We start from the raw sequence: 144,179 nt of genomic DNA, 5'->3' as shown, positions 1-144,179 counted from the left end.
AGGGCTTCTACTTGTACTCTTTTACTTCACTCATTTCATATCATTATCATTGAGTACTTTCCAGCATCGAGCTTTGTCTCGCTTGCTCTCTGAGCTTCTCTTTGCATGTGTGTCTGTGTGAGTGCGCAAAGCCTATCAGAGCTTGTGTTTATATGGTGGTAACCTTGGTTTCAGATCCACCTATCATATTGGTGATATCAGAGCTTTGTTCATAGTAGCATCTTAGGTTTTAGTGCCTAGGTCTTAGAGCTTGGGTCAGAGCTTGGTTTTAGTGCCAACACTCCTCACCGTTATTCTCTGTGGTGGTTTATTTATTTTTCGTTTCCACCATACATCTCCTTGGTAAGCTCTCAAATTTCTAGGGTTTCTATTTTATTATGTACATTACTGGTGTTGTCAATCGGTCTCGCTATCGTACATCCTAGGTACGCTCACGCATCTGGCACATTACACAGATCTTGGATTTTTGCCTCCATTTGTACATTAGTCAGTTCTTCTTTTCTGCTACGGTACATTCTCACTAACCCCATACACTAGCACTAAACTTAGCTTTCAAAAGCTTTTGAAATTGGATTTCACTATCCGCCACGTTTTGTTGCTTCAGTTGTTTTGCTACAACTATCTGAGTATCGGCTTTCAATTTTTGGCATTAGACTTCTGAGTCCATCAATTCTACCCGGTCAATAGCCGTTTGGCATTAGACTTTTGTATCCACATCAATTCTCCTCAGTTAGCTATGTCCACTTAGCCTGATCAGCACATCAGCGTTTGATTTTCCTTAGTCAGCATTCACATATTCAACATTCAGCTTCAGTTGTACTCGGATCAGCGATTCAGCTACATCTGTCGGTCTTACCCTGTTAGTAATTGAACCTTCGACTTTGAACTTTCGGTAGCATCGGACTTCTACGTCCATCAACTGTATTAGTCAGCTTTGCCCAATCGGCCCTTTATAGCGTTTGGCTTTCCTCATTCAGCTATTCTACTCCAAGTATTTCGCATTAAAGCATTCGACTTCATCTTCAACATTCAGCCATTCAACTGCAAGCGTTTCGCTTATACAGCCTTCAGCTTTAGGCATTCAGCCGTTCGACTACAAGCTTTTCACTTATACAGCCTTTAGCTTTATGCATTCAGCCATTCGGCTTATTTTTGCATTCAACAGCTTTAAGCGCTGTCATTTGGCATTCAGCTTTTAGTCATCAGCATTTAGCATTTGATTGCGGCTTCCATGTCAGAACTCAACTTTTAGTCTTTAGCTATCCACATTTAATAGTGGTGGCCGGATTTAATTTCTTGGCCGAATTTACTTTCTTGGCCAGGTTGTGACTATCTTGGTTGGGTTTACCCATTAGCAACAATCGACTTTCCACTTTGGCATTTGGATTTTGGACTTCTGCCTTCGGCATTTGGCTTTTAGCCTTTATCAATTGATTCAATAAGCCGATTTAGCGTCCGTATGTCAGCCGATTCAACATCCGTCCATAAGATGGTTTTGCATCCACCATCAGTCAATTTATTTTGATCTCACGGCTCTACCTTCAGCTTTCGACCTACTGATTCCAAGTCAGTCTATGACCTACTGATGCCATGTCAGCTTTTGACTTGCTATTTCCACATTAGCTTCCGTCCTGCTGTTCACATCAGCCTCTGACCTGCTGACCTACTGACTCCACATTAGCTTCCACACCTGCCAATTCTACATTAGTTTCGTCGATTCTACTTGCAGGTTTCAACCTGTAGATTGCTGGTTTGGTAACTTTGCACATGCATTGCGTAGACATTTGAGGTACTCTGAGTCACTTGTTGAATCTACTGCTTGTGTCAGATATACTTCAGTTTACCCACTAAAATGTCCAAAAACACATTGATGATAAGTTGGATGGCACCAACTATCCCATGTGAGCATACATGATGAGGCAAGTAGTGGTGGCAAAGAACTTGTGGTGTATGTATCTGGTGCTGACTTAAGGCCTGTTGGCCTTGCATCTGCTATCAACACGTCAGGGGATCCACTATTGGAACCAGTGAGTCTGATTCCAATGGAGTCTAATTCCAGTGGATTTGTACTGCTTGCACCTGTTCCTTCTACAGCAAAATGGCTCATATGGGATGCTAAAGATGTGCAAGAACATGCCCTCATCTCTCCTACAAATGGCAAGTTATACCTCATATCCATTCATGTACCTCTTCTAAAAGTGCATGGAATATTCTTGCCTCTTTGTATATCAAATCCGCAATGAAGCTCGAGTTGCCTATCTCTGAAAAAAGCTTGACTTGGAGCATCTGACTAAGGGCAAATCTATTGGTGCTTTTCTGACCCGTGTCAAGGATCTATGCAAGAAGCTGATCAATATTGATGAGGTTATTGTGATAGTTCACTTGTCTCTACAGTTCTCAATGGACTGCCTGAATCCTATCAGGAATTTTCTACCACTCTCTGCCTCCTTACAAAGAGTAATGCAAATTTGTACACATTTGTGGGGGAACACAAGCTATGTATTATTGTTAGTGATGTATGTGGCCACTTCTGCATTTGAACCTGTGCTATGTCTTGGAGACATACCTGTATATGTAGTGATGTTTTACTTGGCTGAGATGCATTACTTATGCTAAACCATCTCCTTGTTTGAGTTGCCTCACCTTTACAACTCATTGACATGGATGCTAATGGAGTCAGACTGCTACATTGTCTTCAGTTTGGTTGCCTTGTCACTATGCATAATTCAAGGTTTCTTTACATAAATTTGTGTGGGATTACACGTCCCGTTTACATTGCCATGCTAAGAGGTTGTCTTATACTCTCATGGTATGGTTGAATGTGTGCCTTGCTGCCCCCACTTGTCAGATTTGTTTTATTAGCCTATTTCCATTTGTTGATTACACCTTATCAGCTTTACCATTGACACAGGTTATTTTTTCTAATGTATTGGCATTCAGTGGATATTGATAGCTTATACATTACTTCTACCCACCGTGCTCACATCTTTTGCTTATTGCTAACTCAAATGAGCCCCCTTTGGCTCTTAATCAGACTTCTGCCTACTACTCTAACAATCAACAAATTCAGCAGCAGCCCAACTTTCCCATATTTCTCTAATGTAATGGGTGATGCGTTAATTGAAGAGGATGCATTGTGATCTCCCATTGATAATAGTTAGACATGCGCTACCTCTGGTTATGCATCTTATTTTATTGATTTCACCCTTGTCGCTTTTGCATTACATGAGGAACCACCTTCTCTTTTTGATGCATTGGACGATGATCATTGGGTTACAGTCATGCATTCATCCTTCTATTGCTGCTAGCATTCAGCAGATTCAGCAAAAATTGGCCTTGATGATTGGCTCGTGGCGTTACACCATGCATTTGATGTTTAGACATTGGGCTTTTGCACTATTTAAGTATCTAGTTCATAGCAATTGAGAGGGGGCATCTTACTACCTCCAATGAAGCTTTTGATGCTGCCCCTTATCAGTGAACTGTCAAATGCCTTATTACATATGCAGTACCCATCTTCAAATTCAATATGTAGTGTCACAGTTGAGCAGATTTTAGCATTGCCCTAGCTTTGACATCCCTTTGGGATTGGCAACAAGTAGTGAAGTAGAAAGGCATGCTTGTCCGCCTACACTGACAGCTACCTGGTATGAATTTATGACACTATGGTTTCCAAAAATGGTAAATATTTCCAATAGTAGCCACTGCAGGTTGTGAAGCTGAGTATAGCTTCACAACCTGAGTGTAGCTTTAGGTTGTGAAGCTGAGTACAGCACAACATTCACAGCTCTACTAGGGAATGTGTATGGCTACGCTGTCTATCTTCGGCAGATCTTAGTATTGGACAACTGTCTTCTACCACCATTTTTCACTAACAGTCAGAGCATATATGCAGTCACGCAAACTCCAATTTTTATTGCACGGACATAGCACAGTCAGGTGCATTATCATTATGTCAAGAAGGCTCCATGTAAAATAGATTTCCTTGACCTATGTCCCTACACAGGCCAAAGTAGCAGATGGGCTTACCAAGTCCCTTTTTAGGGTAGTTTGCTACACCTTGTACACGTTCACACCATTCACTTTAGGGAGCTTTATTAGCCTGGAAGTCCCAAGTGTGAACAACCCTACAAATGGGCACTTTTTACCCTATGCTGTGAGACAGGGGTTGGTCTACTTAAGGATTGAATCATTGAACTACATCATGGACCATTTTAGCTTCATGCATAAATGGTCTTCCTAGGATCTTCTCATAAGAGTTGGGTTGTATGGAGAAATATATCATGGCAGATGAAGGTATGCTTCACCCGATGTTTCAGCACCTTGATCCTAAAATCTCATAACATCCCAATAGGTTTGGCAATTGTTCCATCTTCCATCTTGACAACAATGGCAAACACTTCACGACAAGGTTTACCCATCTTTTCCCAACACTTCTTGGTGATTAAACTCATTCCCACACCATCATCTAGGACTCCCATTGTGATTCCTTTGGCAGTGAAACTGAGAGGGTTCCATTAGTCTCATCACTCTCAAAGTATTGTTCCAATTTTTTCAATGGTATTTTGACCATAGAATCGGTGTTGTCCTCATCCATTTGAGGCTCTAGTATAGTCTCATAGAGGAAGTCTGTTGTTTATGAATGTCTACAAGGTGGTAGCCCAACATTAAGTTCCCCATTAAGAAGAGCTTTCAATGCAGCAAAGAGTTCAGGGTTTCCACATAGGCGTGCACTGATTGTGGTCTCAGTTTTTGAAGCCATGAAATCTGTCAACTTAGGGATGTTCAACGGAGTACCCGTCACCTCTCTACCATATGAGGGCGCTGGTGAGATTGGATATCCACCTCTTGAATGGGTTCAATGTTATCATACTCAAATATTCTCCTAAAGAATTCAGAATCCATGGTTGGATAGGTGAGTTATCAATGACCTCAAGGATGACACTAGGTATATCCAATGGTTTGTGGGGGTTGCGAACAATAAGCTTTAGGTTGTTTGGATGAACATAATCAGAGATGTTTACTTGTTTTGGTCTTGGTTATAACTTCTCTTGAGTATGTGTGACCATATCCCTGAGCTCGTGAAGTTGTTCCAGTTCTCTTACAAGGTCAGGGTATGAACCAAGTTTCTCATTTTTTGGTTTCTTGGTGGCTTACATCCTTTACTTTTTGGTCTACTTGGTTTTTGTTTGAGTGTCTCTGATTTTATCAGAACTAGCATGTGTGTCCACTGAATCGAAATCCTTATCAAGATCATTCACGTAGACTGGTTCGTCAGGTGTTCCCAAGTTCACCCGTTTTGTTTTCTAAGTTTTTCTCTCTTCTACGAATTTCTTTCTTCCATGGCCCCTCTTCTTTTTGGATCCTACTACTGAAGTAGCCTGGTTTTCTATTTATTTTCACTATAGGTGTGTTTTAAGCCATGAGTCTCGTTACTGTATTCACAAGTGGGTTAGGGTTTCTCAAAATTGATCTTTAAGTTTAACCACCCACTCCAATCATGTTAAGGGGTGTGATGGTAGGACCATTCTGCTGATTTGCAACTACAACTTTCATTGGGCAATCTTTGATCCAATGATCTACGCCACAATGATTACAAGTTGTAACTGACATGCTAGAAGATGAAGATTGGGTAATTGGTTGGTTTGTGATGGGACACTCAAAGACTCAGTGTGGTCCCTGCTGACAATGATAGCACTGAAGAGGTATTCTCTTGACAGTAGAGTTGTTGATGCCTCGACCTCTTCCTACCGCGGCTAGCTAGTATACTGATTTGACTCCACCTCTTGCATCAACTACATAGTAGTCCGGATAAAGCTTTGTGGAGTCCTCGCAACATGTGATGCATTGTCCAAGTCAACCTCATATTTTGGACACTCACAAAAGATTCCTTAAAACCTATTTGGTTCAATGAGATAATCCTTGGAGGTGGAGGTGGAGGTTGAGGTCCCAAAACCGGTGGAGGTAACGACACATTTTTGTGCATTGTAAATCCTTTGCAATAGGTTTCCTTGTGCATTGTAAATCCTTTGTCCCAAAACTGGTGGAGGTGATGACACATTTTTGTGCATTGTAAATCCTTTTTGCAATAGGTTTCTATGTTGTTTGCTCAGCATTGGGTTGAGGTGTTACAATAGGCATTATGGTTGTGGCTATGATGGAGCTGGTAAAGCAAATCGTTGAGGTCTAGAAGCATTATCAAGGGTTTGTAAATGCATGTGGAGACACTGTGAAGCCTCATTCCCATAATATCCACAAAAAGTACAATTCCCATTATAGCATGCCCCTTAGGACTAGACACTCAGGTCGAATTCCCTTGTTGGCAAATTGAGTACCATTGAAGCTCTCTCCTTCGCTACACATTTTCAGGAGCTTTATTTGCCTTCATCCCCTCCTAGAGTGCTTTCATAAAGTCTGTGAAAATCATCTCTGCTAAAGTGTTACCTTTAGCAATGGGTTTGACAATGTAAGCACTATGTCCAGTGACTCCAAAAGAAACAATTTTAGAATCCCACGATTTGGCTCCCTTGACCATCAGATTATCTCCTAATTGGATGGCATTTATTGTGACTTCATCCCATATAGTGATCTCTCTAATGACTAAGCCATTATAGATCGCTTCATGTTTAAGCCTATGGATGAATCTATCAAGCAGTTGATTATTCGAATAGCATTCATCGAAAGGCAATGAGGGTTCAAATGCTTGGGTTGGCTAATGAAGTCTCGCACCAACTCCTATTTTTCTCTTTGTAACCACCAAGGGTGTCCATAGTCATCAACCAGAGGAACCAGCTACCAGAAGCAATAGTGCAAGCATCAATATCAAAGTCACAAACTCAGATGACCAAGGCGGAAACTGCCGCACTGTCACTCTTGTCACTCCAATGGCATCTTTTAAGGATAGGAGATTCTTCCGTATATATTGTTGCACCAAGGGCATCTCCCAGAGATAGATAGGATAGGACATTCTTCCATAGATATTATCGCATGAAGGGAATCTTCGAGAGATAAGGATGCCACCGACTCAACCACAGGGACATATGCCCCCTCAACTCATCCCAAGGGAGTGAACTCATCCATGTGAGCTAGACATCTCTTTTGATATACTCTTGTAGTTTGTGTCTATTGTGATTTGGAAGGTCTTGAGAGCAGTCATTGCCTCCATCTTAAGCTATACATTGTCCTTTCCATTATGACTTCTATTGAGTGTGCACGGTGTAGAGTGGAATTGTATGCGTGTTTCTTGAGTAGTGCAACTGTCTTGTTCCTCTGTCGCAGTCTCGTCTCTCTTGTGTTGTATTCGTTTTGCTGTCTCTCACCTTATGTTTGTGCTCATTCCACTCTGTCTCTGTGTGAGCACTAAGGACTCCAGACATACTATCCAAAGGAGAGTCCACCAATTAGTGTGTCAGGCAACCAGCCATGCTTCTATAGGTACACTAAAAATTTGGCACGCTCGGTGCGATCGGGTCAAGCTTCCATCACTCCCCCTCCCCACACAGTCCTCTACTACTCAGTTTGGCTTATTTGTGTTTCTAAACATTATTGCGAATGGCACCCTCGCTCCATCTAATCGTGAATCCTCTCTTGCTGACTATCTCATGTACGGGGCAATCCTTGTCTTCTTGACTTTAACCTCACCATTTCTTGCTGTGGTAAGAGAAGCAACTACTGGATGCAGTCACACTCGATCGTGAGGTGAAAAGTGGGTGCTAGTCGGTGGTTAGGCAGCACTGTGGGGCAGCAAACAACGTGGATCCGAATGGTGTGAGGTGGTGGTGCTAGCAAAGCTAAGTAGGCTAGGATGCGATGCTTCTGTCAAGTTCAGCATCAATTCACCCTTCAACTCACCGTGATGGTATTCATCCTCTATTCCTTGCCATCTTACTCTGCACTAGAGGCTACTTATTGCAAGATGGCCACATAAGAAGCTCGTGTAAGGAGTATGTCGTGTCTACACCAGTAGCCGCCACCATAGCATCACTCTCATCTCGAGAGCTACTATCTTCCTGATCCTTGATATCATCATCTTCATCACTAGAGTCAGCACACCAGCGTCGTCATCAACATCTCGAGATTCATCATCATCATTGTCATTGTCATCATCACTGTCGCCTTCAGCATTTGCATACATCAACATCTTCATCCTCATCACGATCAGTGCCGTCTGCAATGCCATGGTCGTCAAAGTCTGTTGTACCATCTTTGGAAGCACCATCTGCAGGTCGATCAGTGCCTTCTTCAGCAAAGTCATCACCAGCATGTCCAGCCGAATCAGCATTCATCATCACCATCGTCTGCAGCATTTTGTCCGTCGTCGTCGTTTGCATCTCAAGGACATCTTCTTGCATCGCCTCTTAGGCTGTTGTTTCCATTGCTTCTTGAGCACCTGTTGATTTCTTGACAAAGAACTCTGCACACCATTCAGCAATGGTTGTGCAAAATTTGTGGGGGCGCGGGTTGTCATCTCCATGTTCAAAATACAGGGAGAGCACCTAACAGGCTCCCAGGTCCCCATCTGATACCATGTAGAAAGAGGCAATGGGATGTAGATCCTCTCTCACACATCAGAGTTACACAGAGGGAAGCATTAACATGTACGTTGTGTTTTTTTAAATTCATGGTGAAGGTTACAGTTATAAAACCCACGGATGGGTATGTCTGTTGATTGCACCCTTTCGCATCTGGGCAGCCAATTAGGCATTATGCCCAACACTTTCTCTCCTCTACAAACTCTATTTCATGGACCTCTCTCTCTCTCTAGCTCCATTTTGATCTCTCTCTCTCTCTCTCTCTCTCTCTCCATCCTGTGGTGGATGTTTCTCTTCCTCTCTCTCTCTCTCTCTCTCTCTCTCTCTCTCTCTCAATTCTCTCTTCCTTCCTTTGTATCCTGCAGTGGACATCTCTCTAAATCCTATGTTGGATTTCTTCTTCGTCTTCTCTCTCTCTCTCTCTTCCTCCCTCTCTTTATATCTTGTGGCCGCCTCTCTCTCCCCTCCTCTTTTTATATCTTGTGGTGGATATTCTTTTCTTTCTCTATGTCTGATTTGGCATTATGGTTTATCTTCTATAGTCTGCTTCATAAGTGATCCTACAAATTTGATGGCACAAGAACAACCTCTAGCTACATGGACGTTGCTCCTTTTCCATGGATGTGCTCCTCATCATTGAAATCGGCATTAGCATCACATATGTATCTTTTTTGTAGCAAGGTGGTTTTCCCTCATGACTAAGTGACACATCATGAATCAGAAGGGATCTATGGTTGGAAAGAGGTGTCGCGATTAGGATTTGATCAACACAGTTGGATTCCCAAGTGAACTACGGGTAAACTCGGGGATAAACTAGGGGTGAACTCATGAGGTGAACTAGGGGTGAACTAGGGTGAACTAAGGAGACCTTTTCCGGCAAGAAATTGAACTAGGGAAATATTTTCCAGTAAGAAAGTGAACTAGGGACCAAAATATCAAGATTTAAATTTAAAAACACTCTCCACAACACCTGCTAGAAAGTATAGCATACTGGTTAGATGTTGAAAGCTTCAGCGGATGGTTCCAAGTTCAAATCCTCTTTTTTTGCATTGAGCTCAACCCCTCCAAAATTTTCTAAGTCCCAAAAATCCCCATGGTATACCCCTAGTTCACCCTGAGTTCACCCCTAGTTCACTTGCCCGACGGGAATCCGACGGTCTAGATTAGGCAAGATCGCGATACCTCTTTTCAGCCTTAGATCCCTCCTGATTCATAATATGTCATTTAGTCCCATGGGTGGCTTTCCTGGATATATGAATTGTAATCATAGTTGTAATGAAAAAAAAAGGTTCTTCTAGTTCCGTTTCACCTGACCTAGTCTTCCTCCCATCTCATCATGGCTTCCCCTTGATTTCCTTCTCTTTCCTCTCGTCTATCTAACACAACTTTCCTTTCATCCAACCTTCTGACAAGCGCCTTCCAACCACCCCTCTTCCATCCGACAGCCTCTTCCGTCAACCGACCTTCCCTCTAACTCCTCCATCACTCTCTTTTCGTCATCCACCCTTTTTCACAGTCTCAATCGCTTATGTACCCATATTCAACCTCTCTACACACACCCCCCTCGTCCTCACTCTGTGTTCCTCCTTGCCACCTCTCCCTGTTCTACTCGATGATTCCATTTCTCTTTTCGTCATCAACACTTAGCCTTGTAGTGTTAGCCTCCTGGTTCAGATGCCGAGCTCCCACATATCCATCGGTGGACCGATGCAGAACATCTTGTCTTCCTGCTAAAGTTACGGTTCAACCGTGTCGGAAAGGTATCTATCTTGTCTTGCGAAAATGTGCATCACAATTGTTGGCTGATCAAATCCATCTTCTCCATGGTACAGTGCAGTTAGAATGCACCCAGGAATATTCTAATGAGTACAGGTATAGTATGGGGAAGAAGGCAACAACACCTTTCCAATGTCACTCTTGTCTCTGTGTGGATTTTAGGTAGATTTCAGGGTGCCTCAATACGTGGCACCCCATTTGACCGGGCCCACAGCCGGTAAGCTGGTCCTTGCCCGTGGGTGTAGGCGCCTATGTATAGATATCATGCTATATACATGTGTAAACATGGGTTTGTCACGGTTTTGCCAAAGTGGAGTTGGTAAGGCACGTGCTTGGGATGAGGGAGGTACTGGGTTCAAATCCCACCTCCCACATGTCTGTACACGTGATGTCTAGACATGTGTTTGTACATATATTCGCACCATTTTGCACCGACCAATGTTTGGACATGGCACTGAGACTTACAAAATTTTCTAAGTCCCAAAGCCAGATGACCGGCTACCAAGGTCAACGGGATGCCACGTATTGAGGCACCCCGAAATCTACCTAAAGCCCTCTGTGTGTGTGTGCTGTGGTGGACTCCTCTCTTACTTTTCACTTCTCTCAGTCCTGTTTGCGGACTCCTTTCAGTGGTCAATTTTCAGTGGTCAATCTACTTCTCTCTTTTGGATTCTATGATAAATTCGTGTTCCTCTCTCACTGGTTCAGTCGTGACAATGTACATTCTCTCTATCTCTTTCTTTTTTAGTGACTTTCCTTTGAACCTTCTGAATCCTCTTCTCCACTTCCTTTGATTCCTCTGAACATTCTGCCTCCTCTCATTCCTCTAAACCTTCTGAATCCTTTTCTCTGCCTTCTCTTGCCTCCTCTGATTCCTTGCCTTCCCTGATTCCTCTACCCCCCTCTGAATCCTCTGATTCATCTAACTCCTCTACTCTCCACAACCCCATCCTCTGCCTCATTAGCAAACCCCCTCTCATTCCTCCGGCAACCCCTTTCCTTGGCCGAATGACAACCTCTCCATTGGTTTGTACTATCCACACACGGAATGCATTCCGATTGCATCTTATAACTTGACAAACTTATCAGCCTGAGCGACAGACAAGCACCACGTTGGGGCAGCAGTGCATCAACTGCGCAAGCACGACTGCATTGGAAAGGCAGCAAATGGTTAGGTTTACTTTCTTGGCCATGTTTACTTTCTTGGCCAAATTTACCAAAGTACCTATCTCATAGAATTCTTTTTGACTTATGCCCCTGCTTCCGATAGCATCCGCTAGGCAACTGTATGGTCGAACTCAAATCAAACCATCTCATGTGCCTGACCTTGGGTCCATAGTTTATGCTTGAGCCGGTTGTGAAAGCAAGTGAATGCAAAACCCCTAATAATTACCGATATCGGAGCCCCCGAAGTTCAATGCAAGCAGGCGGAATTCCTAATGCGGAATCAGTACTGTGGAATCCTACCAAAAAACTAAAAAATTAAAAAAAACATTATAAATTTTTCATCAACATACTCAAATTTCTTACAGCCATTTCTTTCCTCACCGAGGATGGTGAGCACTCTAGTAGTGGGAGACCTGTAGCCACCAAGGGTGCCCACAATGGTCAACTAGAGGAACCGGCCAGAAGCAACAGCGTAAAGCATCAGCATTGCATCAGCATTAAAGGTACTGCATTAACACTCTGATGACCAAGGCCGCCGCCCCGCCACTCCTGTCACTCCAACGCAATCTTCTAAGGATATGAGATTCTTCCACCACCATAGATATCGCCGCACCAAGAGCATCTCCCATAGATAGATGATAGGGTAGGAGACTCTTCCACATATATCAATGCGCCAAGGGCATCTTCTAGAGATAGAGGATGCCACCCACTCAACTGCAAGGACATATACCCCCTCCTGAGGGAGTGGACTTATACACACGAGCTGGACATCTCTTCTAATATACTCTTGTAGCGTGTGTCTGTAGTGACTTGGTTGGTCTTGAGTAGTCACTTGCCTCCGTCTTGAGCTGTACATCATCCTTTCCACTGTGACCTCTGATGAGTGTGCATGGTGTAGTGGCGGACTTGTATCAATGTTTCTTGAGTAGTGCAAGTGTCTTGTCCTTCTGTCGCAATCTCATCTCTCTTGTGTTGTATTGATTCTGTTGTCTCTCGCCTTGTGTTTGTGCTTCATTCCACTCTGTCTCTGCATCCCTTGTGAGCAATGAGGACTCCGGACATACTTTCTAGAGGAGAGTCCACCATTTAGTGTGTCGGGCACAAACCGTGCTACACTCTCTCTGCTTTATGTAGCTATGAAGCCCATAAGACTCCTTCACACAAAAATTTCTTCAAGAGAACAATCTCCTAAGAGCGATGAATTTTCAAGTGTTCCTCGACCTTGAGAATTCTGACCAATTCCCAACCTTACCGTTTAATGTTAGACTAAAGGCATTGATCTTGGAAACCTTATTTTATTCTCCTAGGGACCCACACACTTGATCAAATACCTCCAGATGTCTCCTAGGATCACCATCTCCAATGAATCTATGAGTTAGCTTGGCTATTTGGGCGACCTTTTTATAGCTATGTTGACCCCCATCTCTCATAAATAGGCACTATGCTCTTAGCTACCGCTCTTCCCAGGGCTTGTGCAAAAGCAATTGGGTCTATGGTTGGGTGGAGCTAGTGCTGGCACGACAGGTGCAATAGGTCAGGTGTAACACGCGGCACTACATGAGGATACATTGGCCTAAATCCAGGTGGAATTGGATATGCAATATAAAGTGTGTCCTACTGGTGCCCCAATAGGTGTTGCAGTCATATGGGCATCAAGTGTAATCGGTCTCACAACAAGAGTTGGTAGCACAGTCACTCTAGGAAATGGATGTGTCATGGGTGCACTAGAATGAGATGTGATAAGTGGTGGATGTGAAGTTGATGATCCTCTTGGAATGGCCGTAGCAAATGTGCTAAGTGCAAGGAGGACTATGTGGAAACTGGGGGCGGCTTCTACCGTGGTGGTGGGCATGTTGGCTCAGAGGTAATAATGATGTGTTAGTTACCACTCGATTAGGCAGTGTGCTAGCAGTGTCGTAGGTAGGAAAAACTCTAGGATCTAAGAATGCAAAGCTCATGCTAGCATGCTCTTGAATCCCTACATGGCCTTGTGAGACAGAAGATGTGGGTGGCTCCATGGTATAGCCGAGTGATACTACAAAAGTAGGATCCGCTAGGTTCACAGGGGGTGTTACCAGTTCGGTCATTATGGGCGCTCTTCCTTTGGATGTCCCGACTTGCATCATGGGTCTTTAGATCCTTTCATGTTCAAAGATCCTATGTATGCAATCAGATGCTTTGCAAACATTCCTCCTCCATTGTGCCCCCAAAGACTGATTGAACAATCTAACACCATAGATTTGAGTTGTGCCTAAATCCACAAGGGTTTTTGTCACCGCATCATACTCCCAGTCTTCTCTAAGAAGACCTTTGGTCCAAAACTTGCATGCCTAATTCTTTCCTCAAGGTAGATGCAATGTTATTGTGTGTGTCTAGGTTGTCGGGCACTACTTGTGTGGGCCTAGCTTGGGATTGGCTTTGGGTGTAATGAGCGGTTTGGACTGTTAATCGTTGTTGTGCCAATTGCAAAGTCTCTTCTTCGTTGGCTCTAGTAGCCTTGATTAGTGTCTCTAATTCCTACACTTCTTCTATTAATGTTATGTCATCAGGCATATATATACATACACACACACATATATATGTGTGTGTATAGTTTAAAATCTACATAAATATAATAATTTGAAACTTAGAATTTATATACATACATACATACATACATATATACATACATACATACATACATATATACATTTACACATTTATAAATTATATTTATACTTATATATTTTATATTTATATATATCAAATTCACATACTATGCTCACGAGTTGGAATAAATGAATGAATTCCGCATAAAGAACTAAAAGAATGATAAGGCACACAAATGAAATACAAATGACTAAAAGAACAATAACATGGGTAATGCCTATAGAATGGAAAGTTGTATGCATGGACTAGAAAAAAATGTCTACACAAGGTTTACACATTAGCACCCTCTCTCACTCTCAAAGCCTCAAGTATGCTCTCATGCTCCTACACAATGAGTCGCCAGCAAGGGTGATAATTGTGTTTGTAGCTATGCACCCTATTAACCTAAAGCTTGATCTCAATCATGAGGTGAGGGTATGTATGCCTTGCGAGTGATCAACCTAATACTAAAGACCATATTAGAGAGTTTAGAAAAATCCCAATTTCCATTTTGTAAGCTAAAAAAAAGGGGGGACACAGTGAACCCTTTAGGCTTTTGTCAAAACCAGCTCATCTGACATATCGTTAGAAAGCCCTTTGAAGAGTAGGTTCTAAATCCACATTCTTCGACAACTTTGGATTTGTTATGCTAAAGATGCACCAAAAAAAGTATATTGAAAGTCGAATTCCCAAAGTAATGGGATCTTCTCAAAGTAATGGGATTTTCCCAAAGTCCCTAATATGGTCTTACTACTTAAATGCAATGAATTCTCCATGACTTCAAATCTATATATAAAAGTATTGTCCACCCACCCACTATCATATGTTATGAGCATCAAAAGACATCCCATAGCCATCCACAGCAAACTTCTTAAGCTTTCTCTTAGATAAGGAGCATCTCAATAATAGTGAGCCACACCCCCCAAATTTCCTTTGGGGGCAATGAATGCATACACCTCATCAAGAGTCAACAAATTTGTCCAACTGAATAGAGTCTGGAGTGCTTTTTACAACATCATTATACACTCTCTTTTAGTAGAGTCTGAAGTGCTTTTTACAACATCATTTGCCCTCCTTTTCGGCCCTTCAAATAAAATCTAGATCACCTTGTATATATGTCTACAAATGCCACCTTTTTAGCTACTGCCACAACCATCAAACTTAATCCAATGTTGTTGCCAAGTCAATCCATGATCCCTCATGTGCGCAGAGCAGCAATGCTACACAAAATGTGTGTCGTGAGATTGCTAAGATAGAAAGTAGTTATTCATTAAATCTTTAAGCATACCTAGGGGAAATCCAACCAAGCATGCATGGAGCTTATGGACTTAATTATGTACCCTTTTTTATTAGACTACATTTTTAGGTTCCCAAGAAGTAATGTCATGTTTTATTGGCAGACCATAGAATAAAATTCAAAGAGCTACTAGGTGATATTAGCCATTGAATACGCAAAATTGTATGTTTTTTTCCCTCTCAAAATTTAGGCAATGGTTCCAAGCAAGGCACCCTCGACAAGTAAATGTATTGTGTATGCTTTACTCCAAGAGCCAAATTCTTGTGAAAATTGAGTGCATTCAATAGATTTGAGAACAAAATTCAAATAGATTTAAGAGCCAAATTCTTGTGAAAATTGTGAAAATTCCCAATTGGGATTGACTGAGTGGAACATGAAACTCTTATATTGACCTCAAAGTTAGTCACACTAATATGTCAATGAAAATGTGGATGACTCTTGGTCAACCTGCACTTGAAGAGACTAATATATTGATATGTGTTGCCAAAAATCACAATATTAGAATCATAGGCTGTTTTAAATCAAGTGTTATACTACAGCTAATCCTTTGCAATGCAAATTTCACATGTACACTGGATGAAGATGTTATTCTTGGAAGAAGCTGGATAAGTAAGTCTCAAATGCATGGTCCATCCAATCAATCGCACAGTGACCTTATAACTACCTACACATAATGTGACCTTGCTTCTCAAAGATGAAACAGAAGAGTTTTGATTCAAGCCATAGACATTTGGTAAGTATCTGACATGTCATCCTTAAGCGATATCAGAAAGTACCAAGAATATGGTTAGGTTTTTCTACTCAGGAAGGTATAGAACAAAAGCACACCCCCACGTACCCAAGGCATGAACTTAATGTAATGAGGTTTGACACATGGAAATCCCCTGGTCACCCACCACTTGAGCCTACACTTTCTTGTATTGGATATTTGAGCAATTGATATAGTGCAGGATGCTTGTACATTGATGAAATAGTTGCACTTCAAAAAGAACTAATACTTGGATGGGAATCGATTGAAGCAACCTAATGTGCCATCTGTTGGCCTAAGGAGACTCCTACATTGTTGATTCCCTCTAAGGAAGTGATTGTACATCTCTATGCTGCTAAAGAAGATCTAGTTATATACCAAGCCTAAATCCACTCTTCCTTAGAAGTCTCACCATTGGATACTCTTCTTATTCACAACTAATCCTGATCATCAGCTACTCCTTATCTTCAAATCTCTCAATGCCAAATCCCATCAGTGAAATAGAAAGTGCTTGAAGTTGAAAAACCCCCACAAGAAATCTTATTAATAAACAAAAAATGCCTTTTGCCCAACCCTACATCATGCACTCAAACCTTAACACCGAAAATCCCTAAAAACTTTATGCCCAAAAATCAAGTGGCCTCTTCAACCAAGGTAGAATCCTCATCATCAACAACCAACTTTACCATGAAACCTATCAAATCCAAAGTGATTGTCTCGTACAGTTACACACTATCATCAAGACCCCTTCCATAATAATCCCCTAAATTGTCTAATCCAACCTCCCCAAATGTGGGCAACACACAACAACTTAGAGAGACATCTCAATATTGGGAGCCCAAGGAATTGTTAGTAACTCAAAGTCTACTATGATGGCCACACTAATGTTTGGGTTTACAAGGGGGCCATCATCGAAGGTTAACTAGCAATCCAAGAAGAAGAACAATCATTACAACAAACCAACACATCAATTCAACCTCCCCAAATGTGGGCAACACACAACAACTTAGAGAGACATCTCAATATTGGGAGCCCAAGGAATTGTTAGTAACTCAAAGTCTACTATGATGGCCACACTAATGTTTGGGTTTACAAGGGGGCCATCATCGAAGGTTAACTAGCAATCCAAGAAGAAGAACAATCATTACAACAAACCAACACATCAATTCTGATTGGTACCAAAAAGACTGCTCAAAGCTCAAGGATACTATGAGGGTGAGATTTTATTGAGCCAGATTGAAAGCCTTCTTATTGTAATTCGAAGAGGAAATTGACCATTTTGAGAAGGCATGTCTCTATAAATTTTGCAAAATATAACTAAAACTTGAAAATTTTGAAGAAGATTCTTCTCCTCCTACAAATTTCAGCAAGCTCTACACAAATTTGAGCAAGTTCTAGGCTAAGTCGAACCTACGTATTTATAAAGATAGCTCTGCCAGTCAAACCAAGGAAGCTTCCAATTTGTTGCTTTCTTCTCTATTCTGTTCATCACCCACTCCCATCTTTGTGCCATTGTAACATTCCCTCCCATAGGAATCCCAAGGATCCTAATGATAGTACCTTCTTGAAGAGCTGGAATTTCAATAGCATTACTAGCCTCCACTACATCGCAATTAGCTCCCCACATGATGGATTTCTCCTTCTTGACTACCGAACCAGAGGTAGCACATAAGTCTTCCAAGCTAGCCCAAGCATTGCAACATATCTGCATATCACACTGCAAAGTTAAAAGTTGTGTCATTTGCAAACTGTTCAAGGAAATGCTGGTTCCCCAATGGCAATGCAAGCCCTTTTATCATCCCATGGTTACATTTTCATTGTAGATCCCAAGCTAAAGCATCCATCCATTGCAAAATCAAATAGAAGTGGGGAAAGGGAGCACCCCTATCGGACACTTCTGCCAAGAATGATATGAGGCGTCCATTGCCGTTTACATCCACCACTGACACCGACCCTTCGAGCAGAATTTTGACCCAACCAATAAAGCTTTCTCCCAAACCTGCCCGTTCCAGCATGAACATGATGAAGTCCCACTTCATCCTGTCATAGGCTTTGTCTAAATCCACCTTAACAAAGACACCTCTCTCATTCTTATTTATGCATCTTTCTTGGCTCTCCCATAATTGTATTATGGATTCCAAGATATATCTGCCTTTTATAAATCCCTCCTACTCTTTCCTGATGAAAGTTGACATCCAGTCCCTCAGTCTGAGTGCTAGAGCCTTGGCTAAATTTTGTAAGAAATGTTGAGTAAGCTGATCGGCCTCCAATTCGACAATAATTTAGGGTTGCCCCCTTTGGGAAGGAGTTTTATCACCCCAAAATTGAGATCCTTTGGCAATGCCCCCTGCTCAATAGATTCATGTATCATGCTCCAGTAATCCTCCTTGATTGCTTTCCAAGCCCACACATACCATTCCTTGGGTAATCCATCTGGGCCTGGTGATTTTCCCTCCTGCATCTTGTCTAGTGCCTTTTTAAGTTCATCCAAGCTCAAATGTTCATTTAGCGTAGACTTAGCATACATGCCTACACCCTGAGGGACAATCTTCCCATAGTGTTTCCATACCTTTTCTTTTCTATCCTGAACCTGCATCTCTTTAGTGAAAAGTTTGGCATAAAAGACATAAATTTCACAACTAATCTCACTTTGGGAGGACACCTCCCGACCCACCACCCCACTCAGACAGTCTTAAGACAACTAAGGAATCCCTTGCCATCCGTTTCACCATTCTCTATCCACCATTTTCCCATAAACTCTGTCCAATCTGACTGAACTGACTACATTTGACCCTCTTCTCCATGTATGCTGCATGTCTCTTTCTGGTGGATCCTCCATTACCAATGACTGCAGTAACTGCAACCAACTGATCCTCTCTTCGCCCTACACAACTCCTATTTTCCCCACTCTATGCTCCTGGCTGACACACACATTAAAGTCTCCACACATGATGTCACATTCTAATTTCCACAGCCTATTTCGATCTCTGGCATTGTTTGGGGCGTAAACATTCAAAATTCTTAACTCTCTTTCCTGCTTTTTAACATGCACCCACACCCACCTTCCCATGTTGTCTTCTGCTTAATATAGAATCGTCCATCCTTGCTGGACTCCTATTATACATCCCCCCTTGCCTTCACATCCACCTCTCCCAATCTAATTTCTGCTCGCTTCTACTATTCTTAGTAGGCCCTTTCTCCTTCACATTTCAATTCCTGTAGACATATCAATCCATCTGGAAGTCTACGTCTTGGATCCATTGCATAAGGGCATAAAAAGATCTTCTCTATCTTGTTCCAACACCTCTCTAGCAACTTTCTCTGCAGTCACTCTGAGTTCTTAATATCTGAGAATTCAACTGGCATGTCGTGTAGTTCAACCCAACACGGCAACTTCTGGTTTGAAATTTGGTTGCCATGGGAATACCACCACATGTGAACCTTTGCAGAATCTCGCATCCTTTGCCATGAGTATATGTTTTCCCACTCCACATGTACGCATACAACACACGTCTCTTCAAGCATACTCCTCTGGTACACATCATCTGTATACATCGTACAACACCAAAAGTACGAATACAACTGCTTGAGTCGGTAGTCGCATAAAAATTATAAAAGTCTCATACCCCGTCTTTTTTCTGTTTCAAAACCTGTTCAAGCTTTGCCAAATTTTCACTCTTTTTCTGGTGTTTGCATAATCACAAGTTCTCCTTCATCTAAATACCATCACAAATCTTTACCAAGCTCTCTTTTGCATCAATCATTAACAAAAATCTTGATTTTGCATTGATCACATATTAAAGTTGAGCCTACAAACTGGATTTAGCAGAATCCAAGACTAAATTTGTTTGTCACTACAAACTGGATTTAGCAGAATCCAAGACTAAATTTGTTTGTCACTACATGCTTGTTAGTATTCTCGGGCCTCTTCATCACCTAATCTTAGATATTTCCCTTGATTGCATACTAGTTAGTATCTGAATTCACATAAGCATTATCTACTGAAGGTAAAAATCTAGTAAGGCTGTTTGGTGTTGATTTATGATAATCTATCTTTACTAATTGATCGCCCAATTTGCTCTTTGCACTGTAGCGCAAGTGCCTTTAACGATGGCTTTTACATCTTGGGGCTGATTTGAGTAGTGCTCCCACCTTTGAGTGTTTGCTTTCCCCATTTGTAGATGCTTGCTATGTAATTCTTCTTGTTCCTTGGGTTCGGTTACCTCATCTCTTGGCATACCAAGTCATTCCTCGTGTGCATATTAGCATTAACTTATCATGCCAAAGTGTGAACAGTTGGACTCTTTGGCATTAGTGTATTTAGCTATTCTATGATAGTTGTATGTGGCCTTAGATTTCATGGAACCATGTCAAAGGCTTTTTTAATGCATACAATGCAGTAATATAGTTTGTTTTAACTTAGTGTCTATCCTCTTCCACGATTACCCATAGTTACCATATGGTCACTAGTGCTCATGGTTGTAAGCATGGTAAGATGGTCTACCTTTAATGTTTATCGTGGTGCTATGGCAGAGTGCTATTGAAGAATCCTTTGATGTTTTTTAAAAATTTAAATCTGTTGTTAATGATAGTTAAAGTACATAGAGTCTTGAAAGCACTTTGTTTGTTTTCTTTTATGCTCACTTGTTAATCAATCGAAATCACATTATTCCAAAAAATGTTTTTTGGTCCACCTTGAACCAAGGTTATACCCATGTTCGAGTCCAAACCCCACTTGGCCCACTACTCATTTGTTGTCCTCCCCCCCGCCGACTAGCCTTAGGCCCAAGATCCTTTTGGTTTGCTTTTTCGATATGGCGGCTGCTTCTTGTCATCAGAGATAGAAGTAGCAAGAGTTTACAGAGTCTTCATCAACTTTGAACTTTGCAAGTCTCTTCCGACACTCTTCGATCTAGTGCCCTGGCTTGGCTTGTGGTAGTAATGACACTTTTCTTTCTTCTTTTTGGTGTCACCCGGTGAGAGTCCACTTTGCCTTTGTCCTTAGAGAAGAAGGCTTGGTCTTCTCTACTTGCAGCACCCATGGATCTGTTCGTTCTTGTCTACTCCTCATGTCCAACCAGCTCCTCAAAGAATATAGGATTCATGCCTCCTGTCATAGAGAGATTCAAAGAAGTGTGAAAACTCTGCCAAGACTAAGTCAGCAATTAAGAATGGTTGTGAACAATTTCCTATTATCAACTACCTCATCTATATTCAACAGTTATTCTTTTAGGTCTGTTACCTTAGTAAGGTGTTCCGCGATGGAATCACACTCATTCATGGTCAGGTTGTCCAACTCCCACATCACGTACGTGACTCGTGCTTCATTACGGGACTGGAACATGGTCTCAAGGACCACCCAAGCACCCCTTGTAGAGTTGCAGGATTAGATGTGAGAAATAATGGATCTCTTGACTGATAGAGCGATCATGGCCATTGCTTGGGCATCACAAACATCTCACCGTCTTTGATCTTCAATAAGTGGAGGCAGTTGTGCTAGAGTACTTGCCACCACTTGAGTTGTAGTTTGGGTCTCCCTTCCTCTTGTGGTTGGTGTTGCCGAAGAGGTAGTGGTTGCCACTATTGCAAGACAAAGCTCTTGCCCCATCACAATCTCCCACAATCCCTTCGCTATCAAAAGACTATGTCTTATGAAGCTATATGAGTAGTTGGGACCATCAAGACAATCTTCGGTTGTCACGAATCCACTAAACCTAGAAAGGTCAAAAATTGGTGCTCTTTGCGACATCCTCACAATTCAAAATTTCCTAAAGCTGTATGAGGTGCAATAAACAAGAAAGGCCCCCTTCATTGAGAACTCTTGTTCACTCAAAGCTTACTAAAAACGAAAGAGAAAACGTAAGTACGCATATACACAGAACCGAGATATGACAAGATAAAAGAGGTGATCGCCAAAGTATACCAAAAAGCAAGATATATACTTGAGTGAGCAAAGCAAAGCTCCAAGACATGTGCACAAGAACTGGAGTGCCTATGGATGCCTAATCCAAAAAGGTAACTCTGAGAGAGCCCAAAAAAAAAAAAAGACAAAGTACCTCTTTGACATGAATGCCCTGCCCTCTGTTGACAAGATGCTCAACCGTGTGAGATGGCTGAGCTGCCTAGGTGGTGGCGGAAATGGGTGGAAACGCTAGATGGCTCGACGGCAACTGGTGGCAAAAACAGATAGATGCGACCAGCTGGAGGCAATCAATGACTAGGCTCTGATACCAAATATTGAGTATTAGGGTTTAATCACGAGGTCAAACAAGAGTGACTAACAAGGGAGGGAACCAGATACTCTGAAAGATTGGGCACACTTGTATTAGAATATTTGTTTCTTTTTACAATAAAGGCCCCCTTTACAAAAGTGAAGCTTATGATACCACCACATATGCCACATGTCAAACATGATGCCAAGTGTCCCTAATAGGTGTCACTTCGCCACACATCATTGCTTACATAAGATCCTTTTAAGACGCTATTCCCACACAAAGAACTTACACACACTAACGGCTGTTTACACACATTAAAACCGCTTTATTTAAAGCCTAAACTTACACACACTAGAGTGCTAGCTTACACAACCAAGCACTTGTTTATTTCTACATTAATCACTATCAATATTTATGAGAGAAGTCCAACACAAAGACAATAGATGAATATGATGATTTTCCTATGTGCGCTTATATAGGTCCCACCATTGTTGGTCGGCCAATTTTTATCATTGTCAGCTTGTTGCCCTCCTGCCACATGGCACTTGCGCCTGCCTATGGGCTGCACACCTTGGTTGTTGTCCACATGTCTGCAGAGGTTAGGTGTGTCACATTCTGCCCCACTTGCATTGCAACTATCCTCAGCTGCATGGTGTCCAAATAAAGTGCCCTCTCATAGAAGAAAAAGATCTAAGAAAAGCTCATCCATGGTACCCAATATCCCGAACACGGTGAGACCACTTTGCGTTGAGTGTGGGGACTTACATCCCGTCCTCACTGCATCAACACAAAAATCTGCAAATACAGATGACCAACTCTTGTATGATCCAGCACTTTCCGTTTATCCAACCGTCCAAGAAAAAAAATTGCAGGTCGTAGAGTATCCTCCGATAGTCCACAAGGAGAACACTCCAAAGAATGGCCTGACAAAACTCTACTATCCACACTCCCACCACTAATGCATCGACCTAGATGGATCACAATACCTCTTTGAATGCACCTTGAAGGAAGAAAGCAAAACCAAGAACAAGACTCCCTAGAAGACTTGCACCAAATCTCTATCCCATCATTATTGCTCGGCACCTGAATATGTAGACTACTATCTCCCTTTGGAACATACTCCAAGTAAGACATCTGTTGACACACCGAAGCGAAGATGCCGAGTGTTGTCGATGTAGTCAAATGCCAAGTGTTGTTCATATAGTCTCCAAAAATCCATACACTATGAAGACACCCACTGGTATATCCTCCCAAGGTGAAGACGAATCTAGAGACATGTCCTCATGTGGTGCCTCCGTGACATCAGACCGTCAAGATACTCCACCCAATGCAAACGACAGGTGAGAAGAGTCCTGTACTAGCCCCGAAATCAAAGCAATTGCCATTGAGACCAAAGATTCTCCACTTCGTTCAAGCCTCTGGAATGATGCAATTAAGCACCCTCGGTGTGTGCTCAACCCAAGAAATGAAAAAAACTGAGATGCACACACATGCATCTCCTTGACGCTCATCCTCCACTTTTGAAGAAGCCTCCTTGACTGCTCCAACTGTAAAATATTCTTTTGTCCAAGATCTAGCAAAACTGCTCCTATAGAGAACACTCATGATCTTAACTCCAGCCACCTGTGAAACTCCGCAATGGACCACCATCCTTGGCTTCCAAAAACCCCGCATATGCTGCCGATGAAGGAATCAAACAGAAACCCATGGCTTCCCAAAACTGATGCATCAACACTGTAACCACCGATACCTCTGGGCTCTAGTATGCTCATACCAACATTTCATGCCTGTTGGGCACCAATGCTTATACTCCAGATGATACAGCTTGCAATACAACGAAGAAAATACTGTCCTCCAAAGCTATCTGTGATGATGAAAGCTCGTCTTCTGGTACCTCCTGTGGTGAAGACATGTCCTCATGTATGCCATCTTTGCAGAAATCACCTCTTGTTGAGGCCAACTCTTTCGATGGCTGTGAAGAATCCTCTTGGGGAGCCTGCCTACTTAGCCACTATCTGCCATGGAGCCTTGAAATCATTGGACCAATCTTCATACACTTGGTTGTACTTTTGGGCTATGGTTAGCCATTCTTTCCCGGCCCCCTCTTTTCACTTCACTAACTGGAGGATAGTGTTCTCAGGAAAAAAAAAATGGCATCTTCAACAAGCTGTATGAATTTCTAAAGCCTTGAAATTCTTGGACCAACCTTCATACACTTGGTTGTACTTTTGGGCTATGGTTAGCCATTCTTTGCACTCGAATCTTCAGCCCTTCTTGTCCAGCAGTGAGGGCATAATTTTAGCACTACCAGCTCCAATGTGGCTATGCCCCTGCCCCTGCCCCTGCCCCCTCTTTTCACTTCACTAACTGGAGGATAGTGTTCTCAGGGGGGGAAAAAAAAAAAAAAAAAAAACTTGGCATCTTCAACAAGCTGTATGAATTTCTAAAATCTTTAGCAGAGCTACATGTACCTTTATAGAATTCGAATGGATCCATACAAACTGACAATTTATGATCAAAGTAGCAGACATTTGAATACTGTAAGCTCAAAACACTAGCAATATCCAGTATCAAGATGTTAGATACAGTTTTACAGTGGATTTGACTGGATACATTTCAAGCATGAGCTAGTCTGCAACTTGCCATAGAGTTGTTATCTTTTGCAGGTTATCTGCAACAACAGCTAAAAAGCTAAAAGACTCAACACCCTAAAAAGTGTACGGCCAACCTGCAAGTACTTCGGGTTCTTCAACTCCAGGTGGAAGTCTCTGTGGACTGATGCACATTACCATTCAACGTGCACAGAGGACCTTTCAGTTTCACCGACCTTGTCGGCAGTTTAACTTCAAAGTTTGAGGGGCTTTGGGTGCAGCCGGTGGAGGCTTGTGGAATGACTTCATTCAAGAATTCCTGGGCAACATCACCATCTTCATCCATCATAAGTTTCTCTACATACCACTGCAAACCCTGTGATTGCACATTTTGTTATTGATCACTCAGAGGACAAGGAAATGCTGAATCCCGTCACTTTTAGATAGAAAAAAAATGGCAACCAGAATATCATGCAGATCAGTCAAAGGAGAACAAGAAAAGCAGAAATTAAATCCAATCACTTTTAATAAAAAAGATTTTGCAAACAGAATAGCATACATGTATGCACGTGCGTGTGTGTATGTTACAATGGTTTTGTGCATGGGCAAGCATCCTTTTTTTCCGTGAAAAAGATCCTTCAATTAGTTAAAGAAAAAAACAGCCACAAAGGGCTAAGTACAACCACGAAGGGCTAAATACAAACTCGCCTCATATAAGGGCAGGAAACAAGCAATCATAAGGGGAAGAGATGCTTCTCCTCCGGCTGGCCGCTCTTTGAAGAGAAGGCTATCTCATACAAGGGGGGGGGGGGGGGGGGAAGCAACCACACAGGTGGCTTGTAATGCCAAATGGGGTCACCATCTCTATCTGTGAGGGAAGGGCCTGACCTCCAAAGTCTCAAGAAGGCTTCCCGCCGCTTCCGCATGCGGTCAGAACCTCCCTGTAACTTCTCCCACTAACCGCAGAGGGGGTGAATGATATCAAGCCATATGCTCCTAATGGTCTCTGCTAGCGGAGTGTGGGTGCCCTTGATGGCCTCGTTGCATCTAGCACGCCAAATGGGGGGAAGGACAACCACACAGATGGTTTGTAATGCCAAATGGGGTCACCGTCTCTATCTGTGAGGAAAGGGCCTGACCTCCAAAGTCTCAAGGAGGCTTCCCGCCGCTTCTGCATGCGGTCAGAACCTCCCTATAACTTCCCCCACTGACCGCAGACGGTGTGAATGCTATCAAGCCATATGCTCCTGATGGTCTCAACCGGCAGAGTGTGGGTACCCTCGATGGCCTCGCTGCATCTAGCACGCCAAATGTGCCAAGCTGCAATGCTACTACAAATCTCCCATCTCTAGCATGAGCCTGGCCGCCAAGCACCTATAGGAGGGGTTGTGACTAGTACTGCTGCAATACAATGGTGAGAGACCTAAAGGGCTAGTCCTCGGGGGGGGGCCGCACGGGGCGGTCCGCACGGGGCGATTGGGGGGTTAAGGCACCCTTGCCTCAACACTAGACTCTAAAACAAGCAAAGCAATTAACCCCCGACATGTGCCCTGCCTACCTTCGCCTTGTGTCCATTGCGTACGGCCCTAGCCTTCTTTGCAAGGTGGCAGCACGGCTTCGACCCAACATCCAACCCTCTGGTTGGCATATTAGGCTTTCCTATGACAGTCTGCTTCCCGGGCCTTAGGAAGGAATACCTTCCTCTCCTCCCAGTGATAGGTGGTGCTATCGGGAGAGTGATGGAATCCCCCTCCACCGCCGCTTCGGTTCTTGCTCAGGCGGCCGGGATTCCATCCCTTCATATCTGCATAGCCTCTCCGGAGATGGTGCCACATGCCATATCTCTTCCTTGCCTCCGAGGAACCCCGATTCTGCAAAGAGTAGGGTACTATGGCCTCCTAGGCCAATTCTTCATATGCAGGCAGATGATGTTGGTCATGTCCACCCGGCCACTCCCAGCTAGTTCAGGTGTGAACCCAGCTTACTCACCAACACTTTTTCCCTGCGGCTAGACACAGGTTTTTTCCCCGTGTGAACACACTCTTATGTGTTGGGCACTTAGCCCTAGGCTTTTTAATACTCTCATTGTACTTTCATTATATCATTATTGAATACATCTTTTCCACCACACATTTCTCTGTGCTTGAGCTTGTGTGTGTGTGTGTGTGTGTGTGTGTGTGTGTGTGTGTGTGTGTGTGCAGGCTAGCTGCCCTCCTACCCAACATTGGTATCAAAGCTAGGGTTTGCCCTTCTTGCTCAAGCTTGAGCCTACTACACTGAGGACTGAACAGTGAGCACATAATCTCTGCTGCTCACGCACTCTCTCTCTAGATCTGCATGTACTCTCCGTTGCGTACAGATCTACACGCTGCCGTACACGTCACCTGCGCTGCAGGTTTGCATCTGTGCACTTCAACGCTGTTGTACTAGCTTTGCCTTCTAGCTACGCATTTACTGCAGGTGCCGTCGGCAGCTGTTGCCACTGTACTTTGTTGCGCTACCGTACTTTGTGCGGTGCTGTCCACTGCTCATGACCTGCTGCAGCTAGCCTTGCTGCTGCACCCAACTGAGCTACGCGTTACCTGCCGCTATTGTGCGCCGCCAACAACCTGTTGTGTGCCCCCGACTGTACCTGTCGCCCGACTGTACCCAACTATGCACCTGGCGAGCACTGACAGTGTGCAAAATTTGGGGCATTTGAAAATTTTCAAAAATTTCAGCCCCCACAAGTTTACAGATTTGCAGGTCTGTGGGATTTGCAAATTTTGACATGAAATTGCACATTTTGTCTGTTAAAATTTGGGGCTTTTCACCATTGAGCCTGTAATTGCAACATTGGCACACATTGGCATTGATTTCAGCAGATTTGGTGCGTAATTGCACTAGAAATTTGGAGATTTTGCAAAAATTGCTACTATTTGCAGGTCTATTATAGACATTTGGAGGCATTTTGGGTGTTACAGGCACATTCACTTGGCCTTGGGGAATTACAACATTGGTGCAGGTGACAATTGCACATTTGGACACTTTAGAAGATTTACAAGTGCAGATTTACAGGTGCCAGTGCAGGTTTGGTCTAGTTGGCTGCCTAAAAATTGGGGCTTTTCTACATTGAGCCCATTTTTGCAGCATTTGATCCATTTACCTTTGATTTTGCTAGGATTTACGCACTTGCAGCTCTTACGGGTGTCAGTTGATCGTGTTTTCAACGGCACATGTATACATTAGTGGTTTGCTGTAGTATATGTATGCCATTATGGACACTTTGACAGATTTGCATTATCGTGCAGTACACTTGCAGATTTGGGACATGCATATGCATTTCTTGTGGTGAAGGAGTTCCCTTTCAATCCATTAATTATCCTAGTATTTATCACCTGCATTCTTACAGTTTTGATGGGCATTGCCTACTCTTGTAGTGACCTGTGAACAGATTTGCTGTGTTGTGTGACAGATTTGCTATGTCGTCATGGCCAACAGTAACAACAACCTCTTTGGCATGCTATCTCAAGAGGACAAGCTCAATGGGGATAACTACCCTATGTGGGCTTATATGATGCGTCATGTATTGGTTGCCAAGAATGTATGGCTATATGTGGATGGCACTGAGGAGCTTCCTCTCACACCTGCTCCAGCGGAAGGTGAAGTGATTCTCGCTCACCCTCCTGCAGGTCAACCTTCTCGTCCTCCTCCTACCCAGCAACAACGTACTTGGGATGCTAGGGATGCTCAGTCCCATGCATTGATTGCTCTCTCGTGCCGCAGGCACATCATTTTGCATATTTGTTCCTGCACCACCGCTAAGATTGCTTGGGATACCTTGGCGGCAATGTATTCAGGTCGCATGAGGCTCATGTAGCTTACCTTCGGGCCAAGCTTGAGACTAAACGCATGCTTGAAGGTGACTCTATCGATCAGTACCTTACGCATATGAAAGACCTTCGAGAGAAACTCATTAACATTGATGAGGTCTTGAGACAGATGGCTATCTTGTTCAGACAGTCTTGCGTAATTTGCCCGACTCTTATCAGCCATTTGGCACCACGTTGCGGTTGTTGGCTGGGAATGCACCTAATGCGGTCCCTTTTGACAACCTTGTGACTCTCTTGCTCAGTGAAGAGCAATCCCGTTCCAACAGGAACAACATGATGTCTGTTGAGTCAGCAATGATTGCTCCCTTTCGTGGCAATTGATCTGAGCCTAAATCTAGACCATCGGATCCTCCCAAGACAGAGGACAAGCCTGAAAAGAAAAAACGTTGTAATTATTGCAAGAAAACAGGGCACACCATAGAGGAATGCAAAAAGCGTATTGAGAATGAAAAAAAGAAGAAGCTGGCATCTTCTTCAACAAGTGCAGATCAGGCCAATTTGGCTACACATGTATCAGCTTTGACCATTACATCTTCATCACCTGCAGAGATGTCTTCTGATGCCGTTGCTTTTGATGACTATGCTCTATAGCCAGTACTTCTTGGTCTGCATTGTCTGAGAGATGTATTTCAGGGGAGGGTTTTACTTGCCCACATGCAGTTGGTGATGCCTCATGGTCACTTATGCTTGTTGACCCTTATGCTTGTCTATGATAGACGCTTTTTCTCATGTGATGTCTACTGAAGATGAAACCGGCCTCTGATAGAAAACCAGAGTGCGGTAGGAGCAATCACCCGTCCACTTGTAGTCTAGATGAGAAATAAAACACAGATTGGGGCTAGAGTGCCCAAATCTGAAAACACAACGACACCTGTTGGCCCCAAAGCTTGGCGCCCCTTGCGGTATTTCTTTATTCAATTAAAATAATATGTATGGCTGAGTACAACACAAAGACCAGCCAAGAGTTTACACCTGTAAGTCCAATCTGACTGCCCACAAATCCTTCTCAGCACAGAGGATCTATACACACAGATCTGTGTCCTCAAGCAACACACTGTGCTTTCCTCTGATCAGCCAAGTTCACAAAGCAGGCCAGCCATGGGCATACATCTGGCATAACTCAAGAGCATGATACATCTTCTCAGCTCAAACATACATGTGCTGTTCAATCTCTGTCTTAATCCCTTGTCAATCTGCCATACTCCTCCTCTCACAAGGAGCCAGATAACACATACCTGCAGCAGCAGACATCAAGCAATAGAAAGAGAGATGGATGAACAGAGACAAGGCTTACCAAGTTCAGCTCGTGAAACAGCACTGGAGGAAGCAACAGCACTAACTGTGCCTGCAGGCACTTGAATCCACAATCCTGCTTCACACGTGTGCTTGCTCTTGCCTGTATCCTCCTCCTGATGCTCACTCCTATGCTGTCCTTGAAAGTACAGATCTGAAAATCAGCACAGTACCCGTCTGTACCGCCTCGGGATACGTGCCAGGAGTTGTACTAGCATAAACAGCCTGCTGTCCACTTCTGTACCTGCCTGAATCAGCATACACAGTTCTGTCCAGCACCCTGAAAAGCGCCGCCTGCACCTACAGAATTCAGAAAAGCATGCGTCAGCCCCGTCCGTACACTGTACGGCTGTCGTACAGGGCTGTACGGCCTGTGTACTTGCTGGTACAGCCTGTACTGGCCTGTGCGCAGAGTTCCCAGCAGCAGTCTGTGCGCAGCCAGCCACAGAGAAGAAAGAGAGAGAGAGAGAGTTTGCCCAGTTCTGGCCGTACAGTGCTGTACGGCTGGTTCCACTCAGAAAAACAGCAACCAGACTGGTCTTCAGCAGCCGCCTCCTTCTTCCTGTGCTTTTCCACGCTAGTACACAAGCGCATGAGGGCTTCTCCACTTTTGCTATACGATTCCCCAAAAAGGGAAGAGAGAGAGAGAAGAGAGAGAAAACTCCTCCTCTCACAATTTAATCCCTAGGGCCCCAACTTAAATAAGTTCCTAGGGCCACTAAGGCCTAGGGGCAAACTTCAATAAACATTAAAACCTAATGTTTTTAGTTTCCCCCTTCACACCTAGGGATGTCCACACATCTTAAACACTGTCCGGGCACCCCCCATGTGAATCATAAAATATTCTGACCCTGCAACCACCATGCCCCACACTTGTCCTGCTCCATTTTCACAGGGCCATGACATACCCCCCTCTTGAAAGATGGCAAGCGTCCTCGATTGCATTCGGGTGATGCATCAAAATATCCAAAGTGAAATATACAATATGGCAAGATCAGTGTCCCAATCTCTCTAAGCCATACACATGTATCAACATTCACTGCAAACCAATGGCATAGTAATAGTCCAAGTTGTATACCACTGTGAACCATACATATCCACAAAAATCTCATGTGACTAGTACACATATATCATAGAAGTCCCATAAACAGATGTACTGTCAGCCTCAGTACCTTCGGATGAGATAAAATCTGCACCAAGCGACCTCTAGATGTCATCTGAGCCTGTCTGTATCAAGGGAGTGGAGGTGTTACCCCCCTCTTGAGCATCAGGTAATGCTCCAGACCCATGCTCTGCTGAACCTGAATGAGCCACAATAAGAGTCGGCTCTAACTCAAAGGCATCGAGATAAAGCTGCAAAACCTGAGGTGAATCTGTTAAGTCACCTTCCTCCATCCACTTCGCATCCATCGGTGAATAGTTCTTGAACTTCACAAGATAGCGACGGGAAACTTTACCTCGTACCTTCCTTTCTTTATGTGCCAGTATCTGCTCTAGAATCAGAACCTCATCAAGTTCCTCAACTTCCGGCTGAGCCTCATCTGATACATCCTCAGGCACATCCCCACGGAAAGGTCTAAGAAGACTCACGTGAAAAGCATTGTGAATCCTCCAGTGATGTGGTAACTTCAAACGATAGGTTACCTCACCAATCTTTTCCAAAACCTGAAAAGGCCCATAATATCGCATACTCAATTTAGGGAATAAGCGCTCTTTACCCTTCATCTTCTTGAGTCTAGCCTTTTCAAAACGCAAAAGAACCCAATCACCCAATGCAAATTGTAAATCACGTCTGTGACGGTCTGCGGCTTTCTTTTGCTTCTGCTGAGTTTTCTGGAGGGCCAACTTAACTCTCCGATAAGCTTCATCCAAGCTCTCCACATACTGATCAGCCTCAAAGATCTTATCCTTTGTATGCAAAATGGGTGGAACCTTCTTCCCTCCTTCTACAATCTCAAAAGGCGCCTTGCCTGTCGAGCTATGTACAGTGTTGTTATATGCAAACTCCACTAAAGGAAGATACTTTTCCCATTGTTGCTTGTGCTCTGACACATAACACTTGAGAAGATCCAACACTGTAGAGTTAGCCTCTTCTGACTGACCATCTGTCTGTGGATGAAATGACGATGAAAACTTGAGAGTTGTACCCATGTTGTCAAACAACCCTCTCCAAAACAAACTCGTCATCCGTGGATCACGGTCACTAATGATAGACGTAGGCAAGCCATGATACTTGAAGATGTTCGCCATGAACAACTTCACCATATGATCCACTTTAATTGTCTTCCCACGGGAATGAAATGAGCCTGCTTACTGAACCTGCATATGATAGTCCAGATACCATCATTTCCCGTTTGTGTCCGTGGAAGATCAAATACAAAATCCATGGCAATGCTCTCCCAAGGTCTATCCGGAATAGGTAAAGGCTGTAATAACCCTGGTGTCTTCTGACGGTCAAACTTTACCTTCTGACATACGATGCATTGCCTCACAAAGGCATCAACATCTCTTCTCAAGGTTGGCCAATAAAAGAAAGTCTCCACTGCTTTTACCGTAGCGTCAATACCTCTATGACCTGCATACGGTGGAGCATGACTTTCATTCATAACCTTGAGTCGCAATGGCCTGGTAACACACAGTCTGCCATGCATCAATAAAAACCCATCTCTGAGAGTGTAATGCTCATGCCGCTGACCCTCAGACATCTGATCATACAACCTTTCAAAATCCCCATCATGGGCATACTGCTCTTTCATTTCATCAAGCTCATGATGATAAGCAAGTGAAACTGCAGAGACCTGTGGCTTGCGTGACAAAGCATCTGCCACTACATTCTTTTTGCCTTCCACATGCACAATCTGGAAGTGAAACATTGACAAAAAGTTTGCCCAACGCATATGCTTCTCTGAAAGCTTAGTCTGCGTGAGGAAATATCGCAAGGTCTGATGATCTGTCTGCACAGTGAAATCAGCCCCAAGCAAGTAGTGTTTCCATGTAGAAAGAGCGTGAATTACAGCCAACATCTCTCTCATACACCTGTAAATGCTTCTCAGCATCTTGCAAAACTCTACTCTCATAGGCTATCACATGTCCCTCTTGCATGAGAACTGCACCAATGCTACTTCCACATGCATCACACTGGACAACAAAAGCCTTTCGGAGATCCGGTAACACCAATACTGGGTCCGAAGTAAGCTTTTCTTTGAGCTTTTTGAATGCTGTAATTTCCCGATCAGCCCATCTAAACGGAGTTGCTTTCTTCGTCAAAGCATGAAGAGGCGAAGCAATTTCAGCAAAGTGCCGTATGTAACGCCTGTAATAGGAACACAATCCTAAAAAGCTGCGTACATCATGCACGGTCCTCAAAGCTGGCCAATTAAGTATTGCTTCCACCTTTGCTGGATCCATACGGACTCCATGACCAGACACAATATGCCCCAAGAAATGTATCTCCTGCAAGAAAAACTCACTCTTCTTGCCATTAACCACCAATCTATGGTTTCTGAGTTCTGCAAACACAATGGCCAAATGCCTTCTATGCTCTTCCTCAGTTCGTGAATGCACAATCATATCATCAAAGAATGTGCCCACAAACTCTCTATGAGGCCTGAAAATCCTGTCCATCATTCTGTTAAATGTGGCAGGCGCATTTGTCAAACCAAAGGGCATAACCAAGAACTCATACAACCCAAATGTGGTTCGGAATGCTGTCTTATGCACATCCTCGGGTCTAATGCGTATCTGATGATACCCGCTTTTCAAGTCAATACGACTAAAAACTGTGGAGCCCTGTAAGCGGTCCAAGATGTCATCGATCCTCGGTATGGGGAATCGATTCTTGATGGTATTCTTATTCAGCGCCCTGTAATCTATACACATGCGCCAAGAACCATCCTTCTTCTGCACTAAGAGCACAGGTGAGTAAAAGGGTGATGAGCTAGGCTGAATCAACCCCTTATTCAATAGCTCCTGCACCTGACTCATAATCTCTTCCTGTTGGGCTGCACTAACACGATACGGCGGTCTATTCGGTGGAGTACTACCAGGAATCAGATCTATGGCATGATCTTCTGGCCTCTCAGGAGGTAATTCTCCTGGCAATGACTCGGAAAAACAGTCTTGAAACCCCTTAAGAAATCAGCCCTGTCCTTATCTAACATTGACAAATTAGACTTAGACTCATCATCCTGTGCATCCTTTACATAAATCAAGTACGCGGAAAGATGCTTTTTCATTACTGATGAAATCGCCGAAGCGGATACAATAGGAACAGATTCCCCTTTGAGTTTTACATCCAATACATGCTCTTTCCCTCTATGAGTCAGAGTAATTTTCCTATTGTAAGTATCCACCACCGCATGTATCCTGTGGCACCATGGCATCCCCAACAAAACATCACAGCCATCCAAAGGCATGATGAAGAACTCCTCGCTGTCCACATAACCCTGCAAATGAAGCCGAAGCTTCCCAATAATAGGAGTAACGGGTTCTGCATACCCTGGACAAGCCATATTAGCCTCATGTAACGGCCCCATCTCCTCTGCGCGAATCCCCAATCGGCCAGCCAAATCTGGTGAAATGAAGTTGGCTCTAGCACCTGTGTCAAAGAAGATCAAAGCATTCTGATCTCTCACTTTGCCCCATGCCCTGCACAACTCTGTAGCTTCACCACTTAGCTGCTCCCCCACAAGATCAGGAACTAAGCCTGCAGAAGGCTTTGGTTTCTTTGGCTTGGGCTCTCCTTTATTGTCAGGGTCCTTCTTGGACGTTCTTTTGGGACAATTGAATGACATATGTCCCTCTTCAGTACAGTAAAAACACTTTTGAGCATCTCTCAAAGCCTGTCTTTCCTCAGAAGTCCTTTTGGGCATTGGCAACTTCTTATACTTTGTCTCTGTAGACCCTTTAGCATCACGAGAAGCATGCCCAAATTTTTCAGCTTTCTTGCCCAATTTCTTACTGCCTTTAAACCCAGATGAACCACCTGTGAGTAACGCATTAGCTGTCATAGCATTTTCAATCATCTGTGACATGTTCGTTACTCTTGTCTTTATACAATAATCTTGTACCTCCTTGGGCAGCCCACAACAATATTTCTCAACCTGCTCAGATAATGGCACGGCACGATAAGAAGTCACTGGGAGTAGAGCTTCCCAAAACTTCTTGTTATAATCCTCCAAACTATCACACTTTGAAGCATCCAGCTTGTGCCATGCGGTCATAACATCCACCTCAAATGTAGATGTAAGCCATACGGAAGAGAGAACCTGTTTGAATTGGACCCATGTGGTGGGTGCTATGCCCTGCAAAAGAAGAGTAGACCACCACTGCAAAGCATTGCCCTTGAGAAAAGTGGCAGCTTTCCTCACCTTGGAGGACTCTGTGTAATTCCCACCAGAAAAAGCAGCATCAAACTGCTGTAAAAAGGTAAGTGCCTTCAATTTATCCTTGGCCCCACTGAAAGTGTCAAACTTCACTGCAGCTCCCCCTTCCTTGTAATCCTTCGCCTTTCCCATAGGCGTTAGATTATCATATGGAAGTGGTTTTGTAAGATTGCTTCCCCCAACATTCATACCCATCATTGGGTCAACATTTCCCATTCCAGCACCAGGCATACCATACATCCCAGCCATGTTTCCATACATTCCACTATGCATACCTGGCTGCATGCCACCAAACATATTGCCTTGCATCCCAGGTTGCATGCTTCCAAACACATTTCCTTGCATACCGGACTGCATACCACCATACATATTCCCCTGCATGCCAGGCTGAAAATTGGCTCCAAAAGGCCCATACATACCCATGCCTCCCTGAGGATAACCCCCAGTCATGGATTGGAACACCGAGCCACCACCAAAGTACCCTGGATGCATGTTCTGCTGAGGAATAGGTGGCTGTCCATAGAAGGAACTCTGTGGGTTAGCACCAAAAGCATGCTGCATATTCGGAAACTGGGCAGCAGATGGATCCTGTGGAGTGGTACCACTATGACCCTGAGAAAGATTCTTTGAACGAACCTTCTTCTTCTTCTTCTGGGACTCTGTGCGGGGCTCTGAGCGAGATCTCAAAAATTCAGCAAATCTCTCACTCTGTGTGAGCTGCATAAAAGTATCCATAACACTAGCCAAGCGATCTTTGAACCGAGCATCATCATCCTCTTTACCATGCACATCTTCTGGCTGTGTTACATCCTCATAAGGCTCAACATCTGCAGCCTGTTCTCCTGCAAAGATATCCTCAGATACATCTCTCTCAGGAGAAGTCTCTTGCTCTTCTTCTTCATGATAGAAGTACTCTTCCTCTGTATCAGACATGATTGCTGAATTTTCAGCGATGGCTTTCTCCAAAGCAACCACGAGCTCACCCCCTTCAGAAAGTTGATGATTGGTCCCGGCAACGGAACCTTGAAACCGGCCTCTGATAGAAAACCAGAGTGCGGTAGGAGCAATCACCCGTCCACTTGTAGTCTAGATGAGAAATAAAACACAGATTGGGGCTAGAGTGCCCAAATCTGAAAACACAACGACACCTGTTGGCCCCAAAGCTTGGCGCCCCTTGCGGTATTTCTTTATTCAATTAAAATAATATGTATGGCTGAGTACAACACAAAGACCAGCCAAGAGTTTACACCTGTAAGTCCAATCTGACTGCCCACAAATCCTTCTCAGCACAGAGGATCTATACACACAGATCTGTGTCCTCAAGCAACACATTGTGCTTTCCTCTAATCAGCCAAGTTCACAAAGCAGGCCAGCCATGGGCATACATCTGGCATAACTCAAGAGCATGATACATCTTCTCAGCTCAAACATGCATGTGCTGTTCAATCTCTGTCTTAATCCCTTGTCAATCTGCCATACTCCTCCTCTCACAAGGAGCCAGATAACACATACCTGCAGCAGCAGACATCAAGCAATAGAAAGAGAGATGGATGAACAGAGACAAGGCTTACCAAGTTCAGCTCGTGAAACAGCACTGGAGGAAGCAACAGCACTAATCTGTGCCTGCAGGCACTTGAATCCACAATCCTGCTTCACACGTGTGCTTGCTCTTGCCTGTATCCTCCTCCTGATGCTCACTCCTATGCTGTCCTTGAAAGTACAGATCTGAAAATCAGCACAGTACCTGTCTGTACCGCCCCGGGATACGTGCCAGGAGTTGTACTAGCATAAACAGCCTGCTGTCCACTTCTGTACCTGCCTGAATCAGCATACACAGTTCTGTCCAGCACCCTGAAAAGCGCCGCCTGCACCTACAGAATTCAGAAAAGCATGCGTCAGCCCCGTCCGTACACTGTACGGCTGTCGTACAGGGCTGTACGGCCTGTGTACTTGCTGGTACAGCCTGTACTGGCCTGTGCGCAGAGTTCCCAGCAGCAGTCTGTGCGCAGCCAGCCACAGAGAAGAAAGAGAGAGAGAGAGAGTTTGCCCAGTTCTGGCCGTACAGTGCTGTACGGCTGGTTCCACTCAGAAAAACAGCAACCAGACTGGTCTTCAGCAGCCGCCTCCTTCTTCCTGTGCTTTTCCACGCTAGTACACAAGCGCATGAGGGCTTCTCCACTTTTGCTACACGATTCCCCAAAAAGGGAAGAGAGAGAGAGAAGAGAGAGAAAACTCCTCCTCTCACAATTTAATCCCTAGGGCCCCAACTTAAATAAGTTCCTAGGGCCACTAAGGCCTAGGGGCAAACTTCAATAAACATTAAAACCTAATGTTTTTAGTTTCCCCCTTCACACCTAGGGATGTCCACACATCTTAAACACTGTCCGGGCACCCCCCATGTGAATCATAAAATATTCTGACCCTGCAACCACCATGCCCCACACTTGTCCTGCTCCATTTTCACAGGGCCATGACAGAAGATGCCTTTTATGTTGCTTTCCCTTGCAACGGGATTGTTTCTACAGTATTGACATTGTCACTTTCTCACATGTGATGTTTACTGGGAGTGCCTTCTACACACGTTGGCTTGCCTTCATGGTTGACATGTCACATGTATATTATTCATTGTGGGATTATGCATCTTTACACTTGCCATACATGCCACTGATCATGGCATTGCTGAGAGTTTCCTCATCCTCTCATAGCATTGGCTGATGCCCGCCCCGAGCCCCCACTTTTTCTCCGGATTTTCAGATTTCCCCCATTGCTGAATTTTTATTTTTATCAGCCCTACCATTGCTGATTTTTTCCTCATCGGACCCTCCATTGATGAGTTTACCTCTTGTAGCTTACATTGCATGTCTCACAGGCACGACTTTTGGATCTTGTTGCCTTTACACATGCGTATATCTGCTCCATCTTCTTATGCTCACTGGTGCCGTTACAAAGCTATGCTTTGCTATCTTGTTGTCATTGATGTGGATTACACACAGTTCAGTTTGGCATTTGGATGCTTACCTTGAGGGGGGTATTATATTTACTTTCCTTATTGGAGAATATTATAACACACCTTCTCCTAATGCAGCTTATGCGATGCCTCTTGATTTGATGCAGTTGATGTACACATGATCTTTGACATGCATTTCACGTGATGCGTTTATGTACTACTGTGCTCTAGCTTTAGCACTATGACATTGGGGTTTCTCATCTTCCCCGTCATATAGTGCTTGCTTTTCCCATTGGCATTGCAATTCATCTTTGCCATCGTGATCTCTCTTGATCACTCTTATTGTGGAGCATAGTGCAGGGCAACATTCACAGGTTTATCACCTTGCTACCCGTTCACACCATTCACTTGAGGGGGTTTGTTGGTCATGTCCACCCGGCCACTCCCGGCTAGTTCAGGTGTGAACCAACTTACTCACGAGCACTTTTTCCCTGTGCAGTGTGGCTGGAGACAGGTTTTTTTCCAGTGTGAACACACTCTTGTGTGTTGGGCACTTAGCCCTAGGCTTTTTAGTACTCTCATTGTACTTTCGTTATATCATTATTGAGTACATCTTTTCCAGCACTCACGTTTCTCTGTGCTTGAGCTTGTGTGTGTGTGTGTGTGTGTGTGTGCGCAAGTTAGCTGCCCTCCTACCCAACAGATGAGGCATCTCGCTAGAGCTTGTCCTCGTCGTAAGTCCCAGAGACCGCCTCTAGTGGTCCCCCCCACCCGGGATCTGATGCAAAGAGTAAAGTACTCTGCAATCCTAGGCCAATGCTTCATATGCAGGCAGATGAGGCATCTCGCTAGAGCTTGTCCTCATCGTCAGTCCAAGACATTCCCCCCCCCCACCCCCCCCCCCGGAGTCCGAGCTCAGATCCTCTTCAAGGGGGTGGGAGGGAAGATGGCCCCTGGCAATAGAGCACCAGGATTCGGCCACACCCGATACTGATGCCAGAGAGTGGCAAACTGTTGGCCCGAGACAGAGCCACCAGCCGACTTCCAGAGCTAAGCGTCGCCACCAAGCACGCCAAACTAGTTGAGCACAAGACCATTTCGAGCATTTATCTCAACAGCCACCCAATGGTGATGCCCCACCCCCTCCAAGTTACCTCAAGGAAACCACCTCTGGCCCCTCCTGTTTGGAGGCCATTACCTCGCCAAGATTCCTTTCTAGGTTCCCAGATTCTAGTGAGGTCCTTTGGCCCTACTGAGCCTTCAAGGGACTGGCAGTTGGCAAGGACCTTGCAGTTCTTGCATACGTGGTAAGCAACACAGGGAATCCTTTCCGAAGCAGGATTCCAGGCGAGCTTCGAAACCGTTGGAGTTGATTCACACTAACTTGTGTGGACTTCAGCAGACACCATCATTGGAAGGATCTCTCTATTTTATGCTGCTTGTTGATGACTGTACCAGATTCACGTGGGTCTACTTTCTTTCACAGAAGGACCAAGCTTTTGCACGGTTCAAGGATTGGCACGTGATGGTGGAAAAAGAGTCTGGATTGCAGGTAAAGACTCTCAGGGCTGACAAAGGGGGTGAATTCTCCTCGACTGTATTTCTCAGATTTTGTGCAGATCATGGCATCAAGAGGGAACTGGCCAATACAAGATCGCCTTCAGAGAATGGAGTTGTAGAACGCAAAAACAGGACTGTGGTGGAGATGGCGAGGACCATGCTGGAGCATTGTGATCTTCCTCGTCCACTTTGGGGAGAGGCTGTGGCAACGGCTGTCCATACCCTCAACCGGTCTCCAACGAGACTTCTGTACCTAATATGACTCCATTTGAGGCATACTTTGGCAGGAAACCTGATGTCTCGCATTTCCATGTTTTTGGGAGTGATGCATATGTACATATTCCGAAGAAGCAGAGGAGGAAGCTTGACTCCAAGTCCCGCAAGCTTATATTTGTGGGGTATAATTCTCTTTCCAAGGGATACAGATTGTATGATCCATACAGGAACGAGATTGTTGTCAGCCGGGATGTGGTCGTCGATGAGCATGTTCCAATATCCACTGTCGAGGAGCCGCCACTTCTTGGAGATCCAGAAGAGTTTGATGATGATTCCCAGACCATTGCTCCAGTTGATCAACCTCAGTCAGAACAGGAGGTTGAGCCCGCAGCTGGAGTAGAGCCCCCGCAACGGCTGGAGGCTCCTCGAACTGTTCGAGTACCCAGGTGGTTGTTGGACACCCTTCGGGAGTCAGGTGTCACGGAGTTACCCTCCGAGTGGACCACAGAGGACGGCCCTCGAAGATCACACAGAGTCTGAGACAAAAGCAATACAGCGGAGCTTCTTCAGGTAAACTATGCTCTGATGTCTCGTATTATGCGAGACAAGGAGCCCACTTCCGTAAAGGAAGCCCTCTCACAGGATACTTGGAGGAAAGCCATGCAAGTGGAACTTGATGCCATCGAGAAGAACAACACATGGGAGTTGGTACCAAGGCCGTCGAAACGGTCAGTCATTGGTGTCAAATGGGTCTTTAAGACCAAATATGCGTCAAATGGGTCGGTGGAGGACAAACACAAAGCCAGACTTGTGGCTAAAGGTTATGCTCAGCGGCCAGGCATCGACTACAAGGATACCTTTGCACCGACAGCACGGATGACCACAATTCGGACCGTTCTTGCCCTTGCTTCTTCTCAGAGGTGGCCCGTGTATCAAATGGATGTAAAATCTGTGTTCCTTAATGGTGACCTGCAGGAGGAGGTGTATGTTGAGCAGCCTCCAGGCTTTGTTGTTCCAGGATCAGAAGCGATGGTTTACAGGTTACGTAAGGCCTTGTATGGTCTTAAGCAGGCTCCCAAGGCTTGGAATCAGAAGATTGATTCCTTCTTTGTTCGGACTGGATTTCAGAGATCGGTTGCAAATCCTAACCTGTATCTCTTTCGGGAACGCGGCATGGTTATGATTATCATCCTTTATGTGGATGATCTCATTCTCACCGGCGGTCATGTGGAGCACATTGGCGTGACGAAGGCTGCCTTGTCAAAGGAGTTTGAGATGACCGACTTAGGCTTACTCCACTTCTTTTTGGGATTGGAGATCTGGCAGACCCAGAGGGGGTTTTTTGTCTCTCAGCAACGGTATGTTCATGAGTTGCTTGAGGCCTTTGGGATGGAGACCTGCAAGCCTATTACTTCGTCGATGGACCCAAACACAAAGTTAATGATCCTTGTGAGCCGGTTGATGCCTCGCAGTATCGGAAGTTGGTTGGTTCATTGATCTGGTTGCTGAATACCAGATTGGACTTAAGCTTCTTCGTGGGGCTGTTGAGCTCTTTTATGCAAACGCCATTGAAGTCTCATTGGGACGCACGATTACGGATCTTGCGGTATCTGCAGAGTACGAAGGATCTAGGACTCTTTTACAAAGGAGGGGATGGAGTCAGACTCCAAGGTTGGAGTGACTCAGATTGGGGAGGAGATCCAGACACGAGGAGATCTACTTCAGGTTACAATTTTACCCTCGGCTCAGGAGCAGTTTCTTGGAGCAGTAAGAGGCAGCCAACTATTGCCCTATCTTCGACAGAGGCAGAGTACCGGGCTGCTTGTGGTGCTACTTGCGAGGTTGTGTGGTTGCGGAGGCTGCTAGGCGAGATTGGGTTTCCACAAAAGGAGCCCACAGTCATCCAGTGTGATAACCAGAGTTGTATAGCTATTACTCGGAACCCGGTCTTCGGCACATAGAGATACAGCATCACTTTGTACGTGAGAAGATCTTGGCTGGTGACATCTTGCTACTTTATTGTTCGACGGAGGACAATGCGGCGGACCTCTTCACGAAGTCTCTACCTCAGGCTACGCTCAGGCGGCACTCCAGCTCCCTAGGGTTGATTTCACAGCCAAGAGCTGAGAGGGGATGTTAGAAGTCATCTCCTGTCTTTATCAGACACCATGGCCTCTGTTGTGGGTGTGCCCGCCCTGTATAGGTGTTTTCTCATTTTTCCTCACTCCCTGTATTTTTTCCCCATTTTTTCATGGTGTGGGTGGCTGCCACAGGCTGGCAGGAGCTTCTGGTGCTGGCCGACTGCACTCTTGTACACGTGGAGCTGGCCGACCTGATCAGAAGGGGTCGTGGCTGTTTTTTTTTTACTGGCCGACTAGAAGTGCCCAGTCGTGAGGGCTGGCGGCGCATGCTAGCGCTGGCTGACTGCTATATGGGGCCATATAAATAGGCCCCATTGCCCCCACATTGTATTCATTCAGTTTTTTCCTCGGGATCTTGTGTATAGAGAAGAGTTACACGCCTATCTCTCTACTTCTCTTGTGCTGTCTATTTTCTGCACTCTACTTGCTCTTGTGGCCTCAGATTTGGTTATCATTTCCGCTGCGTATTTTGACAGCTTCCCCAAGAGTATGATGTGGTTCCCTAAACACTCCTGGCAACATGCTGATGCAAAACGTAGATATAGAGAGAGAGTAGAGAGAGAGAGAGATGCTGGAAAATTCAGTATATTGCTATAGTACAAAAAGGTACTTGTCTACAGCCATAGGTTGCCTTGAAGAAAAGGTGATAACACCCAAAATTCTGTCCCCCTATGGGACTCCTACTGACCCAATCCCTAGGGGATTGAATGGCTAGAGCAATGAGCATGAGTGCCTATTTATAGGCCTTGGATCCTTTGGAGAGTTGGCCGACTGCTCGTCGGCCAGCAGCCTTGGCATAAATACAAAAACGCAAGCCCCTTTTATCAACCGCCTTGTCTTTCTTGATGCGCTCCAGCCCCTTTGGCTCTCTGGAATCAGCCGACAGCCCTCTGGAACCAGCCGGCAACATCCTCCTCCATGATCCCCATGCCCTGCTCCAAGTCCACCACAGATTCTGCACCTGAGGCTCCTAAATTCTGGTTCTACTCATCTTTTACTGGCTGCCCCCTTCTGGATTAGCCCTGAGAAAGTACATGGCATTGATCATGCACATGACATCCCCCTCTGCTAAACTTGATGACGGGAATCCAACCTACTCTTGGATGACTGTCATCATCCCAATCCTTTTCCCAAAGTCCCCCTGTCATCCATCCATCCCTAGCAACCTTTTTCTCCGAAAGCCCACCTTGTTCTCCAAAACCACTCTGTCTTTGAATAAGATCTATGCATCTGTTCCATCTAGTCCACAATCCATTCCTGCCCTGACTCTGAACACTGTCTTGGTCTTCATTCCTGAGAAATGAGTCTGGCACTCTCACATCACCCTTGGAGGATAAACCTCCCTTGGGACCGTTGCCCGTGAACCTATCTGGCTCAGAGGACTGCCATCCCCTTTGGCTTTGTGGAACACCACCAACAAACCTCCTGGGAGCTTTTCCCGATCTGTGTTCCTTGCCTTGGGCTTCGTATCCGTGTACTTTCATGTACCTTGGACCTGTACACCATCATATGGGACTGAATCAATGTTTAGCTTTGCTGAGCCCGATGCTCTGATACCAATGTTACACGCGGAAGCTCTGGGAGTCTTCTTTCAGTCCTAAACACTCCTGGAAAACCATCTAATGCATAACGCAAATATAGAGAGAGAGTAGAGAGAGAGAGAGAGAGAGAGAGAGAGAGAGAGAGATGTGTGCTAGAAATTCAGTATATTCATATAGTACAAAAAGGGTACTTTGCTACAGCCCTAGGCTGCCTTCATAAAAAGGTGTAAACACCCAAAAATCTGGTCCTACAATAGGACTCCTACTGACCCAATCCCTAGGGGATTGAATGGTTACAATAACAAGCCTTGGGTGCCTTTTATAGGCCCTTGGGAAATATGAAGCGCTGGCAGACCAGCAGTCAGCCAAGCGACTGGACCAAATAAAACCAACGCTGAAGCGCCTGCCCTCCACCATGCAACCGACAGGTCCTGTAGTCAGCCGACAGGTCCTGTAGTCCTCTCCAAGTCTGCCCTAGCCAATCTGCACCCTGTGCTCCATAATCCAAGCTCTAATGGTCTTTTTCTGGTTACCTCTGCTGGAGAATCTCTGAGAAATGTTCATGGCACATTCATGCACATGACATCCCCCTCTGCTAAACTTGATGACGGGATTCCAACCTGTTCTTGGATGAATGTCATCATCCCATTCTTTTTCCCGAAGTCCCTCTATCATCCATCCATCCATCCCTGGCAACCCTTTTCTCTCAAAGCCCGGCCCGGTGTCCAAAACCACTTTGTCTCAAAATAAGATCTATGCATCTCTTCCATCTAGTCCACAATCCATTCTTGCCCCAACTCTGAACACTGTCTTGGTCTTCATTCCTGAGAAATGAGTCTGGCACTCTCACATCACCCTTGGAGGATAAACCTCCCTTGGGACCGTTGCCCGAGAACCTATCTGGCTCAGAGGACTGCCATCCCCTTTGGCTTTGTGGAACACCGCCAACAAACCTCCTGGGAGCTCTTCCCGATCTGTGTTCCTTGCCTTGGGCTTCGTATCCGTGTACTTTCTTGTACCTTGGACCTGTACACCATCATATGGGACTGAATCAGTGTTTGGCTTTGCTGAGCCTGATGCTTTGATACCAATGTTACACGCGGAAGCTCTGGGGGTCTTCTTTCAGCCCTAAACACTCCTGCCAACATGCTGATGCAAAACGTAGATATCGAGAGAGAGTAGAGAGAGAGAGATATGCTGGAAAATTCAGTATATTGCTATAGTACAAAAAGGTACTTGTCTACAGCCATAGGCTGCCTTGAAGAAAAGGTGATAACACCCAAAATTCTGTCCCCCTATGGGACTCCTACTGACCCGATCCCTAGGGGATTGAATGGCTAGAGCAATGAGCATGAGTGCCTATTTATAGGCCTTGGATCCTTTGGAGAGCTGGCCGACCAGCAGTCGGCCAGCAGCCTTGGCATAAATACAAAAACGCAAGCCCCTTTTATCAGCCGCCTTGTCTTTCTTGATGCGCTCCAACCCCTTGGCTCTCTGGAATCAGCCGACAGCCCTCTGGAACCAGCCGACAGCATCCTCCTCTGTCACATGCACTCTGCACTAAGTGCATGGTGACAACATGGCTCATCATCAGAAGTGCAGCATTTGTACAGTTTTAGAACCCAATAGGATGATAATTGTCGTACGCCGTGACCCCATTGTACATCCTCAGTCCAGGATAAGTCAGGCACGAGCTACGTAGGTCATTCCTCAGCCTTAGTGGGTCAGTCAGTCAGTCAAGTCCCTTAACCCACTTGGAGAGAATCATTCATGCATGTAGAGTCAGTAGAAGCCTTAGGGTTTGCATCAGAAAGCACTCTGCATCTTGCATAATATGCATACATATGCTTGTGCATCATTTAGAACATCCCCAAAGCCTTAGGGAATTTACTGGGATTTATCTGGTATTTTTTCCATATTTATTAGTATTTATTTATCATTATTTGCATTATTGGGCATTTATAAATATTAATTTTATTAAATGACCAACCTCCAGTTAGTATAAATAGGCTTGCCTAGAGCCTCTTTTGCTCATTCAGTCTTCATTGTGCTAAGAGCTCTCCTCTCTCTTGCTTTCAGCCCAAGACTAATCCAACCCTAGAGCCCATAAGCTTGCTTCTCCAGCCCTTGAGATCCATAGCTTCAGCCCAGCCCTAGGTGCTTGTCCTCAGCCTCCAATCAGCCTGTTTTCAGCACAAAGGCAGCCCTGATTCAGTCCCTTACAGTCCCCCAGATTCAGCCCACAGTCCATCATAGTTAACGCCAGCAAACCAGCCTTCAGACCTGCGTTTTGGTGCAGCCGTACAGCAGTCTACCTGCGTTTTGCTCCAGCCATACAGTAGCAGCCCTGAAATCATCTGTTGCTGCTGCGTTTCAGTCCATCAACACTCCTACACACATGCGTTTCTGTCCACAGCAGAACCCAGCCTTGAAGCAACAGTTTACAACAGTTTCCAGCCCTGAAATAGTTGTTTGCTTCAGTGTCCAGCATCCTGTGCATCATCAACACATTCAGCAGTCATCTGGTGAAGGTAACTCAGCATTCATATGTGTTTTCAGCATTCTAACAGTGTGTAGAACAGTCCACCTTCTTCTTCTTTGAGCCTCAGGTGTGCAGCCCTTCCTCATGCCCTTGGGAGGAGTGCATAGGCTCAAGATCAAGTCATTGAGGTGTTTCTACAGCAGTGTATAGATCAGCCGCTCTCCGATCCTCCGAGATCTTGCGTTTGGCTTATCTACAGTCCGAAGTCATTCTCTCTAAAGTAATAAAGCAAATACTATCTCGTTATCGGGATAGGGGGCCCTTCAGTGGGTAATTCGGGACCCAATCTGGTGTACAGTTCTCATATCTCTCTCTCATCTCTTTAAAGTTTGAAGTAAATGAAATGGATTGCTAAACTCACGAAACTCAGGATACAGAAGACGGTGTGAGCATATTGTGTGACAGGATCAACCAATACAAAGACTTCCGCTGCATATCACATTGGTATCAGATTCAGATAGTCCACACACACCGTATCCTAGCGTGGGGGCATCCTCGGATGGTTAGATTGCGTTCCGGCATGACCACCGACTTTAGCATCATGTCTACAGGAGAGAGTACTCATCAGCCGGAAGACGTCTCCCCCGAAGGAGACCTTGTTCTTCTGCCTACAGCAGACACCATAGCTCTTCTTAGAGCTCAGAACCAGCTACTCATGGAGCATCTCCAACTCTTGGAGGCAGCAGCAGCACGTCCTTCTACACCTCCAGCAGCACCCGACTACATCGCCCTCTTCTTTCAGATGGAACAACAAAGGAGAGAGGACGAGGCCCGAAGGAGAAGAGAAAAAGAAGAAAGACGGGACTATGAGGAAGCCCAACGCAGGATCGACGAAGACCGGCGTCAGGCTGAACTCGCCGCTCGGGAACACCAACGTGAGCTTGATCAAGAACGTATGTTACTCGAATACCAACGGGAAAAGGAGGCCATACACTTGAGGTATCAGCAGCTCTCCTCAGTCTCCCCAGTCATAGGTGTCACCAGCCAGCAGCCCGCAGCAGCATCAACCACCATCATTCGCAGTCAACCAAATTTCAGTAAGTATGATGGTAAGTGTGATCATTCTTCAGTTAATCAATTTATTCATCAGTTTAATGCTCATTTTCCATTAGCTAGGATCACAGACCCACAAGACAAAGTCCACTTAGCGGCTCCCCATCTCACTGGTGAGGCAGTCACTTGGTGGCAGCATTGGTCTAGTATTCATACTGACCAGGCCACAGGTGTCACAGCCTTTGACTGGGACATCTTTGTCCATGACCTGAAGACCAGATTTCTCCCGCCCCAGTACATGACCGGTCTGAAAGACGAGTTCTATGGACTCAGACAGAACGGTTCCCCAGTGCTTCAGTTTTCCGGTAAGGTTATTACTTTAGCACAGCAGTTAGGGTTATCTGAGCAGGCCAAGATGGAGCAATTCATTCGTGGATTGGACTCCAACATTCGGTTCACAGTTCGTAACTTTGAACCAAGTACATATGACCGGGCTCTGACTCTCGCTCAGAATGAAGAAATGAAGCTCAACGGGGGCAAGCCCAAGCAGACATCTCAGTCCAGTACCAAACCCCAGCAGCAGCAATCAGCTGCACAGTCAGGGAAAGGTAACGCATCTTCTAAAGATGCTAAGAAGGACAGCAGTAATAGCTCCAGTTCAGGGGGTAAGAAGGATAAAGAACCTAAGAAAACCCCTGATGAAAAGGCTAAAGCAGGCATTACTGGAGGTTATCTTCCTCCAGAGGAGCAAAAGAAGTATCAGTCAGAAAATAGATGTTTTTTCTGTCATATTATAGGGCATGGTAAGAAGGATTGCCACAAATGGCAAGCGGCACAAGCTGCCAAAGCCCCTTCTGCCACAGTTGCCACAGCTTCCTCAGCTCCTCCCGCCCCGCCTACTACCTCAAATGCAGTTCAACTTTTACCTTCCATGCATCCTATACCATCCGTGGTATTTGATGCTAAGCAGGAGGGTGAGAGCGATGCTGCTCAGAAGAGCCTTATCCGAGCTTATGGCTCTGCCCAGGGTCGACAGTTTGTAGTCCTTTTCGATATGGGCAGTTCTGAAGACGCCATCTCTCCCCAGTTGGCTAATAAATTGAACTGTACTTTAGTCCCATATCATTTGGATGTGGACGGGTTTACACCTGGTCTTCGCACCCACATTTCCCAGAAGGCACAGCAGTTTGCCTTTGAAGTTCAGAAGGCCTCATTTCAACGAGATTTCATCGTCTCCCCTCTGTTAGGGTGTGACATGATCTTAGGAATTCAATGGTTCCGTCAGTATGAGCCTATTCCCGATTGGGGGCAGGACACTTTTACTATTTGTAAAGGTTTTCCTGAGCCTGTCATGATTCGTGGGGATAGAAGCATTCTTGGCATCCCATTGATTTCACATCTCCAGGCCAGACGAGCTATCCGCAAGGGAGCAGAAGGAGCACTCCTTTATGTTCGTGCTCAAGCAGACCCTCCCTCATTAGTAGCATCCATTACATCTTCAGTCCCTCAGTTAGCAGACCTCCTATCCAGACACCAGGACATTATGCTTAGGGACGATCTCCCACCCAGTCTCCCACCCTCTCGCCTTGAGGACCATCACATTGATTTGGTCCTTGGATCAGATCCTCCTAGCAGGTTTCCCTATCGTCTTTCCAAGACTTTAGAGGGCGAGTTGGAAAAGCAGTTATCTGAGCTTCTCCGAGCCGGATTCATTCGGCCTTCTTCCTCCCCATTTGCTGCACCTATCCTATTTGTCCAAAAGAAGGACAAGTCTGCACGCCTTTGTGTAGACTACAGGGCATTAAACAAACTCACTATCAAGAACAAGTTTCCTATGCCCAGGATAGAGTACATTTTGGAGCGTTTAGGCGGTGCTAAATTTTTCACTAAGATCGACCTCAAGAGTGGTTACCATCAGGTCCGCATTTTTGAAGCTGACATTCCAAAAACAGCTTTCAGGACAGAGCGTGGTCACTACGAGTTCGTAGTCATGCCTTTTGGGCTTACAAATGCACCCGCAACGTTCAATAAGATGATGTCTAGGATTTTCGCAGTCCACATTGGGAAGTGTGTTTTCATATTCCTTGATGACATACTAGTCTTCTCAACCACTGCGGAGCAGCATGAGAAAGATGTGGAGAAAGTCTTGCAACTTTTGCGAGATAATCAGCTCTACATAAACGCCAAAAAGTCTATCTTTGGTGTTAAGGAAGTTCAGTATTTGGGCTACATCATCGGTTCCGATGGGATTAGATTGGACCCCTCAAAGGTTCAGGAGATCTTAGATTGGGATATTCCTAAGACCGCCCAAGAAATCCGTTCATTCGTAGGTCTTTGTCAGGCCTATAGTACCCATGTCCATCAGTTTTCCAACCTTGCAGCACCTCTTACCGACTTGCTCAAGGGGGTGAAGACTCGCAAGCAGAAAATCTCAGTTACAGGTAAGGCACTTGATGCATTCCGTGCACTCCAGAAAGCTGCCTCAGAAGCACCTGTATTAAAGTTAGCATCATGGGACGAACCTTTCGAGGTCATCACCGATGCCAGCAATGTAGCCATAGGTGCAGTCCTCCAGCAGGACAATAGACCCGTGGCATATTACAGCAGAAAGTTGGATGTCGCTGAAAAGAATTATTCAGTATATGACAAAGAGTTTTTGGGTGTGATCACAGCGCTCAAACATTGGAAGCCTTTTCTTTATGGACAGGCTTTCACAGTGAAAACAGACCACCAAGCACTTAAGTGGCTTCAGACTATGCCAAGTGCCCAGTGGAGTGATCGACAGGCCAGGTGGAGTCAAATCTTCCAACAGTTTGGAGGTATGATTGAATACATCCCTGGTAAGCATAACCCAGTAGCAGATGCTCTCAGTCGAAAGTCCAGCATCCAGGCAGTCCAAGAAGCTACCATTCTCGAAATCACGGGGAAGGACTTGGATAGTATGAAAGACCAATATGTCGACTCCCCTGAGTTTGGTACTCAGTATAGTTTGGCCCTCACTTCTGAGCCTGGCCACTATTCAATACAGAACGGTTGGTTGTTCTACAAGAATCGTCTCTGTGTTACTCGAGAAAAGCGTTCTGCTCTTCTCCATGATGCCCATGACTCCTTAGTTGGAGGACATAGGGGTATCAACAGTACCCTCGAGAAATTAGAACGGTCCTTTTATTGGCCAAAGATGAGGCGTGATGTCTATGCACATGTACAAGCCTGTAAGATTTGTCAAAAAGTCAAGGTTCCCCATACAAAGAAGGCAGGTTTACTTCAACCTTTGCCTATCCCCGACGGACCTTTCATCGACATATCTATGGACTTTGTAGGGCCTCTACCAGCATCCACTGGATCCCGTAACACTCAGTGTTTTACCATTGTGGATCGCTTTAGTAAGTTCTGCATGCTCATCCCATGCAAGCATACGGCCACAGCCGAGGACGTAGCCCGTCTGTTTCTCAAGCATTGGTATCCAATTTGTGGTTTGCCTAGCACCATAACATCAGATAGAGATTCCAAGTTTACCTCGCATTTCTGGAGGGCATTATTTGAAAACTTTGGAACTAAGTTGCAGTTGTCTAGTGCATTCCATCCCCAGACAGATGGCCAGACAAAAATTTATAATCAGTTGGCCTTTGATGTCCTCAAGTCATATTGTCATGACCAGCAGTCCAAATGGAAGCACTATCTTCCGTTGGTCCAAGCTATCTTGAACGACACGCATTCCAGTGTCGGACGGACTCCATATGAAGTAGCCTTTGGTCGCCGTTTTTCTTCTCTTTTGACGAGAATGGTGTCTCCATCTTTAGAGGCTAATAAAACCACGGAAGCATTTTCCGAGATCATTGAGTCAGTTAAAGACCGCTTGACCAAAGCTCATGAAGCATATAGCAGACAGGCAAATAAATCTAGACGAGATGTCCACTTCAAGGAAGGGGATTGGGTCTATTTGCGTATCATGAAGCAGAGATTGAAACAAGTGGGCAAACGTTGTCCCAAGCTTTCCTTCCGTAGTTTTGGCCCTTTTCCAATAGTTAAGAAGATAAGTGATGTCTCCATGAAGTTAAAGTTGCCTGCCAGTTGGACAATGCATGATGTTTTCCATGTTTCTTGGCTAAAACCATATGTTGGTCCAGAAGTGTTTGATGTTTCAGATGAACAGCAGCCAGATGTGGTAGACGAGGCAGAAGTGATTGAGCCTGAGCAGATCCTTCTTCATCGATGGAAGCATGGTTCCGGTCGACGAATTCGTCAGTTCTATACGAAGTTCCGAGATCGAGGCACCCACGAAGCCGTATGGCTCGACGAGGAGTTCTTCCAGGAGTACCCCCAGTTATTGGCGGACTACTTGGAAGCCATGAACCTGCCGCCAAGCTAATCAGGAGGGAATGTCACATGCACTCTGCACTAAGTGCATGGTGACAAGATGGCTCATCATCAGAAGTGCAGCATTTGTACAGTTTTAGAACCCAATAGGATGATAATTGTCGTACGCCGTGACCCCATTGTACATCCTCAGTCCAGGATAAGTCAGGCACGAGCTACGTAGGTCATTCCTCAGCCTTAGTGGGTCAGTCAGTCAGTCAAGTCCCTTAACCCACTTGGAGAGAATCATTCATGCATGTAGAGTCAGTAGAAGCCTTAGGGTTTGCATCAGAAAGCACTCTGCATCTTGCATAATATGCATACATATGCTTGTGCATCATTTAGAACATCCCCAAAGCCTTAGGGAATTTACTGGGATTTATCTGGTATTTTTTCCATATTTATTAGTATTTATTTATCATTATTTGCATTATTGGGCATTTATAAATATTAATTTTATTAAATGACCAACCTCCAGTTAGTATAAATAGGCTTGCCTAGAGCCTCTTTTGCTCATTCAGTCTTCATTGTGCTAAGAGCTCTCCTCTCTCTTGCTTTCAGCCCAAGACTAATCCAACCCTAGAGCCCATAAGCTTGCTTCTCCAGCCCTTGAGATCCATAGCTTCAGCCCAGCCCTAGGTGCTTGTCCTCAGCCTCCAATCAGCCTGTTTTCAGCACAAAGGCAGCCCTGATTCAGTCCCTTACAGTCCCCCAGATTCAGCCCACAGTCCATCATAGTTAACGCCAGCAAACCAGCCTTCAGACCTGCGTTTTGGTGCAGCCGTACAGCAGTCTACCTGCGTTTTGCTCCAGCCATACAGTAGCAGCCCTGAAATCATCTGTTGCTGCTGCATTTCAGTCCATCAACACTCCTACACACATGCGTTTCTGTCCACAGCAGAATCCAGCCTTGAAGCAACAGTTTACAACAGTTTCCAGCCCTGAAACAGTTGTTTGCTTCAGTGTCCAGCATCCTGTGCATCATCAACACATTCAGCAGTCATCTGGTGAAGGTAACTCAGCATTCATATGTGTTTTCAGCATTCTAACAGTGTGTAGAACAGTCCACCTTCTTCTTCTTTGAGCCTCAGGTGTGCAGCCCTTCCTCATGCCCTTGGGAGGAGTGCATAGGCTCAAGATCAAGTCATTGAGGTGTTTCTACAGCAGTGTACAGATCAGCCGCTCTCCGATCCTCCGAGATCTTGCGTTTGGCTTATCTACAGTCCGAAGTCATTCTCTCTAAAGTAATAAAGCAAATACTATCTCGTTATCGGGATAGGGGGCCCTTCAGTGGGTAATTCGGGACCCAATCTGGTGTACAGTTCTCATATCTCTCTCTCATCTCTTTAAAGTTTGAAGTAAATGAAATGGATTGCTAAACTCACGAAACTCAGGATACAGAAGACGGTGTGAGCATATTGTGTGACAGGATCAACCAATACAAAGACTTCCGCTGCATATCACATCCTCCATGATCCCCATGCCCTGCTCCAAGTCCACCACAGATTCTGGACCTGAGGCTCCTAAATTCTAGTTCTACTCATCTTTTACTGGCTGCCCCCTTCTGGATTAGCCCTGAGAAAGTACATGGCATTGATCATGCACATGACAAGGTACCAGGTCACAACCACTCAATTGGATTTTGATGATCTTAGCTCTCTACTCTTGGAGGAAGAGTTCGTCCTAGTCTCATAGGGTAAGATGAAGGTGTCTCTCAACAATTCTGATCAAGCACTTTCTACAGTTCAGAAGAAAGGTCGGAGTCGCTGCCTCTTGTGGGAAGTGCGGACATCTGTCCAAGAATTGTTTGTCCAAGAAGAAGGACAAGACCAAGGGCAAGTCTTCATCTCAAAAAAAAAGCAAAGACACGACAAACGACAGTAATACAGATTCCTCCAGTAACACATCTAGGGCTCCCAATACAGATTCCTCCAGTAACACATCTAGGGCGCTTCCGGCTCAGGAGGACCAAGATGGTGTACTTCTCTAGTATACATGCAGTTCCTCCCATGTGCTTCCAGCCAAAGGAGGCTTGTGGGCGGGAGAGGGGGCTGATTGCAGCTCCACTTACTAGTGCATGGGAACCGTGATTCGGAGTTCCAAGCATTAGACATTTGGCAGGACATGGTTATCTTTGGTGTAACAGAAATTATGAACTGGATCTATTCCGAGTTCATTGTTCGAGGTTTTTGGGACGTGATGTGTTTTTTGTCCACTGTTGGGGATTATGGGCGTGATGTGTCCAGCAGCTCATCATCTATTTTTGGAGTTCACTGCACACTTGTGTGGGAGTTTGTAGCCAAGCAAAGTTCCTTGCTGTTCGTGGTGGCATTTTATTTCAAGGAAACAAGTTGGTGGGTGCTCTCTCTGAGGTGATTCCAGTATTCGCAGTGCTGGAGGGTCCATGGTTGCATCTTCATCAACTTATCTTCTTCAAACTCTTGCACACTATGAGCTGCAGAGAGAGTGATAGAATTTGTGCATCTCAGTGTTATGGGGTTGTGCCTATTTTATGCGCATTTATCTATTTTTCTCATGTGTAGTTGGTCGTGGAGCAATCGGCCAGCTCTTAGGGGCTGCCGACTAGTTCCCATAATCACTATATAAGAAGTCTCCCCATTATTCACTTCACCATCCAATCCCTTGCACATTGTTCAACACTTCTACTGGCTATTGCCATTGTAAAGCTATTTGCTATTATAAAAGGTGATCTTGTCCACAAGCTCTCTCTCTCGGAATATGCAACGGATATGAGACAAACAACTGAGAGCAAGAAAATACAAAACTCCATGCTGAAGATGTGCCCACGTAGAAGACAAATACGGTAGAGAGAAAAACGCAAAAGAGAGAGAGTGAGAAGCTGTATAAACTCTCTGTTATATACAAGATCCGGTACAATTTGGGAAGTGGGGGCAAGGGTGGTATTTATACCACCCTCATATGCTGGTCGGCCAGCCATAAACCAACTGACAACAACCCTTGCTGTCCACAATTGAAAAACAGCCAGTCGGCTGGTAAAGCCAAGTCGGCTAGAAGAGAACTACCCCACGACCAAGAGAAAATGGAAAAAATGAATGGAAAAATGGAAAAATGGAGAAACATCTAAATGGGTGGGCACACCCACAACAAAGGCCCTAGTGTGTAATGTACAGACAGGAGATGACTACTTTCACCCCCAAACTCTAGCAAGATGTCATCAGCAAAAAAACTTCTCACGAGCAAAGTGACCCTGGATGACCCTGGGTTCCGCTAGTGGAAACCCAATCTTGCCAAGTAACCTCTGCAACCTCACCACCTCGCAAGCAACACCACAAGCAGCCCGGTACTCTGGCTCAGTAGACGACAAGGCAAAAGTTGGCTGCCTCTTGCTGCTCCATGGAACAGCTCCTGAGCCAAGGGTAATTCGGAATTCCGTAGCCTAATGTAGATATCCTCATGTCTTGATCTCCTCCCCAATCTAAGTCACTCCAACCGTGGAGGTCTGACTCCATCCATCGTTCCTCCTCTAGTGTCATAGAAGAGTCCAAGATCCTTCGTACCTTGTAGATACCGCAAGATCCGAAATCCTGCATCCCAATGAGTCTTCGAAGGTGTCTGCATGAATGAGCTCAACAGCCCCGCCGAGAAGCTCAAGTCCAATCTGGTGTTCAGCAACCAAACCGCTTCCGATACAAGGAGGTATTAACCTCCTCACAAGGATCATCAATCGTAACTTTGGTATGCCAAGTCCTGGGAACCTGCTGAAGACCATACAAGGCTCTTCGAAACCTGTAAACCACCCCCTCTGAACCTGAAACCTCAAAGCCTGGAGGCTGCTCAACAGACACCTCCTCCCACAAGTCACCATCTGCCACTTGCATGGCTTTCCTACAAGTCCCCTGCGAAAGAGCTTCCTCAATTGCAGGAGGTTCTTTGTCCCAAATGATACGAGACATCAAAGCATAGTTCACTTGTAAAGGTTTCTCTTACTGACAAACGCAAGAACTAGAATGTTCCCGTCTGCTGCTATCATCCGGCAAGCCATCCACCATCTGGTCGTCCCGGAAAGCCTGCCACAATGTATCCACATTCAAGTGGTCATGACGAAACTGCCACACATCGCCTAACTGAGAACCTGTAAGAGAGAGTGCTTCCCATTCTCCACTGCGCCTTCCCATACAACCTGGCCTATTGCTTTGTCCCATAGAGCAGCAAAATGCTCATCAAACTCCACCCGTACGCCAGTCTTGCAAACCTCATGCATTGACAACAGATGAAAACCAAGAGATGGGACAAAAAGAACCTAGGAGGAATGCAACCTACGTGCCTTCTAAGATCATGTAATAACTCTCGAGAAGGAGTCATGTGACTGGAAGCACCACTGTCTAGAAGAAGATGAAACGCCGATGTCCATAATCTCCAAGTGCACAAAAGCTGGAGTCTTCACGGTTACTGCTGAGGAATCTGCACCCTTCTTGATGCTCCGCTTAGGACATTTCCTCCAATAGTGGCCTTTCTCGCCACAATTGTTACAGGTCCTCTCTGCCTTCAAGGCGTCACGATCCAAGTCGGACTCCTGCTCATAAGACTTCTCCTGTGAAGACTTCCCTTTGCCCTTCCTGCGGCCTTTCAACCATTGGCCAGTCAAGGCCTTAGAACCTCCGCCCTGTGGAGGGTTCGTAAAATGCTCTTCCTGGTCCAAGACCATAGACACAAGCTCGTCCCATGTGATGGTGCTAAGCCTACCACTGGTGATGAAAGAGGAGCAGAAATCTGAGTACTCAGAAGTCAGATGAGACAGCAAAGTGATGGCCATGTCCTCTGAAGATATCTCCTTCTCAGCCTAAAGAACCTCCTACTGAAGAGCCTGCAACTTGTTGATGTGCTCCGCATCGTTGAAGACTTTGCAGGATCCGTCACCCGCATCTGCACTTCCAAGGAGATCTGATTCATGGATGATACCCTGTTATATAGAGAAGCCAAATGCTGCCAAATCCCTCTAGCCAACGTCATACGTTTGATATGATTAATCACCTGTGGTGTGCAATTAAGAAAGATGAAAGTACGCACACGGGCATTGACACAATCTCACAACCGTGCTTGTGCATGAGCCTCCCGTTCTTTCCGAGTAGGGGATAAAAGCTCCCCGTCCTCCAACTCCGGCCGTGAACACCAACAACAATGAAATCAGCCAAGTCATAAGACTCCAAGATAGACTCCATCATTACCTTCCATATGCCGTAGTTGGTCCCGTCCAACTATCGATCCACCGGGAATGTGGGGAGAGTAGGGATCTTTAAGGCTCCAACACCTACAAAGAGGCGACCACCCTTCTCTCTCTCTCAGACGTTTTGGTGCGCCGCCTCCTCTTCAGGCTGCGCCACCTTCACCTCTTCCACGGACGGCTGCGCATGCTCTAGCTGGTGGCTGTTTCCTTCCATCGGCGCATGCTCCTCCTCCCGTACAGGTTTCTGTACTCTTCAGCTGGTGGCTGCGCATGCTCCTCCTCCCATTCAGGCGGTTGTCTACTCTTCTCTACAGGCTGCCCTCTACACTGCAGGTGGCGCAGGCTGCAGCCAGGCGACTTCAACACCTTACAGGCGGCTGCAGCCAGGCGTTACCTCTCCAAAGGCGGCTACTACTCCTATTCTGCAGGCGGCTCCTCCTCATCCTCTCCATAGGCGGCTACGCCTCCTCCTCCTCCACAGAGCAGGCGGCTGTGTCCTGCACAGCAGGCGGTTGTGCTCCTCGACAAGCGGTTACACCTTCCCTCCATAGGCGGTTACAGGTGGCTACACCTCTTACACAGGCAACTCCTCCTCTTTCTCCTCGACAGGCTGCTGCGCCCTGGTATCTACTTCTAGTAGCTGCACACAGACACCTCGGATATCTGTCTGCCATTTGCGAGCTACAAGTAAGTGAATTCAGATTTAAGTAAAGAACTTTGTTGTAAATCTGATAAAGGATTCTCTCTACCGCTAACACCCGTTCGGTGCCGGGTAGTCCAAGCTTTTGGAGAACCACGGTCCAAAGGTGCCGAGATCGGGAGAGCCAGGCGTTAGTACGGGAGCACCTGTTTGTGCGTGGCCCTGGAACACCAGTGGGGCGCTCTCCGCGGATTCCAGTGAAGGCACAGAACCGTAGAGACTGGACCACTCAAGTGGTCGCTCTCCTTCGAACATCTACTTCGAGCCTCTTGTTTGGTACTGTATTCATCTCAGTTGTACATGGACATCACCTGGTTCTTTGAACCCATGGAGCATTGTATTTGTTAAATACTCCCAATAATATATCATATATTGAGGGGGGGTCGGCCCGTTCCGGCCCCAGTGCTGGTGTCCATCTATCAACATTTCATTTCATTTCAATTTTCAGTTGTTATTAAGTTGTCCATTTCAAATTGTGATATTTAAGTTGTGCTATTACGCGTGTGGGTGTCCAACGGAGTCTATTCCCACTTGACAGGATCGGTTTCAGTTATCATCTCAAGGAGTGATCTTGGTCTTGTGAAGGGAGGGTGGGTGGGAAAAAATTTAAAGAAGAGGCTGCCTTCCTTGCTTTGACCCGCTTCTCCATGTCCCGCACGGTCCACCAAAGTCTCCAATCAACACCAATCACAAACAGTCCCAAAACTCTCACAAGCTCTCCAAGGTCTTTAAGGTCTTCAGTAGTCCCGCAAGCTCTCCAATATCTTCAAGGTCTTCGAGCAGCCTCAAGCTCTAATACCATGTCGGAATACGTAGCGGATATGAGACAAACAACTGAGAGCAGGAAAACGTAGAACTCCACACTGAAGATGTGCTGTGACATGTGAGAGGTTAAGACCGTAGTAATCACAACCTTAGTCTATACTTAACTGCACTTAATGATGTTTAAGAGACAAACAGATATGTGTCAATGCAATGCAGCTATATTAGATGAATGAATGATGTTACAATGAGATCCAAATGGATCTGTACTGCTGAATATGCTGCCTATATGCTGAATATGCGGGATGAACTGCTGTCCACTCTTTCCCTTGTCTCCTGGGAAGGAAACACTGAAGGGAGGCTTGGGAACAGATGCTGAATGCTGATGGAATGATGAAATGCAGACCTGTAGGGCTGAACTGACTGCGTTTGCTGATGATGATGGCTGAACTGATGATGCGTTTGCTGACTATGCTGATGGAGATGCGTTAACTGAATGCTGATGGTGATATGCTGAAACGCATGATGATCCAGAGGAGGCTGCGTTTGCTGATGAGCTTGCTGAGGATGATATGCTGAAACGCTGCTGATCCAGATGAAGGATGCGCTTCACTCTGATGATCCCCTCATGACTGAATGGATGAGGCGCCTGAATATATATGGGTGAGAGGCTGCTGGTCGGCCAGATGGACTGCAGTCGGCCAGATGTCAGAAGCCCACGACTGGATAATAGCATAAATGCTAGTTGGCTGCCCCAAAAATGCATAAAATGCCTGAATAATGCCTGATAAATGCTGGTAAAATATCTGATAAATCTGATGATGCTAATGATGATGCCATGTCACTGTACACCTGACTGGTGTGCACGTGACATGTGCCCACATAGAAGACAAATACAATAAAGAGAAAAACGCAGAAGAGAGAGAGTGAGAAGCTATATAAACTCTGCTATATACAAGATCCAGTACAATCTGGGAAGTGGGAACAAGGGTAGTATTTATACCACCCTCATATGCTGGTCGGGTAGCCATAAACCAACCGACAGCAACCCTTGCTGTCCACGACTGAAAAACAGCCAGTCGGCTAGTAAAGCCAAGTCGGCCAGGACAGCAACAGTCGGCCAAAAGAGAACTGTTCCACGACCAGGAGAAAATGGAAAAATGAAAAAAATGGAGAAACACCTAAATGGGCGGCACACCCACAACAAAGGCCCTGGTGTGTAATGTACAGACAAGAGATGACTACGAACACTCTCTACTCTCTCTCTTGTTCAGTTTATGCTTCCACCTGTGCATTCTCCAACAAGAAGCCCCTTTGACTTTTGCCTCATGGTTACTTTTCATACACTCTCTTTTACAGGAGTGTGTGCACATGCCTCTATGCTTTTGTACTTGGATAAGGCATATTCTCCAACACTCCCCCTCAAGCATTATCATAGTACACACTTCATTTGGATTAATCTATGCCTATGACATAGTTTCACTATAAGTTGTGTCATTTCTGTCCTTGAAGTAGAGTTGATGGTAGGTAAAGCCTATCTTTTTTTTAGTAGATCTTTAAAAGACCCATGAGTCTTCGTACTCTGCAAAGTTTGCATCTTCTTTGCAAGTTTCTTCTTCTTCCTAGGCAACATTGGCATATGCAGAATCCTTCTCATTGTAATTGTGTTTCCCACAATGTTTGCGAGGCTTCTTGGGATAGCAATCCTTCTCTTTATGATTGTTCCTACCACAAATGGAACACTTTTTACCTTTGAAGTTCTTCTTTGTGAAGAAGGATCTGTCTGTCAGAATACGCAGCGGAGATGATGACCAGATCTAGGAACACGAGCAAAAAACGCAGACAGAAAAACAGCACAAGAGAAAGAGAGATGTAGGCGTGTAACTCTACTCTGATATACACAAGAAGATCCCGAGAAATGATACAAATAGTGGTATGGGGCTGGGGGCCTATATATATGCCCCCACATCAGCAGTCGGCCTGCTGTAGGGCAACCAACAGGACACAAGAACCTCACGACCGGATAAAACACAGTCGGCCAGCATCAAGATAAGTCGGCCAGCACAGCAAGAGAGTCCCACAACTCATGAGGTGCAGTCGGCTATCACACAGATACACTCGGCCAGGCTCAGTGTCCACCCGCCACTACAGGGCTGCCTCCCAAGCCACAGAAAAATGGGAAAAAAATAGGGGAAAAATACGGGGAGTGAGGAAAAATGATAAAACACCTGATAAGGGCGGGCACATCCACAACAAAGGCCCTGGTGTATAAATCTAGACAAGAGATGACTTCTAACACCCCCTCTCAGCTCCTGGCTGTGTAACCAACCACAGGGAGCTGGGGTGCCGCCTGAGCAAATCCTGAGAGAGCGACTTCGTGAAGAGGTCCACAGTACTGTCCTCCGTCGAACAGAACTCCAGCAAGATGTCATCAGCAACAATCTGTTCACGAACAAAGTGCCTCTGGATGACCATGGGTTCCTCCAGTGGAAGCCCAAACCTGCAATGTAACCTCCTGCTGCTCCGTAAAACTGCTCCTGGGCCATAAGTAGATCTCCTCGTGTCCAAATCTCCTCCCCAAACCGAGTCACTCCAACCGTGGAGTCGGACTCCATCCAACAATCCCCCTCCTGTGTACAAGAGTCCATGATCCTTCGCATGCCGCAGAAACCACAGGAAACGCAATCCTGCCTCCCAAAGAGACATCTGCAACCAAGAGCTCAACCGCCTCATCAGGAAGCTCCCGTCCAATCCGGTGTCCATCAACCAGATCAATGAACCATACAGCTTCTGAGTCACAGAGACATCACACTGCTCACAAGGATCAACACCTGTTACGGTGCACAAACAAGTCCTGGAAACCTGATGAAACGTGTCAACCACCCCCTCTGAATCCGGAACCACAAAGCCTGGAGAAACCACCTCCTTCTGCAAGTAAGCACCTGCCACCTGCCTGGCTTTCCGAAAGGTCCCCGTGGAAGGAACATCCTCATCTACTGGAGGTTCTTTGTCCCGAACACTACGAGACATCAGAGCATAAGTGACATGTTCAGCTTCCTCTGACTGTCGAACACAAGAACTACCAACATCAGTACTGGAAAGTTCCTGCCAACTGCTGCCATCTACTGGCAAGCTATCCACCACCTGGTCTCGGAAAGCCCGCTCCTGCAGCGTATCCACACTTGAGTGGCCATTACCAGACTGCCACTCATCATCACAATCCTGAGGACCTGGGAGAGAGAGTGTTGAAAGTCTATAAACTCCATTCTCCACTCCGCCTTCCCAAACCACTTGGCCTGTTGCTTTGTCCCGGAGAGCAACAAAATGCTCATCAAACTCCACCCGTACGCCAGTCTTGCAAACCTGATGCACTGACAACAGATGAAAACCAAGTGCCGGAACATACAACACCTGGGAGGAATGCTTCCCCCCTCTGCCATCGGGAACTATCTCCATCCTACCCTCACTGTGAACTGGGATAGTGGACGTATCCCCAGTAAGAATATGACCAGAACACCTGCAGAGATCCTATAAACCGGAACGGGAAGGAGTCATGTGACTGGAAGCACCACTATCGAGAATCCACTCCCGAGTATCCGTTGCGGAGAGTCCTCCAATCTCCTCCCTGCCTGAAGAAAATGAAACATCGGTGTCCATCACCTCCAGGTGCACAAAAGCCAGAGTCTTCATGATTGCTGCTGAGGAATCTTCACCCTTCTCGGTCTTCCGCTTGACTGCCTCCAGTAGTGGCCTTTCTCGCCACAATCATTACAGGTCCTCTCTGCCTTCAGTTTCTCGCGGTCAGCGTCGGACTTCTTCTCAGAAGACTTCTCCGATGAAGCCTTCCCTTTGCCCGAGTTACGGCCTTTCGACCGTTGGCCAGTTAAGGCCTCCGAACCTCCATCCCGAGGAGGATTCGTGAATCGTTCCTCCTGGTCCAGGACCATGGGCACAAGCTCCTCCCACGTGATGGTGCTGAGCCTGCCACTGGTAATCAAAGAGGAGTAAAATGCTGAGTACGAAGAGGGCAAGTGCGACAGCAACGTTATGGCCATGTCCTCTGACGATATCTCCTTCCCAGCCTGAAAAACTTCCTGCTGAAGAGCCTGCAGCTTGTTAATATGCTCCCGCATCGTCGACGACTTTGCAAGGCTCATAACCCGCATCTGTACTTCCAAGGAAATCCTCTTCATGGGCGATACCCTGTTGTAAAGTGAGGCCAAATGCTGCCATATACCTCTGGCCAGCGTGATATGCTTTACATGATTGATTACCTGTGGTGTGCAGTTGAGGAAAATAAACGAACGGACCCTGGCGTTGACACGATCCCACATCTGTGTCTGGGCCTCCCGGTCCTTCCGGATGGACGGTAACTCCCCTTCCTCTACTTCCAGCTGTGGAACACCAACAACGACGAAATCGGCGAGGTCGTAAGACTCTAGAACGGATTCCATCATCACCTTCCATATGCCGTAGTTGCTCCCGTCCAACTGACGGTCCACCGGGAACGTGGGAGTGTCGGGATCTTCACATGTCTCTCGACCATCTCAAACAGATCTGCCATAGCGGGGATGTACTCTGAAAAGGGTGGGTCGGTGGGAACAAAGAAGAACTAAAACCTGCAAGTGGCTGTCCAGCAAATCAGCCCGCCTTCCTCTTGCACCTTCTCTTCCCGATTAGCCCAAAACAGTCCACCAATCAGCCACAAAACAGTCCCCCTCTTGCTCACACAAATCCCAAGACCTATCTAGAGCCTAGGGCTCTGATACCATGTCAGAATACGCAGCGGAGATGATGACCAGATCTGGGAACACAAGAGCAAAAAACGCAGGCAAAAAAACAGCACAAGAGAAAGAGAGATGTAGGCGTGTAACTTTGCTCTGATATACACAAGAAGATCCCGAGAAATGATACAAATAGTGGTATGGGGCTGGGGGCCTATATATATGCCCCCACATCAGCAGTCGGCCTGCTGTAGGGCAGCCGACAGGACACAAGAACCTCACGACTGGATAAAACACAGTCGGCCAACATCAAGATAAGTCGGCCAGCAGCAGGAGAGTCCCACGACTCATGAGGTGCAGTCGGCTATCACACAGATGCACTCGGCCAGGCTCAGTGTCCACCCGCCACTACAGGGCTGCCTCCCAAGCCACAAAAAAATGGGAAAAAAATAGGGGAAAAATACGGGGAGTGAGGAAAAATGATAAAACACCTGATAAGGGCGGGCACACCCACAACAAAGGCCCTGGTGTATAATTCTAGACAGGAGATGACTTCTAACACTGTCTCCCTCCGCAATGTTGTTCTTGACCTTCCTTTCTTCTTCCTAAAGGAGATTACAATCCCTTCCAAGGTAAGATTTGGCAAGTTCTTCAATGTGGTGATGAGATTTCTATAAAGCTCTTCAAGCATAGACTTTATGAGCACTGCTAGGGCCCCATCTTCTACATCTTCTTCAACGTTAGCTTTAAGACCTACAAGCCGGTTTATTAAGAACTTCATCTTGGTCACATGAGCATCACAGCTCTCATGTGGTTGTATTACAAGACTATAGCACTCTATCTACAAAAAAACTTTAGAATTTCTTGCCTCTTGTCCAAAAATCTTGTCCATCTTTTCATATGCTGCTTCTTTAAAGATTAGGAGATCTGCAACATGGTGTATAAAATTTTTAGAGAGTCCTAGAAATACTTCTTAGAGATTGCCTACAAAGCTTGCATGTAGTGTCTTTCATGTAAGGAATGGTGAGTCACAGTGTTAAGTCAAGCTAATGAGAACACAGCAATGGATAGGACTGTCTTCCTTCACCAAGAGTAGGAAGGTTGCGCTTTGATACCAATGTAACCCCCCCTCCTCCCCGATCAATAGAGGCTCTTTCTCTCACTACTGAGTTCACATTAACAAGTCCTTTAAAAAATAACAACTTAACATACCATTCACATAGCATAAAGTGAGAGGAGACACACACTCGGGCCCAAAGAAGCTGACCCCCCTTCAAAATTCTTTATTATAGAAAGAGTATTTTCCAGATACAAATGTAAGGGTGCCAATTACTAGTGTTTCAAGTGTAAAAAAACAAATCAAGTAGTAGCTCCAAACCCTAGCCTTAGGGTCAGGTCAAGAACCATCCACCTCCCTAGACACTAAGCAAGAGGAAAACTGCATGCTTGTCTCCTAATCAAGCCGCTCAGCAAGGGTAGAGGCACCACCATCCCAAGTCCATGACAAGGAGAGACGCATGATTGCTACTTGAACCCCTAAGAAAGAGTAGAGGCACCACCGCCCAAGTCCAAGTCAAGGGAAGAACTGGTGCAAGGATGCCCATCAGAATAGATTTTGACAAGAACCCAAGAGAAAACCTTGGGCTAGATTGACCTATCAGAAGTATCAATGCTAGATCAGAATTGATTTTGGTACAAAGTATCAGAAACCCTAGTTGTAGATTCACTAAAACCATGATTGTGGATTTACAGAAATACAAATGCCTTATAGAGAAAACCTAATGCTGAATAGATAATGATACCTGGACACCCCCACCTCCAGGCGAGCACTCGGAGACGACAGGTGCGATGAGGCCCTTCTCATTAGGTACAGCCACTTTGACAGTGAAGCCAGCGGGGGCTTTTCCTTCGCTCTGCTCGTGATGGCGGATTTCATCCTTGAAGAGCCCAAAATGCCCAAAAAATTTCCTGAGAAAACCGGCCATGGGATGTGGATAGCTTCTGCTTGTTTTTAGGATGATCAAGAAATTCTGCAATGGTCTCGAGGAAAACCTGGCCCCTTCATCAGAGAGATCGTGTAAATCCTTCCTACTGCAGCTCTAAAATTCTCGAGTAGCTCAGACTTTAGCCCTGTCTAAGTTCTTTTCTCGCCTGCTATCCAATGGAGGGCAATGTGTAAATGGAATAAGGACCCTTGAGGCTACTAAAGAATGGGAACGGGAGACGCCTGGTTACACAGAGGTCGCGACGAGTTGATGAAGAAGAAGAAGGACCTGCCTGCAAGAGCTCAAAGGCTCAACCACAGAGATGGATGATATGCTATAAGTTGACACTACCAATCAACTTTAATGACCTTGAGGCTTGGTAGCCAACAAAGTATATCAATGCTTTACGCGATTGGATTTCAATGTGCAATGGGATACGAAGTATCATTACATGTTTATATATAATTTGGTTTTTTTATTTTCTGCATGTCTCTAAACCACTTAGCATGACCGATCGTATGGTTAAAGGAGCAAGAATCCACATACCATATATCTTGAGATCTTGACAGTTATGGAACTGAACATGTGCTGCATCACAAACAGCTGCTCACTTCTGTCATCACCTCCCTATCTACTAGATGATGCATAGTTGCCTCGCTGCAACTTTCCACTTTTAATGTCATTCTACTCTTTATAGCAGTCCTTTGCCATGTACCCTAGTTTGCCAATAATAGCACTCTATGCTATTTGCATTCTGATTTCTTTGCCAACCACCTCGGCCTCTTTGTCTCCCCTTGCCTCTAGATTGGCCTCCTCCACCTGTGTGTGATTGCTGCTATGAATCATTGGACTGTTGTCCAGAATTTTGATTTCCTTATCGGCCACCACCTTGGCCTCGACCACGACCTCTATCTCTGTCTCTACCTGAATTGGAGTAGAAGGCCTATTCTGATGTGTTCTTGCTTTGTGACGAAGAGTCTTCACCTAAAGCCTTTTCTTCTATGATCAACACATAGACACCAAGTCCCGAAAGTCGAGAATATTCTCCCTGACTGAAATAGAGGTCTTGAATGGCTTGTACTCTTTGCCAAGACCATTCAAACAGACACTCACCAAGTCATCATCTTCCACCAATACATTGATAGACCCAAGGGATTCAACAATGCCCTTGATCTTTAAAGCATACTCATAGACATGCTTCTCTTTTCCACAGCATGTAGATCTTAGTTTAGCTACAATTTCCTTGCCTTTGTGTGTTGGTCTAGAACATTTGCACCAGGTTCTGCCACGCAACTGCTGGAGTGTTGGTATCCTATATGTGTCCTATTATTATGTCTGTAATACTAATTGAAAGCTAGTACATGACTTTCCTTGCACCCTGGTTCCAATCCTTGAATGCCTTTATGCCTACTGGAGTGGCATTATCTTCAAACAACTCAGGAGACTTCTCATTGTCTTCTTCAACATAGTCCAGTCCCAAAATCCTTTACCCATAAGGAGATTAGTTATTATGAACTTCCAGGCATGGAAGTTTTTCTGATCTAGCTTCTCATATCCACCTTCTCATTGACAATTTGATCGATTCCGTCACTAGACATGTTTTCCTGCAACAATCAAAAAAACTATAACAGACAATTTGTGTATGCAACCTGTAACACAACAGTATCTTCTGTGACTGCTGCAACGGTACTTCAACACAACCTGTAGATCACCAAATCTAACAAAAGTACATATACATACACAGAGTGTCAACAATACATGTGCAAACACTGCCTGCACTCCAAAATGCATTGCTGCATTGCAATAACTAGATTTTGACCAATGAGGACAGTTCTTCCCGAAACTGTTGAAAATACCTTGCAGTGTGACAGAATCTAGACCGAGACGCGCCCGAACGTGATTCTGGCCACAAGACATCAGTACAAAGTACTACGTGCCACACAAGCACCTCTGATCCTGCAAAGACAACCCCTCAATCGGAGATGTGTAGCTCCCGGAGCTACCAAGCGTGTTATACCTAAACCAAGAAGGGAAAGAGATGATGATGATGATGCTCTTATCCTTGTATTGCTTCCTTCCTTGCTTATTCTTGCCTCTTGCTTGCCTCCTTAGCTTTCACATGAACCGAAGCTCTAATACCATAACGAGAATGTGGGAGAGAGAGAGAGATCTTGAGTTCCTTGCAAGCAAACACACACACATACACACACACACACACACACACACACACACACACATACAAGAGAGTGTAAGACACAAGAGAGATGGATGGCTGAATTTTCTTCTATCTTCTTCTCTTCTCTACAACCATATAACTAAAAGATAAGAGTACATACATAAAGGGAAAGTACTCTCCTACAAGAACATACAAAGTAGTCAGTCTATAATATGAACCCGACTATATGAGCTAGCGCTATAACTATGCCATAACTCTAATACTCCAAAGTGGCTATCACACAGCCTAGCATCCACTGGTAGTATATTAACCATAATCGCACCAACCATGCCAATGACATAAGTGTGAAAGTTATCACCCAGGTAGGTCATCAATTTTCGTTGTAGCACTAGTTGAGCTCGATATCTCAACAAGTTTTAGGTAAGTGTACAGATGTCTCCACATGTCTTGCACAAATGTCTACATCTATCTTATGTGAAGTGCTCAGGTTTGACTCAAGTGTAAACAAGGACTCACATGGTGAAAAGAAGTAAGCTTTAAAATATTTTTAGCTTTTTAATTTCACGAACTGCAAAGTTTTCTCTTAGTTAAATGTAGATGGAGAGATTATGACGGATCTTGGTTGTGGGCCTGAAGAATATGTAGGCACGCCGTGTTTTGTTGTGCGTTGAAGCTTCTAGTTGTCAGAGTTCTTACAATTCTAGGAGCTTGACTAAAATTGAGAGATAGAACACATATGGTTTAATGCACTTTGGAAGCTTATATTTTCCCAGGTTCTTCTTTTGGTGCTTTTGGAGATGCAGATGGTGATGAGAGGGCTATAAAGAGATTCAACAATGCTACAATCATGCACTTCTTGAGATTATTGGGCAAGCTCGTGATTATGAGTGGCCAAGCTCGTGATTATGAGTGGTTGCTCGTGATTATGAGTGGCCAAGCTCGTGATTATGAGTGGTTGCTCGTAAATTATGAGTGGTTGCTCGTGATTATGAGTGGCCAAGCTCGTGATTATGAGTGGTTGCTCGTGATTATGAGTAGTTGCTCGTAAATTATGAGTGGTTGCTCGTGATTATGAGTGGTTGCTCGTAAATTTTTAGCATCTTGTTCTTTCTCTTTCTTCTTCTTCTTCTTCATAAGGTTGGCATGCAAGGAGAGGTTAGTGGGTTTGCTAAGTGAGGATTTGTCTTCTCCTCCTTTCTATTTCTTCGTCTAAATTTTTAGCATCTTGTTCTTTCTCTTTCTTCTTCTTCTTCTTCATAAGGTTGGCATGCAAGGAGAGGTTAGTGGGTTTGCTAAGTGAGGATTTGTCTTCTCCTCCTTTCTATTTCTTCGTCTTTTTTCTTCCCCCTTTTTCCTTTTTCTATCTTTCCTGCTCTAAACCCCATCCAATTCCTCAAAAGTGAGACACCCACATTTATTTCCACGAGAGATATGGTTTGGTGTGCCATTTTCCTTACTAGCTCTAGAAGGCTAAGTCTCAATCAAGTACACCAACGTAGTTGACATTAGTGGCATCACATTCATCCATGTAGCACATGCTTCACCTGTACATATGTAAGGGGTTGGTGTGTGGCTCTCTTGTGGGTTTGGCACCATCAGCGGCTCGTCTCTTTGATGAGAGTGGAAATGGTTAAGGCCACCCTCTTGATTCTTGGTGCTCAAGTAATCCTTTGACTGCATTGGGGTGGTGTTGGCTCTTGAGTAAAGAGGCAATAGATAGCCATTGCCCTCTAATCTAGCTTAAGCTTTAGTGGTGGCACATAGGCATGGATTTAGGTCTCCATTCCATCTTTGGTTTGGGACTTGTTGATGGAATCTTTATGGAGGCTTGTTGGTTAGGGTTCCTTTGACCTTGAGACGATCAGCATGTGGGGGTTTCCTTTGACCTCAGGACAACCGAGATGTGGGGGTTTCATTTGTGTAAGTCTTAACCTTATAGGAGCTTTATCAAAATCCAACGTGGTATTTATGGCTAGTGAGATATGGAACTAAGTTAGGAGGTTTGGGGCAACCCTGCCTGAATTTATTTGGCTTAGGAAATTACAAATCTTATTTGCTATATTGATTGTGTAATTAGTGGCCACAATCCATCCCCTTTCGAGGAATGACACTTTCTTCCATTGTGTTTGCCACTGTCACATAATACACAAGATTACTTCCAATGTAAAACTCAAATTAAAAATAATCGATTATACGGGCACGCATCTTAAGGTGTGCCCTTACATTTTTCATTGTCTAGCCATTGTTTCTCATGTAGGTCTATGGCCTTGACGTAGTAGCGAAGCCAATGAGGGTCCATCTTCATGGGAAGAAAATACCACTTAGGCCTCCTATGTGGTTTCCTCTACATTGCCCAAGCATTAATGGGCAATGTAAGACCTGTTTTCTCTAGGGAGGAATCCAAACTAGACAAGTCACTGACCTTCCTTATTTTTAAAATCACATTTAGCTCCCAAAAGAGATGTTATGTAAGACTTGGTTTCTCTGGGGAGGAATCCAAACTAGACAAGTCACTGACCTTCCTTATTTTTAAAATCACAGTTAGCTCCCAAAAGAGATGTTGCACTGAGCTCTCAAGATTCGAAGCCTCATGTGTGTGAATCTTGAGAGCTAAGTGCAACATCTCTTTGTGTGTGAACCCATGTTTATGTGTGTGTATGTGTGTGTGTGTGTGTGAAGAACCCCTAAAAGGGTTATTGTTCTAATAGTGTGTGCACACACTCTTATAAGTGGATAAGATAAGTGTGCCATGTGGCATCCACTTATTAGAGTGTGATATTTGTATGGGTCTAAAGATAAGGCTACAAGCATACAAAGGCATTGTACTTGGTAAGTGAATTATATCTAATCAATGTTAACCCCATTTTGAGGTTAACTTAGCATCTCTCCATTACATAAGAGAGATAGCACAATAAGTGTCATGAAGCAACACTGTAAATGTTGTAATTATGAGAATGGTTGGCAGCACCCAAACCTATGTATCTTGTAATCATTTAGCTCATCTTTTTTAAAGTTTTGGTGTGAATAAGGGCTAGTTGTATAAATAACAAATTCTCATAATATAAGACACAATCCCCCTTTGTACCAATCGAGGTCTTATCTCCTTCTTTCTTATGTGAGAGAGAGAGAGTTGAGAGGAGAGAAAGCTTCATTCTTGGTGCATGTTCCTCTCTTATGCTTGTGCATATGAGTATGAGAGTAGATAGGAGTGAGTGTCCTTGTTTGAGGAGAGACAAGCCTCATGGTGAAACAGCTTGAGGAAGGAGGCAAAGGAGTGGAGCTAGCTACCACTAAGACAACTTGGAGTCCTCAGAGATACGAGCTTGGATAATGGCAAGCTCCCCACGACGTGTTAAGGTAAGCATTATCCATTACATTTGGAGAGGGGTAGTGTAGCTATAGTAACATTTTTGGTGCTGTTGCCGGGGAGCCACCGGTCTCTTTCTACTCTATTTGTACTGTCTGTCATCTTCTTTTACAAGTCTCTTTTCCCTTAGGGCTATTTTTTATTATTTTAGTATTTGAAGAGGATAAGGTTGTGAGAAGGAAGAAAAAAGGTTGAGAAGAGGAAAAGGTTGTGAGAAGGGAGAAAAAAGGGCTATTTTTTATTGTTTTAGCATTTGAAATGGTTGTTTGCATTGTTTAAGAGTTAGAAAAGCAACAAAACAAAGCATTTGTATACGTACTTGCATGGTGGGAACTCAATAATCATGCCGTGATTATGCAATAACACCCATTTTTTATATTTTAAAAAAATTTTAAAATTTTTTTAAAAAAATAAAGAGCCATTGATCCTATTGCTTGCTACAACTCAAACATTCATGTGGCAAAAAGGAACAATCTAGAAATTTTGAATTGGAGAAATTAAGATTTGCACTCCCAAACCATTGATTTTTTGTCAAAACCTATAGAATCACGTTATCATGATTCTGTAGTTTGTAAAATTACACTCGTGATTTTCGATCACGTCATGATTCTCTGACAATTTTAGCTATCCCACCAACCTGGAGTTATGCATTAAATGCACCTTATCTCTGAGATAGATTTCATCTTATCTTATACAATTGTGACATGGATCACGATTCGAGATCATGGTTTGTGATAATAATGCCAGTGACTCTACCGCTATGTCATAAATCATGCCTTCAAATAATGCCCATGTGATTGGTAATAATCACACCGTGATTGCCAACATCACCAATCTCACAGTGTACCCACTTGACAATTTGATAAGTTTGACATTTGAAACAGTTATTAGGGGCCTTAGAGGACTCATATAGAGGACTCATATATACATTTATTGAACTTGTTTGGGTGAAGATCATTGTGATTCTATAAAGGATCACATGTGTGATTCTTGACCCTGCAAGATCATGTCAAAACTGAGACCTTGAGTTCCATTAAAATAAATGCTCAAGGGTATTTCTAAGTTCGCCTTCTAAGGTCGCCCTAACACTAGGGGTAGCTACAATAAATAGATAAGAATAAATTCTTGTGATTTTTGATCACATCCGTGATTCTACAAAAATCTGGTTATTGCAAACCTGAGTAATTTCAATTGTGTGCAAATCAACATTTTCACCAGTTACACCATTTCATGAACTTAAGGTCATGAAGGCTTGTTGTTGGTGATGACATTTCCCTGATGATAGTGTATCTAACCAACCAAGATCCTCCTATGAGAGAAGCCTAAGGCCAGCTTGCACGACTAGTACACAAAGGAGCATGTTTGCTCTGCAAAACTCTTTTAAATCATCAAAGTAGTGAGGAAACCATGGAGAACTCTCTTAATGAGGAATTGGCTGGGGAGAAGGATACTTCTTCTCCAACAGTAGCTGGGCTTAGCCCAATAAATCCTAGGATACAATTATGATCCTGAAAGAGAAGCTCCATAGACTGCCAAGGATAGCCATCGAGCTCAGGTAGGGAAGTAAGCACTGGAAGATGTGGGAGTACAGGTCAACAATTGATGGAGGAACGGTTACCTGGGAATCCTTAACCCATGGTACAACTTACTCCTTAAATTCGAAGTGATTCTATAAGTTTACAAAGGACGAGTGAAATGTATTTCCCCACTTCCAGGGAACTTGAGATTAAAGAAAGAATGAGGGAAGCACAAACCCAACTTAGAAGGCTTGAACAAGAGAATCTTGATCAGTTTAGATCTCTATAGGGAGTTGGCTGAGAGACATGCCTTCAATATGGCAATGTGCAGGTAAGGTTCTTCTAGCCTCAAGGTATTGAGACATGAAGATGACTTGGCTACATGAGACAATGCTAGGGAAATTGATAAGGTAATGGGAGGAGGACAAGCCGAAATGCTCTTGTAGCACCTCTCACAGGCAATATAATTTGTCGAGAGAAAATTTAGAGAAACCTTATACCAAGGTTGAAGTAGATGCAATCTTAAGAACCCTAGAGCTATAGGAGTATACGAGAGGCATGTTGTTACAAGAGGAAAACCTGGGAGAAGCAGTCTTGGATGATGATGTGAATAGGAATGTGGGAGCTGTTCCAATACCACCTGACCCACTGGTACATGTAAATCGACATGTTGGAGCTACAAGAGGCTAAGGCAGGGGTGGGATAGCCATAAGAAGAATGGCATATGAAGCTCCACAAAGGCAACCAATCAGAGTGAGCCCTCACATGGGAGTCACAACACCTGCCAATCTATTAAGAATGGCTAAAGAAATAGGAAGGGGATTGCTAGGGAGTTAGGTACCGCACCGACACCATAAAGAGCAACACCAGGCACACCCAACCATATGATGAGATTAATGCAACTCTAATATAGAGTCTTTAAGGTGATTTAAAGTACCATGAAAGTACCCTATGCTATAAGATTCTAGTCTAGGTGTTGAAAACTGTGCAATATGTACTCTCTGATGACATTAAAAAATTATGTATTTGAAATGAGGGTGGGGGCATTTTTATACATGAAAATAACAAGTAGGAACTAGTAACGCACTCCTACATGGCTTATGTAGCATGAAGCCCATCAAAATTCATGGAACTTAACTTGAATCTTCATGTAAGATCTCATTTTTTGTAACAAAGTGAACGGGTCTCATATGAATAATGAGCCCAATGCCAATGGACCATGCCCGACAATATTAGTGATAGTGTGAAAGGGGTGGTCATGTATATATACTAACATAGGCCATTATTGGGGGCTAACTTTGATAATCATTGGAATCAATAATCCCCTTCTTCATGCTTAGCTCTACTTATATATGGGATTAATTGTTGCTTAAGCATGGGATTTCATGGGATTCTTCTCTATCTTGAAATTCTTGAGAAATTAGGGTTTTCTCTCTACTTTTTGGGAATCCAGGGCCTTAATCTTGTTCATTAGGCTTCCCTTTGATCATCTATGCATTCATTGCATCAATATGATGGAAAAATTATGGTTTCTTGGTTGAAAGGGGTTTTAGGGCAAATTCAACAGAATTAGGATTACATTTGGGGGTTTCTTGGTTTCAATTGCATAATCACATTCCCATTGACTTCATTGATCATGCCTTACATTGCTTTTAGCTTTGGGAATATCATTCATCAAGTTTTTGTTTATTGAGAGCAAGTGCTCTTCATCTTTGGGGTCTTCATGCATTTATGCATAGAGAGCTTATTGCATATGTGCATTGAGATACTTTGACGAAGACGTTAAGAAGTATTGGAGAAGAGTTCAAGCAAGAAGCTGGGGGTAGTTATGGGTATGGAAGTTGATGTTTTTGGGGTTTGTTGTACAATAGATTGCCATGTTATGCCTACTAGTTTGGATGTAAGTGATTCTTCTCATTGGTATTAAATCATTGGCTTTCACACACATTTGTAAACACCTTTCAATCACAATAGATTGCCATGCTATACCTACTGGTTTGGATGTAAGTGATTCTTCTCATTGGTATTAAATCAAACACACACCTTTTGTAAACACCTTTTAATTATTAAAAAAAAAACTAGCTAGAATGTGTATTCATGAAGCTACCTTGGCATTTGGAGGAAAGGCCAAGGGGAGCATGGATTGAATCTACCTTGCCATGATTGCCATGGAAAAGTGGTAAGGTGTAGGATTAGGTACATGGTGGGAAAGACATGGCCCAAACCCTTGCTCTTAGATTTCAAACTTGGGTAAGGAGGTTGGAAGATCTTGGCCGAGAGATTGGCAAGCTTCAAAGTGCTTCATTGACCTCTAAGTGTTGTTGATTGATGTATTTTGTGTGGCAAAGTTTTGACAAACAATGAGCACAACATTGCAATTGAAATTCACTTGAGTTTACATTGAGATTTCGATGCAAATACAAAAGAGATGCCATCAACGTTTTTGCAAAAAGCATATATATATATATGGCACTTGGGTTCGTTTTGGATGCAAATTGATGTAGTGCATGCTTTTTAATGGTTCCGAGGCATTGCCAATGCAAAGGGAAGGAGTGGATAGCAAGTGGAGACAATTTCAACAAATTTCTATTGTGGTGCTAAACCCTAATTCAGTCTAAAAGAGTTGGTGTTGTTTTAAAGTGGTTTACGTAGCTTTATTCTTCTCTCCAAGGGCTACATTTGGAGCCCTCAAGTGCTCTGTTCCAACATCGTTTGCATCTCCAATCAGCAAGTCTCACCACAAGGCAAAAGTGGTGCCCAGTCAAAAACAACAAATTAAATTTGAGATTTGAGCATGTGGGTGTGTTGTACATGCCATTAGCTTGCTGCCAAACCAAAGAGCTCTTAATTTTGGCACCATTGACTTGTTCAAATAGCAATAGTTGATTGGTCAAAAGGGGGTCAAAATACAGAAACGTTGCCGATCAAACTTGGTCAGAGTGTTGACATGGATATGTGGCGCTTGCTTAAAGCATATTCCATCAAGCTAAAGATTTTCAAAATCGGATTCCGTTTGATCAATATTTGGTCACTTTTATATTGAAGTCGACTTTAAAAAAAGAAAAGAAAAAGAGAATAGTTACAGGGTTGGCCAAGTCAAAGGCAGCTACATAAGTGGATAGAGCCCAAGTCAAAGGCAGCTACATAAGTGGATAGAGCCCAAGATCATTCAAGTTGGAGTTTAGGAACCTTTCCAAAAGTTGTTTGTGTTAGAAAATAGATTATGAGATTACAATGCTAATGATGTTAATTAGCTAGATTGTGAAGCATAAACAATCCCACACATAAGCATACATACTGCTAGTGAAATAAGTAAATAGATGCACTAAGCATATGAGAGACTAAACAATAAACATCATGAATGTAAATGATAAGCAATGAATATCATGATTACCTTAATGCAAGAGAAAGAAGCCTTTTGCCCACAAAGGAACCACCAAGTATATTGCCAACAAATGGTATGTTGCACAAAGCAAGAACAAAGTCTCCTCTCATGTACACAATGAGTGTAGAGACCTTAAATATATAGATCTATTGGAGGTAAGCGCTTAGGCTTCCTAAGATGCCTCCACCTTCCCCTAATTGTCTCACCAAACTTACCATAAAGTGACTCCTCAATCAAGGGTGATACCTACCATGTAGGCCTACTCTAGTTAACTTTAGAACTTCTATCCCGAAGGTGCACATAGCATTTATCTAAGGACTAATACAAATGAATGCTAGATCACTAAGATCCCAACACCCTCTCTTGATCTACATCTATACCACACAGGATGTGTAGTTAAGAAGATTAAAATGAGTGTCGCGTAAACTCCTAAAAAGAATAAGTAGCACAAAGCTTAAAGAAGTGTATCAGTCAACGTATAAGTAGCACATTGGCGTCATGATGGATGCTCCCAGGATGCTTGTCTTATTTCTTCTTGTTCTCCTCATCCTACTTCTTTTTGAAACAAACCTTGGCTTCATGTCCCTTTTTCTTGCAGTAGTAGCAAGTCCTGAGAAACTTCTTCTTCTTCTTCTTATCCATGATGAGAGCTGAGTCTACTTGAACCCGTGAGGTGGATTCCTTAGAAGTCTTCTTGGCTTCCATCCTGGTTTCTTCAAGAATCAAAGATGCGGCAACTGATGCAAGAGTCATGCTAGCCTAGCTTGCGAGAGCAGACACACATTACTCATAAGGATCAGGCATACTAGCAAGTAAGATAAAAACTACTTCCTCTTCATCAATGGTGACCCCAAATCCACTGAGCTGATCTATTAGACTCTTGACATTGTTAACATGGTTAGCTACTATCTCCTTGTCATCCATTTCAAGCCTATAGAAGAAACATCCTTGCTACTACATTATTTGACTTGCCAAATATGGATTTAAGACGAGCCCATGCTTCATGAGAGCTCTTGGAAGAGCTCACTTAATGAATTTGATTATCTACTAACCCACAAATGATAAATGATAATGCCTTTGAGTCATTGCTCGTCCACTTAGTGATACTATTAGGGTCCCTGGAAGGCTTTCTCTCTGTGCCATTAACTATGGCCCAAAGTTCTCGATCTACTAATCCCATCTGCATCTTGATGCTCCATGTGTGGTATTTGGAGCCATAAAAATTCTCAGATTTCTCCAAGAAGTGACCATAGTGATGACGCGATGAATTAGATATGATGCAACATTATATCAACTCACACACAGTGATAAGTGAGATCCTTTATTAGTAACATGATTGTGTACAATGGTATGATAACCACACCGAATGATCCCACAAAGTGATGAACACACACTACCAAATCAGAGTTTTCCCTCACCAAATAAATGCATTTGAGTGTACATACGTTCTGAGAAATTAAGTGATTGTGCTAGATGGTAGTAGTGGGACAATGTCTTTTCCTTTTTAATTTTATGAGATGCCTTAGATAACTTGAGTTGTGCCTTGGTTTTAGTGTGAATGAACCTAGGCATTGGTCTTGAGTAGATCTAACTTCTCACTCAGAATGATTGCTCTTTAAAGCATGAGAGCATGATACATAACAATTTTGTCACAAAGATATACACACTCTCCACTCAATGCGATTTGCAATTGTGTTAAAAAAGTGCCAAGGGATAATCACATAGATGTAGTTAAATGGTTTATCTTTAGACCCTTTAAAAAAAATCACCAAGATAATTTTAAAAGGTGAAATTTCCCTCCTAAAATGGAGGAGGAAGGTATGCTACTGATGGAGGCTGATTTCTCCAAAAAATCGGGGACCAAATCGGCATTGGTTTGGTGGAGCTAAACCTCCATGAGGTGCATCAGAGGGTAGTACTTATAATCCTACCGATTATCCACACATTAGAGGCTAATTAAGGCTCTAATTAGCATAGGGTTCTCTGTAGTAAACACTTCACAAACCAACTGCAAGAGAACCTAGTGTATGCTCACATAGGCAATGATTTTGGTCTTGTTTTTTGCTAATCTGACTCACCCACAAGCATGACTACAAAAGCCCTTAGAGAATGCATCGAATGTGCTATATAGGCTGAGGCTAATGAAGGTCTTCAATGTACCCTTTCTTCTCTACTCAACAGGGCCTCAAGACCTCTGCCTGATTCTGTGGTTGTAGGCGGCGAGTTACAGGACTTCTGCAGGGTTAGGGCTTTAGCCGCGAGATGCTTGATCTGGGCTACAGAAGCCCTAACAAAATGCTTAAAGAAGGTTCCCAAAAGGATGTATTGAAAGCCTCCAATCAGGGTGTATGTTCACTCCGTTTTGACACTAAGAAAAATAGGGTGTATGTTCACACTGTTTTGACACTCAGAAAAACAATAAAGAATACCTTCATTATATGGTTGCTCTAGCATCAATGTTATACTCCATTGAGTTTGATGTTGATCAAGAGCTTTAGATTGTTGATGACGGCCTTAAGAAATCTCCAACCTAGCTTCACTCTTAGCTTCAAGTTGGTTTTTGCTCCTCCTCTCTCAAAGGTTTGGCCTTCTCTCACATAGAGATTGTCACACAAAACGCTTCTCTCCTATCACTCTCTTGTACTTGAAGATGAGGATGGAATAATTCTCTTCCCTCTCTTAACCTTATGCATGCCACTTACACAAGTATAGGGGGAAACACATGCACCACATGATGATGTTCACAAAGATGATGGTACTCATCACTAAGAGTGATAAAGAATATTGCCAACAAATGGTATGTTGCACAAATCAAGAACAAAGTCTCCTCTCATGTACACAATAAGTGTAGAGATCTCAAATATATAGATCTCCTAGAGGTAAGCGCTTAGTCTCCCTAAGATGCCTCCACCTTCCCTTGATTGTCTCATTAGACTCACCATAAAGTGACTCCTCAATCAAGGCTGATACCTACCATGCCTACTCCAGTTAACCATGGTAATTGGGAAACCTTATGACCTTAGAACTTCTATCCTTAAGGTGCACATAGCATTTATCCACTAAGGACTAATACAAATGGATCCTAGATCACTAAAATCTTAACAATTTGGACATTTAAGATGATGTCGAAGGTCAAATCCAACAAAGGAAACTACAAGGAAGCTCTTGAGCATGACGAAGCGGGCACACCGGATGCAAGATAAGAAGCAAGACAAGATGCTCAAGGAGCTATGCAAGAAGAAATTAATGGCAATAGTAAAGGGATGCATCAAGATGCAAATGTCCCACAAATGCTTAATGTTCCACGAATGCCTAAGGATGGTGGGGACATGAGCATGAACAACATGATTTTATGCAAAGTATGATTGAAAGGATGGAGCAAAGTATGATTGAAAGGATGGAGCAAAGAATTTAGTTCATGGTGGACATGTTTGACTCTATGATCAAGGAGTTACATGATGGGCTCACAAGTCTGAGGCAAGATGCGGATAAAGGCAAATAAGCTTACGGTGGACCTATGTTGCATCTATATGCACCCAACACTTTTAAACCAATGGGGCCACAAGCTTATGGACCTTTTGTGGGAGCTTCACATGCAAATGCATCACATACTCCTCAAGTTAGTATGCACCATGGTGATAGAAATCATGGTTTTATCCTTGGAAAGGAGAACTTGCCTCTGACATTGATGCATTAAGGTGCAATAAGTATGTCGGGTATGCCTATGCATGGTCCTATGAATGGAGTCTCGTCAATGCAAGGGATAAATTTTGACAGAGGCAAAGGTATAGTTTTAGATGAACCAAGGGTGAATGGAAATTGGAATCCTTTACACATGAGTGGTCATCACTTCGATGAGATGGGTCATCATTTCAATGGGTTGGAATCTAGTCATGGTAGACCTCATCACTTCAATGAGTTTGGGGGCAATGGTAGACCTCATCACTTCAATGAGTTTGGAGTACATGGCCAATGGTATTGGCCCCTTAAAATCATCCTCATCCTACCAGACCTATAGCAAAATATAGTGACTAGTCTCAACTTGTTAAATAAGAGATGGGTTATCCAAAGTGCTCCTCTCAAAGCAATTACACCCTCGATGACTACACATGGAATAGGAGAGGTTTTGACCTCTAAATCTCTATGAACTCTATGAAAAGCATCATTCCTATCACCTAAAGAGCTTCAAGAGCACATGTAGCTACCCGCCCTCTAAGATCTCCAAGACAAGCATGTGTCATATCACCTAAAGTGGTCCGAGAGAGCACATGTGACAACAACCTCAAGAATCGGTAGATGTGGATCTAGGAATATTAGAAAGTGTGAAAACATAATAACTATGCAAAGATTGGAAAGGGTGAAAACATTATTAGCCGTGTGCATGCACTCTAATACTCAAAGTAACCTTAGGCATTAAATAATAATTTTCGAAGGGTTGAGACCCATACCCCTTAGCATCCCACATACCTTTTCATTTTCACCTTCATGGGCATGGAGGCACAACTATCATTGTATTGTTCAAAGCGCTCCAAAGTCTGAAGTCGGCGGACCATCCATTTGTGGGAGAGTCTGTCAGTCGAACCCTTCTGATGTCTATTCCCAAGGTCTTATTTCGAGCTAGAGCCATCCGTAGAGCAGAGCTAGAGAATCTAGAATCGGAGCGCCCGTTAGTCTGAGTATAAGCCTTCCAAACATGATCCAGTCAGAAGGTCCAGAGTCCAAGATCCGCTCCGACATGCAGAAAATCCAAGGTCCAATGTAGAGGTTAAATTCCTTGATTTTTTATGCTTAATCACATAAGGGAGGCATACACATACATTGATGAAACGTTGATTTTTGAAGTCATTGGGAGATAAAAGTGTGTGCAATCATGTTTCTTTTTTTACCTCGATATTCGATGGTGAGTTGTGTGGACAACCGAATTTGGTCTCAACCAGGTTGCCAGAGCAGGATTAAAAGGTGACTCATGATATCAATTTCTAAAGCTATCTCCTATATCTTCCAACATAGGATTAAAAGGTGACTCATGATACCAATTTCTAATGCTATCTCCTATATCTTCCAACATAGGATTAAAAGGTGACTCATGATTAGCATCCATTGAAGAACTTGAGGATGTACTAGTGTAGATTCAGTAGATGATGATGAGGTAGTATCTTCATCCGTAACAATAGTGGCATCATGAGCATCCATTTGATTTTCCTCCAAGTCATTGAGGATAGTACTTTCTTCTTCTTCCATTTGTTCCTAAACATCTTTATCTTCGAATATTTGTTTGCTTCAAGGTGCAACTTATATATTACATACCACCGATTTGAGTTTAACAAATCTAGTTGTAAGATTATCTATTACGTATACATCATATCATAGAAGTAGTATTGTTATTTATAGTCAAATATAAGAATAAAAAAGCTTTTGTTGTAAATTTTTAGAAAAAAATATATTGTTCACATTGTTGTGGTAGCACAAATGTATCACGAATATCTGTCAATTTTGTTGATTCTATAGTAGAGAATCTAATTTTCTCTCCTCTCACTATTGTATGTGGACCATTATATACTACTTTGAACCGTTTGATATCAAAAAGGAAATATATCAAAACGTTTAAATTTTATTTTTATGATGTCCCATAAGACTTGCTCGACTCTCTTGAAGAAATTTAGCCATCCCTCCATAATCAAAAGTTGTTCTTCTCTTATCTATGTTCTCCACACGAAAGTGACAACCATGTAATCATAAAGCTCTAAATTTAGGATAAAAAATAAACATTTTACAAAAAAAACAATCAACTAGAACACGATAAAAGTAAATCAAATTGATCATCTACATACTTCAAGCTACTTACATGCTAGTTTTATCCTTTTTCAAGCTCTACATCTCACTCACTAATTATTTCACCATTATTCCTTTCTTTTGCCTAAGAGTATCATCTAATGATTTGAGTGGCATATCGATGGGGAGAAGAGCAAGATCTAGTGAGTATGGAAGGTTCCTGTGTTTTCTCCTAAAAACTCTTCTAGTATTTCATATTTCTATATGTGCATTTTTATATCTATCAATCCTTGTCCATTTCAAGAGAATTCAAGATTCACAACTTGTTGATCTTTATTGTAATGATTCATCCATCGTGTGAGTGATCCCATTTCCTCTCCAACTACTCACTCATCAACTCTGAGATATACACCAGTGATTCTTGTACACTAGCCAACCTTCTACTATACTCCCTTCATGCCTTGCTCTTTGCCTCATAAAATCCTTTAAGATCTTCATAGATTTCTACAAAAATAACATTCACCAACTCTATGGATAGTACCTGCTACTACTGCAACCTCATCTACTACGTGTACTAACAAGTTTAATTGGATAGCGAGAACAGTAGTTAGAAAATGCTTTACAAATTAAGCACATAGATTCTATTGAGTTAATTCTTTCTTGCTCAATGGATTGCAACTTGATCTCCTTTGAAGAAATCTGTCTAGCTAATCCATTGATCGGGCAATCCTAATGTCTTCAATTCAACAGTCTTTGATTGCAACAAGAAGCATAAACCACAAAACATTGCCATAAATTAAAAAAATTTGATGAGTAATCCAATGTCAAATTTTAAGGAGAAAAAAAATCTAAACTAGTCATACATACCTACACAAACTTGTGCCAATCATGATATTTCAAGCCACTAAGCTTATTGTTATTTGTGAAGGCACTCTTAAAACAATGCATATTGCATGTTGGTGTGTGGAAGGATGCAATCATCTTCTTCACTCTTCTCTCCTCCCTCTTTGATAAAATCTAAGATGCATGTGGTAGGATTACTTTACCATCAATAGAGTGTGGCCATAGAACTTCCATCCTCTGAACTTGCATTAGAACTTGCATTAGATCATCTTATGTAGCCTTACTTTCTTTGTCACCAATCAAGTGCTCCCAAGGGTAGTACCCACATTTTTAAGTATGTGCATTGTGTCTAAGAGATGGTTAATTATAAGTAAACTATTCTAATATCATGAGAGTTGGTAGTAGAGAGTCTTTACATTCCATCTAGTGCCAAATTTCCATTCACTCTCCATGATTCAAACCAATCACTAAGTTTCATTCTTAGAGGTGGTCATCTAATATTCCCCTCTCATTGTGGATAATAATTTGGAAGTATCTAATATGACCTTCATATATCATCTTCTTTAAAGCTTGAGAATAACGTTCATCTAAGCGAGGTCCACAAATAGGATATGTATGATTGTAACAAGACATGACCACTTGGCATAGCCTAGAAAGTTGTGCATTGTCCACATCAATATTCCCTTTATGTTGGCTAACCTAGAATTAGGTCCTTTAGATAATTATGTATAGGAATGCCTACCCCCATAAGGTTTGGAGCACATCTTAATGGTGCCATATAAGCATCTATGTTTTTTACTTTGTACTTTCTAGGTACTAGTAAACCAAGTAAGAGATGTCCCTTCTCCCAATCTACTAGAGTTTCTAGACTTTAGTGGGGCAACAACCTACTACACTTTGTCTCACCAAGTAGCTTATCCAATTTTCTTTTTTTAAGGTTATCTTGTGGTTCAAGTGATTGAAAATAGAATAGAGGGGAACACAGGAGACACACCTAAGCCATACTTGCCCTCATTTCATCAACACACACCAAGTAGAGAAGCTCCATAGCTTTCCTTCATTGCACTCCACAAAACACAACACACTTCCTAATGATAAGTTCACACTGAAAGAAACCTAAAGCTAATGTCCACACATTTGGCCAGTTGGGCATTGTTGAGATGTCAAGCTCAACATGAGCTGACACTCACGAGGTGCCTACATGACAGTTCGACATTTATATCACTGGCGGGTTTAGTAGCTGGCACCGACATATCTTCGCCAGAGATTCTACAGCTGGACTATACCGACTAGTCCACATCTACCCACTCCTCTTAGCGTGTTCACATTATGGACCGCTTGTACATACTCTATTATGTGTGTTAGTCACTTTATCTTCATTGTAGACTTCTGTTGTTGTGTGAAGAAGAAGAAGAAATTTCAACCTCTCACCTTGTGTGTTCTCTTCTAGGGTTTGTGTGAGTGTACATGTGTGCTTGCAAGAGCTCAAGCTCTCTTCTCCCCTACATCTTTTCATGGTATCAGAGCTTCGTTCATGCTAAGGGCTGAGCAGCAAGTAAAATAAGCACATGAAGCGGTACAAGGGTAAGAGCTTCATCTACTCTTCTCCTTTGTGTTGGCTACTACACCCTTGTCGGGAGCTCTTCGTCGGAGGCACCAACAAACGAACTTCCATTGAGGAGCTTTCTTTGTAGGAGGAGAGCTAGAGGGCAACTATTTGGTCTATTGGACAATGTTTTTTGGGCTGAAAACGTGTTTCGGGCGCGTTTGGACCTCCGTTTTTCAGTTCAAGCACTGCAGGTAAGTTTCAATTCTCAGAACTCTGTTTTTGGAACTGCAGGAAGGGCAATTGGTTGTGCACAATGTGTGTGCTGCAAAGAGGTATGAAAGTTGCCATTGGGTGTATGTATGTAAAGTAAGGACATTGGTTGTGACAATTTGGGTGCAGTATAGTATCGTAGAGAATACAACAGTTTGTGTAGGTCAAGCAAGAGTACTGTTGTTGGTAAATTTGTGTTGTAGAAAAGATGTCAAATGATGGAATAAACCATATTGTTACAGAGAAGCTTGACAAGAACAACTTCCATGCTTAGAGGTTTAGATTGACCAATTTCTTGATGGGAAAAGGTTACTAGGATTACATTGAAGGTGAACATGAGGAGGCAGCATCGGAGATTAATCCAACTGCTACAGATATAAAAGAGTTCAAGGATTGGAATCAAGGAGCAAGGAAAGTCATGTATTAGCTCTCTATCAGCATACATGACACAATGATTGGGCATATACAGGATGCCAAGTCATTTAAGGAGGCATGGGACACCTTGGTGAAGCTGTATGAAACCAACATGGAAAAATTCAGTTGAAGAATGAGCGTCATATTGTGGAAAAGAAGAATATGTCTGTGAATGATTATGCTTTGAAGATCAAGGGCATTGTGGAATCCTTTGCATCAATTGGTGTTTTTGTTGATGATGATGATAAGGTGGAAGTGTGTCTACATGGTCTCAGGTCACAATACAAGGCATTCAAGATGTCTATTTAGACTCGGGAAAGGAGAAGAATGAAGTGTTCACTCATTTTTAGAATTTTAGAGTTATGGGACTAAAACACAGATAGGAAAGCATGTGAAGTGCCTAAGGTCAGATGGAGGGGGAGAATACTTCTCCAATGAGTTCTCTGAATTCTTGCAAAAGAATGGTATTCAGAGATAATCTACATGTAGATACACTCCGCAAACAAAATGGAGTTGCTGAGCGAAAAAACAGGCACATTGTAGAGATAGCACGAGCATTGGCTGAGAAGAATATGCCACATAGCTATTGGGCTGAGGTTGTGTCTACAACAGTTTATATCATGAACGTCCTAGGACTCCTACTGCAGCCATACATGATGTAATGCTAGAGGAGAAGTTTATTGGCAAGAAAATTGATTTGTCTCACTTGAAAGTTTTTGGATGTATTGCATATGTGCATGTGCCAGATGAGTTACGTACCAAGCTGGATCCAAAAGAAAAAAAATGTGTGTTTATTGGGTATTCCCCTTGAGGAAAAGGGATATAGATGATATAATCCTGCTCTACAGGTGAATTGAGAGTAAGTAGAGATGTTGTATTTGATGAGATGAGTAGCTGGTATGCTGTTGAAAAGGATGCTATTGGGGCTGATGTAAGTGGAAATACAGTTACGCAGAATGCAAGTCAGCATTCATAGTCATTGAGTGGACCAAGAGAGTCCTCATCCAACAGTTCTGTTGATAGACCATGGAGTGGCAGGCTGCGTCATAATACTAGTCCTAAAAATGTAGTTGGTACATCACATAAAGGCAAAGAGAAAGTGGTTGAGTCCTTTGGTATGCCTGATATTTCTGCAGGGCATTCTCTTGTTGATGGAGATTCTAGTGGCTCGGAGATGAGCCTTGATGAGGAGCTTGGGATTCCAGCAATGAGGACACTTGGTGTGAAGAAGGCTATGGAAGCCATGAATGCAAAGTTACGAAGGTCTAGAAGAGTCAAAAATCCTGTGCAGAGGTTGACTTATGATGGTTATGTGGCACATCACTAGGTGTATATGGCAAAAAGTTGTGCAGGTTGTAGAACCCACATATTTTGACAAGGCTATTGGAAATGTATGTTGCGAGAAAGCAATAGATGAGGAGATGGATTCATTGTATGGAAATGTATGTTGGGAGAAAGCAATGGATGCATTGTATGGAAATGAGACGGGATTTGGTGCCATTGCCTGAAGGCAAGAAAGCTATTGGCTGTAAGTGGGTGTATAAGGTGAAACATAACAGTGATGGTAGCATAAGTAGGTGCAAGGCTAGATTGGTAGCCAAAGAATATGCGCAGACACATGGGATTGATTATGAGGAGACATTTGTCCCAGTTGCAAAGATGGCAACTGTGAGAGTTGTGATTGCGGTGGCTACAGATAAAGACTGGTTTTACATCAAAAATGCATTCTTGCATGGTGACTTGCAAGAAGAGGTGTATATGGATCAACCACTAGGTTTTGAGGATACAGGTCACCCAGAGTATGTGTGTAAGCTTTGTAAGGCCTTGTATGGGTTGAAGCAAGCTCCACTAGCATGGCATGAAAAGATTGCTGAGTATCTTGTCACTATTGGTTTTCATATGGCAGATGCAGATCACTGTTTATATGTGTGCAAGAGTGATAAGGGTATTGCGATCATCACCATTTATGTAGATGATCTTATTGTTGGGGGTGACAACTTGGAAGAGATTGAGCATGTGAAAAGTCTTCTCAAAAGGAAGTTTGAGATGAAGGATTTGGAAGATCTACGCTAATTTTTGGGAATTAAGGTCATTCGCACACCTGAGGGTATTTGGCTCACAGAGACAGTATGCATGGACATGTCCAAGTATGGGATGGCTGATTGTAAGCCAATCTCAATGCCATTAGATCAAAATGGCAAGCTTAGTGTAGATGCAGGTTATGTGTTGGAGGATCCCACTATGTACAAGAAGATTGTGGGGAGTTTGATTTATGTGACAATTAGCACGCTAGATTTGAGCTACACTGTTGGCTTAGAGAGCCATATTATGGAGGTTCTGCGTAAACCACATCTTAACAGTGTGTGACACACACTTCAATACTTGAGGGCCACTGTTGATTATGCATTGTTTTATGGAGCAGGTGTACCATTGGAGCTATATGGGTACACAGATGCAAATTGGGTGGGTAGCATCTCAGACAGGAGATCTACTAGTGGATTTACGTTTTCATTGTGGGGAGTGCTGCTATGACATGCAGCAACAAGAGGCAGCCCACAGTTGCCTTGTTGAGAGTATAGAGGAGCTACGGTGGCAGCATGTGAGGTAGCTTAGTTATGCAAGCTACTTGATTTTGGGGTTTCATGTGGAGAGAAAGATTATCATATATTATGACAATCTTAGTAGCATACAATTGGCCAGGAACCCAGTTTTTCATGCGCGGAGGATGAAACACATTGAGATGCGTTACCACTTCATTAGAGAAAGAAGAGTCTTGGTAGGCGACATAGACTTGGCATACGTTAGCACATAGGATCAGGTCGCTGACATCTTCACGAAGGCCTTGGGAGCTGAGAAGCTCCACAGATTTCGAGATATGCTTGGAGTTTATGAGCTAGAGTTGAGCTTGAGAGGGGAGTGTTGAGATGTCAAGCTTAACATGAGCTGACACTCACGAGACGCCTGTATGACCGTTCGACATTTATATCACAGGTGGGTTTGGTAGTTGGCACCGTCATATCTTCGCTAGAGATTCTACAGCTGGACTACACTGACTAGTCCACAACTACCCACTCCTCTTAGCATGCTCACATTATGGACCGCTTGTACATACTCTATTATGTATGTTAGTCACTTTATCTTCATTGTGTGTAGACCTCTTTTGTTGTGCGAAGAAGAAGAAGAAATTTCAGCCTCTCACCTTGTGTGTTCTCTTCTAGGGTTTGTGTGAGTGTATGTGTGCTTGCAAGAGCTCAAGCTCTCTTCTCCCCAGCATCTTTTTAGGCATGGCCATTATTATCCACACACACACTATTAGACTGGTGTCCACACAGTACTGTTATCCACGAATTCCCGATGAGCTTGCATTCTCAATACTCTCCCTCAAGCCACCATATCCATCTTATGTACTCCAAGCGTGTCTTCGAAGTACTCAAACTTGCTATGTAGATATCTTTAACTTATCCTTTGTGACCTTCTGAAAATGTGTGTATCACTTTGTACACCCTACACTCTAGCATGTGGAGGAATATCTCTCTCTTGCCTTCGACCTGGAGTACGTAAGGCTGGGATGCCAAGTTCTTCATCTGGACTTTCGAGCTCATAACCTGTTATGCCAATTCCTTCAACCTTCTTTTTGCCTTTGTCAAAATGACACTTTCACTTGTGCTCACGCTACCATGTCTCAACCATCTTGACTATGGACTTACATTATCACTTCTACTAGACGTTTCACTTGGTCCAGACAATGAAGTAGAACTCTTTCTTGGCAAGTTCACATGCACATTTGCATCTATTGCATCAACTATAACATCATCTTTATTTTTGTGACAACTTGACAACACATCTCTAGAAATGAGCAGCTATTTAGTTTCTAGATTGTAACATTTGTAAGACTTTCTATCTTGTTCATAACCAATGAATATGCACTTCTCAACCTTTGGGTCCAACTTCCTTCTTTTCCCATCCAGCACATGTACATAAGTAATGCATCCAAAAACCTGGATATGCCCAACTAGCCTAAAACCTATCATCCTCATCTTAGGAATACTCTTATGTATGGCAGCTGTAGATGTATTATTCAAGATTTACACCGGTGTAGAACATGCTTCTGCCCAATATAAAGGCTTACTCTTCTCATTCATCAATGCTTTTGCCACTTCACCTACCACTCGGTTCTTTCTCTCAACAACCCCATGTAAGCTTCTGTCTAATACCATGGTCTCTCAAGAATGCATCAACAAATGCATGTGAGATGTACTCAGCACCACCATATATGTCCTCAAACATTTAATCCAATGACCTTATTGCTTTTCCACAAGTGCTTTGAATTCTTTTTAACTTGCCCAATGCTTCATTCTTCTCTTTCAAAAAATAAATCCATGTCATCCTATTGAAATCATCAATAAATGTGATTTAATACCTACTCCCATTTATTGATTAGGTTTGAGTGGGACCCCAAATGTCACTATGCACAACCTCAAGTGGTCTTCTGCTCATTTGGCTATCCCTAGGAAATGGTAACATTGCTTGTTTCCCAAATTGACATGCATCACAAATATGTGTATTCCCATCATATTTCAATCTTGGTAGATCACCAACAATGCCCTTTGTTTGCATAGATTGTAGCTTTTGTATACACGGTCAGTCCTTTTGTCCCAGATATCAATGTCTAACACTATCCCACGACTATGAGAAAACATGGATGACTTCAATTCTAGTATGCTTCTGTCTAGCGTGAACAATCTCCCTTCCTTTTAACCTTTGGCAATTTATAGCCATTCTTAAAGTTCTTAACAAAACAACCATGCTCATTAAATCTCACCTATAATCCTTGTTCTACCATTTATCTAACAGATGCTAAACTCTTTGTAATAGATGACATATACAACACCTTAGACATAGTGTTGACTCTACCATCAGGCATCCTCAATGGTGGCAGACTACCAACATGTGTAACAGGATGCTGAGTATCATTACTTGTAGCAACATAATCCTGAGTTTGTGTCAGCATCATGTTATCAAACCACTCTCCACCATGACATGTCGTGTGGTTTGATGCACCTAAATCCATATACCATGTTTCATCACTCTCTTTGTAGTGCCCATCACATGCTTCATGGTAAACAAATGATTTGTATGTCCTTCATTGCTAGATGATGCAATTACCATGTTGCACTCTACTACCATGAATAACATTTTACTTTTTGTAGTAATCTCTAGCCATATGTGCAAGTTTACCACAATAATGACACTCAATGCCATGTATATTCCGCAGCTATGGTTGAAAATGACCTTTACCATGAGACCTGGACCTCCCTCTAGCATGAGGGTAAAAACCTCTTCCACCACGTGCACCAAACGATGGCTATGAATCCTGTTGTGTTTTTGTGGTGGCTTGTCATGCCAACCATGTCCACCTGTATGTCCTCTCAAACTAGATCTCCCCCTACCTCTAGCACCTCTATGAGTGTAGAATACCTAGTCCCTTGCATGCCTGTTGGTACTAGACCCAAACGAAGTTTCATCTCCTCCACAATAAGCAAAGAGACCAACTCATCAAAATCTGGGAGTCTCCACCTCTAACCTTGATAGAGGTTTCAAATGCTTTGTAATCTTTTCCCAAACCATTTAATGTATAATGACAACCAAATCATCATCTTCCCACAGGGGCACCAATAGATGAAAGTGCATTTACACATCCTTTAATCTCCTGCACATAGTTATTGATGCTTCTATTGCTTTAACACACACTATGTATCTTTTACTTTAATTGTATCTTCTTTGGTTGAGTAGTTGTATCATACAACTTCACCAATGTATCCCATACATCCTTGGGATCGTCTCTGTCCTGAATATGGTACTTCATATGCATACTTGCATGCGCTTAGAAAACACAGGAAGGTTATGCTATCCACTTGACATGCATGCGCGTCAAATCGGATTGCCTCCACCCACCTTTTGATATAGTATTGAAGATATCTTAGCATTACTTTATGTGGTGGGGCAGAGAAGGTGATAAGCCTAAAAAGAAGGGCAAGTGTCACTACTGCAGGAAACCAAGGCACTACATAAATGAGTGCAAGAAAAGGCTAGAGAAGGAGAAAAAAAAAGAATCGGGCATGGGTGTTTGGCTAATGCATTTGCACCAAGTGCAGAGAAGAAGAACTTTGTAAGTTTTGCTCAAGATGATTGGGCATGAACAATACATTGTAGTTATGACCCTTCTGTTCATGATGTATGCATGTCAGTGGTAGAATCGGATGCTTGGTACTTTGATAGTGGTGCTAGTAAGCACAAAAAAAATTGTTCTCATCTCTGGAATCTGTCCCAAGTGTAGGAACCGTCTCACATGTGCAAATAGTTCCTCATATCTTGTCAAAGGAGTTGGTAGAGTTGTGCTCACTGCTGCAAATGGGGACACATTTAATCTTTCTAAAGTTTTATATGTGCTAGGTATTAAGAAGAACTTGCTGTCAGTTTTATATGTGCTAGGTATTAAGAAGAACTTGCTGTCAGTTTCAACCCTAGCCTTGTCGGGCATGACGGTGAAATTTGTGGATGACAGATGTACAGTTTAGGATAGAAATGATGGTTATTCTATCATTGCCTCAAGTACCTTGTTTCATGGACTATACAAGATGGATGTATTTGAGAAGTTCCAACATGATGCTTGCTCAGTCTACGACTCGTGCTATGAGTGATGTAGAATTATGGCATGCACGATTTGGCCATCTGAATTATGGTAGTTTGTTACGCCTTCAAAGGCATGATATGGTGTCTAAGTTGCCAACTCTTGAGACCCCTATAGACATGTATGTGAGGGGTGTATTCTTGGTAAAATGCATCGGGCATCATTTCCAAAGGATGGATCTGTGAGAGATGTTAAGAAATTACAGCTTATACATAGTGATGTATGTGGTCCTATGAGGACACCATCTATTGGGGGATATCTCTACTTGGTAACTTTTATTGATGATTACTCCAGATATAGCTAGGTGTATCCATTAAAGTAGAAGTTAGAGGTTTTTATGTGCTTTAGGCACTTTGTATCCATGGCTGGAAATGCATGTGAATGTAAAGTTGGCACCCTTCGTTCTTCAGATCAAGGGGGGGAGTATATTTTCAAGGAATTTCATGCATATATGGCTTGAAAAGGCATAAGGCATCAATGTATAGTGCCATACACACCTCAGTAAAATGGTGTGGCTGAGAGGAAGAACATGTCTCTCATGGAGATGGCATGATGTATGGTGAAAGCCCAAGATTTACCTCAAGGTTTTTGGTTAGAGGCAACTATGTGCGCAAACTATGTGTTGAGAACAAATGCCCTACCAAGCGCATTAGCAGTTGTTGTGAGAAACCTAGTGTTTCATGCTCAAACTAAGAACATTGAGGTGGTGCATTACCACTATGTCAGGGAAAGACTCTGCAGCACACACAGAGATCAGCTTAGTCTATGTGCCTACACATGACAACATGGCAGCTTTATTCACGAAGGCTCTTCCTCGTGAAAAGTTTGAAGCTTTTCGTAAAGCTTTGGGCTTACTGCCTTTTCAAGATCGATCAGCCATACCCTCTACATGTTCACATCATCACTCCAGGGGGGCTTTGTAACATTATATGGTAGTGATGTGTGTGAACACACTTAGGACCGTTGGGGCACCTTTTCCCTCACTAGGAGGTTTTTTTCCCCTTGCGTATGTACACCCTCTTATCTACTCATTTTGGGGTGTGTACTTATCTTTTGTATCCGGCACACATTTTTTCATTCTAATCTAGTGAATTTGTAAGCTCTCAAGCTTCTCTATCTTGTGTGTGTGCATTGTTGCAACCCTAACCCTAATTCCAACATTTATTATCGATGGCAGTTAGTTGGAGAGGCTTTTTTCTCTGAAAAAGGGTCTATTCATGTTGAAGGTTATAGAGGGTTATCCTTCCCAGAGGAAGGTTCAATGTCTAATATTGGTGTCAATAGGGTGTAAGAATTCAAAGTGGCTCTTGACTGCAAGGTCATGAAATGAGAGGTAGAAGCCTGCTCTTTTGAAGGAATAGAGGTTTTGTTTTGAGAAGGGCATCCAATAGAGAAGGAAAATTTTTAGGCTACGAAGCTTTCTTTTGATGGTGAGGATAAAGTTGAGGGAATAGAGGTTTTGTCGAGAAGGGCCTCCAATGGAGAAGGAAACTTTTCAGGTTAGAAAGCTTTATTTTGATGGTGAGGATAAAGTTGTGAATAGAGGTTTTATTGAGAAGCGCCTTTGACAAAGAAGGCAAGTTTTCACGTTAAGGAGATTTCTAGGAGGCCTTGTAGCATTTACATGCAGCATCATACATATCCTTCAATGTTGGATTCTCTCTGTCATAACATGGTATCACCATCTCCATGTTGTGGCTCTTCAAGATGATTATATTGCTAATGAAGCATGGTTTTCCATTAGTAGCCAATAATCCACTCCCATCCTAGAACTAAGTCCGCTTCCAACACAAACTCAATCACAAAGAACTTGTAGTTAAAGGGGATAGTTTACATGTAAATTGTAAGTTCAAAGTACTCTAGAGTAGCCTAGAACTCCTAGTATATTTCAACACCCTCAAGGAGAAGAGTTCAAAGTACTCCAGAGTAATTTGGAACTCCCATTCTATGTCAACACCCTCAAGGAGAAGAGTAAAATAACCGATGTTTCCATGTATTCCCCTTTAGCATCTATCACATTAGTGTGTCTAGGGGTGATTGTGGGTTGTCCCAAAGATACCCAAGTTTCTGTGGATACAATGTTATTGACTAGCTTAAGACTAAGTAGTTCTCATTTCTGTGGATACAATGTTATTGACTAACTTAAGACTAAGTAGTTCTCATTTCGGTTCAACATTCTTTTCCATTAGAAAACCGAACCAAAATTTGATAGGATTTTAAAAAGAAACCATGGATGTTTCCGTTTCACTTTTAGTTTTAGTTTCCCGTTCACTTCGAGATGGATGCATGGAATCCTCATTCTTTGATATATTCCCAAAGAGTCGGAAGCATAGCCTTCCTCATTTTTACTCCCAACATTCTTAAGACTATCTAATGTTATGCTCAACATGAACAATGGCACTTTAAAGAACCCCTTACTGTATTTACTGAGACTTACTTAGAATCATGTGAAGACCTTGGAGGTCCATGTACGTCATTTGAATATCCCTTGATTTTGTCAATCTCATCCTCAGTCAAATATTGACTTGTAGTATCATCTGTCAAATATTGACTTGTAGTATCATCTGCTACTATAGATTATTATCCTCACCCTGGTTCAATGGATTGGTTTTGGTACACAATGTCTTGGATTGGTACTTCTCTTTTTGTTGGTTTTAGGGAATCATTTTGGGTTTAACAAGATGTGGGTCAATGTTAACTAAAGACCCAATTTAGCATGGCTCTTGTTTTTATCTTAGGGTGGTGGGTTAGGACTTAATGCCTTGATTTGACTTTCTCTCACACTAGATTAGGTGCTAGACCATGTTTCTCTATCTCATATTTCTTGGATCAGTAGCATGTTCCCATTGTTCTATCCCGTCATGTGATGAGAATGAATTTTATTTTGAGCACTTGTAATAAATGTCACTAGCATGTTCCCATTGTTCTATCCCATCATGCGATGAGAATGAATTTAATTTTAAGCACTTGTAAAATAAATGTCACATACATTGGGTCTTTGGAGTCAATGCTTGTGCATTGCATTTTCTTTACTCTCTTCAGGCTCTTGGGCTTATGAGGTTATGAATCTTGTTTTGGTTCTTGTTTCTAGACATTTTTCTCTTTTTCAGGCTTTTTAGCTTTTGCTCACACCTTGTCTTGTATATGTGTGAGCACATTGAGTTGAATTATGGACAAGCTTCCATTTTGCAAACTTAAGATATTGAGTGTTGGGTATTGCAAGGTATCTTGCAACAAGGAATCTCTCCTCAGGCACTCTATGAACACGTGATCGATAGTACATCAGTCACACATGGGCTGGGTGGTGTGAGAAACTATAGGTGCATATTCCACAGTGTGGGCAGATTATAACCTTGTGTGGTCCACGGTAAGAGAAGCACTACATTGTTTGTCTAGTTACTTCTTTAGTAGTTTTTATCCCTAGTTTTGTTTCTGTTTGAGTCAAGGAATCTAATTGTGTGAATGGGGCTCCTTGTTGGGGTGATTGTTGTGTACTGGTTGTATGTGAATACATACATTATTACATGCCATGACCAAAAGCCTTGCAATGAGGGAACTATAGAAAATTAAAGATCCCAGAAGGATCTCCAAGATGAGCACTAGAACACGTTCATCGGACTCATGGTTTGGGAAATACGTGCTCATGAACAGGGCTACTTTTTATCCTCTTTTATTAATTTTTTATTTTTTTAACCCCCTAGTTTTACACTCATGAATACCTACTAAGAGATAATCATGGCCATGAAAATCGTTGTTTTTTCACATTTTATTAAAATTTTAAAAGCTTAATTTTACTAACAATGAACTTAGATGATCAATGTAGGTCCTATAGACACAACCACCTTAAAAAATGTAATTTTTTAGATGTGGAAATCTCGAGATCATCATGACCATGAAAAACTCTCATTTTTCATGCCAATTGTTTTTCAAATTTTGGGTTCAAAATTGCTTCCAATGAAGTTAACAGTTAGTCCAAAATAGGTTATTACCTTACCAACCCAAAAAAAAATGAAAATTGCTTCAAATCAAGTCTAATAGTCAGTCCAAAACAGGTTATTGCCTTACCAAGTTTGAAAAATAAAAAATTTTCAACGTGAAAACTTGAGATACTCATGTCCAAATATCTGAGAGATATCTACGGTCGTGAAAAACTCTAAATATCTCGGGGAGATAGTCACGGACATGAAAAAGTTCAATTTTTAGGTTTAAAATCACTTCTAGAGGACTCTTATAGTTAGTCTTTACCTTCCCAACCTCAATTTTTAAACTTTTAGGACATGAAACACTCGAGATACTCATGCCCAAGTATTTGGGAGATAGTCACGGGCCATCAAAAACTCTAGTTTTTAATACAAAAAAATTAATTTTTGAGGATGAGATTTTCAAGATAAGATTTTCTAATCTTAGTATGGAGATCTCTCTAATCATCAATGATTTTCACAACTTTTTTATGGGATGCATTTCTTTGGTTTTTCATGCTAGTGTCAATGTTGGCATGAATATTTTAATTTTTTTCTTAAAAAAAATTTGACGTTTTTATCGATTGTGAAAAATTGGAGTTTTTCATGTGTGAATATCTCTGGTTTTTCAAGCCATTCGCCATGATTTTTTTTGAAATCCGAGTTTTTATAGTGGTTTTTGAAATTTGGTTTATGTGAAGGGGTGGTTTTGAAACTCAAATTATGGGGTATAAGAAGTTTTTCCCAAGGCAAGTGGGAGGCAAAGTCAACACTTTATGACACCCTCTTACACACCTCTTACACATGTCACAAATGGAGTCCCAAAAGTGCCAACTCACAAGGCATCATCACATTGAATGCTCATTAGCCCTAATGAGTTGTGGAAAAAAAAGTGATAGGAAATTAATCAAGATTAATCCTTTCACTAAATGTTTCTCTTTTATGTTGATTAAGAAGTCCTAATTGGCCACTAATGTTGGATTAAGCAATGAATTGCTAAGGTATGTACATTTCTAATGGGTGAATTAATAAATAATGAATGATCAATTAAGCTCCTAATAAAACGAGCTCTTCTCTTATGTTAAAGAGAGTTAGAACCCTTAATTTTGTGAGTTTTGTGTGTTGATTGGTGCATTAATGCATCAACATGCACCCTATGCAATCTTAATCTATTTTTCTAAGCCCACATTAACCCAATAACCACTAAAATCTCTAATTTTTTTGATCTTTCTACTCTTTCTCATCACCAATCACTTTCCTGATGTAAAAACCACTCCAATTAGTAAAAATAGGAAAAATCAAGAGTTTTTTAATGGGGTTTTAAAATTTTCTTTGATGATTAAGCTAACTAAAATAGATGCTAACACTCTCATCTACTCAAAGTATATAACAAAAAACTCATTAGAAGTGTAAAAATTAGCATCCAAAGTCTATGTAAAAAATACAAAAGAGAGAAAAATTTTCACTAAAATGCTTTCTAATGCTTAATGTAATGCAAATGATGTATTATAAGCCTAGATTAACCTATGTGGATGCTAAATGAACCATTTGAATCAATCTAAACACAACAAATTAAGCTAAAATACAGTATTTTCAAAACAACGAAGAGAGCAATCCCCACATATCTCCACCAAACCAACTCTTTTTCATGGAAATAAACTACTAGGGAGCATTAGGGGAAGGTTGAGGTCTATAGGGGCCCTTTAAGATGCCATGTGATTAAAAGGTTATTAAGGAAAAGAGCCAATCGTGTGATGCCATGTATACAAAAATGTTGGGTGATTAAAGGTGGTCAAAAGATTCTCTAGAAGATGCCTTTTTGTACTTTTCATTTCCAAAAAGTGGGGGGAAAGTTTTTAAAATTTCGGATGTCCATAACTTCTACATATGAGCTCAAAATTTGTTGGAGATTACAGATCCAAAATCTACTCGTCGAGCTCTTTCCATAGATATGTCACATGATATAGTTTTGCTCACTCGATATTTCAAATTCAATTTTGGCGGGAAACTTTGAAATTCAAACTTCTAGCCGTTTGAAGAACAAGAAGGTATCTAAAGTCAAAGAAACTTAATTATACAGGACACCATGATTGGGCATATATAGGATACCAAGTCACCCAAGGAGGCATGGGAAACCTTGGTGAAGTTGTATGAAACTAACACCAAGGCATGAAAGATTCAATTGAAGAATGACCTTTATACTATGGAGAAGAAAAACATGTCTGTGAATGATTATGCCTTGAAGATCAAGGGCATTGTGGAATGAATCCCTTGCATCTATTGGTGTTTTTGTTGATGATGATGATAGCGTGGAAGTATGTCTACGTGGTCTCGAGCCACAATACAAGGCATTCAAGACATCTATTCAGACTCGAGAGAATATTCTCAACTTTACAGATTTGCTGTCAATACTGATCATTGAAGAAAAGAGTTTGGGTGAAGACCAGTCTTCACAAAACAAAGGTAATTCGAAGCAACAAGCCTTCTACAAAAGTGCAAGAAGAGGATTATGGGCAGCAGCACAACAACAGTCCCATGATTCACAACAACAACACACAGGTGAAAGAGGCCAGTTTAGAGGCAGGGGGAGTCAAAGAGGTCGTGGTAATTGACAAATGCAACATAATGATACACGAGGCTGTTTTTACTGTGGTAAGCCTGGACACGTGCAGACAGATTGCTATAAGAAGCAGAATGACATGCAAAATGGAAAAGTGAAGAAAAATAACTATGCATCCTCTAGCAGAAATAATGAGGATAATGAGAAGTTGTTTGTTATGCAAAATGTAGTTAATGCTGTGTTTGGAAATGATGTAGTAGCAGCATGTAAGGATGATGTACGGTATGTTGATTCAAGTGCTTCGAACCAGATGACAAGTCATGGTAAGTGGTTCAAGGAAATGAAGAGTCTTGAAAGACTAGGTTTTGTTGAAACAGGGAATGACACTACTCATCCAATTGACAAGTCATGGGGTAAGTGGTTCAAGGAAATGAAGAGTCTTGAAAGACTAGGTTTTGTTGAAACAGGGGATGACACTGCTCATCCAATTGACTATGTTGGAGATGTGTTGTTGTCTATGCAGGATGGTAAGGTGAAGTACCTTGTAGATGTACTTCATGTTCCGAACATTACAAAGAATCTAGTTTCTATTGGCAAAATGATTGATCAGGGTTTATAGGCTTGGTTTAACCCTGATGGTTGTTATGTAGAAGATTTTAAATATAAGTACAGGTTGGTTGCAAAAGGTAACAGAGTGGGTAGAATGTTTACACTTAATGTAAATATGCTTGAAGTGGGTGCTGCAATGTTGCATAAATAGATGCATAAAGAATTTTTATATCAAAATTAGAATTCTCTTAAATTCTATGTTTAAATTCTATGAGTATTTGATAAATGAATAATTAAATACTCTAAGAGAGAAATTTCTATCGTTTTATATTCACACAGATTGTAAGAAGAAAATTCAAGAAATCTATCGAGATCGAAATATTCAGATAAATGATTAATTTATTCCTCATTGGAATTCATATCTAATTTAGAAATCAGTTAAGTGAATATTCAAAGAAAAAAATTTAGTAAAATAGTAACTGAATTATCGAACCTTTTCGAGAAAGATAGTTCAAGAAAAATCTTATCCGACTCAAACCTTGAATCAGACTATGACCAAGACCAAACTCTTTCGTCAGTTTCGAGGAAAGAAGGTGTGACCAGTTTGAAAAAATACACTCAAAACTCCTGCCAAATCTGAAACTAAGTTTGAGACCCTTCGAATTGATATGTGGATCAAGGTTATAGAATTCAATGAATTCTGGTATGAAATTCAAAATTGCGATCAAGGAGTTTTGGGGATACTGATTCAAGAAATAATCTTGTATTCAAAAGAAAATCAAACTGAAAACTTGCATAGAAACCCTATTTTCTTAAAGGATTGTCTTACGCCAGAATGGATGGATGGATGAGATGTGATGTGAATAGATGTGATAAGATGTGATAAGATGTCATGTGAATCAGATAGATATGAATGAATGGATGGATGGATGAGATGTGATGTGAATAGATGTGAATAGATGTCATGTGAATCAGATAGATACGAATGAATAGATGAGATGTAATGTGATGTGAAACGGGATGTGAATGAATGGATGAGATGTGATCTCATGTGAATCGGGATGTAAATGAATGATATGGGATGTGAATGGATGATATGTGATGAAAATGGATGTGAATGTGTATGTGAAGAATGGATGTGGATGTATGTGAAAGAATGGATGTGCATGTGTATGTGAAAGAATGGATGTGGATGTGTATGTGAAGAATGGATATGGATATGTATGTGAAAGAATGGATGTGGATGTGTATGTGAAAGAATGGATGTGAATGTGTATGTGAAGAATGGATGTGGATGTGTGTGTGAAAGAATGGATGTGGATGAATGAGATGAGATGTGTATGAATGAGATATGATGTGGATAGATGTGATGTGATGTTATGTGGATAGAATGTATGTGATGGGATGGTGATGTGAATGAATGAGATGCGATGTTATGTGGATAGAATGTATGTGATGGGATGGTGATGTGAATGAATGAGATGCGATGTGATGTAAATTGGGATAGATGTGAATGGACGATATGTGATGTAAATGAATGTGATGTGATGAGATGTGGATTTGGGTAGATACGAGTGGATGAGATCTGATGAGGATAAATGAGGAAAGATGTGATGAGATGATAATGATGTGATTGGATGAGATGAAAATGATGTGATTGGATGAGAATGGGAATACATATGAAATGGATGTGGATTAAATAATGTGGGTCGATGTGGAACAATGTGGAAAGATGAGAGTTCGTTATAGAAACTATATTTATGGCCTATTTTTAAATGACTGTTTTATGTCAAGAATTCTGGGGAAGAATTTTGACCGTCTTGTGAAAGAGGTCGTGTGGAGATCTAGCTGATAAAGTTGTAACAGTTGATGGAGAGTCAATGGAGGACATCTCACGTAGGAAGGTCGACCGAGGTCCGCCGGCCAAGGTCTTGACCAGCCTCGGTTTGATTTAAATGGTGAGCTTCCGATACGTTGGATGAGGGACCAAGGAAGCGGCCTATGAGTGAAGCGCTAGGTGACCTGCGAAGGATCCTAGAGGGTGCTGACCATACGGTGCTTGGGCTCTGGGTCGCCGAAGATACCCACACGTGCATCGGGGAAGATATTGGAACAAGGAGTAAGAGTTGTTTTCTGAATTTGGACATGGATCTAGTTGATTGACCTTGCTGGTCCTCAACGAATGAGTCCATGGCTCTTTTGGATCTGTTGGTTGATCTTGATGATCTTCAACAGAGATTCCATTTTGATTTTTATAAGTGAGAATATTTCCGGTTACTATGAGCTAGGAACTATCAAAAAGGCCCCTGAGTGGACAGGTGGTGAGCGTTCTGGTTGCCAATGATACCATAGGTACACCAATGAAGGAAAAATTAGAAATTAGGATTCAACCGGATATTTTGGAGGATTATGATTCAGTGATACTATAGTTTCATTATAAGATTGTTTTAAAGATATTTGAATTTGTGAAAAAGGCAATTTCATATTGGGTGTGTAAGTGGTGTGACTAGTTTTAAGTTTGCATGAATATCCGGCTAGGGGGCCTGGGAACTCTTTTCCTTGGTACCCGAGACTACTATTAACACTTGACCCAGTGGATCAAGTTAAGGGATGACAAATTAAAAATCTGTATAATTGAAATTCCCATGGAGGATTGTTCAGATGGAAATTTCGGTCTAATGGACCATTATTGTGTTAAGGATATGAATGATATGATTTGAATAAATTGTTATCTGATGATGAGTTCATCCTGGGATCTTTATCCCAGGATTCTGTTGGGTTCACCAGACTATAAGGAACCCGAGAATCAGTTGGATCTTAAGGGAAAGAGTTGTCCTCTAGTTTGTGAGATGAGGACATCTCGCGTTTTTTAAGTGGGATAGGATGTAGGATTCCTCCCTCCAGTTTTTGAGGTGTACAAGTGTAAGAACCTTCCCTTCTGATCTTATAATTATTCCCCTCTCTGAAATAAAAGAAAGATCCTGTTTTACCCTGTTTTGGCCTGGAGAGAGAAAATTTCTAGAGGGAGGTAATTCAAAATTGAGATATTTTTGGATATAAAAATCCTCCTACTGTCTAAAATGGTTTTCCCTAAAATAGAAATTCAAAAAGAACTTTCCAATGTGCAATTGGAATTAATTGAAAATAGGTATAAAGGACCTTAGCCTAAGGGTCCAGATTTAAAAAAAAAATTAGATTATGGTCCAATTAAGGTTCCTATGGGCTAGTTAGATCAATCCAAGTGTAGGGAGGAGATAAATTAAAGATTAAAAGAAAACCCCCCCAAAAATGAGTAAATGCTCACATAAGATGAAGAGTGGACTTAAGGACCAAAGAAAAGAATTAAAAAATTAAATTTTGACACCTCAGTGTGGGGATCTCCCCTCATGAAGTAGGTGCCTTTTTCTCATCATTACCCCCAATTTTTAATCAATAAAATGAGATATTTTCATCTCTCCTCTCTCCTATATCAAAACTAGATCCAAAAAGTAAGCTGAAACGGTCAAAAATTGACCAAACTGATATGGAGAATTCTAGAATCAGTTTGCTTGGTTAGAGGCCGCTCACTTTTTCCTACAAATAGAAGCCTTTCCCTTTGTAAAAGCTTAATGGTGTTTATGCACTCTTACTCTACTCCTATCCTAAGCCATCTACATTGAATTTTTTAATAATTCAATTGTTTTTGGCCTAATCCTCTCCAAAGTGAATTGGTCGCCACTATTGCTTCAAACAAGAGTAGAACCCTCAATCCCTCAAGCCAAAGGAGAGCTTACAAGCTCCATGTAAGCTACTTTTCTTACTTGTTTACGAATTTTTAATGAAAAATCTATGGTTTTCTTGATTTTTATGTTTTGTAGATGTTTAAATTAAATTCAAGTGCTATGCCTTTGATAAAAAGGCCACCCCCTTCTCTTCTTTACATTCCAACCTTTCTCAATCCTAGAAAGCTTAACTAAGTGATTAATTAAACTCTTCTTATTGTTTACTCTCTTGAATTTAGAAAATTATATAGATTAGAGTTCTATAATTCTAAATTGGGTTAATTAAGTTAAATAAAGAAAGATAAAATGAGAAATGGTCAGCCATACAAAGGAGGTTATGGCAAAATTTTCCAAAATTTTGTGAAAAAGAAAGTTTGTTTTTATGTTATTCCAAAAGAGTAATTCCCAAAATTTTTGCATCTAAAAGAAATATTCTAATTACTCCATGTACATATTCACCTATGAATATGTATGGATATCACTCATATTAATTATTAAAATTGATTTCTATGCATAGAAAGATGCATAAAGGAATTTTCTTTATTATAAAAGTGTTATTCTTATTAAATTTGATTTCTATGCATATATTCATATCCATCACATTCATTCTCATCACCATGCCATCACATACATTCTATCCATATTATATCACATCACTTCTATCCACATCATATCTCATTCATACACATCTCATCTCATTCATCCACATCCACATCCATCCAATCGTTCACATGTATGACTACCCACATCTATCCATACATTCATATCTATCACTTCTATCCACATCATATCTCATTCATACACATCTCATCTCATTCATCCACATCCATCCAATCGTTCACATGTACGACTACCCACATCTATCCATACATTCATATCTATCACTTCACATCCACATATTAATTATTAAAATTGATTTCTATGCATAGAAAGATGCATAAAAGAATTTTTTTATTACAAAAGTGTTATTCTTATTAAATTTGATTTTTTATGCATATAAAGATGCATAAAGGATTTTTTTATTACAAAGTGTTATTCTTATTAAATTTGATTTCTATGCACAGAAAGATGCATAAAAGATTTTTTTAAATTACAAAAGAGTTATTCTTATTAAATTTGATTTTTATGCATAGAAAGATGCATAAAGAATTTTTTTTAATTATAAAAGTGTTATTCTTATTAAATTTGATTTCTATGCATAAAGGAATTTTTTTATTACAAAAGTATTATTCTTATTAAATTTGATTTCTATGCATAAAAAGATGCATAAAAGAATTTCTTTATTACAAAAGTGTTATTCTTGTTAAATTTGATTCTTATGCATAAAAAGATGCATGAAGGATTTTTTTAAATTATAAAAGTGTTATTCTTATTAAATTTGATTTTAATGCATAAAAAGATGCATAAAGGAATTTTTATTATTATAAAAGTGTTATTCTTATTAAATTTGATTTTTATGCATAGAAAGATGCATAAAGGATTTTTTTAATTACAAAAGTGTTATTCTTATTAAAATTGATTTTTATGCATAGAAAGATGCATAAAGGAATTTTTTTAATTACAAAAGTGCGATTCTTATTAAACTTGATTTTTATGCATAGAAAGATGCATAAAGAAAATTTTTTTAATTATAAAAGTGTTATTCTTATTAAATTTGATTAATTTGATTTCTATGCATAGAAAGATGCATAAAAGAATTTTTTTATTACAAAAGTGTTATTCTTATTAAATTTGATTTCTATGCATAGAAAGATGCATAAAAGAATTTTTTTATTTACAGAAGTGTTATCCTTATTAAATTTGATTTTTTATGCATAGAAAGATGCATAAAGGAATTTTTTAATCCACAAAAGTGTTATTCTTATTAAATTTTATTTCTATGCATAGAAAGATGCATAAAAGAATTTTTTTAAATTACAAAAGTGTTATTCTTATTAAATTTAATTTTTATGCATAGAAAGATGCATAAAGAAATTTTTATTATTATAAAAGTGTTATTCTTATTAAATTTGATTTTATGCATAAATATATGGATAAAAGGATTTTCATTTTTTATAAAAGTGTTATTCCCATTGAAATTGATTTTTATGCATAATTAGACGCATAAAGAATTTTTATATCAAAATTAGAATTCTCTTAAATTCTATGTTTAAATTCTATGAGTATTTGATAAATGAATAATTAAATACTCTAAGAGAGAAATTTCTATCGTTTTATATTCACACAGATTGTAAGAAGAAAATTCAAGAAATCTATCGAGATCGAAATATTCAAATAAATGATTAATTTATTCCTCATTGGAATTCATATCTAATTTAGAAATCAGTTAAGTGAATATTCAAAGAAAGAAATTCAATAAAATAATAACTGAATTATCAAACCTTTTCGAGAAAGATAGTTCAGGAAAAATCTTATCTGACTCAAACTTTGAATGAGACTATGACCAAGACTAAACTCTTTTGTCAGTTTCGAGGAAAGAAGGTGTGACCAGTTTGAAAAAATACACTCAAAACTCCTACCAAATCTGAAACTAAGTTTGAGACCCTTCGAATTGATATGTGGATCAAGGTTATAGAATTTGATGAATTCTGGTATGAAATTCAAAATTGCGATCAAGGAGTTTTGGGGATACTGATTCAAGAAATACTCTTGTATTCAAAAGAAAATCAAACTGAAAACTTGCATAGAAACCCTGTTTTCTTAAAGGACTGTCTTACGCCAGAATGGATGGATGGATGAGATGTGATGTGAATAGATGTGATAATATGTCATGTGAATCAGATAGATACGAATGAATGGATCGGATGTAATGTGATGTGAAACAGGATGTGAATGAATGGATGAGATGTGATCTCATGTGAATCGGGATGTAAATGAATGATATGGGATGTGAATGGATGATATGTGATGAAAATGGATGTGAATGTGTATGTGAAGAATGGATGTGGATGTGTATGTGAAGAATGGATATGGATATGTTTGTGAAGAATGGATGTGGATGTGTATGTGAAAGAATGGATGCGAATGCGTATGTGAAGAATGGATGTGGATATGTATGTGAAAGAATGGATGTGGATGTATGTGAAAGAATGGATGTGGATGTGTATGTGAAAGAATAGATGTGGATGTATGTGAAAGAATGGATGTGGATGTGTGTGTGAAAGAATGGATGTGGATGAATGGGATGAGATGTGTATGAATGAGATATGATGTGGATAGATGTGATGTGATGTTATGTGGATAGAATGTATGTGATGGGATGGTGATGTGAATGAATGAGATGTGAATCGGGATGTGAATGAATGAGATGTGATGTGAAATGGATGTGATATAAATTAGGATAGATGTGAATAGATGATATGTGATGTGATGAGATGTGGATTTCGGTAGATGCGAGTGGATGCGATCTGATGTGAATCGGGATGTGAATGAATAAGATGTGATGTGATATAAATTGGGATAGATGTGAATAGATGATATGTGATGTGATGTGAATGAATGTGATGTGATGAGATGTGGATTTTGGTAGATGCGAGTGGATGAGATCTGATGAGGATAAATAAGGAAAGATGTGATGAGATGAAAATGATGTGATTGGATGAGAATGGGAATACATATGAAATGGATATGGATTAAATAATGTGGGTTGATGTGGAACAATGTGCATGAATATCCGGCTAGGGGGCATGGGAACTCTTTTCCCTGGTACTCGGGACAAAACCTAACCAAATTCTTAAATGGATTCCATCACTACTACAGTGGTTGGCTAACCCACGGGACTGGATGGGGTTACACTGGATTGAAGGATCCCTAAAATGAGACTCACTTCTGTTACGGTTGGCTAACCCACGGGACTGGATGGGGTTACGCTGGATTGAAGGATCCCTAAAATGAGACTCACTTCTGTTATGGTACGATAGAGGAAGTAAATCCCGGATAAAAATTGTTCTATGGAAAAGAATCAACGGCTGTGAATCTCAATGAGGAAAAAAGCGTTGGTCTCTATGATCCAAGTGCAAGTCTTTTCCTTGATCTGACTATGGGACTTATGGGTTCGGTCAGATCAGTTCAGCTAGTTAAGACTCTTGACTACGTTAGAGTAAAAATATCTTGAAGGAATTGCCAGTGCTTTCCGAGCGAGGGAAGTTTTTCCGGGTTTCGTTTTTGAAGAACTGAGGGATTAGTCTCTTGTCCGGATATACATGGGTGAGGCCCCGAGTGAGGGACCCTGCCCCGCGTAAGCCGCATAAGAAGTGCTAGTGCTACTGCCACTGCTAGCACCCCAGAATTCGTTGTGCAGAGGGGACAGGGATCTTTCAGCTGCTGATATCAAAGCAAATTGGCTAAAGTGGATCAACTGAGAAGCCAAAAATGTCAAAAATTTATGAAGTAACAGTAAAAACTTGAAAATGTGTGATGAAATTCATACAAATTGATATTCAAACTGAAATTCATAAATTAGTAATTGGGTCTTCAGATGGAAGTACCGCAATTGCATGGAATCCCTGACTTGTGTGAGGCCTAGACATGATGGTATTTACCTTATAACAAGGACCGTGGACTACCCGTATATATCGAGGGTATAACTGCAGCTCTTTACTGGCAGTATATACAAGTAAATCTAAGACCTTGAAATTATAAGCAAAAATGCTATCCAGATGATGAATTCGAATGTGGTTGATATGATTTTAAAACTCTGGTTGAGAATTGATGAGTTGATTTGGATTCTGATTAAAAAATGATGATTCTTGAATTTTGGTTGAAAAGCGATAAGCTGAGCAAAACCACAATGAGGATGAATGGGATGAGTCCCTGTGATGATGTTCGTAAACTGGAATGACGTAATGACTTTAGCAAATCACTATGAAATTAGTGGATTGTGCTGAGACAGATTGCTACTATTACCACTTGACCCAGTGGATCAAGTTAAGGGATGACAAATTAAAAATCTGTATAATTGAAATTCCCATGGAGGACTGTTCAGATGGAAATTTCGGTCTAATGGACCATTATTGTGTTAAGGATATATGAATGATATGATCTGAATAAATTGTTATCTGATGACGAGTTCTATATAAGGGATCTTTATCCCAGGATTCTGTTGGGTTCACCATATTATAAGGAACCCCAGAATCAGTTGGATCTTAAGGGAAAGAGTTGTCCTCTAGTTTGCGAGATGAGGACATCTCGCGTTTTTTAAGTGGGATAAGATGTAGGATTCCTCCCTCTAGCTTTTGAGGTGTACAGGATGTAGGATTCCTCCCTCTAGCTTTTGAGGTGTACAGGTGTAAGAACCTTCCCTTCTAATCTTATAATTATTCCCCTCTCTGAAATAAAAGAACGATCCTGTTTTACCCTGTTTTGGCCTAGAGAGAGAAAATATCTAGAGAGAGATAATTCAAAATTGAGATATTTTTGGATATAAAAATCCTCCTAGTGTCTAAAATGGTTTTTCTTAAAACAGAAATTCAAAAAGAACTTTCCAATGTGCAATTGGAATTAATTGGAAATAGGTATAAAGGACCTTAGCCTAAGGGTCCAAATTTTCAGAAATTTTTGAATTATGGTCCAATTAAGGTTCCTATGGGCCAATTGGATCAATCCAAGTGTAGGGAGGAGATAAATTGAAGAATAAAATAAAACCCCCCCAAAAATGAGTAAATGCTCACATAAGATGAAGAGTGGACTTAAGGACCAAAGAAAAGAATTAAAAAACTAAATTTTGACACCTCAGTGTGGGGATCTCCCCTCATAAAGTAGGTGCCTTTTTCTCATCATTACCCCCAATTTTTAATCAATAAAATGAGATATTTTCATCTCTCCTCTCTCCTATTTCAAAACTAGATCCAAAAAGTAAGCTGAAACGGTCAAAAATTGACCAAACTGATATGGAGAATTCTAGAATCAGTTTGCTTGGTTAGAGGCCGCTCACTTTTTCCTACAAATAGAAGCCTTCCCCTTTGTAAAAGCTTAATGGTGTTTATGCACTCTTACTCTACTCCTATCCTAAGCCATCTACACTGAATTTTTTAATAATTCAATTGTTTTTGGCCTAATCCTCTCCTGGCCACTCTTGCTTCAAACAAGAGTAGAACCCTCAATCCCTCAAGCCAAAGGAGAGCTTACAAGCTCCATGTAAGCTACTTTTCTTACTTGTTTACGAATTTTTAATGAAAAATCTATGGTTTTCTTGATTTTTATGTTTTGTAGATGTTTAAATTAAATTCAAGTGCTATGCCTTTGATAAAAAGGCCACCCCCTTCTCTTCTTTACATTCCAACCTTTCTCAATCCTAGAAAGATTAACTAAGTGATTAATTAAACTCTTCTTATTGTTTACTCTATTGAATTTAGAAAATTATGTAGATTAGAGTTCTATAATTCTAAATTGGGTTAATTAAGTTAAATAAAGAAAGATAAAAATGAGAAATGGTCAGCCATACAAAGGAGGTTATGGCAAAATTTCCTAAAATTTTGTGAAAAAGAAAGTTTGTTTTTATGTTATTCCGAAAGAGTAATTCCCACCATTTTTTGCATTTAAAAGAAATATTCTAATTACTCCATGTACATATTCACCTATGAATATGCATGGATATCACTGATATTTATTAAAATTATTTTATATGCATAGAAAGATGCATAAAGGAATTTTTTTAATTACAAAAATGTTATTCTTATTAAATTTGATTTCTATGCATAGAAAGATGCATAAAGAATTTTTTTATTACAAAAGTGTTATTCTTATTAAATTTGATTTTTTATGCATAGAAAGATACATAAAGGAATTTTTTTAATTACAAAAGTGTTATTCTTATTAAATTTGATATCTAGGCATAGAAAGATGCATAAAAGATTTTTTTAATTACAAAAGTGTTATTCTTATTAAACTTGATTTTTATGCATAGAAAGATGCATAAAGGATTTTTTATTATTATTAAAGTGTTATTCTTATTAAATTTGATTTCTACGCATAGAAAGATGCATAAAAGAATTTTTTTTATTACAAAAGTGTTATTCTTGTTAAATTTGATTTTTATGCATAGAAAGATGCATAAAGGAATTTTTTTAAAACAAAAGTGTTATTCGTATTAAATTTGATTTTCATTGCTTAGAAAGATGCATAAAAGAATTTTTTTATTATAAAAGTGTTATTCTTATTAAATTTGATTTTTATGCATAGAAAGATGCATAAAGGAATTTTTTCAATTATAAAAGTGTTATTCTTTTTAAATTTGATTTCTATGCATAGAAAGATGCATAAAAGAATTTTTTTAATTACAAAAGTGTTCTTCTTATTAAAATTAATTTTTATGCATAGAAAGATGCATAAAGGAACTTTTTTTATTATCAGAGTGTTATTCTTATTAAATTTGATTTCTATGCATAGAAAGATGCATAAAGGAATTTTTTTATTACAAAAGTGTTATTCTTATTAAAATTAAATTTTATGCATAAGATGCATAAAGGAACTTTTTTTATTATCAAAGTGTTATTCTTATTAAATTTGATTTCTATGCATAGAAAGATGCATAAAGGAATTTTTTTATTACAAAAGTGTTATTCTTATTAAATTTGATTTCTATGCATAGAAAGATGCATAAAGGAATTTTTTTTATTACAAAAGTGTTATTCTTATTAAATTTGATTTCTATGCATAGAAAGATGCATAAAGGAATTTTTTTATTACAAAAGTGTTATTCTTATTAAATTTGATTTCTATGCATAGAAAGATGCATAAAAGAATTTTTTTATTAAAAAAGTGTTATTCTTATTACATTTGATTTCTATGCATAAAAAGATGCATAAGAGAAATTTTTTTATTATAAAAGTGTTATTCTTATTAAATTTGATTTCTATGCATAAAAAGATGCATAAAAGAATTTTCTTATTAAATTTGATTTTATGCATAAATAGATGCATAAAAGGATTTTTATTTTATATAAAAGTGTTATTCCCATTGAAGTTGATTTTTATGCATAAATAGATGCATAAAGAATTTTATATCAAAATTAGAATTCTCTTAAATTCTATGTTTAAATTCTATGAGTATTTAATAAACTCTAAGAGAGAAATTTCTATCGTTTTATATTCACACGGATTGTAAGAAGAAAATTTAGAAAATCTATCGAGATCAAAATATTCAGAGAAATGATTAATTTATTCCTCATTGGAATTCATATCTAATTTAGAAATCAGTTGAGTGAATATTCAAAGAAAGAAATTCAGTAAAATAGTAACACAATTATCAAACCTTTTCGAGAAAGATAGTTCAGGAAAAATCTTACCTGACTCAAGCCTTGAATCAGACTATGACCAAGACCAAACTCTTTCGTCAGTTTTGAGGAAAGAAGGTGTGACCAGTTTAGAAAAATACACTCAAAACTCCCACCAAATCTGAAACTAAGTTTGAGACCCTTCGAATTGACCAGTTTAGAAAAATACACTCAAAACTCCCACCAAATCTAAAACTAAGTTTGAGACCCTTCGAATTGATATGTGGATCAAGGTTATAGAATTCGAGGAATTCCGGTATGAAATTCAGAATTCTGATCAAGGAGTTTTGGGGATACTGATTCAAGAAATACTCTTGTATTTAAAAGAAAATCAAACTGAAAACTTGCATAGAAACCCTGTTTTCTTAAAGGACTATCTTACGCCAGAATGGATGGATGAGATGTGATGTGAATAGATGTGATAAGATGTCATGTGACTCAGATACATGTGAATGAATGGATGAGATGTGATGTCATGTGACTCAGATACATGTGAATGAATGGATAAGATGTGATGTCATGTGACTCAGATACATGTGAATGAATGGATGAGATGTAATGTGATGTGAATGAATGGATGAGATGTGATGTCATGTGAATCGGGATGTAAATGAATGATATGGGACGTGAATGGATGATATGTGATGAAAATGGATGTGAATGTGTATGTGAAGAATGGATGTGGATGTATGTGAAAGAATGGATATGGATGTGTATGTGAAAGATGTGTATGTGAAGAATGGATGTGGATACGTATGTGAAAGAATGGATGTGGATGTGTATGTGAAGAATGGATGTGGATGTGTATGTGAAAGAATGGATGTGGATGTATGTGAAAGAATGGATGTGGATGTGTATGTGAAAGAATGTGATGTGATGTAAAGAGATGTGATGTGACATGAATATATGTGGATGTGAAGTGATAGATATGAATGTATGGATAGATGTGGGTAGTCGTACATGTGAACGATTGGATGGATGTGGATGAATGAGATGGATGTGGATGTGGATGAATGAGATGAGATGTGTATGAATGAGATATGATGTGGATAGATGTGATGTGATGTTATGTGGATAGAATGTATGTGATGGGATGGTGATGTGTATGAATGAGATATGATGTAGATAGATGTGATGTGATGTTATGTGGATAGAATGTATGTGATGGGATGGTGATGTGATGTTATGTGGATAGAATGTATGTGATGGGATGGTGATGTGAATGAATGAGATGTGATGTGATGTGAATCGGGATGTGAATGAATGAGATGTGATGTGATGTAAATCGGGATGTGAATGAATGAGATGTGATGTAAATTGGGATAGATGTGAATGGATGATATGTGATGTGATGAGATGTGGATTTGGGTAGATGCGAGTGGATGAGATCTGATGGAGGATAAATGAGGAAAGATGTGTGATGAGATGAAAATGATGTGATTGGATGAGAATGGGAATACATATGAAATGGATGCGGATTAAATAATGTGGGTTGATGTGGAACAATGTGGGAAGATGAGAGTTCGTTATAGAAACTGTATTTATGACCTATTTTTAAATGGCTGTTTTATGTCAAGAATGCTGGGGAAGCATTTTGACTGTCTTGTGAATGAGGTCGTGGAGACCTAGCTGATAAAGTTGCAATAATTGACGGAGAGTCAATGGAGGACATCTCGCGTAGCAAGGTTGGCTGAGGTCTTGACCAGCCTCGATTCGATTTAAATGGTGAGCTTCCGGTACGTTGGATGAGGGACCAAGGAAGCGGCCTATGAGTGAAGCACTAGGTGACTTGAGAAGGATCCTAGAGGGTGCTGACCATACGATCCTCGGGCTCTAGGTTGCCGAAGATACCCATACGTGCATCGGGGAAGATATTGGAACAAGGAGTAAGAGTTGTTTTCTGAATTCGGGCATGGATTTGGTTGATTGACCTTGTTGGTCCTCAACGGATGAGTCCATGGTTTTTTTATATGGATCTATTGGTTGATCTTGCTAATCTTCAATGGAGATTCCATTTTGATTTTTATAAGTCAAAATATTGCCGGTTACTATGAGCAGGTGGTGAGCATTCTGGTTGCCAATGATGCCATAGGTACACCGATCAAGCAAAAATTGGAAATTAGGATTCAACCAGATATTTTGGAGGATTATGATCAGTGATACCATGGTTTCATTATAAGATTGTTTTAAAGACAGCTAAATCTGTGAAAAAGGCAATTTCATATTGTGTAAGTGGTGTGACTAGTTTTAAGTTTGCATGAATATCCGGTTAGGGGACCTGGGAACTCTTTTCCCTGGTACACCCGGGAAAAAACCTAACCAAATTCTTAAATGGATCCCATCACTACAGTGGTTGGGCGGTTGGCTAACCCACGGGACTGGATGGTAGGCTGGACTGATGGATCCATAAAATGAGACTCAATTCTGTTATGGTACGATAGATGAAGTAAAGTCTCCTCTCATGTACACAATGAGTGTACATGAGACTCAATTCTGTTATGGTACGATAGATGAAGTAAAGTCTCCTCTCATGTACACAATGAGTGTAGAGACCTCAAATATATAGATCTCTTGGAGGTAAGCACTTAGGCTTCCTAAGATGCCTCCACCTTCCCCTGATTGTCTCACCAAACTTACCATAAAGTGACTCCTCAATCAAGGGTGATACCTACCATGTAGGCCTACTCTAGTTAACCTTAGAACTTCTATCCCGACGTGCACATAGCATTTATCCGCTAAGGACTAATACAAATGAATGCTAGATCACTAAAATCCCAACACCCTCTCTTGAACTACATCCATACCACACAGGATGTGTAGTTAAGAAGATTAAAACGAGTGTCGCTCAAACTCCTAAAAAGTATAAGTAGCACAAAGCTTAAAGAAGTGTATCAGTCTCAATGTATAAGTAGCACATTGGCGTCATGATGGATGCTCCTAGGATGCTTGTCTTATTTCTTCTTGTTCTCCTCATCCTACTTCTTTTTGAAACAAACCTTGGCTTCATGTCCCTTTTTCTTGCAGTAGTAGCAAGTCCTGAGAAATTTCTTCTTCTTCTTCTTATCCATGATGAGAGTTGAGTCTACTTGAACCCGTGAGGTGGATTCCTTGGAAGTCTTCTTGGCTTCCATCCTAGTTTCCTCAAGAATCAAAGATGAGTCAACTGATGCAAGAGTCATGCTAGCCTAGCTTGCGAGAGCAGACACACATTACTCATAAGGATTAGGCATACTAGCAAGTAAGATAAAAACTACTTCCTCTTCATCAATGGTGACCCCAAATCCACTGAGCTGATCTATTAGACTCTTGACATTGTTAACATGGTTAGCTACTATCTCCTTGTCATCCATTTCAAGCCTATAGAAGAAACATCCTTGCTACTACATTATTTGACTTGCCAAATATGGATTTAAGACGAGCCCATGCTTCATGAGAGCTCTTGGAAGAGCTCACTTAATGAATTTGATTATCTACTAACCCACAAATGATAAATGATAATGCCTTTGAGTCATTGCTCGTCCACTTAGTGATACTATTAGGGTCCCTGGAAGGCTTTCTCTCTGTGCCATTGACTATGGCCCAAAGTTCTCGATCTACTAATCCCATCTGCATCTTGATGCTCCATGTGTGGTATTTGGAGCCATAAAAATTCTCAGATTTCTCCAAGAAGTGACCATAATGATGATGCGATGAATTAGATATGATGCAACATTATATCAACTCACACATAGTGATAAGTGAGATCCTTTATTAGTAACATGATTGTGTACAATGGTATGATAACCACACCGAATGATCCCACAAAATGATGAACACACACTACCAAATCAGAATTTTCCCTCACCAAATAAATGCATTTGAGTGTACATACGTTCTGAGAAATTAAGTGATTGTGCTAGATGGTAGTAGTGGGACAGTGTCTTTTCCTTTTTAATTTTATGAGATGCCTTAGATAACTTGAGTTGTGCCTTGGTTTTAGTGTGAATGAACCTAGGCATTGGTCTTGAGCAGATCTAACTTCTCACTCAGAATGATTGCTCTTTATAGCATGAGAGCATGATACATAACAATTTTGTCACAAAGATATACACACTCTCCACTCAATGCAATTTGCAATTGTGTTAAAAAAGTACCAAGGGATAATCACACAGATGGAGTTAAATGGTTTATCTTTAGACCCTTTAAAAAAAATCACCAAGATAATTTTAAAAGGTGAAATTTCCCTCCTAAAATGGAGGAGGAAGGTATGCTACTGATGGAGGCTGATTTCTCCAAAAAAATCGGGGACCAAATCGGCATTAATTTGGTGGAGCTAAACCACCATGAGGTGCATTAGAGGGCAGTACTTATAATTCTACCGATTATCCACACATTAGAGGCTAATTAAGGCTCTAATTAGCACAGGGTTCTCTGTAGTAAACAATTCACAAACCAACTGCAGGAGAACCTAGTGTATGCTCACATAGGTGATGATTTTGGTCTAGGTTTTTGCTAATCGGACTCACCACAAGCATGACTACAAAAGCCCTTAGAGAATGCATCGAATGTGCTATAGGCTGAGGCTAATGAAGGTCTTCAATGTACCCTTTCTTCTCTACTCAACAGGGCCTCAAGACCTCTACAACACCATATTGGGGAATATGTGAATTTCCCATAAGTTTGGGACACGTGGTCAAAACTTTGGATTTGCCATAACTTGAACACCATTACTCCAAATTGTGCACTTTAAAGCTTAATAGATCCCTCTTTTCAAGCGCTTTCCAATGATAGGTCACATGATAGGGTTTTGAGAAACTTATAGACATGTTAATCGGGTCCCACCTTTTTAGTATTACAAAAATGGGACTTGGGAGATTCCCAAACTCACGAATATGGTGTTCTACCTGATTCTGTGGCTGTAGGTAGTGAGTTACAGGACTTCTGCACGGTTAGGGCTTTAGCCGAGATGCCCTGATCTGGGCTACAGAAGCCCTAACAAAATGCTTAAAGAAGGTTCCCAAAAGGATGTATTGAAAGCCTCCAATCAGGGTGTATGTTCACTCCGTTTTGACACTAAGAAAAATAGGGTGTATGTTCACACTGTTTTGACACTCAGAAAAACAATAAAGAATACCTTCATTATATGGGTGCTCTAGCATCAATGTTATACTCCATTGAGTTTGATGTTGATCAAGAGCTTCAGATTGTTGATGACGGCCTTCAAAGAAAATCTCCAACCTAGATTCACTCTTAGCTTCAAGTTGGTTTTTGCTCCTTCTCTCTCAATGCAAGGTTTGGCCTTCTCTCACATAGAGATTGTCACACAAAACGCTTCTCTCATATCACTCTCTTGTACTTGAAGATGGAACAATTCTCTTGTACTTGAAGATGAGGATGGAACAATTCTCTTCCCTCTCTTAACCTTATGCATGCCACTTACACAAGTATAGGAGGAAACACATGCACCACATGACAATGTTCACAAAGATGATGGTACTCACTAAGAGCAATAAAGATGCTCACACCAATGCATGTGATTCTAATCACAAAGAGTTTGATTAGATGCTTCAAAATGCCACTCAATGAGTCGAAGAAATTAGCCCACTCTTGCAACTAATTCAATAAGGCTGAATTTCAGCACTTGGTTGAGCATTCAATTGCTCTACATATGGCTGCCCTCCATTAATAAACAAAGGTAGGAGAGAATCAAACATGTCTTGTGAGCATACATTCTGTTGTTTTTTGCATAAAAGCATGGGTTGAACTGAGTTTTTGATAAAAACAACATCTCTACTTACCAAAATCTACTTTTGAGGTCGGATGGTAGAGTCTATATCCCTTGTTTTCTGAACTGTATTTAACGGCCTTATCATCAAGCTTACTGTGTGTTGTTGCTCATGCACAAGAGCATAAGCAAGAAAACCAAAAATATGCAAATGAGCCACAGAAGGTTTCTTGCCATGCCAAGATTCATAAGGAGTTTTAGACTACAAGGCCTTGGTCATTTGTTCAACACATAGTTTGCGCACATAGTTGCCTCTAACCAAAAACCTTGAGGTAAATCTTGGGCTTTCACCATACATCATGCCATCTCCACATGAGAGACATGTTCTTCCTCTCAGCCACACCATTTTGCTGAGGTGTGTATGGCACTATACATTGATGCCTTATGCCTTTTCCATCCATATATGCATGAAATTCCTTGAACATATACTCCCCCCTTGATCTGAATGAAGGGTGCCAACTTTACATTCACATGCATTTTCAGCCATGGATACGAAGTGCCTAAAGCACATAAAACCTCTAACTTCTACTTTAATGGATACACCCAGCTATAAGTAATCATCAATAAAAGTTATGAAGTAGAGATATCCCCCAATAGATGGTGTCCTCATAGGACCACATACATCACTATGTATAAGTTGTAAATTCTTAATAGCTCTCACAGATCCATTATTTGGAAATGATGCCCGATGCATTTTACCAAGAATACACCCCTCACATACATGTCTATAGGGGTCTCAAGAGTTGGCAACTTAGACACCATATCATGCCTTTGAAGGCGTAACAAACTGCCATAATTTAGATGGCCAAATCGTGCATGCCATAATTCTACATCACTCATAGCATGAGTCATAGAGATTGAGCAAGCATCATGTTGGAACTTCTCAAATACATCCATCTTGTATAGGCCATGAAATAAGGTACTTGAGGCAATGATAGAATAATCATCATTTCTATCCTAAACTGTACATCTGTCATCCACAAATTTCACCATCAAGCCCGACAAGGCTAAGGTTGAAACTGACAACAACAAGTTTTCTTAATACCTAGCACATATAAAACTTTAGAAAGATTAAATGTGCCCCCATTTGCAGCAGTGAGCACAACTCTACCAGCTCCTTTGACAAGATATGAGGAACTATTTGCACATGTGAGACGGTTCCTACACTTGGGACAGATTCCAAAAATGAGAACAATTTTTTTTGTGAAGTAATGTGCTTACTAGCACCACTATCAAAGTACCAAGCATTCGATTCTACCACTGACATGCATACATCATGAACAGAAGGGTCATAACTACAATGTATTGTTCATGCCCAATCATCTTGAGCAAAACTTCCAGATTTCTTCTTCTCTGCACTTGGTGCAAATGCATCAGCCAAACACCCATGCCCGATTCTTTTTTTTTTCTCCTTCTCTAGCCTTTTCTTACACTCATTTATGTAGTAAATTGGTTTCCTGCAATAGTGACACTTGCTCTTCTTTTTAGGCTTATCACCTTCTTTCTCTGCATCCTTACCTGAGGATTCTGATTTTGGCTTATAGCCACCATGCAAAGAAACTTTACCTTTGCCTTTCTGATTGGCAAAAAAAGCTTAGTCACCAACTCGCATAACAGATCTATTTTGCCTAGACTACTCTTCTTACAAGAGTACTGAAACCAGCTCATCAAATGTAAGGGCATTTGGATTTCCCTTCATCATTGTGAGTCTAAGGGTAGAGACAAAACTCTGATAAGAATCCAACAATACATTGAGAACTGTGGGCACCAATGTACTATTAGGATATATCTCATCCATACTAGTAAGCTGCTCCTTAAAATCTTTGATCTTGGTCAAGAACCTGTACATTGAGTCTCCCTCATTCATATGCTCAAACTCCAAATGTTTGCGTAGATATGTAACACGTGCTTCATTGCGCACCTGGTATAATGCAACAAGTGCATCGCATGCCTGTTTTGAAGTCTTACATGACCGAATATGAGGAATAATACTTTGCTTCACAAAAAGTGCAAGCAATGCATGTGCCTGTGCATCTCTTCCCATCTCGTTTGAGCAACAATGGGAGGTACTGGTGGTGCGTGTGGAGGAGCCACATCTGTATTAGATTCTACTTCAAATGTACCTGCAACACCTGGTTGCACTAGGAGTTGTGAAATAGGATGAGTTTCACTACCACTGACCACATTCCAAAGGCCTTTAGCAACAACCAATACATGCCTCATCATATAGGACCACAATGGGTAGTTAGTCCCATCAAGTTTGTCCTCAGTAGACAACATGTTAAATACATCACTACTGCTATCTAGGACTTTCTACCAAATGCAAAATCTTTCAACACATTGCAAGTATTCAGTATTCACTAAATGCAACCCTGGATGGCTGCCAATTGATTGAGTTACCTACAAAGTGTATGAAAAATAACACAAAGTAGAGAATAGAGTGTTATTAGCAAAAGTATGATGGTCGATGTTGTTGAAGACATTGTAGATGCTGTTGCACACCAAATCTTTGCCGCTACACAGTCCAAACACCCAAAATTGAGCAGAACCAATCCAAAATAACACCTCTCCTCACAGAACGTCTGCAGAAACCTTGTGGTGCGCAAAATGCACCCAAATCGCGCTGCAAACCCCGAAAACGTTGTATACTTTGTATACAACACACTACAGTATATACCTTCTTCTCCCAAGAGGGTATCTCAATCGGAGATAGAAAAACAGGGTCGTGTGAGGAGGGAGGCAGACTACTAGATCAAGTGTCAAGGAAGCTAGCTCTGATACCAATTGTTGGAATTAGGGTTAGGGTTGTAATAATGGATACACACAACATAGAGAAGCTTGAGAGCACACAAACTCACTAGATTAGAATGAACAAATGTGTGCCAGATACAAAAGATAAGTACACACCCCAAAATGAGTAGATAAGAGGGTGTACATACGCACGAGGGAAAAAACCTCCTAGTGAGGGAAAACGTGTCCCGACGGTCCTAAGTGTGTTCACACACATCACTACCACACATAATGCTACAATAAATGCCTACCCTTTACATTGATATAACCTCATAATGATGCTTCTACTCTCAGAGTCCCTCTCTAACCAACCTTGCCAAAGGAATTGAAGGATTTTAATTTAAAAAACTCATCATCGAAAGCCCCTCTTGAATACAAACCTCAATCATCAATTGATGACAAAACCAAAGGTCATCAGTACAATTGACAAGGTAAATCCATCCATCAAGCGACCTCATCATCAACAAGGCAACCCCTCTCATGACATGTGAGATCCCACTGCCCCCTCTACGGATTCCCGAATGATAGTAGCGAAAGTAGCTTTCTCTTACGTCGGGTAGGGTTTCTCACACTCTGGGCCTCGCCCTCGAATGTCCGGGCACGAGACTAAGCTGGTGGTCATTCTGAAAACTGAAATCGGGAAAATTTTCCATGCCCGAAAAGCGGGGACGATTCCACCATTTTTATTTTCTTAACGAATTTTTCTAACGAGGTCAAGATAATGAACTAACCTTCATCTGAATAAACCAGATAGGAGGGAAACTATTACATACTTAACTTGAAGGAATCAACGCTCTTTTCTTGATTGAATTAGGCACAGCCGTTGATCTATTCATTAGAGAAGTCTTCAGGATTCTAATTAATTACTCGAGTTCTAAGCGTATTCCTATTAATCAATTTTATTATTAAAACTCTACAGATTCTAGCCCAGCCCATGGGTTAGCCACCGCCCAACCACTAGAATAGTAGAACCAAACAAGTACTCACCCACCCATAATTGAAAGCCTTTTTTAACTTTTGCTTTAGAATACAGATACTCACACACTCCTCTTTAAACTTTAATTTATAAAACAATCCACTGACAAACAATTACTGGGTACAGATGTCACAACTCAAAATTTCCATTCAATCATTGTTTCTCACAAAACAATATCACTCTGGACTCTCCGTTGAGACTAGCAGGTCAACAACGAGATCCCCTAACAGATTACAATAAGTTTCTCGTCATCATACATATATATCTTCCACGACATACGCATGGATGTCCTTGGCACCATGAGCCCGTGCATCGCCTAGTCAGAACCCTCCAGGATTCTCCTTAGGTGTCCTGGCACTTCACTCAGGGACCGCTTCGTCGGCCCTCGTCCATCGTACCTGAAGTGCACCATTTTAACCATACTGAGGTTGGTCGGCAGACTTTGCCACGTGAGCTGTCCTTTGAACACTCCCCGCCAGCTGTTGCAACTGAACTTCCCTTAGAAAACACATATACCAAATGCTCCCTCCACTAGCATTCTGGCGTAAGATAGTCCTTAAAGAAAACAGGGTTTCTATGCAAGTTTTCAGTTTTGATTTTCTTTTGAAAACAAGGAGTATATCTTAATTCTGTAACCCAAGACTTTTAGATCATAGGTCTGGATTCCCAAGCTGAATTCCTCGAATTCTGAATTCTTGATCCTCAGATCAAAATCAAAGATCTCAACTTAGTTTTAGATTCGGTGGGTGATTTGAGTGTAGATTACTGAACTGGTCACATCGTCTTTTCTTTAAATTGACAAAGGAGTTACGTCTAGGTCATAGCCTGATTTAGGGTTTGAGTTTGGAAGGTTCTCCCTGAACTATCTTTCTCGAAGGTAATATTTCAATTACTACTTTACTGAATTCAAAACTAAACACGAATTTCTATGAGGAATAAATTAGTCATTTATCTAAATTCCGACTTCGATAGTTTTTCTGAATTTTCTCGTTATCATCCTAGAGAATATGAAACGGTAAAATTTTCTTTCCCAGAGTATTTACTTATTCATTTTTCCAATATTCATGGGATTTAAACATAGGATTAAAGAGAACTCTTATTTTGATATAAAAATACTGTATGCATCTATTTATGCATAAAATCTAACTTTTTCTCTTTTAAAAGTGAAAATTGATTAGTTTAGAGAGCTTAAAACCAATGGGGGACAATTCCTAAGTAGATTAAGGTTAGAAAAAATGAAAAATGGTCAGCCATACAAAGAAGGTTATGGCGAAATTTTCAAAAAAAATTATGAAATAAACTTCATCTTTTATTAATCAAAAAGAGTAATCCCCATTGTTTGTGTATTCTAAAAGTGTCATTTTCATTCATGCATGGAAAGATGCATATTGATTATTTTTATTATAAAAGAGTGATTTTAATAGAATTAAATTCTATGCATAGAAAGATGCATATTGATTATTTTTTTACAAAAGTGTTAAATTCATCAAAATTGATTTTATGCATAAATAGATGCATAAAAGAATAATTTTTTATTATAAAAGAGTTACTTTTATCATATTGATTTTTATGCATAAATAGATGCATAAAAGAATAATTTTTTTATTATAAAAGAGTTGTTTTCATCATTATTGATTTTTATGCATAAATAGATGCATAAAATTAGAAAAAATTATTAATAAAAGTGTTACTTTTATCATTTTTTGATTTTTATGCATAAATAGATGCATAAAAAATAATTTTTTTATTATAAAAGAGTTACTTTTATCATATTGATTTTTATGCATAAATACATGCATAAAAGAATTTTTTTTATTATAAAAGTGTTACTTTTATCATTATTGATTTTTATGCATAAATAGATGCATAAAAGAATAAATTTTTTATTATAAAAGAGTTACTTTTATCATATTGATTTTTATGCATAAATAGATGCATAAAAGAATATTTTTTTTATAAAACTGTTACTTTTATCATTATTGATTTTTATGCATAAATAGATGCATAAAATATTTTTTTTATATAAAAGTGTTACTTTCATCAAAATGGATTTTTGTGCATTAAATGATGCATAAAAGAATATTTTTTTAATTATAAAAGTGTTACTTTTATCATTATTGATTTTTATGCATAAATAGATGCATAAAAGAATAATTTTTTTATTATAAAAGAGTTGCTTTTATCATAATGATTTTTATGCATAAATAGATGCATAAAAAAATAATTTTTTTTAATTATAAAAGAGTTACTTTCATCATTATTGATTTTTATGCATAAATAGATGCATAAAAGAATAATTTTTTTATTAGAAAAGAGTTACTTTCATCATTATTGATTTTTATGCATAAATAGATGCATAAAAGAATATTTTTTTATTATAAAAGTGTTACTTTTATCATTATGGATTTTTATGCATAAATAGATGCATAAAAGAATATTGTTTTTAATTATAAAAGTGTTACTTTTACCAATATTGATTTTTATGCATAAATAGATGCAAAAAATGATTTTTCTTTATATAAAAGTATTATTTTCTAAAGTTTAATTCCAACTATTAGATCACTTAGCTAGGATAAAGAAGGGCTGATTTTAAGAATGAGAGAGGGGGAAAGCCTTTTCAGCAAGGCATAGCATCAGATTATCATTTCAACAAAACAAAAATTTGAAAACCATTAAAAGAGTAAAGAAAATATAAGATATCTAACTTACATGAATTTTGGGAGCTTTCCTTTGGCTTGATGGTTTGAGGGTTCTACTCTTGTTTGTAACAAGAGTGGCCACCAATCTTTGGAAGAGGGAAATGGTAAAAAACTAGTGAATTATTAAGAAATTCACAGTCCTTGGCTCTTGGGAGAAATAGGGTAGCAGTGCATAAAACACTATTAAACTTCAAGAAAGGGGGAGGCTTCTATTTGTAGAAAAAAATGAGCTCCTAACCAAGTAAACTGATTCTAGAATTTTCTGGATCAGTTTGGTCAATTTTTGACCATTTTTAGGTCAGTTTAGCTTACTTTTTGGAACTAGACTTGAATTAGGAGAGAGGAGAGATGAAATATCTCAATTTTTGATGATTTAAAACTCCACCACATGTGTGAAGTAGGCGCCTCATTCATGAGGGCGGAATCCCTATTGTGAGGTGTCAAAAATCCATTTTTTTAGTTTTTCCTTTGATCCTTAGTCCACTGTTCATCTTATGTGAGCATTTACTCATTTTTTTGGGGGGGGGGGGATTTTCTTTATTTCTTCTATTTATCTTCTACACACATTTGGATAAATCTGATTGGCCCCTCAAAACCTTAATTTAAAATTTTTAAAAAATCTGGACCCCTAGAGTAAGGCCTCTTACTTGATTTCTAATGCACCTTGTGAAAATCTTTTTGAATTTCTGTTTCAGGGGAACTTATTTTAATAAGATGAGAAATTTTTCTATCCAAAAATATTCAAAATCTGAATAATCTCTCTCTAGAATATTTTCTCTCTCTAGGCCAAAACAGCAGGTAGAAACAAGATCTTTTATATTTCTGAAGAGGGATTTGATTACAGGGGAAGATGCTGGACATCTTGAAAGGCTGGGAGGAATCTTACATTCTCTCCCACTTGAAAAACGTGAGATGTCCTCATCTCGCAAACTGGGGGTAATCCCGCAACAGTTCGGCTTCTTTCTCCCAGCTGGCATATTCAAAAGGATAGAACTTCCATTTGACCAATAATTCTCTCAGAATTCTGTTCCTGAGAACCTTTTCTCGAACATCAAGGATTTCTTCAGGTTGGAGTTCCATCTGCCATGCGTATCTAGTGGGACACTAGCCTACATTGAAAACAATGTAAGGTCTTATGACTCAAGATTTTTCATCAATTTGAAATTGTAAGCTTCTATTATAATATTTTTTCCCATTTTGCCAATCCATCTACAACTAAGTTACAAATTACTTGAATTTGTACTTAGCTCATTGATTGACCACAATGAAGTACCTGTAAACATGACTAGAATCCATCCTTGGAACCCAACCTTCCACTTTCTTTATGTCTTCATTGAAGATCTTGGTAAGGATATCACTCACCTGAATTCTAATTGAGATACACAACACTACATGGGAGCATCTTGTTCTGTTGACAATAAATGATAAAGGATTGCTATGACTACATGCACCCATGTTATGTTATGTTATGAGACTAACATGCGCCCATGTTATGTTATGCGGACAGTAAATGATAAAGGATCTCTACTACTACATGCACCCATGTGTCTCAACCTAAGTTGTCAGTGTGAGTAGAATGAAGCCATTTTCTTGTTTTCTTGCTTGTGATAGGGCTAGCTTGTGTAAAGTTCTTGGGATTACATTCTTTTCATGAAGGGTAGGTGTGTAGATTCATGTATAAAATTTCATCACATTAAGCTTATGTAAAGTTCTTGGGATTACATTCTTTTCATGAAGGGTAGGTGTGTAGATTCGTGTATAAAATTTCATCACATCAAGCACATGATTCAGGCTTGGTACATACTTTTTAAGAAGGTTGACATAAAATACATTATGTACTTTGAGATGAGGAGGCAGAAGAAGCTCATAAGCTAAGTCACCTACTTTCTTTGTAATCAGATATGGCTGGGGGATAACTTCTTGTACTTCCCAAGAGATAGAGAACTTCTTTTGGGCGGCGTACTCGAATGAAGACCATATCTGCTTCTTTGAATTTTCTGTCTGTCCTCATCTTATCTGCATACTCCTGGGCAGCTTTTATATCTTTGCGAATTGCCTGCATCTGCTGCTCCATGTCGTCACATCTCGACCCTAATCAATGGGGCGGACCAAGTTAATGGAGTTAAGCAATCTTGTCCATACAGAGCTTTGAAAGGGCTTATCCCAATACTTCGGTGAAGAAGCATTGTAGACAAACTCGACCAGGTGTGCAGATAGCTTAGCTACTTTTTGGGTTCCCTGCCACACAGCATGACCGAAGTATATCTTTGATTACTTGGTTTACCCTTTCTGTTTGACCATCGGTCTCAGGGTGGTAAGCTGTGCTGAGATCCAAGAAAGTTCCTACTGCTTCAAAAAATGCAGTCCAGAATCTTGACGTGAATTTGGGATCTCGATCACTTACTATTCTTCTGGGTAGGCCATGCAAGCTGAAGATTTCTTTGAGGAACACTCTGGCCACATCCACTGCAGTGTAGGTTTCTTTTACTGGAATCAGATGGGCAACTTTGGTTAATCTATCAACTACCATGAAGATGGAGTTGTAACCTGATTGCATTGAAGGTAGTCCAGTAATAAAATCCATACTGATGCATTCCCACTTCATCTGGGGAATGTCTAATGGATGCAACATCCCAGGCATTTTTACTCTCTCGGCCTTGACTTTCTGACAGGTCAGACATTGACGTACATGATTAAGCACATCCTTTTTTAGACCAGGCCAAAAGAAGTTTTTCTTCACGGACATGTAGGTTTTGATGAAACCTGGATGTCCTGCCAATAAGGCTGTCATGGGCTTCATTCAGGATTTGACTCTTAGTTCCCTCATCATTGGGAATGCATAGCCTACGATTATAATACATAATTCCCTCATCCAGGCTGTACCCTTGAACTTGGTTTAACTCCTGAGGAGTTTTGCTTTTCTGCATAAGTAGGGTAGCAATAGGGCCAAAGAATCTATCCTGCATGATCTTTTCACTTGCTTCAATAATAAAGGGATTTGACACTTTAGTAATTGCAAACAAGCAAGGAGGCTTTTCTGCTAAGGGCATCTGCTACCACATTTTCTTTACCTGGGCGGTACTTGATTTCAAAATCAAATTCCTGCAGGGTCTGCATCCACCTTCTTTGGCGTATGTTGAGATCCTTCTGAGTGAAGATCCACTTCAAGCTCTAATGATCTGTCATCAAAGTGAATCTTTGACCCAGTAGGTAATGTCTCCATAACTTCAGGGTATATACTACTGAAAGTAGTTCCACGTCATGGACAGCATAATTCCTCTCATGCGTTCTGAGTTTTTGGGATTTGTAGGCCACTGCATGACCTTCCTACATGAGTACACCTCCCAGGGCAAAACCACTGGCATCAGTTACTACCTCAAAGGGTAGAGAGAAATCTGGTAGCTTCAGAACGGGATTGGTTACCAAGGCGGCCTTCAGCTTATCAAAAGCACTCTGACACCTGGTAGACCATTGAAACGGAATATTCTTCTTGAGAAGATTTGTCAAGGGGGAAGCTATGAGAGCATACTTTGGTATAAAAATTCTATACCAACAACCAGTCAATTCCAAGAATCCTCTGACTTCTTTCACTATCTTTGGTTCAGGCCAAATGATGACTGCTTGGACTTTTACAGAATCTGGAGAAATTCCATCTTTTGATACCAGAAAGCCTAAGTATTCACATGGTCAGTAGAGAAAGTGCATTTGCTCTTTTTTGCAAAGAGTTGGTGCTTCCTTAGAACCTCAAGAACTTTTCTGACATGAGCTTCATGGTCAGCTGCATTCTTTGAGTAAATCAGAATATCATCAAAGAAAACAAGAACAAAATCATCCAAGTATTCATAGAAAGATGCATAAAGGAATTTTTTATTATTCTAAAACTGTTATGCTTATTAAATTTGATTTCTATGCATAGAAAGATGCATAAAAGAAATTTTTATTACAAAAGTGTTATTCTTATTAAATATGATTTCTATGCATAAAGGAATTTTTTTATTAGAAAAGTGTTACTCTTATTAAATTTGATTTCTATGCATAGAAAGATGCATAAAAGAAGTTTTTTATTACAAAAGTGTTATTCTTATTAAATTTGATTTTTTATGCATAGAAAGATGCATGAAGGAATTATTTTTTATTACAAAAGTGTTATTCTTATTAAATTTGATTTCTATGCATAGAAAGATGCATAAAAGAATTTCTTTTATTACAAAAGTGTTATTCTTATTAAATTTGATTTTTATGCATAGAAAGATGCGTAAAGGAATTTTTATTATTATAAAAGTGTTATTCTTATTAAATTTGGTTTTATGCATAAATAGATGCATAAAAGGATTTTTATTTTATATAAAAGTGTTATTCCCATTGAAGTTGATTTTTATGCATAAATAGATGCATAAAGAATTTTTATATCAAAATTAGAATTCTCTTAAATTCTATGTTTAAATTCTATGAGTATTTGATAAATGAATAATTAAACACTCTAAGAGAGAAATTTCTATCGTTCCATATTCACACGGATTGTAAGAAGAAAATTCAAGAAATCTATCGAGATCGAAATATTCAGAGAAATGATTAATTTATTCCTCATTGGAATTCATATCTAATTTAGAAATCAGTTAAGTGAATATTCAAAGAAAGAAATTCAGTAAAATAGTATCTGAATTATCAAACCTTTTCGAGAAAGATAGTTCAGGAAAAATCTTATCCGACTCAAACCTTGAATCAGACTATGACCAAGACCAAACTCTTTCGTTAGTTTTGAGGAAAGAAGGTGGGACCAGTTTAGAAAAATACACTTAAAACTCCTACCAAATTTGAAACTAAGTTTGAGACCCTTCGAATTGATATGTGGATCAAGGTTATAGAATTCGAGGAATTGTGGTATGAAATTTAGAATTCCGATCAAGCAGTTTTGGGGATACTAATTCAAGAAATACTCTTGTATTTAAAAGAAAATCAAACTGAAAACTTGCATAGAAACCCTATTTTCTTAAAGGACTGTCTTACGCTAGAATGGATGGATGAGAGATGTGAATAGATGTGATAAGATATCATGTGACTCAGATAGATGTGAATGAATGGATGAGATGTAATGTGATGTGAAACGAGATGTGAATGAATGGATGAGATGTGATGTCATGTGAATCGGGATGTAAATGAATGATATGGGATGTGAATGGATGATATGTGATGAAAATGGATGTGAATGTGTATGTGAAGAATGGATGTGGATGTATGTGAAAGAATGGATGTGGATGTGTATGTGAAAGAATGGATGTGTATGTGAAGAATGGATGTGGATATGTATGTGAAAGAATGGATGTGGATGTGTATGTGTGTGAAAGAATGGATGTGGATGTGTATGTGAAAGAATGGATGTGGATGTGTACGTGAAAGAATGGATGTGGATGTGTGTGTGAAAGAATGGATGTAGACTTGTATGTGAAAGAATGTGATGTGATGTGACATGAATATATGTGGATGTGAAGTGATAGATATGAATGTATGGATAGATGTGGGTAGTCGTACATGTGAACGATTGGATGGATGTGGATGAATGAGATGAGATGTGTATGAATGAGATATGATGTGGATAGATGTGATGTGATGTTATGTGGATAGAATGTATGTGATGGGATGGTGATGTGAATGAATGAGATGTGAATCGGGATGTGAATGAATGAGATGTGATGTGAAATGGATGTGATGTACATTGGTATAGATGTGAATATATGTGATGTGATGTTATGTGGATAGAATGTATGTGATGGGATGGTGATGTGAATGAATGAGATGTGAATCAGGATGTGAATGAATGAGATGTGATGTGAAATGGATGTGATGTACATTGGGATAGATGTGAATGGATGATATATGATGTGATGAGATGTGGATTTGGGTAGATGCTAGTGGATGAAATCTGATGAGGATAAATGAGGAAAGATGTGATGAGATGAAAATCATGCGATTGGATGAGAATGGGAATACATATGAAATGGATGCGAGTGGATGAGAATGGGAATACATATGAAATGGATGCGAGTGGATGAGATCTGATGAGGATAAATGAGGAAAGATGTGATGAGATGAAAATGAGGAAAGATGTGATGAGATGAAAATGATGCGATTGGATGAGAATGGGAATACATGTGAAATGGATGCGATTGGATGAGAATGGGAATACATATGAAATGGATGCGATTGGATGCGATTGGATGAGAATGGGAATACATATGAAATGGATGCGATTGGATGCGAATGGGAATACATATGAAATGGATGCGATTGGATGAGAATGGGAATACATATGAAATGGATGCGATTGGATGAGAATGGGAATACATATGAAATGGATGCGATTGGATGAGAATGGAAATACATATGAAATGGATGCAATACATATGAAATGGATGTGGATTAAATAATGTGGGTTGATGTAGAACAATGTGGAAAGATGAGAGTTCGTTATAGAAACTATATTTATGACCTATTTTTAAATGATTGTTTTATGTCAAGAATGCTGGGGAAGCATTTTGACTGTCTTGTGAATGAGGTCATGGAGACCTAGGTGATAAAGTTGCAACAGCTGACGGAGAGTCAATGGAGGACGTCTCGTGTAGCAAGGTTGTGTTGGCCAAGGTCTTGACCAGCCTCGATTCGATTTAAATGGTGAGCTTCCGGTACGTTGGATGAGGGACCAAGGAAGCGGCCTATGAGTGAAGCGCTAGCTGACGTGCGAAAGGATCCTAGAGGGTGCTGACCATACGGTGCTCGAGCTCTAGGTCGTCGAAGATACCCACACGTGCGTCGGGGAAGATATTGGAACAAGGAGTAAGAGTTGTTTTCTGAATTCGGGCATGGATCTGGTTGATTGACCTTGTTGTTGGTCCTCAACGGATGAGTCCATGGCTCTTTTATATAGATTTGTTGGTTGATCTTGCTGATCTTCAAGCTGATCTTCAACAGAGATTCCATTTTGATTTTTTTAAGTGAAAATATTACCCGGTTACTACTATGAGCTAGGAACTATCGAAAAGGCCCTTGAGTGGACAGGTGGTGAGTGTTTTGGTTGCCAATGATGCCATAGGTACACCGATCAAGGAAAAATTGGAAATTAGGATTCAACTGGATATTTTGCAGGATTATGATCAGTGATACTATAGTTTCATTATAAGATTATTTAAAAGACGGCTAAATCTGTGAAAAAGGCAATTTCATATTGGGTGTGTAAGTGGTGTGACTAGTTTTAAGTTTGCATGAATATCCGGCTAGGGGGCCTGGGAACTCTTTCCCCTAGTACCTAGGACAAAACCTAACCAAATTCTTAAATGGATCCCATCACTACAGTGGTTGGGCGGTTGGCTAACCCAGGGGACTGTAGGCTAGACTGATAGATCCCTAAAATGAGACCCAATTCTGTTATGGTACGATAGATGAAGTAAATCTCGGATAAAAATTGTTCTATGGAAAAGAATCAACGGCTGTATCTCTCAATGAGGAAAAAAGCGTTGGTCTTTATGATCCAAAGGCAAGTCTTTTCCTTGATCTGACTATGGGACTTACAGGTTTGGTCAGATTAGTTCAGTTAGTTAAGACTCTTGACTACGTTAGAGTAAAAATATCCTGGAGGAATCGCCCGTGCTTTCTGGGGCGAGGGAAGTTTTTCCGGGTTTGTTGGTTTTGGAAGAACCGAGGGATTAGTCTCTTGTCCGAATATATGTGGGCAAGGCCCCGAGTGAGGGACCCTGCCCTACGCAAGAAGTGCTACTTCCACTGCTAGCACCCCAGAATTTGTTGCGCGGAGGGGACGGGGATCTTTCATGATGTCTCGCGAGACGCGGGGATGTTTCGCACTTGGTTGGTTCTCTTGTCTCCCCGGAAATGAGAGGGGGTGGGGGAGTTAGTAAGATGAAAAGAAGTTAGTGGAGTACCGGCTATTAAGTATCCAGCGAGAGTCCTGGTGGACTCTTATGAGTTTGCTTTTTATATGTGCCCATTAGTACTCTTTATTTTGTTTTTGGTGTTTTTTTTCTTAATCGCCTTTGCGGGCGGGACATCCTCATTAGAGAAGTCATAGTCTTTGAATGAGTAGACTAGCTTGGAATACTTAATGACCAGTATCCCAGTGGTAGGTGGTATGATTAAAGAGGAGTTAGTAAAACAATGGGGTTAGTAAGCAAGTGATGGGGCAATTTTGGAGGGATAAGGAGGCAACACGTATGGAGATAAGGAGGCAACACGTATGGAGATTTCTTGCGCTTCAAGGTGCTCTATGTCGATGACAAAGTTCAAGAATCTCTAGCATCTTTGTCAAGACACGGTGATGGGTAACTTGGCTCCCGTGGATGTTGAGTCATCAAGTTGTGGTATTCTCTCTTTTTCATTTTATGCTTTGTCTTCTTTTGTCATTGGAGCTCTCGGATCCTATGTTGATAGAAGTGGTGGTTGATGGTAGGGATACATAGGTGTTGAGCCGAAGAAGAAGTTTTGGGGGATGATTAAGAAGATCCAGGCCATGGGTTTTGGAGGGATAAGGAGGCAACACGTATGGAGATTTCTTGCGCTTCGAGGTGCTCTATGTCGATGACAAAGTTCAGGAATCTCTAGCATCTTTGTCAAGACACCGTGATGGGTAACTTGGCTCCCGTGGATGTTGAGTCATCAAGTTGTGGTGTTCTCTCTTTTTCATTTTATGCTTTGTCTTCTTTTGTCATTGGAGCTCTCGGATCCTATGTTGATAGAAGTGGTGGTTGATGGTAGGGATCCATAGGTGTTGAGCTAAAGAAGAAGTTTTGGGGGATGATTAAGAAGATCCAGGCGATGGGTCGTACCATGGACCAAGGGTTGTGCCACCCACCATGGTCCCCCCATCCAGAGATGTACCTGGATGGCTGTTGATGAATGAAGCTTTATGTGGTGTGTGCGCATAAGACAGAGCCCAGTGAGATTTGCAAGTTTTGTGCATGGGCAAGGGAAAAAGGTGTGCCCATGGTCCTAATCACCTCGTTCCTAATCACCTAGAGACTCTCTTTTTTTATGTGTTTATTGGTCAGCTCCCCTAAAGAGGGTTTTGTAATGAGTGGCCCATGTGACTAGAGCTGTGAGCTTACCTTTGAGTTTTAGCTTTGAGTAGTTGGATAAGGTCAACCTTGTGTAGCACTACCCCTTGGTTTGGTGACGAAGTCAAGGGGCAGGGTGGAGCTTCGTGGATGAGGCTCCGTGGTTTGAAAGGGATGGGTGAATTGAGCTTTGGTGTGCCCATGGGTTGGGTGTGGGCAAGTCTAGAGGATGTTATTGAGGATGAGGGAACTTGCCTGCCCATTGGTCACCAAACCATCTTTGTCAATTGGACAAGTACTAGCGTGGTGGGTGTGGTTTGGGCAAACTGCTGAGGGGTATGCCTTGGGACCCAAATGATGGAATTGCCATCATGGAAGCCTTGGGCTTCTAAGAGACATTTGGGCACCTAACGCTGGCAAGTGATGAAGGTCTATGGTTGGCGAGGCTTCCAGTGTTCTTTTTTATGAGTCTTTGAGCTATGAGGTGATTGCTGACGCAAAGGAGAGGCTTTTGAATATGGCTTGGGGAGCCATAGGTTTGTGTTGCCTTCATGGAAGCCTTGTTCTTGGAGCACATTGGTAGGCACCCAGCATTGTTGGCTTCGATGTGCTTGGGGTTGCCAAACCCGTGGTTGTGGGACCTTTTGTCACGGCTTCCTAGGGAGTTGCTGTGGGGAGTGAGCACAGACAGCATGCTTGGGTAGCCAGATGCAAGGGTTGCCTTCATATTAGCCTTGTGCTTGTAACAAGTGGTTGGGGATGAGCCAACGTTGAAGCTTGGGCTTAGGGCTGGATTTTGTTCGCTTAGTTGGCCTTTTGCGCTTGGGTTTTAGAGATGGCCATTTGGGGATCCATAGTTCTGTGTAGCCATCATAGAATCCCTAAGCGGAAAGAAGTTTCTTTAGCATCCACCATTGATTGTCATGAGATAAAGATATGAGGTCGGGGTGCTTGTAGTGTGGGTGGTCGAGGTTGTAGAGTTGAGGGGCAATGTCGACAAGGCTTGATTGTCATTGGTGGATGGTGTCGATAGTGGTCAATCGACCGATTTTGGTGAGTCATGGGGTGTGGGAACAGGAGAGACTTCCGATGATGAGGATGGGGCATAAGGGGGAAGGGAAATAAGGGATGAGGATTTTTTATGATTTCCTCTTGGGGACACAAGAGGATGGTGGCCTTGTTCGCATTGATTTCCATGGTGGCCATTTCTTTGTGCCAATTGATTTGGTAATGAGTGGCATTAATCCACTCTTTTCTAATAATAATTCGACCTTGGAGTGCCCCTACATCAATGATATGAATTTTTCACTCCAAATGGTTATTTTCGAAGATATTTTAGGAATGAAATACCCAGCACTCATTAAACGCATTTCATGTGAGATTTGAATGTAAGTGTCTTCTTTTATTAGTGTGGGTTTTCCACACCCAAGAGCTTTCCACGCCTCCAAGAATATGGCAATGGTGCGGACCATAGGATATATTTGGACTTGCCATCATTCTCGGTCGGAAGTTCAATCCATATTCATGGTGGGTTGAGTTCTGGTGGTAGAGGGTAGTGGAAGACTTACTAGTTGTTGGGGAGGGTGTGAGAATACCCTTTGTGGAAGTAGTTGGTGGGGGCAAATGATCAGAGTCGATGCACTCCCCATCCCAGAGGATCATTGTTACCTTGCCCCTAAGGGAGATTAAGGGTAGTTGTGTTGTTAGCAAAGTTGATTGTACTTGTAACGTTCTGGACCCAGCTTCCTCCGAGGACAACTGCTTCTTTTATCTCGCCTGTGTGAACCACATAGATTGTATAAGCCAATGGGTTAGATACAATATGGACAATTTTTGTAAAAGACCCAAGGGTTTGTATGCGTTGTCCATTAGGCAATTGAACTTTGGCATAGGAAATTTTAAGAGATGGTTTGCCTAGAGAGACCCATGTTTCCCACGGCAAAAGATTATGACTAGCTGTGGGAGACAGCAAGGCATGCTTTCTTTGCATGTTTCTACCAAAGGGGAAATCTATCCAGACCCAAAGGGTGGTTGTTGCAAGTTGTGGAGCTACACTTACACTCAAGGTGTTAAGCGAGGCAATGGCTTTGTAGGGTTGAAGGGTATGGCCATTTGGGAGCAGGTTTAGCAATGGACCTGGTTAGAATCTTTCCATGAGCAAAAGGGTGTACCTCAAGAGAGGCAACGAATGGGATGGAAAGATTGGTAGTGGAGAGGGGCATGGTGGCACGTTATGTGAGTAGTTGGTTTGGGGTGGTGCCACTAGTAAGGCTTGGTGCCGGGGAGGAGAGGAAGGTAACATTACAAATGAGCTTTGGGTTGTTATTGGCACGGTGGCCAATTGTGTGGGATAGCTTTCTTGCATGTTATCATAAAGAAAGATCACCCATTTGTAGGCCTGATCAAAGGTGGAGAGGTACTTGACCAACATGTGGTCGTGAAGCCTTGGATTGTGCAAGCCCAAGAGAAAACGGTCCATTAATTGCTTATCTGTCATTTTTTCCCTCTCTTCGCAATGCGAATCAAGGAACTCAAGCTCTCTCTCTCTCTCTCTCTCCTACATTCTCTTTATGGTATAAGAGCTCCGGATGTGAGAGCTAAGGAGGCAATCAAGAGGCAAGAACAAGCAAGGAAGGAGATAGTACACGGGTTGGAGCATCATCATCTCTTTCCCTTCTTGGTTTAGGTACAACTTCCTCGATAGCTCCGGGAGATACACATGTCCAAGTGAGAGGATATCTTCGCAAGCTCGGAGGTGCTTGTGTGGCACGTAGTATGTTTTACTGACATCTTGTGGCTAGAATCACATCTCGGTCTCCGTTTTGTCACTGTAAGGTATTTTTTATAGTTTCGGGAAGTTCTAGTTGAGAACTGTCTCTGGTCGAAATTTAGTTATTGCAATGCAGCAGTGCATTTTGGGAGTGCAGAGACACTGTTTACACATGTATTGTTGACACTGGGCATATGTACATGTACTTTGGTCAAATTTGGTGATCTATAGGTTGTGCTGAAGTACCATTTTGCAGCAGTCACAAAAGCTCTTGTTGTGCTATAGGTTGCATACACAAGTTGTATGTTGCAATTTTTTTATTGTTGGTTGCAAGAAAACATGTTTGGTGACAGAATCAATCATATTGTCAGTAAGAAGTTGGACAAGAACAACTTCCATGCCTAGAAGTTTAGAATAACCAATCTCCTTTATGAGTAAAGGATTTTGGGACTATGTTGAAGGAGACAATGAGGAGCCTCTTGAGTTGTCTAAAGAGAATGCCACTCCAGTAGGCATAAAGGTATTCAAGGATTGGAACCAGGGTGCAAGGAAAATCATGTACTCGCTTTCAATTAGTGTCACAAACATGATGATATGACACATACAGGTTACCAACACTCTAGCAGTTGTGTGGCAGAACCTAGTGTGCAGATGTTCCAGACCAACACAAAGGAAAGGAAATTGTAGCTAAAGCAAGAGCTTCATACTGTGGTGGAAAAGAAAAGCATGTCTATCAAAATGAGTATGTTTTAAAGATCAAGGGCATTGTTGAATCCCTTGGGTCTATCAATGTATCGGTGGAAGATGATGACTTGGTAAGTGTCTGTTCGAATGGGCTTGGCAAAGAGTACAAGCCATTCAAGACCTCCATTGTAGTTAGATAGAATATTTCTAACATTAGGGACTTGGTGTCTATGCTGATCAAAAAAGAAAAGTCTTTAGGTGAGGACTCTTTGTCACAAAGTAAGAACACATTAGTATAGGCCTTCTACTCCAATTCAGGTAGAGGCAGAGGTAGAGGTCACGGTCGACACCAAGGTGGTGGCCAATAAGGAAATCATAATTCTGGACAACAGTCCAATGATTCATAGCAGCAATCCTACACATGTGAAAGTCGAGAGGAGTCTAGAGGCAAGGGGAGCCAAAGAGGCCGAGGTGGTTGGCAAAGAAATTAGAATGCAAATATCATAGAGTGTTATTATTGTGGCAAACCAAGGCACATGGCAAAGGACTGCTATAAAAAGTAAAATGACATTAAAAGTGAAAAGTTGTAGCAAGGCAACTATGCATCATCTAGTAGAAAGGGAGATGATGACAGAAGTGAGCAGTTGTTTGTGATGACATGCTCAGTTCTATAACAAGAGATGTGTCAAGATCTCAAGATACATGATATGTGGATTATAGCGCCTCTAACCATATGACTAGTCATGCTGAGTGGTTTAGAGACATGCAAAAAACGGAAAAATGAGGTTATGTATAAATAGGTGATGATCCTACGCATCCCATTGCGCATGCTGGTAAAGTGCCATTGTCTATCCAGGATGGCAAAATGAAGTACTTGGTAGATGTACTTTATGTCCCAAATATTACAAAGAACCTGGTTTCTATTGGACATATGGTTGAGAAGGGTCTACAAGTGAGGTTTAATCCTCAAAAGGATATTTTGTGGAAAACTTCAAAAATCAGTTTTGATTAATTGCAAGGGTAACAGAAATGGTAGAATGTTTACTTTGGATGTAAACATGCCTAAAGTAAAGGTAGCCATATTTTGGCATGGAACAGATATTGACATATGGCATAAACACATTGGTCATGGGTTGTTGCAAGATCAGGGTGTCCAGTTTTATCCAGTTTATGCTGGACTGGGACAATACTTGGAGAGCAAATTTTGGGGTGCAAGGTACTTAAAATGAGATCAAGCAAATAATAGAAAATATGCTTGCTCTTAAATTAACCCAATATAACTTAAATTAATATAAATTAGTCTAATTAATCAAAATTAATCAAAAATATGATGAAATGATAAACAAATGATCTTTCCATACTTAGAGTGATCCAATTTATTTTTCCATAGATGCACCATTACAAGTACACTAGTCCCTATAGGTTTTAGATGATTCACATCAAAAATGTAATTTTACTAATTAGATTATTAATATTTGCAGGTCTTCTGATAGTCTGGAAGAATTTTGAAAAAGAGATCATTAAAAATCCAACCATTGGATTTGCAATTTTTACTAACCACCACATTCTACTAATGTCTCAGTATCTACCCACTCTTTTGATCTACAAGATTGAGGATTTTAAGTGGTAGCTATTGTGGGTACAAAAAGTGGCGTATATTATAACACTTTAAAGACCTTGAAATATTTAAAGAAAATAGACAAATATCTTAAAATTTTCTTGAAAAATCAAGTTAAGCTCCATATTATGTGAAGATCTAAGGTACAAAGTGGGAATCTCAAATGAGTTTATATGTAAAAGATATTAGCATTTTATGGAATCAGTTCAAATTTGGGACAGGGTGTATACATTGACTTTGTACCTAAGAAAATGAGGACTTTTGACTATCTAATGCTTAATCAAATTATGCAACTATATTTCCAACTTTGAATATGATGTTCCAACAAAAGAACTTGAAACGAAATTCCTTCATTTACTAGGAGAGATTAGCCACTAAAGGTAAACAAATGCCTGTTTTTTTACTGTTTACAGGGTGCCTGAGTGGACAAAACTGGGCACCCTGATCTTGCAACCACCCTCATGTGAATGTACAACAGACTGAATTCTATGCAGGCCCAAAATATTAATGCAGGTTTGCCAAAGTTTAAGGTTGATGGTATGCACAAAGTATGTGAAGCATGCCAACTTGGTACACAGGCCAAACATGCTTTCCCACATGAAAAGCATGTCAATGCAAGGCTATTAGATGTCATACATTCAGATGTATGGGGACCGACCAAGACTGCAACAATTGCAGGTTGCAGGTGTCATGTTACATTAATTGATGACCACACTAGGAGGAAAGTGTGGATTTACTTCATGAAGGAGAAAAGTGAAATATTTTCTCACTTTCAAAGATTTTAAGCCTTGGTCGAAGGAAAAAGGAATGCAAATAAAATGCCTGAGATCAGATGGTGGGGGAGAATATTTCTCCAATGATTTCAGCAATTTTCAGTGGAAGCAAGGAATTAAGAGACAGTTTACATGTAGATACACTCCGCCAACAGAATGGTATTATAGAAGGAAAAAACATGCACATTGCAGAAGTGGCACATGCCTTGATGGTGGCTGAAAAGAATATGCCACATTATTTTTAGGCAAAAGCAGTAGCAACTACTGTGTGTACATTATGAATAAGACACCCACTATAGCTGTTCATGGTATGATACCTAACAAAAGTTTATAGGCATAAGTCCAGATGTGTTTCACTTGAAAGTGTTTGGGTGTATTGCATATGTACATGTTCGTGAGATGAAGTGAGAACAAAGCTGGATCCAAAGGCAGAGAAATGCATCTTTATTGGTTATGCTATGGAGCAGAAATGTTATAGATGTTATGCTATGGAGTAGAAACGTTATAGATGTTATAACCCTACCACTCATGAGATGCAAGTAAGCAGAGATGTTGTATTTGACAAGATGAGTAGCTGGTATTAACCAGTAGTAAAGGCAATAAAAGATGCAGATGTAAGAAGTGCTAATGTTGCACTACATGTAGAGCAATCATAGGTGCTTAGTGGACCTGGAGAGTCCTCTAGCAGTGGATCCAATGTTAGCCCATGGTCAGGTAAGATGAGGATAGATGTAGGTACACATGTATCACACCACAGAGGGAAGGAAAAGGTAGATCAACCTTTTGTGCCTGATCTATCAACATGTCACTCATATGTGGATGGTGACTCTAGTAGCTCTATGAACAAAGCCTTGATGAGAAGCTTGCCATCCCATCTGTGGTTACTCCTAGTGTAAGGAGAACGAGGGTTGTTTTGAGACCACCTGGCAATGATCCAGGTGTACACAGATCTACGAGGGTTAGGTAACCTATTGGCATGATGGATATACAACCCATCATTATGCTTACATGGTTAAAGTAAGACATGATTTGGAGCCCACTTATTTTGTGCAGGTACTTGGAAATAAGAAATGGGAAGACGCCATGAATGAGGAGATGGCAACATTGGATTTAAATGCAACATGGGAGTTAGTGCCTTTGCCTAAGGAAAAGAAGGCAATTGGATGTAAGTGGGTGTATAAAGTCAAGCATAACATTGAATGTTTAGTGAGCACGTATAAGGCAAGATTGGTGGCCAAAGGCTATGCGTAGACTTATGGCATTTGACTATGAAGAGACCTTCAACTCAGAATGGGAACCGTGAGAGCTTTCATTACTATGGCTGCAGTAAAGGGTTGGTCTTTACATCAGATGGATGTAAAGAATGCCTTCTTGCATGGTGATTTGCAAGAAGAAGTTTACATGGTACGGCCACCAAGTTATAAGAGTGATGCACACCCAAATTTTGTGTGCAAGTTATGTAAAGCCTTGTTTTGTGTGAGAAAAGGCACTTAAGCAACCATGACAAAAGGCATCCAAGTGGATTTATGGTGATCAATTCCACAAACGTTTGGCAAATAGAGAGCTCACAGAGAGGGACACATTTGTGCTACCTCACCATTGTGAACAAGTAGATTCTAATCATAAGCTTTTATTATATCATCCTTATGCATGTTTAATTTACACTCAATGTGTTTCTTCTTATAAGGTTGTGTTTCATGCAAATATAAATGACAAAAAACGATGGTATGTCATACAAGTCGCTGTATTTTTCAAGATAGGGATGTTAAAGAGCTCATGGAAGAAGTGGCAATCGAAAGTGAACATGCGGAGGGTCAAGTACAAGATGAAGAACGCGAGATACCACCAACTAACCAAGATGAAGGTGTCCCTATCCAAGATAATGAGAAAGGAATTGAATCCGAGCATAATGTTGATGATGTTGGAGTCCACTCCTAGTGGCATAGATCTTTATGTTGATCTTGCAATGGGATCTTGAGAACGACTAATTAGCATGTATGGATTTGATGCAAGATGCAACAAATGTTTGGCCAAGATCACCCTAATTCATTAATCAATTTCTCAATTTGCTAGTCTTGATTTAGTCCATATTTAATTGTATTATAATAAATTTGCTAGTCATATTTAATTGTATTATAATAAATTTGGTGCTTCTTCTTTTGTGATATTGGGATCACATTTTGTGTTTTTTTTATGATATTGGGATCACATTTTGTGCTTCTTCTTTTGTGGTATTAATATATTTTGAGCTCTTGGGAATGTTCTCTAGAAATTCTACATTTTTTTCCTAGTACGTGGCTATACTCATGGCTATGCATGCGGCTATAGCCACGCATTAGCCGTGTGCGGCTATAGCCGCATACTAAAATTATGTACACCCTATACACCTGCCCGAGTGTCCTCTCTCTACTCTCTCTCCTCTAGCCACAGTTATGCTCCCCATCTCTTGTAGTGCAGATAAGGAATGTTTCAATGAGAAAACCAAAATCAAAATATATTTATATTGGGGGAATGCACAATTAGCATTATAAATCCTATAGTTGGATGGTAGGATCAGTTAGCATTATGAATTTTATAGTTGAATAGTTGGATGCACAATTAGCATTTTAAATCCTATAGTTGGAATATAGTAGGATATTTTCTTTTAAACATTTTTTGTTCTTCTGAAGCACATATTTGGATTTAGACATCGTAGACTTCATATTAAGTATTTAGTCTCACATACATATCTTTCACACATATGTCAACATAATTTCTTTTTCTTTCTTACTTCTTCTTGTGTATAGTATATATAGTGCCACATAACTATGTAGACATAAAATATTTAAAGAAAATTGTGATAATTAAAATTCCACCCTTAATGTTTGATTCTTAATTATTTTGTGTTTTTTATAATCTTTTATTTTTTTTATGATTTTATGCTTACACATGATTACTAGTAAATGTAATATTTATTTTGAGAGGGGAAGGTACTAACAAGTGGAACCTCTCATGGGCATGTATAAGCATAACTATAGGGTTCGTATAGGAAAATATGATAAAAAAGCATTGCTTAGTTAAAAATATTTTCACATTGAGTGTTAAATATGTATAACTGTGTAGCTTGAATCATGATGTCACATTCAAAATTATATGGTATAATAGGAAAACATGATAAAAAAACATTGCTTAGGTAAAAATATTTTCCTATTGGGTGTTAAATATGTACAATTGTATAGCTTGAACCTATGATGTCACATTCAAAATTCTATATTACATAATAAAAGGAAACACGTTTAAAAGAGCAATGCATTATAGATTGAATAATAATGGAGACACAGCCTAGCAATAAGGTGTTGAAGTTCCATGGAGGAGGTGCTGGGTTCAAAACCAGCTGGCTGTTTGACAGCGGCATGAAAGCACACATGCACACGAGCACAAAAGATCCCAAAAAAGGGAGTTATTATAGTGCTTATGATTCCCTTGTTATTGACATCATAAAACTAACTCTATTGTATTGAAGCATATATTACTAGCAAGAAAACAACCTTATCGATCACAAATCAGTTCCCATTATCATATTCTGAGACAAAGAATCCCAACCAAAAGCACTTCAAAGGTAAACCCTTTGGGGGTCTGCTAGCTCTTCAAATAAGAAGGAATCTATACATGGTTGCAAGTGCTTTGTATAAAGGTATGAATTTGTAGATATTATTATAATTATAATATCATTGTTCAAAAAAAACCTCATTGATAGGGTGATTTATTATTCATAGCCATTTTTTAGGCCTCCGTCACGCTTTATTATAGAAAGTATTAGTGGTCTGATAAGAAAAAGGAGGGAAAGAGTGTGTACGGGATGCTTGAGAGCGATAGGATCTCCTACGTGTCATGCATTTGTCTAGCGAGTGGGCGAGTGGTGATTTACTCAACTCGTGCGAGTGCATGACCAACGTACGTTGACGGGTGGTCGGTGTATCAGGTTGCTTCTAGCGGGTGGCTCCTTCGCGAGACGAAGAAGAAGGGACAATTGGATGGGGAGATTGGGATCTAGAGGCAGAGGAGGAGATGAAGCGAAGAGGTGAGGAGGCTGAGGCAGAGTGCGTCAAAAGGAATTGTGTCCCTAATTGGCATAATGAACGTCTCTGTAACCATGTGAAAAGCAAGGTATGCTTGAAGCTGAGCCAAGATTTCATCAGAAGTCAAGTAGGGTTATTCTCAATGTGTAGCGTGTTTCTGTTCTGTCTAGGCAAACCTCCATTGAAGGGAGAATTAGGTAGGTGGTTGTAGGAAACTATTCTGCATGATTGTGATGTGTCTAAGATCTTCTATCTTGGTAAGGGGTTTTTCAATGTATTGTTTATCAAAGGGCAGTCTATAACTGAGTTATTTGCTAAGGGTCCTTTGTTCTTTAGCCAAAGGTTAATACATGTTTTTCACTTTGACCTTCTATTTGATGTCAATAAAATCCTTCAAAACGCGTGTCCTGTTTGGGTTGAGGTGATTGGATTGCCTCCTTGGCTTAGACCAGCTCTGCACGACATTGCTCAGTCCCTTGGTCCGTGTTGCTTGTCCCTAGTGATGAGGTAGGAGGAAAACAAGGTAATAGTGTATGTATCACATGGAACCCCTCTATTGAGACTCCTAATTCTGTTGAAGTTGACTTAGGTCAATTAGGTAAATTGGAATTGGGCCTTAAGTTTGGTGCATTCCCTGGAGCTTGCTTCAAGTGCGGGGCTTTTGGGCACATTGCTAAGGACTGTCCGGTTGTGGAGACCACAAGAGAGGAGCCTAAAGAGGAGTATATGGGGGGAAAGTTGATCCTAAGGGGATGGAAGTGATGCTAGATATTGGGGTGAATAAAAAAGAAAGGGGCTGGGATAAAGTTAAGACTAGAGCCAATGTTAGGCAGAGTAAAGTTGAAGCTAGGAAAGCTCAAAGTAGTAGAGGTTATGAGAATAGGAGGAATGGGAGGGGGGAGAATCAAGACTCTATTATCTTCTCTAACCCTTATAGTCCACTGTGAGAGAGATAACTCCTTGTTGGTAGAACAATTTTCTGATAAAGCTAACCCTTATAGTCCACTGTGAGAGAGATAACTCCTTGTTGGTAGAACAATTTTCTGATAAATCTCTGAGTGAAGCTAGAAAGGAGATTAATCTGGCTCAAAATAGTCAGAAGGAATGTGAGGAAGTGGAAATGGTTCCAGAAAATCCATTAACATGATGAATCATAAAGAGTTCAAAGGATGTACATGGAACGTGAAAGGGATCAAAGACAAAAAGAAAAATACCATTTTTGGGACTTAGTGAAGTCTTGGGACTTGTCTGTTTTGGCTATTCAGGAACATACTCTCTTTGGGAAAATTCCGAGGATAAATTGCTTTAGGGAGTGAGATATTTTTTATGGCGGCATTAATTCAAGCTTTAACCGGGGTTATACTATAGTTAAGAGGGATCTCAACCCTAGCATTATAGCTAATCATCTAGAGGGAATATTTTTTATTATAGAGATAATTATAAATGGTGAAAGAATATGGGTCATTAATGTTTATGGGGCTCACAATCATAAGGTTAGGAGTTGTATGTGGGATTGAATTGCTGGGGTAAATTTTCAAGTGCCTTGTGTTGAATTAAGAGACTTTAATATGGTAGAAAGAGCGGTTGACAGATGTGGTGGTAGCACTATTTTATTAGGGAAAGAAAAAGGGAACTCGAATGACCTTAGAAGGGGTTAGGGACTCAAGGATTGGTGGTACCTTGGGGACTAGAGAGATAAACCGAGGCATACATATTTTAGTCTCCAATACCTTTCCTCCTTATCAAGGATTGATAGAGTTTTCTTTAGTCAACAGGCTTCATGGGTGCCACACATTGAGCATGGTTGTGGACTACAGCTCTACTTTATCTGACCATCTCTCTTTGAAGTGGGGTTGGTCTCATCTTGGTGGGTCTGATATGGACCTATCTCATTTCCCAACTAGGAAAGTGAGAATGAATAATTTACTTTTAAAAAATCCTCTTTTCGTGGAATATACGGAAGTAGCCATCAATAAGCTAAAAAGGAGAAAGGGAGCTGAGGGTTCTTGGAAACAGTTTTCCAATGAGATACCAATGAGTCATTAGGGCTGTGGGTAAATTGAGAGCTGAGGAAAAGAGAGGTGAGAAAAAAATGGTCTGCTCTGTTAGAGGATCTGCTGTTGAAGAGACATATTGTTGGGCTGGATTCTGGTGACACTGAATTGTATCTTAAGTGTCTAGATAACATTAAAGTGGAGGAAGATAAATGTTTTAGAGAACATGAGTATTGCACTAGAAAGAGTCTTTTTAGTAATAAAAAGAAACCTGACAACAGGTTTTTTAAACTTTCCAAGAATAAAGGTGACAGAGTGATGAGGGGGAGGATTCTGGATGAGGATGGCACTTCTATACATGACACCAATTCACTTGCTCTAAAATGGGTCAAGTTCTTAGGATCTACATTGAGTCTAAAAGAAGACTATTCCTTGAGGAGGTTTGAAGCTGAAAACGGGTTGCTTGGTCTTCTTAACCAGAAAATGGATTCTGATAAATCTAAATGGTTAGAAAGAGATATTGAGTTGGGAATGAGTTTTGGTGTGCTCTACTAAAGCTGGGTAGGGAGAAGACTCTTGGGTGGGATGGTCTCTCAACCAAGTTTTTCATAACTTTTTGGCCCTCATTAAAAGAGGTGGTGGCTAACATTTGTAAGAAAGCCTTTAAATTGGGTCTCTGGGACGACAAGGCCTTTAAAGAAGGATTGGTGAAACTCATTCCTAAACAGACTGCT

General features: G+C 41.2%; 1 protein-coding gene across 1 annotated transcript; it reads right to left on the bottom strand.

Annotated features, from left to right (window-relative positions):
• Positions 1-24,901: 24,901 nt before the first annotated feature.
• Positions 24,902-65,523, bottom strand: LOC147630320 (uncharacterized). Its single transcript, XM_086809973.1, has 2 exons — positions 64,993-65,523; positions 24,902-25,329 (listed from the first exon to the last, which is right to left on the bottom strand). Exons 1-2 carry the CDS (start codon positions 65,173-65,175, stop codon positions 25,111-25,113), a joined length of 402 nt encoding a protein of 133 aa, XP_086666099.1. The 5' UTR covers positions 65,176-65,523; the 3' UTR covers positions 24,902-25,110.
• Positions 65,524-144,179: the final 78,656 nt, after the last annotated feature.

This window comes from Cibotium barometz, chromosome 16, assembly GCF_041138505.1.
Source record: "Cibotium barometz isolate CiBa-2024 chromosome 16, ASM4113850v1, whole genome shotgun sequence".
In the NCBI taxonomy this organism is placed as follows: domain Eukaryota; kingdom Viridiplantae; phylum Streptophyta; class Polypodiopsida; order Cyatheales; family Cibotiaceae; genus Cibotium; species Cibotium barometz.
The sequence above is the reverse complement of the archived record's forward strand: the minus strand, read 5'-3'. Positions and strand labels throughout refer to the sequence as shown.

Bases quoted from the DNA above. Each gene is read 5' to 3' on its own strand.
- LOC147630320 (XM_086809973.1), bottom strand. From the start codon at position 65,175: ATGGCCGGTTTTCTCAGGAAATTTTTTGGGCATTTTGGGCTCTTCAAG. The intron at 25,330-64,992 runs GTATCATTATCT...GTGCAATCACAG, and splicing joins CTGGAGGTGGGGGTGTCCAG to GGTTTGCAGTGGTATGTAGA.